The following is a 144,179-nucleotide window of genomic DNA, read 5'->3' as shown; positions in this document are numbered from 1 at the left end:
TGTCCCGCCTTTATCTCCTCCCTTCCCATCCCCCCTAATAATCAGTTCTTTTATCCCGACCAACAAACACACCATAGGAGCTTTGTGGATTCAAAGGATTTGCTTTCGCTTCTGAAAGAGCCGCTATTCTTTGATGATTGGGTAGCGGCAAACTTCAAAGCCATAAATCTTCCCTCTGACTGGCTGGCGGCCCAGCAAAGTCCTTATCAAATTCTTGGAGGTGATCCTGAAGCGCTCAGACCGCGCGCGGGGCGAGCGAGCGGGGCGCGGCGAGAGGCTCAGGCGGGAGGGCCCCGGAGCACGGAGAGGGCGCCGGGGAGGGACGCTGGGCGGCCGTTCGTCCTCGCCTTCGGGTCTCCATGCCTCGGCAGCGCCCTGCTCCGCAGCCAACGGCCCGAAAGCTGTAGCTATGGCCGCCGTGGCCGTCCTCCGGAACGACTCGCTGCAGGCCTTCCTCCAGGTCAGGTCTGGGCTCGGAGGGAGACAGGGAAAGGTGGGAAGGGTCGCGTCCGGATCGATCGTGGTACTCTGTGCACCCTGAATCTCAAAGGGACCCTGTTCGGTGGATGCAGCTGGAGTCAGACCTAGTGGTGCCCACGTCAACTTCGCACCTAACCTTGGTGTCTAGAGTGTGGCCTTTGGGGGAGGGACGCGCGGATCCGAGGGTTGTTCGGGCTTGCGAGTCTGGCCAAGAACAGAGCCCGAGCTCACCCTGCTGGGGCCCTCCCGCTGAATTTCAGGCTGGGGCGGGCGTAGGAGGAGCTCGAGAGTAGCTTAAAAGGTGGGAGGGAGGGCGGATAGGCCGCTGGTCTGTGGGTGTTTCCACACCCTTTCTGACCGCGGAGGCCTGAGCGGCCCGTCGGATCCTTCTCCCCTCCCACCGTGTGCCTGCTTCCTCTGAGTCTGGATGGCGTCTCTTTGCACCAAGTAGTTTAACAGGAAGCGCTCGAGCGCTCCGCGTTCAGGTAGCGCAGGCTCCAAAAGTTAACGGTACTGGTGGGTGCGTGCGGGGGTGCGGTGGGTGGGGGGAGAGACAGCCGGTACGCGGGAGGGGCGGTGATATAATAGCTGGTGTGGGGGTGGCGGGCCGGCCTGAAGACCGCGCTTGGAGAGCTAACCTTTTGTCTCCTCTCCGCCCTCCCCGCCGCCGCCGCCGCCCATGCAGGACCGCACCCCCAGCGCCTCCCCGGACCTGGGAAAGCACTCGCCCCTGGCGCTGCTAGCCGCCACCTGTAGCCGTATAGGCCAGCCGGGAGCCGCTGCGCCCCCGGACTTCCTGCAGGTGCCCTACGACCCCGCGCTGGGCTCACCCTCCAGGCTCTTTCACCCGTGGACCGCCGACATGCCCGCGCACTCACCGGGCGCGCTGCCGCCCCCGCACCCCAGCCTGGGCCTGACGCCGCAGAAGACGCACCTGCAGCCGTCCTTTGGGGCGGCCCACGAGCTGCCGCTCACACCCCCCGCCGACCCCTCGTACCCCTACGAGTTCTCACCCGTCAAGATGCTGCCCTCGAGCATGGCGGCGCTGCCCGCCAGCTGCGCGCCTGCCTATGTGCCCTACCCTACACAGGCGGCGCTGCCGCCCGGCTACTCCAACCTGCTGCCCCCGCCGCCCCCACCACCGCCACCCACGTGCCGCCAGCTGTCTCCCAACCCAGCCCCCGACGACCTCCCGTGGTGGAGTATCCCGCAGGCGGGCACCGGTCCGGGGACCTCCGGGGTTCCGGGGGGCGGCCTCTCCGGCGCCTGCGCCGGGGGCCCGCACGCACCTCGCTTCCCCGCCTCAGCGGCTGCCGCCGCCGCCGCCGCCGCAGCCGCCGCCCTGCAGCGGGGCCTGGTGTTGGGCCCGTCGGACTTTGCGCAGTACCAGAGCCAGATCGCTGCGCTGCTGCAGACCAAGGCCCCCCTGGCGGCCACGGCCAGGAGGTGCCGCCGCTGCCGCTGCCCCAACTGCCAGGCGGCTGGCGGCGCCCCCGAGGCAGAGCCGGGCAAGAAGAAGCAGCACGTATGCCACGTGCCGGGCTGCGGCAAGGTGTACGGCAAGACGTCGCACCTCAAGGCGCACCTGCGCTGGCACACGGGCGAGCGGCCCTTCGTGTGCAACTGGCTCTTTTGCGGCAAGAGCTTCACGCGCTCGGATGAGCTGCAGCGGCACCTGCGGACTCACACCGGCGAGAAGCGCTTCGCCTGTCCAGAGTGCGGGAAGCGCTTCATGCGCAGCGACCACCTCGCCAAGCACGTCAAGACGCACCAGAATAAGAAGCTCAAAGTTGCTGAGGCCGGGGTCAAGCGGGAAGACCCGCGGGACCTGTGAGCCTACCGCGGGGCGACCCGAGGCCTCTCCCGCCTGGGACTCCCTTCCCAGCCCCTCTTTGGGGAGGTTCTGGAGCTCTGTGGGCAGCTGGCGGAGGGAAGACCCAACAGGCTCTTGCGTCTTCCTTCTGCCCTCCTCCCAAAGCAACGCCGGGCTCCCAGCTTCCCTGGCCCGGCCTTCGGACAGGGACCCTGTGCCCCGGAGGAACAGGGGAAAGTAGGGTGAGGAGCACTGCATCACGCCAGGGCGGTTTCAAGCTCTTAACCATTCCCACCGTCTAGGAGATCTACAGTTTTGGGGGACCACACTGGGCTGACCTTGTATATAGGAAACACTGTTGAGTTAAAGCAGAAGGACCTTGGGAGATTTGAAATTGTGCTTTTTTTTTTTTTTTTCCTAGGACCCGTCCGGGCTTTGTACAGGTTATTTAATAGCTTTGTTAAAGAATAATTATAATAATTATAACGTTAATAAAAATGTTACTTTTGTCCTCAGCTCCATGCAGAGCTACAGCATGAAATGTCTCTGTAAAGCAATCCGCAGTTGCAGCGTGAAAATAAATACGTTAACTCTGGGGTCACCTCGGGACCCGGCTGAGCCAGTCTCATTTGATCTTTTCTTCTTCGGGGAGGCTTTACAAAATGGTCAGATTTCACCGAGAAGACGGTTCCTGTAGACTGCATGTGGGGAGGTTTCTTTGCTTTAGAAGGGTCTGGGAAGGTGTGTTGGGTGCATGGATGGAGGAAGAAGGGCAGGGTCAGTTTTGCGGTAAAGAGGGATAGGGCAAGATTTTCCAGTCACACCTTGAGTTTCTCATACAGCCTTAGGACTTGACCAGAGACTGTCGGGCTTCTCTTAAAAGTTTGATACCTGCTGTACATACAATGGACCTTATGTTATCTGGCGAATTCGTGGCTTTCCATTTGGTGGTACTCTAGGGACAGAGGTCACACGGAGCTGTGCTCCCTCCTGGCAGTGGGTTATGCAGGTGTTTGGAGAGATGCTGGAGACTCAAGGATTTGTTCACAGATGAGATTCCGGAGAGTTACAGAGAAACTGGGGGCCCTTCTTCAGGTTGTTCTTTCTCCCAGGAAAGAAGCTGTCACCTCAATCCTCTTGTTTTGCTTCTTTTCTTCTTCAGTGTGCTGTGAAAATCTGAAGAGTCTTGTTTCACAATAGACACTTAGAGATCTTCTGGCTGGGCCTGGAAGTTTTTACTTCCACTTTGTATCTTGGGATTTTGGTTTTTTTTATTCATTGAAGTTGACCAGGATTTGCTCAGGGAGGAACCAGGAATACTCGTAGGTAGGTTTCTCGCCTGTCTCTAAAAAAGTTTACAAGTGTTTTTTCAAGTGTCTTGACTCAGCTGACTCCTGGATGTTTGCGTGTATTTGAGTTTTTAAACCTGAAACTGACATCTTAATCTTAATAATTATCTTAATAATAAGATAATCTGATTTAGAATTATCAAAGAACAGAAAATGTTCTAAATTTTGTTAATATGTTAAGCTGGCCTCATTAATGCCAGATTTCAGTGGAACTGAATAGTCTTCATGGTAGCAGAAGTGTGTATAAATTGATAGGGTTTCACAGTTTACAAACTTCTATTTGAAGTCAAACTGAAGGGTAAATTCTTAAAAGCTAGGAAGGTTGTGCTTGAGACTTACAGTATAAAGTAAAACAGACATCAACATAATAGAGATGAAATTACTTTCATATTCCTAAGAAATGACATTTTACTCTAATTTGAGACAAGGTAGTAAAAGAATATTCAAATCATCGTGGAGATAGGCCTTAGAACCAGTTGTTCTCATTAGAGATTTTGAAACTGTTTGATGATAGATTGGAACGGGAGTCTTCAGGCTTCTCTACCTGGGAAGGATAGTTTGCTTAGCTAAATTTTCAAGACTGACAGGTTTGCTAGCAATAGTAATAAGAAAGTTGCTAGGCAGTTACAGTAATACACATCTAAGTGTGTGGTCTTAATCTAAACCCAGATTCTTGAGAATCATTTCTATGAAGAGTTACAGAAACTCACATCAGAGCCAGAAAAGATTTTTTTTTGCAGATAGTAGGGAAAGAGAAATCCTGGTAGAGTGGAAAGACCAAGGGCTTTGGACTCAAAAGTTAAAGTGATTCGCTCATTCAAAAGAGAATGCCCTTGGTGAAAAAAGAAAAATGGCAAGTTTGAAATGAGCCTGCTGGCTATTACTGACGGCTATGATCCTTTAGTATCTAAACAGATGCAGTGTTGAAGGTAAAGTTTCCTTCTAAGTTTAACTTTATGATTGCCAAGAGAACTAGATAAAACATACGGAACGTATCTAAAAATACGATATATAAAAAATTTAAAAGCAGAGCAGTCATTTGATGACAAAATAACCTTCTTATGTTTTCACTTAGTTAAACCTACAAGCTTAAAAAGTATGGTAAAAGTACAGTTTTTAGGCTAACTTGGTACCACGGAAAGACCGTTCTTTATCCTACCACTGAACATTTGTGTTCCAGTTACTTTAGAACAAAATGCTCATGCCATTGTCCAAGTGGAAGCAAGGAAGCCACAATGATGTGATGTTATTGTCCGAGTGTAGGAAACCGTTTCATGTCTATACTGAAAAATAAGCTAATAAATCAGAAATATAAGTTTGACTGCAAAAATGTATTCGATTGTATAAACTGTTAAAATGTGAACTGCTAATGCATGGTCTGTTTCATAAAACTGCAACCAGTACCACTTAGGACTTTAAAGACTATTTTAAAATAAATCAATATGCAGAAAGAATACGCATAAGTATGTACAATTAAGCAGTTTGCAGAAAATTTAATAAAATTTAAAGTAAGAGAAGTTCAGTGCTCGCTTGGGCAGCACAGAAACAAATTACCATTAAACGTAAACTAAAAGTTATTTTTTATTTAGAGTTTTGCTAACATCAAAAAGGAAAGTTTAATCTACCAACCAAATTCAAGGCTTTATTAAAGACCCTAGGGCCCAATTCAATTAAGTTTTAAAAATTAATTGAAGAGAATATGTTAATGATGGTCTCATATACATTTTTGAAGCAATGGTTTTAGTAGCATGCAAACAACAGTATCATTTTAGAAAATTCTAAAATTAATGTGATATGATTATTTTGAATCTGACAATTGATGAATGAACCGCTTTGATCAAGAACTTAGAAACATGGAGAAATTGACTTATCAGTTATTTACGTAGCTCTGAAATGTGTGTTTCTAAACTTGTTAACAATCCTCCACAGTTTTCTCAAGGGAAAATTGTGTAAATTTTACCTTCAGCTGACCGCTAATTTGTAATGAATGGAAGTAAATTATGTTAAAGAAAATACAACTGTATTATTTACTGTGTTAGTCTAGTTTCAGATAGAATTTAAATCTTAAAACCATGTTATGAATATTGTTTTAAATTATTTTGCTGTAAGTCAACCAAAAAAGACATAGCCATTTAAAAACTAATCTTGATGAGCATGCTTCTTGCAGAAACCTACTTGAAACAATGACATTTGTAGAAAAGGCAGTTTTTCACCCTACTTTGTACTCTGTTCTAATACTATAGGTTTTTCAGTAATCCGTTTAAAGCTGAACCTTTAGTGTTTCCCATTTATTTTGGTTTTGCTGTGAGAGTGTCACAGAATGTTACTATAGTGGTAGCTATGACTTCATATTCATGTAAACACCTAGTAAGCTGTTTAGGGCTCTAAAATTGCAAGCCACCCTTTACTTGCCTTAGCTCTTCACGGTAAATATTGACAAGTTGAGATACATTGATATCACACTGGGAAATGAACTGTGTTGCATAATGAGATTCAACCTTCAAGTTTTGTTTTTCTAGTAAGTGGGATTATGGTTTGCTAATATCCCAAATTGAGAGCTACTCAAAATAGGTAATATGAATGTTCTATCAGATATCACTACCTACCTCTGGTCTGCATGATAGAGAGGGACTTTAAAACAGTATGAAACCCAGGGCAGCTTTGAAATAAGGATATGTGCCAGCATAGTTTGATGCAACAGGAAAAAGTAAGGAAAAAAATCTAGACAGAAAGATGTATTTTGGCAATGAAATCTTTACTTAGATTAATACAACAAAAGGACACGTTTCATCATTGGGCCACCATAATGGTAACCTGATCAATGTGGTATCCAATATACATAAACAGTACATCTTTCTCTGGTGACGTTCAGACTCAGCACATTTTTGCATAAAGATATTTGTGTCAATCGCTCCTCCCCCACTTGTTTTTAAAGAATCTGCAATGTTTCAAATTAGTTTATGGACATTGTAAAACAACTTACATAGTGTTACTATAACGAATAAGTCATACTGTACAACAAAGATGTAATCAGTTTATGGGCCATCACAACTTTTTTTGATAGTTTCAGTTTTACTATTTCAACTTGTTACCAGTTAGAGATTTGCATGTGATGATTGATATAGTATATACATTTTCATGCTGACATTTTGATGACTTCCCTTTTTAGACTTTATATACTTTTCCTTCCATGTCGTTAGTGATTATGCTGAAGCAGAATCCCCAATGGGGTATGTGACACTTAATTCATAATTTAGTCCATGCACGTGAACTGCAGTTTCTACCCAGCACATAATAAACTAGATTAACTAATATATTTTGGTTGCCTACCTAATACCAAAATCCAATTCATGGGAAATAAATCAAGTTCCTAGTTTGATATATGGAAAATCCGCAGCTTTCACTTTTCAAAAGTTGTTTCAACCTTATGAAGATTCAGGCCACCTATTATGAGGTGGTTGGGTTTTTTAACTCAAAACTATTCATCTAACTTTTTTCATTACTTGTCAAAATTCTAACATCAAAAATATACTAAAATCCTCCGAAGTCTAAGGCAGGAAGGAGATGTTACCTGGCTTTTTAATAAAAAACTCTTCAGTCATACGGGTGCTCTCTAATGATTTTGTGTTTAGCATAATCTAAAACACAGATGGAAAACATCTGGCCCTCAGCTCAATTTCATCCAATTCACAAGGCAAATATCAAAGCTGAATCCCCATTTATACTTACGGTGGGGAAAATGTGTCCTAATTTGAAAAGTATTTGGTGGCAATTTCCTAAAGTCTGCATAAGGTACCAGGAAAGCTTATTTCTCTTATTTCTGTCTTTGCGAGTTTTATTCTTAAATTCTGTATTCTGTTTTCTTTTTCCATTCTGTATGCCTCTTGACTTGTGGATGTCACGTGTCTTCTATGTATCCATGGTCATCTCTAGCATGGAAACTCTTTCAGTGTCACATGTCTCTCTTCCTTTGCTCAAAGTATTTATGCCCATTATTTGATTTTGCTCCCTAGAATGCAGAACTTGACAGGGTTCTAAACCATAGCTCTTTTAAATCTGTTGTAATTTTAATAGACATTTACGTTTCTTGGTCTAAAGTTTATATGTGAATGAATTAAATTTATAGCTCTATTTGTAGGTTCATGTTTTATTTATGTAGTACATGGCTGTTGTTTACTGTGGCTTTGTGAGCATCAGTGGGAAAACATATTTTCATCACAGTTGAAAGTAAAATTGTAAAGTATGATAGAGGATTATGGTTTGAAGCAGTCCCAGGTTGGATAGATTTTAATTAGTAAAAAGCATACAAGAGAAATAGATTACCTAAATCTGTAAACATAGCCCTTTATTTACTTGCGCTAAAGTTTTAATGAAGGGAGGTGTGAACTATGACCTGTAAGCATTTAGCTATTTATATTCCTTACTGAGGTTATTATATTTGATGGAGACTTCTTTTTCTCTCAAAGGCTTTATTCTTTCTTGCTCCTTGATGAAGTCCATATCATTTCTTGCTAGTATCACAATAACTGCCAAGGAAGTCATTGTGGTAACAGATTTTGTGCTGAGCCTGGGTTTGGAGGAGAAAGCTGCTAAGTTGTTTGCTTCATCAGTCATGATTCAGGCATGTCGATGGCAAGTCTGTGTGCCCTGAGCAGCTAGTAGCTGGAAGTTGTGGGCTGTAGCTGCCCCTTAGCTTCTTCTGTAGCAGGGAGAGTTAGAAATAGGGAAAAGGGAAACAGCCATGGGAAATAACATGACCATGGGGGAATAACAGACATTTGGAATACCCTGTTTAGACAGGCTTTATTTCTACAGGGGTTGAATAGGATTGCATAGAAGCTGAAGGTTGCTTTTTTTTTTTTTTTTTTTTTTAAACCAAAGGTGAGTGTGAGTAGACTGTAAGGAAGATGTGAGCCTTGACTGAGGACGTGTACACTTGGATGATCTTTATGGTCTCTTCCAAAGCTGAAGATCTAAAATCTGTAAGTCAAAAAATTCAAATATATTTGATTATGGCTACTAAAAATGCAACAATCGTATGAATATTTCTAGCAATGTGGCATCTGATTCGAGAAATCCAGTTCTTGGAGACATAGTTTATTCTTAAGTAGTTGAAGGTATTAAAGGGAAGCAAAGGTGACTGAGGGTAAATCAACCTCTATTTGAGTAATATCAGAAGTTAGTCCCATGACCTTGACATTGACTTTTAAAGATAACAGTTCTGGGCCGGTCGGTCTTTGTAAGTGCTGTATTAATATGCACGTTCCCAGGTCCTGTTTCTATGTACAGAAATCTCACAGTAAAATGACAGGATTCAAAAATATAGGTAACTTATCAATGATTAAGTAGATGTAATTATTTAGATTTATATTAAGCTGAAAGAAACTGTTATTTCCCCAAACCGTCAAAGTCAGTTAAAATAATATGTACAGTTAAGAATATGCGAGCTGCATACTTAATTCAGTATTTATTATTTATGGATATTAGATGTAGAAAACTAGGTATGAAACAAATTCAAAACATGTATACATAACTAAATTCAATTCACCAAAGAATTATTTGATGTCTACAAGATATAAGGTACGATGAGGCTTCAAAGATGAACACAATCTTTCAAAGAGCTCAGAGTAGTAAAACAGATAAGACTTCTACACAAATGAGTGTAATACAAGGCCTATCTCATGCTAAAAGCTGCCAAGGTACGAAATTTCTAGTAAAACACAAAGGAAAAAGAAATTGCTTCAGGCAAAACAGTGATAAAATATTTGCTGCCATAAATGAGTATTATACTTTCAAAAAAAATGCCCAAGTTGCCTCTGGAGCATTCAGAATCCAATTCGGTTTTTGCATGGGAGCTGAGAGTTCAAGACAGCGTGGTACCCAGACTGGCAGCATTAGCATCACTTGGGAACTTGTTCGAAATGCAAATCCTTGTGTCCAATTCCAAGTTACTAGATCAGAAACTCTGGGAATGCGGCCCAGCAATCTGCGTTTACTCCAGGTGATTCTGCTCCACACTAAAGTTTGAGAACCACTGGCTTAGGAAACTGCATATTTAATCATAAGATTAACCTATAGAAAGTAAACAAAGTCTAGCTGAAAACATGTCTCACAAGCTACTCTGAAAAAGGGGAGAATGGAAAAACCACTTGGCTGAAACCTCTCACCCAAGTGAGAAACTCAGCTGAGAATCTTCTAGCTCCATGAAAATACAGCAGTGGGTCTTAAAGAGTGATTCTTACATGCAAGTTAAATAATTATGTTGACAATTTCCTTTTATGGTATTTAATACAAATAGACTTACTTTTTTAAATAAATGGTATATTTTATATGTTAGTGGGATTTTTCTCAGAAAGTAGAACAGTGACTTTTAGCAACATCTGTTGTCTTAAAAAGGAATACTCAGCTACCTGAGCCGTTTGGGTTTTTAGTGTCATCAGATGACTCATAACTAATTATACCAGGGAACATATAAACTTCACCACTGCAACCAAAAAATACATATACACCCTATGCTGCAGAAATACAGTGATGACATTTCCAAAACACAAGCCCAGTTTGCTTTGAACTTCTCTTTTGTTAAAATCGCTTTTTAGAACTACCAATAGGGAATTGCAGAACCCTGGGGCTTCTCTGTGGAGCGCAAACTTAGGAGGTTATAGATATTTATCTAAACCTAGAGTCTTCACTTCCCCTGGTTATCACTGCAGTCCTCATTAGCCCACCCCTCTTTCTCCGTGAAGTCTTTCTTGCTCAAGGTACTTCTCAAGGCTATAACTCAAACCAGAATATTATTTTGTAAAATCTCTTTGAAAAACAGTTCATTTCTAACGTTCAAAATGTTAGAAAGCTGGGAATTGTCAGTACCAGGGAAGGTTGTAACATAAGTGAGAATATTCCATAATTGTTCCCAGTGAATGGGTGTCTCTCTGTGCCTAAGTCTAAGCGATGCAAGCATCGCTGATCTGAGATACTTTAGGAAGACCCTAGTGATGACAATAAGAAGCTAGCGTCATGCTGATTCTGACATATTCCCAAGGAGTTCTCCAGAACCCTGAATGGTCAAGGGAGCTGTCTATGACCAGGTATATCTACCCAGCCAGAATTTATAGAAATGGAATTGAACATGTTGAGTTGGAAGAGACTTTTAAAATCATCCAATCTGATCTTCTGATTTAACAGGAGAAAACTAAGGGTGTCCTTGATCAACAAAACAGTCATTATCCATGACATTAAATATTAAGAACACGCAATAAAGATACAGCAGCTTAGAAAAAGCAAGGGACAGCTGAGGATCACAAAGAGTGGAAGAAGACTCAGGGAGGTAGCATCAAGAGAACCTTTGGCCCCAAGCAGGCAAAAGACTGGTTCTTAACTTTTTGTGTGCATGAAAATTACCTGGGATGCCGTAATTAAAAGCAAACTCCCAGGGCTACATTTCTAGACCTTCTGATTCATTAGGTCTAGGGGTGAGGCCCCGGAAGCTTCATATAACCATCACCCCAGGGACTCTAAGATAGGTGGTTAGAAGGCCACCATTAAAGAAGTACTTCCTGACCCAAAAAAAACCTCTAATGGGTGGGGAGAGTTCTGAGCATTTTGACAATGGCAAGCGATCAGGTAATAAATCCATACCTAATCTTACTTTTTAAAAAAGTCAATAGCTCATGTGCTTGGTCCTGAGACACATTTCAGAATCTTGAAGAGTGGAGGTGGCTTACAAGTTTTACCTTATTTACCCAGGTCTTTGCCAAAGGCTGTGGGAGTCAGGATCCTTTCCCTGTCATTAAATAAACAAATAATAAATAAATAAATAAATAAATAAATAAATAAATAAATGTAAACTCTACCCACAGTGTTGGGTTCAAACTCACAACCCTGAGATCAACAGTCACATGCTGTACTGACTGAGCCAGCCAGGTGCTCCTTTCCTTGTCACCAAATTGTCACATGGAGACACTAAATTGTCACATGGGTTTGCTAAATTCTCAGCTAACGTTAGTTTGATTCTGAACTGAAGTCAGGAAAATTGAAGTAAACAGGTATGTTCTAAATCTCTCATTCTGGGCTCATACATTTTGGTGAAAATTCAGAATCAATGAGTTACTGAGTTTTATAATTGAAATGATTTCAAGAGTTCACCAACTAAAAGCTTATCATTGTACAGATGAGGCAACAAGGCTATCAAAGGAAGAGAAATGTCCCTAGACATAGAGCCCACAGCTCAGAGCTCCCTGACATGCCTCATGTCTATATTCTCATTGGTCTCATGGCCTATAATGATTTACAACTAGGTTGTCTTGTATATAAGGTTAGAGAATTTTTCTACTACAATGTCTATAGACTAACCTCAGTTTCTTGGTACATGGGTCTTTACAACATGTCCACTTACTTCATCAAAACATGTAACTGAGAAGGCAGTAGAGTTGCCAGCAAGATGAAAGTACATCTTTTATAATTTACTCATGGAAGTGACAGCCTGTCAACATTCTATTCACTTGAAGAATGTCACTCAAGAGTAGGGGGTTAAACAAAGCTTTAAATACCAGGAGGCATGAATGGCAGGGGGTGGGGGGACATTTTAGAGAATGTCTGTCATGACCTATGACAAAGCTTAACAAAAAGAATAATAATAATGAAGTCACATATATAGACATAAAGACTTGGACAAATTATTTCATCAGCATTTCCTTTCTTCCTTTTAGTAACAGTAATCCCCAAGTTGTTTCTGTTTTTGTTTTAAAGATTTATTCTCTTTTCAGTGTAGGTGCAGTGGGGTGGTACAGAGTACAGAGATTTTGGAGTGAGGCTTTGTGATTTTGTTTTAAGTAAGCTCTACTCCCTACATGGGGCTCAAACTCACAACCCCAAGATCAAGAGTCACATGTTCTACCAACTGAGCTAGCCAGGTGCCCCAGCAATCCCCAAGTTTTAAAGGAGGCATATGGCTGTCCACGTAGAGACTACATTTCCTAGCCACCTTTGTAGTCAGGTATGGCCATTTGACTAAGTTCCCATCAATAGGATGTGAGCCTAAGTGATGTATGCCACTCCTGGGTAACATCCTTAAAGTTGCATGTGCTCCCTTCCACTTTTCCTCCTTTCTGAGACAAGAATTCAGCCATGGTCGTAGACATGCAGTTCAATCATGTGGATGAGGGTAACACCCTGGAAGATGGCAAAAGAGAAAGAAAGAAAGAAAGAAAGAAAGAAAGAAAGAAAGAAAGAAAGAAAGAAAGAAAGAAAGAAAAGGAGAGAAAGAAAAGAAAGAAAGAAAGAAAGAAAGAAAGAAAAGGAAGGGAAGGAAAGGAGAAAGAGAAAGAAAGAAAGAAAGAAAGAAAGAAAGAAAGAAAGAAAGAAAGAAGAGAAGAAGAAAGAAAGAAAAAGAAAGAAAGAAAGAAAAGGAAGGGAAGAAGAAAGAAAGAAAGAAAGAAAGAAAGAAAGAAAGAAAGAAAAGAAAGAAAGGAAAGGGAAAAAGAAAGAAAGAAAGAAAAGAGAGAAAGGGAAGGGAAGAAGAGGAAGAAAGAAAGAAAGAAAGAAAGAAAGAAAGAAAGAAAGAAAGAAAAGAAAGAAAGGAAAGGGAAAAAGAAAGAAAGAAAGAAAAGAGAGAAAGGGAAGGGAAGAAGAAAAAGGAAGAAAGAAAGAAAGAAAGAAAGAAAGAAAGAAAGAAAGAAAGAAAGAAAAGGAAGGGAAGAAGAAAGAAAGAAAGAAAGAAAGAAAGAAAGAAAGAAAGAAAGAAAGAAAGAAAGAAAGAAAGAAAGAAAGAAAAGGAAGGGAAGAAGAAAGAAAGAAAGAAAGAAAGAAAGAAAGAAAGAAAGAAAGAAAAGGAAGGGAAGAAGAAAGAAAGAAAGAAAGAAAGAAAGAAAGAAAGAAAGAAAGAAAGAAAGAAAGAAAGAAAGGAAGAAAGAAAGAGAAAGGCAGAGGAACCAGCGTCTCAGGACCATCACTTGAAACAGAGCAGCTCAACTTTCCTGGGCTGCCTGCCAGCTGGACTTTTATAGAAGAGGAAAGTAACTCATCTTGTTTAAGGCATTGTTATTTGGTGTCTGTTACAGTAACTAAACCATTATCCTAACTGGTAGATCGCAAAATGCTTCTAGAGGCAGTTTTTCGCCGTGTTCTTGCTGAGTCTTCCTGTGGCAGCTGTGAATTACATCCCTTTAAGAGATGTCACATGGTGTCACCTTTCCAGCTCCTCCTAGTCTGTATCTGTTGGAGTCCTTAAAATGAGTTCTCAACCCAGAAAGCATACCCTCTTAGGATGCTGCTATGGAAAACTCCATCACTGCTTTCAGCTTTGCCCATGCTCAGGGATCTAGGGGACTTCATTCATTCAGTTATTCCTTTATTTCACTGTACTATTTATATGAAACTATTCTTTGGTCTACTTCTTGAATCCTGTAAGTAACGTTCATTTTCCATTTCAAAACAGAAGATGAAGTTCATCTTTTTTATTTATTTTTTTAATGTTTATTTCTGAGACAGAGGAGACAGAGCATGAGTGGGGGAGGGGCAGAGAGAGAGGGAGACACAGAATCAGAAGCAGGCTCCAGGCTCTGAGCTGTCAGCACAGAGCCCGATGCGGGGCTTGAACCCACAAACTGTGAGATCATGACCTGAGCCGAAGTAGGTCACTCAACTGACTGAGCCACCCAGGCTCCCCAAGTTCATCTTTTTAACTGCTTAATGGTATTCTGTTGTCCATATTTATACTAATCTATTTGGTTGAGAGATTGATGGACATGGGGCCCAGGAATGGGCATTTTTTTTTCATTTTTTAAGTAAGTTTTTACTTTTAATTTCAGTATAGTTAACATACAGTGTTATGTTAGTTTCAGGTGTACCATACCGTGATTCAACAATTCTATACATTAAGAACCCATGTTGGAGCGTTTCAAGGTGAAGTTTTATGATGTCTGCAACTTAATTTCAAATGTTTCTGCAAAAAAAAAAAAAAAAAAAAACATCTAGGCTATATCTACACCTTATCTATCAAAAGAGAAAATAAAGCAAATGTAGCACAAAGTGAAGAAGCATTGAATCTAGGTAAAATGTATACATGTGTTCGTTGTTATAATCTTCTAATTTTTCTTCTTTTTCATCATAAGTGTACTTCTTAATCCATAATATTCCATTGGATATAATATATCACATCTTCTTTATTCATTCACTATCAACGGACACTTGGACTGCCTCCATAATATGGCTGTTGTAAATAGTGCTGCAGCAAACCTAGGGGTGCATGTATCCCTTTGAATTAGTGTTTTTGTGTTTTTGGGGTAAATACCCAGTGGTGAGATTGCTGGATCACAGGATAGTTCTATTTTTAACGTTTAAAAAAATTATTTAAGGTTTCTTATTTATTTGTCTTGAGAGAGAGAGAGCACGCATGCAGGGGAGGGGCAGAGGGAGAAAGGGAAAGAGAGAATCCCAAGCAGGCTCCACGCTGTTGGCACACAGCCCAATGCAGGGCTCAGTCTCACGACTCTGAGATCATGACCTGAGCTAAAATCAAGAATCAGTGGCTTAACCTACTGAGCCACCCAGATGAGCCTATTTTTAACTTTTTGAGGAACCTCCATACTGTTTTCCACAGTGGCTGCACCAGTTTTCATTCCCACCAACAGTGCAGGAAGATTCCTTTTTCTCTACATCCTTGCCAACACTTATTGTTCCTTGTGTTTTTTATTTTAGCCATTCTGACAGGTGTGAAGTGATATTCCATTATAGTTTTAATTTGTATTGCCCTGATGATGAGTGACATTGAACATCTTCTCATGTGTCTGTTGGCCATCTGGATGTCTTCTTTGGAGAAATGTCTGTTCATGTCTTCTGACCATTTTTAATTGCATTATTTGGAGGGGTTTGGGGTGTTCAGCTATACAAGTTCTTCATATATTTTGGATATCAACCCTTTATTGGATATATCATTTGCAAATACTTTTCCCATTCCATAGGCTGTCTTTTAGTTTTGTTGGTTGCTTCCTTTGCTGTGCAGAGGAAAATATGTGTACACATTTTTATGTAGTCCCAATAGTCTATTTTTGCTTTTGTTTCCCTTGCTTGAGGAGATGTATCTAGAAAAATGTGGCTACAGCTTATGTTAGAGAAATTACTGCCTGTGTTCTCTTCTAGGATTTTTACAGTTTCAGGTCTCACATATAGGTCCTTAACCCATTTTGACTTTGTTTTTGTGTGTGGTGTAAGAAAGTGGTCCAGTTTCATTCTTTTGCATGTAGCTGTCCAGTTTTCCTAACACCGTTTGTGAAGAGACTTTCCCATTGCATGTTCTTGCCTCATGAATGGGAATTTTATGAAAATGTATTAATGTACTTATTTTTCCGGAGAGTGGATCCAAAATTTAGTTAAATTCTGAACAGATTCATAATCCAAAAGCAGGTCTGTGACTTAAATGGACCAATCCTTGACTTAATCATGTGATTTCACCTTTTTTTGTGCTCCAGGTGCTCTGTCTATGCATTCAACTAAATCACTCCACCCTCTTTCCTAGAAATGTGAAAGCTGTCTAGAAAAAACACAGACAAAAACAGAAACATAGAACCAAAATGAACAGTATTACTAGGTTTAAATTTGATGGTTCCATTTTACCTCCAGCTCTTCAGTGGAGAGGACTAATTCTCAGTGTCTACATTTGAGTTTAGTTAAACAATCCCCAAATACCTTCCCATCGGGCTTTCAAAACCTGAGTTTGTGTACTATACCTTCATAAGGTCTATTTCTTTTCCTCTGTAGAATGTGTCCTTATTATATTTTCTTCCCTTTGCATCTATTCTAAAGCACCAGTTTTGAGAAGATACATAGGCTCCATTAAACACTTGAAGAACACCCTATAAGTTTGCTTTCATCCCTACAATTTAATGCCATGAACTAGATAGTCTAGAATTGTGATTCGAGGGATGCCTGACTGGCTCAGTTGGAGGAGCATGTGAGCTTGATCTCAGGGTTGTGGGTTTGAGCCCCCCCCCCAAAAAAAAGCTTAAAAAGTATATAATAAAATTGTCATTCAAAGCATGTTCTTTGAATACCAGTGATTTTAATATTGAACTACCATGGTAAGAACTTTAAGGGGAAAAATACAACTGCCTATTTTGATTTTGACGGATTTCAGTTCTGAGATACACACAGAAGTGCAAAGACCATAGATGATTATAGGCAAATTACTTTTAGACTATGAAACAGAAATGGAATACCTTATCTACAAGGAGAATCCTGACTCCCATCAGTCACCAGGGATTCTCAGGAATTACATTTGGAATTCCCTAATTCCTGAGAGCCCCTGGTGACTGATGGGAGGCAGGATTCTCCTTGTAGATAGGGTATTCCATTTCTGTTTCATATCCTGAGCTCTTTTGATAACCATCAGCCAACTGAATGATCCTTTCTGTTTCTGTTATGAGTCTGTATCCCATGAACTACAAGCATAATCTATGCTTCTCAGAGCCATTGGTTGATACACAAGGTTTTGTTCATACATGGTGTTGATAAAAGAAAATTAGAAGACAATAGTGGAGTGGAAGAAGCCATAGGAAGGAGAGAGAGACCAAGGAAGACTGAGAAAGGAAGAAACAAGTTGGCCGGTCTAGTAACATGATCCACACTTACTCTTTAGATACACCCCATGAGGAGCTTAGAGGCTTACCCAAAGTCAGGGCTGTATCCCTCAAGAGAGCTAGAACTTTGGTGAAGACTCTATCTCTGGCAGAATAGCTGGTACTGTTCCAGTTCACAGAAAACTACACTGTGCGGTGGACACATCTGTACTGTAGTGGAAGAGGAGTTCAGGCTTTTGGTCTGCTATTAACTAATGGGATGACCTTAGGCAAGCCATGTAGTTCTAGGAGAGTCAGGTTTTTTTTTTTTTATCTGAAAACTGAGGCGGTAGGACTCGGTGACTCTCTTAAGGTCCTTTCCTGCTTGAAAATGGCACGATTCTTAGGATCACTTGTATGTATAGCCAGGTATTCAGGTTTGTCTATTGCGAAATGGAACCACCCAACACTTAATTGCCATAAAGTAGCAAGCGTTGTATTATGCTCACACGTTCCGTGGGACAGGACAGTGGGGATGGCTTGTGCCCCACAGTGTCTGGAGTCTCAATTGGGAATGACTTAGTTAAGGGTGACTCAAAGGCACTGGAATCATCTGGAGGCTGTCCCACTGACACATCTGATGCCTGAGCTAGAATGACGAAGTCTGAGCTCAGTAGAGTCTGACAAGCAGAGTGCCTATTTGTGGCCTCCCCACATGACTTGGGCTTCACAAAACATGGCAAATGGGTTCCCAGAGGGAGCGTCTTGAGACTGAGCATCCCGACAGTGAGCACTGCAAAACAGGCAGAAGCTACATGGTCTTTTCAGACCTAGCCATAGCAGTCACTAACACTTCTACTATATATATATGTGTGTGTGTATGTATATATATATATATATATATACACACACACACACACACTGTATACTATATACTATGGTATACTATATACTATATATAGTAATATAATATATTACTGTGTTAATATATATATAAATATATAATATATATAATTATATATATAATAAACAAATCAGTAAGGCTAGCCTGGATTCAAGGAAAGGGGAAGGAGACTGCAGATCTTTTTGCAGGGTTAGCAAGTTCATACTGTGAAAGGGCTGTCATTGCTACCATCTTTGGAAAGACAAGTGGTGTCTTACAATCCTTAAAAGGCCAATTATCTGTCTGGAATAGTTCATAGGCACCATCTTAAATCTTTCTGAGATCTTAAGAAGGTATTTAAAGTCACATCATTGGTCTCGTTTTTACTCTGGGACTGTGTCTTCCTGATAGCACCCTGGATTTGACCTTTGCACTGAGGACCTTTCTTACTTTGAGAATGCTTTATGCCCTGGAAGACTGGTTTGAGCCCTCTAATACTTCCTCTAAATTTTGTTGGAAAATTGAACAGATTCTTTCTCTTCAATCATATTTTATCATCAGTGACTAAAAGAAACCAGTGGGCACTTTCAGCTTCCCGCCAGGAAATCTCCTTAGCCAGATCCACCAGTTCATTCAGTATCTTTCTATTTTTCATGTTACTGCAGGTGACGGTGTTGCTAAACCTTTCATGACCACGTACCAAGGTCACCTTTTTCCACCTTCCAACTATAATTTCCTCCTTGTCCCTCTAGCCTTCACTGACAGCCTACTCAAGGTCCATCCACATTTCACTAACAAACTTCCTAAGGCCATTTGACCTTGAGAGATTAAACACATAGTTAATGGCCAGATAGTATATAGATACGGAACTCTGACTCACCATCTTCTTATGGCTAAGAAACCAAGCCATAATCTATAGTAAACAGCCCAGGAAGCCAGCCTACGATAAATCAGACTTGCAGGAAGTCAGAATGCTGATCACTAGCAAAATTCCAGGAACGCAGACAACAACCCCTATAACAATCGGCCTAAAGTGACCAGGACTTGATTAGTAACTGACGGCTCCCTTAATTTTTGTCACTGTTTCCAACGTAAGACCAACCAGAAGAAGCTGGATGTGTACCCTAACCGATCACCCAGGTCGATGCCCTGCTTCTAGTTAGCCCACCTACAGCACCCCACGCCACCAGTCTCTAATCAGAACAACGTCCTCCCTTTCTTCAACTGAAAGTATCCCACACCTCTGCCTGCCTTTGACTTTCTGCCAAAATGCAAGTGATGGTGAAGTTCTAAGTAAGAGCTTTTGCCTCTTCTCATCTAGTTGGTCTTACTTTATTTCCACGAGCTTCCTCCTACTGCTCAGTAAAAAGCCAATGGCTTATGCTTTTGTTTTGTTTTGTTTTGTTGTTGTTGTTGTTGTTGTTGTTATGAAAGATTCTCTCTTCCAGGTACCAAATTCTGTTCTGTTTATCTATTACTGCATAAAACCACCCCAAAACTTAGTGGCATAAAATAACCACCCCAAAACTTAGTAGAATGAAACAAGTCACTTAGGCTCACAGAGCCTGTGGGTCAGGAACTCATCCAGGACAAATAAGAATGGCTTATCTATGCTCCACAATGTCTGGGCCCTCATGTGGGAAAACTTGCATGGCTGGAGGCAGGAATGATCTGGAGGCTGACTCATTCACCTGTTCAACATCTGGGCTGAGGCAACTAGAAGCCCAGGCTCCACTGGGGCTGGTGACCACTGGCTTTAGCTCTTGCCAGCATGGGAGCTGGGCTCTGTGATGGAGTGTCCTAAGAGATACAACCAGACATCTCTTAGGAGAGAGAAAGGCAGAAGCTTCACAGCCTTTCCTGACATAGCCTTGGAAGTCACCTTTGTTGGTTTAGTGAAGCAAATCACCAAAGCTAACCTCGATTCAAAGGGAGGGAATTAGATTCACCTCTTATTATTATTATATTATTATTGAGTTTATATATTTATTTTGAGAGAGAGAGAGAGAGAGAGAGAGAGAGAGTGAGTGTGGGAGGGGCAGAGAGAGAGAGAGAAAGAGAATCTCAAGCAGGCTCCGTGCTGTAAGCGCAGAGGCTGACGTGGGACACAAACTCATCATCTGCGAGATCAAGACCTGAGTCGAAACCAAGAATTGGACGCTTAACCGACTGAGACACCCAGGCGCCTCTAGACTCACCTCTTAATGGGAGAGTGACAAAGTCCCTCTGCACAATTACACGCGGGGTGGGAGATGCTGTTGCAGCCGTTTTTGGTAACTATGATTTGCCACTACAGATCGCCCTCTTCCTGACATCTGTCTACTCATTCATTCCTACTACTTATTTTTACCCTACTTCCTCTCAAAAAGAATTTGAGACACCCAGCCATATTTAGAAGATAGACTGGTGGGTGTGGAAACAGAACAAATGAAGTTGGTTGAGCTCAGGTGATAATCTCATACAGGTATTCATTTATTCATTCCATAAGTATTTTTTAAGCATTAACAGTGGCTTGCGCACTGTGATCACCTCAGAAGATGTGAGGTGAGCAAAATTAACACAGGCCTTGTTCTCATGAAGCCTAAGCCCCGCTGGAGAGGCGGACATTTAAAAATAACCCCACATGTGCTCGCTTCGGCAGCACATATACTAAAAATAATCCCACAAATACGTAACTACAGGTGCTATAATCTTATGAGTGTTACACAGCAACGGTCCCAGAGCTAACTAACGAGTGTGCAACAGAGAAGTCTGGTTTAGTCCAAGGCATCAGAGATTTCCCTGAAAAAGCTGACAGGCTAATAACTCAAAGATGACCAAAAAGGCAGGTAACTAAACCAGGAGGTTGCCAGATATGTTACATGAGCCACTGGTAGCACAGAGATGTATTCTTATTGTCATTATTATGCATTTATTTCACAGTTTTGTGCAATTTGTGACAAGTGATATTGCGACAAACCAATATGATATTGGTTTTCCATATTTGTTAGCACATAAGGTTTTCTTGTAAAAATAAATAGTTTTAAGTTTAACAAAGTTGTCAGTTTAAAGAACAATGGTAAGTTAAATAATAGGGTAGGCGTTATACAAGAAAGATAAATATCATGTAGGTGATGTGTGGATACCTGAAGCTTAGAATGCACTAGACTTGCTATGTTGGGGGATCAGGTAGGGAGGGGAGTCATGGGCAGTAAAGGGAGCATCCTGGTACCAAAACCCTGAGGTGGAAAGGGTGGGGGTGGGGGCCCAAGAAACAGAAAAGTAGCCAACACAACTTGAGCAGAAAGCAAGAGGGAATAGTTTGTAGTGAGCTAAGGGAAGCCAGCAGGGCCCTGGTGTTCAGGGACTTCAGTTCAGAACTGAAATCACCAAAAATAAAAATGAGCAATTGTACTTTTTTCCCTTAAATATTGTACCTGCAGCAGGTGAATACAAAATCAGTGGTATTTGAGTAGTATCCTTATAACAGAACAAATTTATACTATCTAGATAGCAACGATATTGACTTACAGAGTCTGAGAGCTAATATTCCAGTTGGGACTGGTGTTGTTTCACATGTTTTAATTATCCTAATAGCAGTGGGACATCACTGAAGAATTTGCGAAAGGAGAACGATAAAATCTAGTTTTCAAGGTCTTAAAAAAGGGAATTTTTATCAATATAATTCATGCATTTGCAAAAATTGTACAGAAGAGCTAATAGTAATAATAAACAATATTTTTGCTCTCCAACCTCTTTCCCACCCCCAGAAACAACCACTTTAACTCTCTTCTGTTGTTATTCTTCTGACAGTTTTCTTATCTTTATATATGAATATATGCTTATATCTCTATTTCTTGATTTATTGAGTTGGGGCAGCATACTCAACAATCACATGTGCTTGCTTAGATTTCTTGGGCTCACCTTTCTCCCAGGCTCACAGCTTGTCCTGCCCAGGCCATCCCAGCAGTGACAACTAAGTCTGAGCTTCCGGTTCTACCACAGGAGGTCTTCAGGCCACATGCCCGGATCTGGCTTCCCCAGTGAGACCAAGGAGGTTCAGTGACACAACCTGCATGGGGATGAGGGTAGTTAACTCTCCAGGCAGCACATTATGACCAATGGAAGACAGAAAACAAAGGCAGATTGCAGATATATTTTCTCTTCTTTTCTCCCTCTGATGGATTGTTCCAGGCAAAATATTTCCACACATTCTGTCCAAAGAGGCCCTTTGTGACTGAGTGGTCACCTGCTGAGGAACCAGCTATGTTTATTCGTGGTACTTCATGAAGCAATAGCCAGTGCAGTAAAGCAATGTCTCTTATCTGCTGCCAGTCCTTTCCTGCTTCTTCTTCCATTTCCCTAAGTCTTGCGGAGCTGGGATGACACATCCTAATAAAGCATTAGCCTTTAAGCTTTGCCTCAGGCTGTTTTCTAGGAAAATTAGGCTAAGACAGATATTGCCAATCTTATCTATTGATTTACAGCTATGACTTAACACCATCACTCACATCTTTCTCCCGTGTTCCTATAGTTAACTCATTCTTAGTTGTATTAGCTATGCTTGTAACTTTCAGCTTTGTGCTTATAACTTTACTTCTTTTTGCAACCACCTGAGATAGGACCTCTCGTCTCTGGCATTTTGCAGGATGAAGACACTGGTATCCCTTTCCTTCTTTTACTTCTCTCCCTTTCACTCCAAACCTCTGCATCATACTTTCACATGCTTAAGGTTGACAGCATTTGCATCCTCTTCTCTAATCACGATTGTCCTGTTATTTCCCTAAGTGCTGATTCTAAATTTGAAGTGCAATATACAGTGCCTATGCTATGATGGCTGTCTGTTGAACAACAAATGTTTGCTGAGAGTTTGCTGTGCTTCAGGCACTGTTCTGTGGGCTCTAGGGATGAAACCATGAACAAAACAGACAAATCCTTGCCCTTGCAGAGCTCAAATTTCAGTGCAGAGACAAAGAATAAGATAAATATGTAAAATATATTGTTGGTGGCTAAGTACTAGGAAGAAAATAAAGCAAGGAAGAATAGGAAGAGTCAGGCTAAGTGGCTGAAATTTTAGGTAGGCTGGGCAGGGAAGGCTGCACTCAGAAAGTAACCTTATGGAAGTGAGGGAGAAAGATAAATGGCCATCTTGGCAAAGGGAACAGCATTTGAAGCAAAAGGAATAGCAAGTACAAGAGCCCTAAGGCAAGAGTGTGCTTATCTTGCAGGAATGACAGCAAAGAAGCTCATGTGGCTGGATTGATCAAGGGGGAAATGTACAGGGGACTAAGGAAAGAGAAGAAATAGGGAGCAGATTGTGTAGGGCCATGTAAGTCCTAGTGAGGATGCTGGCTTTTGTTGTAGGAGAGATGGGACACCTTGAGAGGGTTTTGGGCAGCGGAGTGACAGGATCACTCTTGATATTGTGTTGAGAAGAGACTGATTGGGGGCAAGGGATGAAGCAAGAAATCTAGCTAGGAGAAGATTGAAATAATCTACGAAAGTGATGATGGTGGCTAGAAGTAGAGTGTGGTAGCAGTGAAAAGGATGAGAAGTGGTCAGAATCTGGATATATGTTGAAGGTAGAATCAACGTAATTGGTGAATGGTTGGATATGGGAGAAAAAAAAAATGGAGTGAAGAATGACCATATGGTTTTTGACCTGAGCAACCACAAGAGTGGTGTTGTCCCCTCACGAGATGAGGAAGACAATGAGAAGAGCAGGCTTTGAGGGAAAAGACCAGGGACCCAACCTTAGCTGGGTTGGGTTGCTGTTTTAGTTGTCTATTACTGCATAGCAAATCACCGCAAAACTGCCATGGCTTATGGCTTCTGTGGGTCAAGATTCAGAGAGAGCTCAGCAGGTTTCTCATCGAAACTATCCTGGTTTTATCACTGAAAGTCCTAAAACCCACTGGTTCCTGGGGCACCCCTCCCAAATTGTGAGCTCCGGTGATGGGTGCAGGCTTTGCAGCCAAAGAAATTGGAACTGAAGGCAGCACTGTTTTTAGTGCCAAATGAACATGGCATAAACTATCTGCCTGTAGCAGTTGCTATCACTGATTTTTCTCTTGACCACTAATGCTGGCAACTGTGATTTTTAGTTCACGATAGTGGATCGCCTGTTGTTATGTCCTTTCGAGTGGTACAAGTGTACAACTCAAGTGCTTTGTGATCATGGTATTAACAGTCCATGTTTGACTTGGCCTGTGGATTAACTGTTGCGCTTTGTATTAAGATTATTTTGGCCACCTTGGATAATCAGGATAGATCCCCACCCAAAATTTGGTTTAAATGTTGAGATTGATGCACACACCAAGAGGCTATGGAAAAGTTAATTTATTTATATCATTGAAGCATCTGGGAAGAGCAGGGCGGACATCTCCAGCCAGCCCTGGTGCTTTGAGAGAGCAAGGAAAGGAGACAGATGGGCTTGGAGTTTCTATTGTGCTGAGGGAGTGTGGGTGGGATGAGGGTTCCCAGTGTGGGTACAGGTTGTGTGGTTTGAACCTCCCAGTAGCACCAAAAGAGAGAACAGGTTTCGTGGCAGCTGGCCCAGATGTAGGGCAGGGTGGGGATACAGAAGGGATAAGGCTACAAAAATGGAGTCAGCCTCCTACTACAGAGATAGCGCTAGGTTAATTTTTAAAACTGTGAATAGTGTGACAGTGTTTTCTAAAAGTTCAGATCATGAAAACGGGAACACCTGAAATATCACAAGCATGGTCGAGATATCACTGAAAGGGAGGTTAACTGTGTGATTTTACGACGGAAGGAAAGACACACACAACTGGACTAGGGCAGTAAATAGCCTGAACACAGCATGCTGTACAATATGCAGAAAATAATCTTAGGTTGGGCGAGACTGAGGAGGAGACTGTGAAAACACATGCGGGGACTGAATCTCACAAGTCTGGTATTAGACAAGGAAACACTGAATTAATCAAATGTTTGTCCCCCAAAGGTACCAATGTTCAGCTGAAAACAGTGACCACAGAATTAGTTTGGGCATACCACATGAATGAACACACATTATTTGATCATCCCCTTTCTGGCTCTGTGGACCTGAGTAAAGTTATATTTACTGATTCATGGGCTGGAACTAAAATGTCCTGTGGGGCAATCTGAGAACAGATCTGTTGGCCTCTGTATTGGGTTGCCAGGGCTAAACAGTACCACAAATCAGGTGGCATAAAACAACAAACAAATTGTAGCCCCTCACGGTTCTGGGGACTAGATGTCTGAAATGAAGGTGTCAGCAGGGCCAGGCTCCCTCTGAGCTTCTAAGAGGAATCTGTTTGGTGCCTGTCTCCCAGTTTCTGGTGGCTCTGCCAATCCTTGGCATTCCTTGGCTTGTAGCTCCATTGTTCCAGTTTCTGCCTTCATCTTCCCATGGCCATTCCCCTCCCCCCGCCCACCTACCACACCCCCCTACCATGTCCAAATTTCCCTCTTCTTAAAGGACAGGGGCCCATGCTAATCCAATATGACCTCATCCTGACTTGATTACATCTGCAAAGACCCTATTCTCAAATAAGGTCACATTCACAGGTTTCAGATGGACTTGAGTTTTGCGGGGGACACTATTCAACCCAGAATGACCCCTTACACTGTAGAGCTCATTCTGTCAGATCTTACCCATGAATATACTTTCCTTAATATGTTAAGTAATGCATTGAATTACAGCAACAACAAAAAAAAATGTTTACCCCCTCTTAGGTATTGTACTTATTTTATTTTATTTATTTGAATGTTTATTTAATTTTGAAAGAGAGAGAGAGCTCTTGCACAAGTGGGGGAGGGGCAGAGAGAGGGGGACAGAGGATCCAAAGCAGCTCTCTGCACCCACTGGGCCACCCAGGCTCCCCCACCACCGTCTTAGGTATTTTAATGTGAAAAATGGAGTCTCAAAGCATTTTCTTGGTTTCTATGAAGATTTTAAGAAAAGTGTAGAAAACAGAAAACAAAAGATTGTTGATACCTTGTTCAAATAAAAACTAGACCTTGCTCGTCTATCTGCATATTCAGCAGAGTGCAAATGTAAATCCTGGCAAATTCTATTCAGTCTATACACTTCTCTAATGTAGATTTAATAATGGCAGAGCTGCAAGTCAATGTGAATTTACATTTGACTGTATTCAGTTTTACACTACATAAAAGAACCTCCCCCCGCCCCCCATGTCTTAAAGGCTGCAGGCAGTTCAGAGAAATGTTATTGGCAAAGGAAACAAAGACTTAAAACAACATACTTATGGGACACCTGGGTGGCTCAGTCAGTTAAGTTTCTGACTTCCACTTAGGTCATGATCTCATGGTTTGTGGGTTCGAGCCCTGCTTTGGGGCTCCAGGCTAACAGCTCAGAGCCTGGAGCTGGCTTCAGATTCTGTGTCTCCCTCTCTGTCTCTGCTCCTCTCCTGATTGCTCTCTGTCTCTCTCTCTTGCTCAAAAATAAACATTAAAAAAAATAAAAATAAAATAAAATAACCTACTTATATCAGAAGACAGAAAAAAATCATTGTTATTTTTTATTAAATATAAGTAACATTTGTTTCATGCTACTGTATTTATGTTATCTTTTAAAACCACCTTAAGAATACATAGTAAAATAGCCTATAAAATTTAAATATCCAATATAAAGTTTAAAAAGAGATCAAATAAATCGCTATATCTAGGACAAGAAGTAAACTATTAAAATGTTATGTTTTTCTCACACATATTATTTAATTAGTCATACTATTAATTACTTCTAAATGCCATTGTTAACTAGTCCTATTATTATTTATTTATGTATTTATTGTAGTATTTATGTTTATGAGCATATATTGATCTCTAGCATTCTGCTTTTGAGAGTCGTTTGATAAAGATTTCAAATAAAAATTAGAAAGAACTTCATTAGCTTCTTTAGACCTCATAATCACATTTTCTGTTTATTTAATGAAATTGAAATCTGTAGCCTGCTGAAAACAAAACGAATCTGAAGCTAGTAACCATTATTTTAAATAGGTGGTAGACAATATTTAACATTTTATAAGATGAGGATTAATTGTAACTGAAATAAATATTTCATCATATGATTTAATAAAGTGGGTACTAACTACGTTATTTAATAATGTACACCCTAATCTGAAAGAAATCACATGAAAGCTTTATCTGTAGCTTTTATCTAATGTGTCTTTTAAAACTCAGGAGTCCCAGAAATCCTGCCAGTCACACCGAAAAGAATCTATGCGATTAATTTACAGTGATCTGCTGTTCAAAATCCTTTCTAGCTAATGATGTGGCCTTAAGGATGAATATTAGGAATAGCTAAAAAGATTTGCCAGTGTTTAAATATATTTAAAAAGCCACTTTTAGTGTTTATTGTTTTTCACCGATCTTTGCTCCCGTGGACTCTCCCCACAAGAATGCTCTGTGTTCCTGACAGCCTGGGAATGGAGGAATCCAGGCCTTTCCACAAAGACTGTCTCCATCGTTCTCACAACCCTACTCTACAATGTCTCACAACTGAAAACATTTCAACATTTCAAGATACGCTATTTCCGACGCTGCTCCGCTTTAACTGAAATACACATAGAACAAAGATGGGAAATCTAAACTGTTGATGTTGTCTGGATCCATCACGAAAATGAATCGCCCTTTGGCTTAACCCCTGAGTATTTACACCACAGGGCCACCTCTGAGCTTTGAGGTGGGTGAGAGGTATGCCTTTCTTTTGTAAAGTGAGAGGAAAAGCAGAAACAGGAAAGAGTCCATGCAGATGTTGAGGATCCTGTAGCTGATTTCCTTAAACTATTTTCTTCTTGGAAAGCAACTGCAGTTTGAAGACCACTGGTGTAGGAGAGGGAGAGCAGATGGACTAAGGACATGTGGCAGGATGGTAGGGCAGCACTGAGGACCCCCTGGAGGTTAACCGTAATGAATTTAAAATGAAATTAGTCATGTGTTTTCCATTAGCTGCAGTCTGTTGGACTGATACAGGCATGAAGCAGGCAGAGAACTGGATTTAACTGGGGTTGTAGATTTAACCAAGCAAGTAGTCTTGAGAATCTAAAGATGTGATACAGTGACCAACAGGAAAAAAAAAAAAAAAAAAAAAAACCAGGAGGAAAGAAAGAAAGAAAGAGAAGAGTAATCATAGTGCACTACTAGATTCTGCAATAATACATTTTTATATAGACTTTAGCTCCTGACACATCATACTCTCTAAGACCAACCAGTCTATATGATGTCACCTCTCCACCCCCATCCTCTTTGCTGTGGATTTAGACCTTTTTTATTCTTATTTTATCTTAGTAAGGGTACTGAGGGAAAGAGGTAGGTGATACACATATGATGTGCACAGTTTGTCATTTTGAAAAAAAAGTTCTCAAATTACATTTTAATTTTTTTTTTTTAAATTTTTTTTTCAACGTTTTTTATTTATTTTTGGGACAGAGAGAGACAGAGCATGAACGGGGGAGGGGCACAGAGAGAGGGAGACACAGAATCAGAAACAGGCTCCAGGCTCTGAGCCATCAGCCCAGAGCCCGACGCGGGGCTCAAACTCACGGACCGCGAGATCGTGACCTGGCTGAAGTCGGACGCTTAACCGACTGCGCCACCCAGGCGCCCCCATTTTAATTTTTTTAAATTATATTTATTTATTTTTGAGAGAGTGAGACAGAGCATGAGCAGGGGAGGGGCAGAGGGAGAAGGAGACACAGAATCCAAAGCAAGCTCCAGGCTCTGAGCAAGCATTCAGCACAGAGCCCGACATGGGTCTCAAACCCACAAACCGTGAGATCATGACCTGAGCCGAAGTCGGACACTTAACCGACTGAGCCACCCGGGTGCCCCTCAAATTACATTTTAAAAGATCACTCTGGCTCTTAGAGAATGGATTTGGTGGAGACAAGAATGAATGTACTAACCGCAGGGCAATGTTGCAGTAATCCAAGGGTGCTGGTAGCTTGGTCCAAAGTGGTAGATGGTGGAAATGAAAAGAAGGACATGGTGTGGAGAGTTGTTCAGGATGGAAAATTGACATGACTGGGTTATGGAATGGAAATGAGGAATAAAAAAGAGGAATTTGCCCAGGCTTCTTGCTAATGGCTATACTCACTACTAAGATAGGGAACACTGGGAGAGGGCATTTTTGGTAGAAGACTATTTCTGTAGTTTTAAAGCTACTGAGCTTGAAGTATCACTGATATATCCAAATGAAGATGTCAAAGAGGCACATGCTGTATGAGTTTCGAGGTGATGTCTGAGAAGGAGACATATATTAGGGAGTTTGATGGTATATCAAAGAACAAGGTAAATGAATGGATAAAATCTGTTAGGAAGTGAACACAGAATAAGAAGGGACGGGGGTTGTAGGATACTATAAAAAATGGCCATATGCTCCTCTCATCCTGGTTTGCATGATTCATTGCAAAGTGATTTTGTCTCCCATTTACTTTGACCAATAGAATATAGCGAAAACAGTGTGGGAATCTGAGCTGAGATATCAAGAGGCTTGCAGCTTCTGCTCTTGACTTTGAGACTACCGCGTAAGAAGCCCAGACTAGCCTTCTTGAGGATAACGGACAATGAGAGGGAGGTCCAGCCAAAAGCCATCACTAACCACCGTACATGTGAATAAGGTCATTTTGGATTATCCAGTCCCCAGTTTTACCATTAGATGACCATAGCTGCATGAGCAACCACAGGTAAGAGTAGCAGATGGGTTGAAGGTCATGATCACTTAGCCAAGCCAAACCCAACTTGCTGACCCACAGAATCATGAACAAATAAAATATTTGCTATGATTTTGGGGGTTTTTTTGATTTTTAATTTTTTTTAATGTTTATTTATTTTTGAGAGAGAGACACACACACATTGTGAACTGGGGAGGGGCAGAGAAAGAAGGAGACACAGAATTTGAAGCAGGCTCCAGGCTCTGAGCTGTCAGCACACGGGGTTTGAACCCACGAACCACGAGATCATGACCTGAGCTGAAGTTGGATGCGTAACTGACTGAGTCAACCAGTCCCCCCATTTTTTTTTTTTCAACGTTTTTTATTTATTTTTGGGACAGAGAGAGACAGAGCATGAACGGGGGAGGGGCAGAGAGAGAGGGAGACACAGAATCGGAAACAGGGTCCAGGCTCCGAGCCATCAGCCCAGAGCCTGACGCGGGGCTCGAACTCACGGACCGCGAGATCGTGACCTGGCTGAAGTCGGACGCTTAACCGACTGCGCCACCCAGGCGCCCCCCCCCCCCATTTTTTTTGATATTTAAGAAAATAGTTTCTATTTTTAAGCCGCTAAGTTCTCAGATAGTTTGCTGTGCAGCAATTGACCACTGATGCAGGAGCCTAGTGGTGGAGAAATTCCAATATTTAAATATCGGACAAAGAAACAGAAGATGGTTTCCTGACCCCCCAAAAAAGTGAAAGAGAGAAAGGGAGAAAATCAGAAAGGTGTAGTGTCACAGCAACAAGCAATAGACCCACAGAAATCAAGGAGTGTTTCATGAATGAGGGAATGCCAACAGTATCAAATATGGCTGAAAGTTCAAATCAGATGAGATGAAAATGCCTGTTGGATTTAATGACATCAAGGTCGTGAAAACTCAGTGTGACATTTGGGGCAGAGGGAAAATTGGTAAGTTCAGTTTTAGACAGGTAGAGTTTGAGGTGCATAAGGGATGTCTAAGTACGTGGCTGGATGATATGTCCAGCACATAGTTACATGATCTGAGCTTGGAGCTCAGTGGAAGGTTTAGGGCTAGTCAGCATGTAGATGATACAGCTAGAAGCATAAACGACATCCACAGGGAGGCTGTGCAGTATGGCATGGGGAGGGGATCTTGGGGAACACTAAGATTGTAGAGGGTACACACAGGCAGAAACACCACAAAGAGAGGCCCATGAATTAGCAGAACTGGGAAGAAGAGGTATGTGAAAGCTAAAAGAATAGTATTTCAAAAAGGGGTGAGAAGTAACTGTCAGATGCAGCAGAGAGCTCTAGTAAGACCCAGGAAGGCACCCCATTGAACCTGACACCATTTGCCAGAGCATTTTCAGCAGGGTGGTAAGGCCAGCATTTAGAGCAAAGACTGAACAGTAGAATATGGGTATTGATATGTAAAGAGAATCCCAGCAGAGAGAAGGGAGAAAGAGAACACTTTAAATGTCAACTGTTTGGGGTTTTGATTTGGTTTTGTTTTGTTTTAGGCTATTTGACTTGAGCTTGTTTCTTAATCAAGGGGGAAATGTAGTTTAAAAAACAACAACGACAATGGGAGCGTCTAGGTGGTTCTGTCGGTTAAGCGACTGACTTGAGCTCAGGTTATGATCTCTTGGTTCATGAGTTCAAGCCCTGCATTGGACTCTGCACTGACAGAGTCAGTGGAATTCTCTTTTGGAGAATTCTCGTTTGGAATTCTCTTTTCCTCCCTCTCTCCCTGCCTCTCCCCCACTCACACACTCTCTCTCAGAATAAACTTTAAAAAAGAATAAAAACAACAATGAAAGGTTATACTCTAAAGGGATTTTTCCCCAACATTTGCTTTTCTAGCTTTCATGAAAAATCCTATATGTATTTAGTTTTTACAATACCGCCCTTCATTTTAATATATAGTTGGTTAAAATTCCCACATTTGTTTGTTTTTTCCATTACAGTTTTTATATTAGCTGATTCCGGATTAAATCGCAGAGAGATAAGGGGCTCCTGGCTGATTTAGATGGTGGAGCATACAACTCTTGACCTCAGGGCTGTGAGTTCAAGCTCCACATTTGGCATGGATCCTATTTAAAAAAAAAAAAAAAAAGTTGAGGTGGGGCAGGCGATTTTTCTCACTTGGAGTTATTTTCAAATCACAGAGGAAGTATCTAGTGATCCAAGAGTTCCCAAATGGCGCTAAGAAAAGAAGTGAAATTCCCTTGTCAAATACTTTGAGAAAAGCTGTACATTTAAAATCTCCCTCTGAGAGACTGACAAAACACATTAGCATATTAAAGCCCCAAGGTGTCCTACATTAAGCAAAACAAACAAACAAGCAAGCAAACAAACAAACAAAAAACCTATCTAACAGTTTAACAAATTAATTTCCCCCAAGGAAATTCTTTTTATTCTGTATGTTATTAACATGGCAGAAGAATTTCTTCTTAGCACCTCTCCCCTTAGAACACCTTGCCAGAGCAAACTGATTCTATGTTCTGTGTATTTCTGTTAGATTTTACAATAGAGAAGTTCTTCTCCATCTTATCTCTATATTTAAGGAGTCATGTTACCTTAGGGACTTGGAAGAGTCCCTAGACTACCTACAGTGAAGAATAGTGGTGACACCACCAACTACCTTGGGGACCCCTTTATAACACCATGGGGGAGAGAATTAACAAAAGATAGGACAGAGGATAAAGATGGTTGAGGATAGGTCAGCAAGAGACAATGCCTTTAATTAACATTAACAAAATGTCCTGCTTTGTAAAAGGACTGGTAATTTATTAGAAATCTTTCTAGGGGCGCCTGGGTGGCTCAGTCGGTTAAGCGGCCGACTTCGGCTCAGGTCATGATCTCGCGCTCCGTGAGTTCGAGCCCCGCATCGGGCTCTGTGCTGACAGCTCAGAGCCTGGAGCCTGTTTCAGATTCTGTGTCTCCCTCTCTCTGATCCTCCCCCATTCATGCTCTGTCTTTCTCTGTCTCAAAAATAAATAAACGTTTAAAAAAAATAAAAAAAAAAAAAGAAATCTTTCTAGAAGGATATGATTGAGGACAGGATCAAAGTGCCTTTTTACATGTCTGGAGGAAGCAATCAACTAAACTACAATCATTTTAAATTAAGACATACAGTTGGAGATGGTAACATATTTTCAGGTTCTGATGAAATAATCATGACATAATCCTCACAGACATGGGTGATCTAATCATGGATTGAAAGGGAAAAATTGTGGAGAACAGATATGTCAGGGTGGCAGTGTGCAAGCTCCAGCATCACTCAGAGCAGAGCAGAAAGCAATGGGATTCCAGTGTGAACCCTGATGAGGTCTAGCCTGACCGGCAACCAACCTTCCCCTGCCCATCTTTTAAAGTGGTTATTGGGGCACCTGGGTGGCTCAGTCAGTTAAGTGTCCAACTCTTGGTTTCTGCTCATGTCATGAGTTCGAGCTCTTTGCAGAGCCCGCTTGGGACTCCCTATCTTTCCTTCTCTCTCTGCCCCTCCTGCTCTCTTTCTCAAAATAAACTTTAAAAAAAGTGATTAAGTACAACCAACTTTTTTTTAAATTGCTCTTTCATGTATATACATACTAGTATTTAAATTCATCCACACATCAAGAATCGGAAGACAATCATCATTTACATGAGGCCTAAAATAATGTTTTGGCTCCAGGCTCCCTCTGCTGTCTCTGCAATAACAGACAAACATTTTATGGCACTCTCCTGACTAGATTCCAGTATTTATAAAAGTCAAATAAACACAATTCTTGTGCAATAATAAAGGATATCCTCAGTATGATAACCAGGAAGTTCAATATTTGGAGAAAGCTGAACAAATTATAAACTAGTTAATGAAATATTACATAGATGGAACCAATGGCCATATGAAGGTCATTATTTGATCGTTTTTAATCCACAAATTGTCATTTCATGTGGTTCAACCTTATATATGAACATTTAATTGTCAGAGAACAGTAAGGGATGTGTATGTGTGTGTTTATGTGTGTGTGTATGTGTATGTGTGTTGGAGAGTAGTTATTGCTTTTAATCCGTATTATGAAAGGCCCTAAATACACTGGTTAATTTACGTGATGCTTCTTGACCAAAATTAACTACGGGATGTGTTGGGTCTAGTGTCTTATATACAATATAGTACATTCTATAACTTGGGTTTAGAAGAAAGAAATCTGCCTTCAGGTTAAAAAGCGTGAAGATACAAAATGTTTCACACAGGAAAGTAAATGAAAGAAATGTAGAAAAGCCTTATGTTTACAAGAGGAAAGCTGGAAATAAAATAGTTAACAGGTTAACTGTGAAGGGAGGAAGTAGGGCAATTTGCATATACTTCAAACAATCTCACCCTATTGTGAAAACCTGCAAATCCTGGAAAGAATTAGAGGTAAAAGCCAAAGTCAATACACTTCAAATACCCTTGATGTTTCACACTCACTAAGGAGAAAGCATCTCCTGGGTAAGTTCACACTTTGCACAAAATAAATATTAATTCTGTTGTTGGTAATTTTCCAAAAAGTTAATATTTTACAGTTCAGAATTTTATTTCTTAAGTCTGCCTTTGAAGCTGGGAAAATGCTTTTTGAAGTTCTGTTTTCATCGTCCTAGGAATTTAGTCTAAGAATGAAAGATGCTATCAAAGATTTACTTACAAAGATGTTCATCAAAACCTTATTTTCATAATTACTGCCCACTACTTTAGTTTTACGGTTGGATAGGCCTAATATACAGTAAGCACTCAATAAATGTTCTTGAAAGAAAGAATTACAGGAGAAAAGTTGGACATTTCCATATTGGAGACTGATTGACTAAATTATGAATAAATTGTGGTTTATACATATTATATAACATTATATGGCCATTAACATTGTTTTGAAGACTTTTTAAAGACATTGGGGAAGTGTTAAGACATTGGAGAGAATGTTAGGCAAAAAGAGATGCTAACCATGTATACAACATTTAATACAAACTTTATAAATATATGCACATGAAAAGACTAGAAGGAAAAAAGAAGTTACTGACTGAAATGGTTTTTATTTTTTCTTTGTGTTTCTCTGTATGTTGCAAATTTTCTATCATGAACACATATTACTTTTTCGTAATCAAAAAAACACCAAATGTTAAACATTTTTATGATGTTCTGCTAGCATTCAGATCTGTATTAAAAATTTATCCATTAAAAACCATGGAGTTTAATAAGAGATAGTTGTTGTGGGGTAATTCAGTATCTGTATGAGTACTTGGCTTTGCCCCTTCACTTTGTTAGAACAAATCCTCACTACATAGATACTTTGGGTAATTTATTCAGTGACCTAAATTCAGGAGCCAGAACTAAATTGTGCTCTACTTTTGAGTATTACACCAATAATAACTTTTGCACAAAGGTTATAAAGGGAGGTGAATTACTTCTAAAGTTACTCAAAGATGAAATGTGATATTTTTTTCATCAGAGAGAAATAAGATAACTATCATTGGTTCAAACAGGCACTTTACCTAAATGATCTTTAATCATTTCACAGCTATCCTGGAAATAGGTACTTTTATTCATATATATAATATTATAGTAGAAGTAATAATAGCTAAGAGTTATTGATCAATGGTCATGTGCTAGACTGTATCAGGGACTTTTCTCTCATTTCATATTCTGAGCTACCAGGGCAAGTAGTGTTATTATCCCCATTTTGCACTTGAAGACCTTCAGGCCGAAGGTGGAAGCCAGAGCTGTCTAACCACTCCCCCACGTGGAGAAAATTTAACGACCAAGGTCATTAAACCATTTTTGCCCCTTCTTTCGGGAAGAATACATATTGAAAACACTGCATTCTACAAATGGACTTGAGCTCTTCTGTTGAGGGAAAGAGGGGTAGGAAGAGGAAGTTTAGTTAAATTTGAGGTTTCCTTACATTTCTTTGGAGTGGGATAATGGAAATAGCCAATCAGATGTTACTTTTTTATCAATACTAAACAAATTCATCAAAACTAATGTTTCAAAGGCATTGAACAATAAAATGAATTTCCCTTTGTCTTGATTGAATGAAAAGTCTTCAAATTTAAGACATCAGCTATGTAACGGTGTTCCTATAATAGTGGAGATAGTGGTTTTCTATGTCCGGATCAAACTGGGTATGCATTTGTCTGGGACTCATTGAGTTTTTTATTAAAAAAAACAAAAACAAAAAAACCCACAACTTACATTCTGACTTTTTTCCTTTGCCTCCTCCCCTCCATCTAGGAATCCAAGGATATTGAATGTGGACAGACGATTAGGATAACTTAAAGATAACCAAATCTCTATATATTCTTGGTTCCTGAAATGGTCCATTCGACTGGTTCTATTATGATATTGATGATAAAATTTACCGCTTTTAAACCATCTTCTACATGTCAGAGTAGTATATACTTTGTTATCTGAAGCACAGTATCATCTACCAAAGTACACATTCCCAAGAAGGCACCTAACCCCAGAAGTTAAATAGGGATTATACTCCATATATTGTGGCTACTTAGTGAAATTCGAATCCAGATTTGATTCCAAAAAAACGGTCATCCTTCAAAACCTGTCGCATAGCAACAAATCGATCCTAGAGACTTCCCGATCCCAAATGGAGAAAAGCAACCAATTCCTTCCTGGAAGCCAAGCTTGAGGCACAATTAGAATTTTCTAATAGAAATGCTCCCCCACCCCCTTTTGTGACCAAAGCAGTTATTTAAGCCGTAAAACCTCCCATTGGCCAAGCTCAATTTCACATCCCAGGACGTGGCCTCCGATGCTGTGAGAAGAGGGTCTCTGTTCTAATCACTCGAATCTGATTTCTGGGGAATCAAGACCCCCAGGAAACTCATTTTCTTGGGCGACCTCAGGTTGGAGACCAAATCCTGCAGGCGACATTTGTTCATCCACATCTGGAGATAACCCTTTCTCCCAACTCAAGACTTCTTTCATCCCCACCCCCACTTTTCCCTCTCTCCGCCAAGAATAGGTTCAGTTATGGACAACGACATTCCAATCTCGCTCCTTTCTTCACTTCTCAAAGTAACGAGTGCACGTCCGGACGTGTGTTCGAGATTGCATGCATCCTATTCGCAGCGCGACGCAACCGCTGGGCTCTCGATAACCCGGGTTTCTCGCCCCGCCTCCTTTGTGATTCCCAGAGCCTGCTCCGCCCACGTCCCGCCCCCGCCCTGCCCCTCAGCCCCGCCCTATGTTCGCTCTGCCCCTCTACCCGGTCCTGGACTGGCTCAGCTTCCTCAGCCTGGCCTCGCAGGCCTCGCGGGGTCCCGTCCTGTCCCACCTTCCCCTGCCCGCTCCCTCCACAGCTCCCCCGGTGCGGCCCGCCTCCTTCCTGGCCCTCAGTGTCTCCCCCAGCTCGTCCCGCCCTCGCCCCTCTCCTTCCGCTTCCCTGAGCCGCAACCAGGGCTCCGGCAGCGCGCGGTCTCGTCTCCATGGCGACGCCGTGTGTACAGCTACCAGCTCAGAACACCGCGCGAACCCCGAGCTGGGCTGGCCTTCGGTATCCGCCCTGAGGAAGGGCGGTGTGAAAGAACCACGGGCAGGTAAGAGGCACCACGAGTGCCCTCTTCCCACCCTCGCGTGCAGCTCGACCCAGCCCTGGCCTCCCGCTCCCCCAGGCGCCGCGCCTGAACACGTCAACTTCTCTGCCCCCTCCAGGTTCGGGCTCTGGGGCTCCACGGCTGCCGAGGCGGCGCTCGAAAAGGTAGGATCCGCGGGGCTGGTGGGGCACCTCGCACTTGGCTTCCTCCTTTGTCTGTAGTCCGGCACTCAGGAAGAGATATAGTATTTGTGTCTACTTGGGTGTGAATGATAACTGGGCAGTTCTAACAGGCGGTCTACACCACCATTCTCTGACCTGCCCATTCGCGTGCACCAACTGCTCCCCTCCCCTCCAAAAAAACCATGCAAATGGCCTTGTTGCATCGCAGAACTTCCAGCTACTCCATTTGATCCTCGCGCCTCTCACCCCCTTTAAAAACAAAACAAAACAAAAAACACCTTTTTTTCTTTTACTTGTTTTTTTCTTTTTACTTGTTATTTGGGAAACCGATTAATGGTCAGTAGGAGCCAGCATTCACTGACTGTACTTAAGAGTCATTACTAGACACAACTTGCCCGGCCATAAAAAATTCTTCTGGAATTTGGACAAATTGTTGAACCTCCCTAGACCTTGTTTTCATCTTATGTAAAATGAGGGGCTTGGACAGTGAATCACTTCTAAGGTCCAGTCTTCAGCCTTCTATGAGGTAATGAAATGGACTTGAGATTTCCAAAATCAAGATGCATGGCCTTTGATTATGAAAACTACTCTGCACTGTGCCCCAGTGACACTTAAATTAGCACGTGGAATAATTATAAATTTGTTGTTTGACTTCCCAGAGGGCATAGGTGAATTGCACCAATTTGTTCTTATCCCCAAGAGACTCCTGGAAGTTGTTTTTTTTTTTTTTTAACGTTTATTTTTGAGACAGAGAGAGACACAGCATGAACGGGGGAGGGGCAGAGAGAGAGGGAGACACAGAATCGGAAGCAAGCTCCAGGCTCTGAGCCATCAGCCCAGAGTCCGACGCGGGGCTCGAACTCTCGGACCGCGAGATCGTGACCTGAGCTGAAGTCGGAAGCTTAACCGACTGAGCCACCCAGGCGACCCTTTTTTTTTTTTTTTTTTTTAAATAAATCTGAAAAAGACACTGGAAGTGTCTTTTGTTGCATTCTCTTAAAACCAAATCCAGTGATCCCCAAATCCACCTTAATTTTTTTTTTTACTCTCAAGAAAACAAAGATTTTTACAGAGGCGAATTCCAACACCTTTGTAGGGATTCCACTGCACTACAGAATTCCAGAGCTTCCTACCCCCTCCCCTCACCACCACCATTTGAGCTAAATGTTCAATGTTTTCTCCTTCTTTGCTCAATCCAGTCTCAAATTGAAAGCGCTTAGAACTGGCTTTCTTCGAATTTACCTTCAGCATTGTCCTTGCTAGGTGGTAGGTAGTAATAATGGTAATAGGAGGAGGAAGAGTTGTAGTAGTTATAATTACAGTAGGAGATAGGTGCTATTATTTATTATAAGCTATTTATATTAATCCTCATATAACTCTATGAGACAGGTAGTATTTAGTCCTCATTTTACAGTTGAGGGAAGTGAATCCTAGAGAGGTTAAGGAACTGGCTCAGGTTCACACAATTTGCTGAGATTTGAGCATAAACAATCTGACTCCAGAGTCTGGGCTCCGAGCTCTACATTATGCTGTAAAGGAAAGATGTAAAATATGTACGTAGTCACTTTTAAATATGAATGTAAATGATAGATGATCATTAAAACCATTTTTATATACATTTGAAGCTGTGCAATGAAGATTGTCCTTGAATCCCATTGTGTCCGTACTAGTCTCCTCTAGGATAGAGGATGGTGCTTAATCAGCTGTCGCCATCACAGTAGCAGGGCCTGAGCATGTGGCTATTTCTTAATTTATCCTTTGCATATTAGAATTCTAGGTGGCATATAAAAACAAATAGCCCAAAAGGAAAAGATAATTGCGCAAATGGAATGGAGGAAAGTGTGTGTGTGTGTGTGTGTGTGTGTGTGTGTGTGTGTGTGTGTCTTCCAGTATTACAAGAGAAACCTAAAATGAGAATTTTGTGAAATGTGAATTTTGAATGCTGGTAACTCATTTTATAAAAGGTTTTTTGAAACCTACAGAATCCAAAGAAAACCTTTTTGGCCCACCCTATTGGCTGCTGGTTAGTGAACATTTACCTGGAGGAGTAAGGGAATGAGATGTTTTAAGTTTTTTTTTTTTCTTAGCACTAAGTCTATAACCTGGTGTACATATCTTAAATTGAACCAATCACATTTCAGGTGTTCAACAGCCACATATGTCTAGTGGCTACCATATTGGATCGCAAAGCTCTAGTTTAATACTTTCTTTTCTTTTGCTTTGTTCCTTCCTATTCAACAAATATTCTTTGGGCACCAGTTTATGAGGTGCTTGAGTTTTTCAGTTCCATTTCAGCTAGTCCAAAAAACTAGCTGAACCAACTGAGCCTTTGACTGGAGTTTTTATTGAGAGAGTCCGTTTTTCCATAAATGCTACAATCATATCATATAAAACTCGTGTGTTGTACCATGTGTAGAAAATCTGTATTCATGAGAGACAGGGAGCTCACCTGCAGGGAGAAGCTGAAATGAACAAGGGCAAACCCCCATGCCCCTCCTTGAACATAGCTGTATCCACAATTCCTACTTCCACACAGCTTGGATATTTAACTCAACTCTTGGATTCTATGAGCCAACACTTTTCTTCTTTTGCCTAAGCTAACTTGAACATGGTTTCTGTAACTTGCAACCAAGAGTCCAGACCAATACAGCTAAAAAGCCAAGAACTAAGCCCTTTCTTTTAGAAATGAGCCCATGATGTCCCCCACCCTGACCCGTAAAGTACATTTTCATTTACAAAATAAATAGTTTTGAACATACCTAATCACATAATTATGTCTTTATAAATCACTTTGTCATGTACATTTTATATATTTACTTAACTGGGTACATTTATCTTTTGATTAGCCATCTTTTGACTACCCATCTTTCTATATTAGTCATTCAGTATTTTTTCTTTCTTTTTTTAAAAAATTTTTAATTTTTTTTTTTTTTTTGAGAGAGAGAGAGAGTGTGTGAGTGGGGGAGAGGCGGAGAGAGAGGGAGATACAGAATCCAAAGTAGGCTCCAGGCTCTGAGCTGTCAGCACAGAACCCTCTGCGGGGCATGAACTCACAAACAGTGAGATCATGATCTGAGCTGAAGTTAGACACTTAACTGACTGAGCCACCCAGGCACCCCCCACCTGCCTCTTAAATGTTGGTATTTCCCAGGATTCTATTCTTGGCCTAGTCTTATTCTACATGGGCCAGGCCATCCATTCCCACTTTTTCACAGCTATCCCATATATCATCTTTTCTCTTAAGTTCTAACTCTCTTTAACAGAATGGAATGCCACTTGATTTTAGATGACCTACAGACATCTCCAACTCAGAATTTTCCCCAAATAAACTCATTATCCCCCCTCCCCCTCCCCAGAACGTTTCTCCTCTGGTACCCACATCTTAGTTATCCATACTAGAATCATCAACTTCTTTTCTTCTCCCTCACTTCTATGCCTAGTGACCCTCAGTTTTACCTCTCTTTTGTTCCCAAGTGGCTTTGTACATCCTCTTTTTTTCCTCTGAACTAGGATTTGGCAAATTTCTTCTGTAAAGGGCCAGATAATATGCATTGTAGGCTTTGTGGGCCATACAGTCTTTGTTGAAACCATTCAGCTTTGCCATTGTATCCTGAAAGCTGCCATTGACATTGTACAAACAAGCATGTCTGTTCCAATAAAATTTCATTTATAAAAGTAGGCAATGAGTCATATTTGGCCCAAAGGCTGTAGTTTGCCAGCCCCTCTCTAAATGATTTCAGTAGCCTTTTAAATGGTTTCCCCCACCTCCTTCTCTCTCAAGTTTACCCTCCACAGGGGGGTAAGATAGTTCTTGTCATATGATGATGCTTCAACGCTTTTGTTTGCTTTCCATTGCCTACTGATTAAAACCCAAAATCCTTAGCACATGGTAATTAATGACTTTTAAAGTTTGTTCCCACATATATATCCAACTTCATCTGTTTCCATTTTCTAAGACACTGCTTAACTATTCTTCCCATTCTGTTTACTGCCTACTTGACTAATGAAATGTCACATTCATTGTGAAGCCTGACTCTTGCTTCCCATAGCAGGTAGTACAATACCATATTCTAGGGATGCTGGTAGAAATCATGATACCTGGGGGAATATAGCAAACCTGGAGGACATTCCTCAGAACTGGATTCTGGAACTGGAAAGTTGTTCGGGTACAGTTCTGTTGACTAGACTCTCTCTTCCTTTGTCTTTCCAATTATGTCTCCATTGCCTGCTGACTCTCCTTGGGTAACTTCCCATCTGTGAGCTCAAAAGAAGGGATTTGATTGATCCTGTTTGGGCAATATGGAAAATTACCTTAGCGGGAAGCATTTAATTCAGTACTTTGAATCTTGGTCTGTCCTATATATAGAAAACTTAGTACTTGTTTCCCCTATAAAATTCTGAGCTTCTCTTAGCTTCTCTTGTATTCCCAGAGCTTATCACAGACATGTTTGTGCTAAGACACATAGTAGGTATTCAGCAAATATTTATTATAAATAGACATTGAATATTGGGACATGAAATAGACATGGAAATTGGGAACTGTCATAACTGTGTTGTTCTCTTTACCACTGGGACTATTGAAAGACATCAGAAGAGTCTGCCCATGTTCCAAAAGCCAGAGGGTATACTTGGTAAAGACTCAAAGGCTAATTAACTGAATGTTGTGATGTTAACATTAACCATATACAATAGAAATTAATATATAAAGTATGCATGTATATACCATTCTTTCTGGATATTATGACCTCAATTTGACTAGGGGCCACTGGGTGGAGAAGAGAATTGAAGTGGCACAAGGCCGACATACAGCTTACATGCCTGTAAGAGGTGGATAAACAGAGGTAAAAATGGTGTTGTAAATTTTTTGAATTGCTTTTTAAAAAAGATATACATTTATTTTGTTCAAAGTTCAAGAGATACAAATGGGCATAAAATAAAAATCTCCCTCCCACCCCAGTCCTGCAACCATCTCTTTTTCCTCCTCAGAGTCAGCCATTATTGTGTTTCTTTTCTGAAAGCATTTCCTTTCAGAGATACCTTTTGCATACCAATTATTATTTGAAAAATACATATTATTTCTACAATGGCTGGACCTCTTTCAGCTTAGTTTAAGCCACTGCTTTAACTCTACCTGTGTTCTCAATGACTCTTTTTCCCTGGAGTCAGTGATCTTTCTAGGCAAGTATCATTACTTTGAGGCTTTGGTGATTTTTTTAAAATTAATTAATTAAAAGTCCTCAGAGCTAGTCTGCTTGTCTCAATCACAGTAAAACCTTCTCTTTGTTTCCCTAAGCAATCTTAACCAGCCCCATAGGACATCTTTGCAGTTTTTCCTTTAGATAAAACATCAAGTTGTTTGTACAGCATCCCTCCTATGTGCCAGGTGCTATGCTAAACACTTTACCAAATAATCCTATTAAATCTATACAATGGTCCAATGAAATTGGCACCACTGTGATTCCTGTTTTACACATGGAGGAACCAAGGCCTAAAGAAATTAAGTAACCTACTGAAAGCTTACATGAGAAGTGGTAGAACTGGGCTGTGAATCCAGTCTCTTTCACTAAAGAACCCCAACTCTCAACTATTACTCTGTACTGCCCTCCACCCCATAGAGTTCAATTTTATGAAAGGAAATTAAATGGACATTTCCTAGATAATGATAAATCCAGACCTAGCAGAGCCTGGGTTTCCATCAAGGGCTGGGATCTGCGCATCCTAAATTTTTCTTTTACCAGGTGAAAAGGGGAGAATTGTATGCACTGATGTTTCATTCAGGTAAAGAGTAGAATGTAGCAATCTGAAGAGAAAGGCTGTAAATGTAAAGAAGATGTCTATCCAGATATATGGGTTTCCACAGGATTGTGGAAATCAATAGAAAGTACTTCTCTGGACAGAACATCTTGGATTTCTTTTGCGAAGGCCTTACTTGGTTCCTTATCGCATTGTTTCAGCTTTTGAACTCTATTGCCCTAGAGAAGTAGGGCATTTATGCTAGAGTTTGGTCTTCTACAACTCTTTGTCCCAAAAAGATGCCTTGCTTTTCTGATAGACTTTAGCTGTCTTTAAGTTTCTCAGAGGGATAATCAGGTGGATAATATATATACAATGTGTGACTTGATCAGAATTCCCCAGAAAACAAAGCCTGAGGCAGAAGTTTATGTACTAATGCTTTATTCCAGAATGCAGATCAGCACAGAGTGAAAATCATTTTGAGGCGGACAGATTTATAAAGAGAAAAACTCAATATAAAATAGCAGTTCTCTTTTGTTGTCCACAGTTTTGGCCCTGAATTTTGTATTCCAGAAATCCTTAGTGGATACCACTACTACCAATTTTTTCAAGTCTTGCTTGGGATGTAGGGACAACAAGTGTTGGGGAAGGAGGGCAAGTGAATTGTTATTTATGAAAAATTTAAGTGTGCCCTCTCTCATACTTAAAGCAAAAGCAAAAACACTTAAAAGTTGGTTTTTCTCTTTACAGTCAAAATTAAATTTATCCAAATATGTAAAAGGCTAAGTTATAGGAAAATTTATTTAGGGTAACCTAAGAAAGCTAAACATTAACAGAGAAAACCTAAGTACTAATAAGTACATAGGGGAACTTAAAAGGTAAGAATTGTATTTTAAAATGTATCTTTTTGGATAAAATCAAAGGTTAATTTCTAAATGTATTTGTTGAAATAATATTTTATTTAAAATACTCTTATCTTCAAATACCATGGAAAAATTTCTTATTCTGGCTTAAATACACTCTATGGAGGCGTTTTTCATAACACAGATGAATTGGATGTGGCAGATAGTTTGGTTTATATATTGTTTTATTTTGTTAAAGTAGGGGAGAAAAGTGGTGTTGTAAACATGAGCCAAGCTGAATTTATGATTTCTAGGGTCAGCTCAGTAGGAAAAGGGAGTCCTTAACCTGCTGTTGATTGTATTTGGATCTGGATCCAGAGTCCAAGTTATGTAAAACCAAAACAGTAACAGAATTAGAGGCTTATTTAATACATCAGTTTTCTAACGTGCAATATTATTCCTATAGCTCTTTTTTTTTTTTTTTAACGTTTATTTATTTTTTGAGACAGGGAGAGACAGCATGAACGGGGGAGGGTCAGAGAGAGACAGGGAGAGACAGCATGAACGGGGGAGGGTCAGAGAGAGAGGGAGACACAGAATCAGAAACAGGCTCCAGGCTCTGAGCTGTCAGCACAGAGCCTGATGCGGGGCTCGAACTCACAGACCACGAGATCATGACCTGAGCCGAAGTCGGATGCTTAACCGACTGAGCCACCCAGGCGCCCCTCCTATAGCTCTTTTTACATAAACTCCAAGATGAAATGTGGAGAAGGGGAAGCGTTAATTTCTCTAGACTTTTTTTTAACCCAATTTCATAATCCAAAAGAAAGAGGTTTTTCAGTTAGGATGGAAGTAACACTGCTAAATAAATTCACACACACACACACACACACACACACACACACACACTATTTAATACCCTTCTGACAGAATTCTGCATTGTTTTATTTATATTCTAAATTTGTATAGTGTTTAAAGACTTAGGAAGTTTTAATATTTTGGGTTTTTTTGCAGGAATTATCAAGACAGATGCTGTAAAGATAAGACCATATATAAACTATTTTTTAGGATACTTTAGATCTCTTTTACCATCAGTTTATATAGTTTTTGAATAATTCAGTGTAAAATTACATTTTAGCATAGATAATAGAAATGTTTAAAGTCTACATAAATTATTTCAAATACCTCAAACGAAAATAATAATGATAATGCTAGTTTTAATTTCTGCTTCTATTTTAGGTACCAAAATATAGACAGAATGGCAGAGTGCTAGTGTTTGATCCAAAGGGTAAATGATTTATTACTTTAAAAAAAAAAAAATGTGGGGCGCCTGGGTGGCGCAGTCGGTTAAGCGTCCGACTTCAGCCAGGTCACGATCTCGCGGTCCGTGAGTTCGAGCCCCGCGTCAGGCTCTGGGCTGATGGCTCGGAGCCTGGAGCCTGTTTCCGATTCTGTGTCTCCCTCTCTCTCTGCCCCTCCCCCGTTCATGCTCTGTCTCTCTCTGTCCCAAAATAAATTAAAAACGTTGAAAAAAATAAAATAAAATAAAAATTAAAAAAAAAATGTTTCATCACCATTTTGTCCTAAATATTAAGAAGATAGTCTACTGGAGTGATTGAATGTGATTGAAGTCTTAGCAATTAAATCCTTTAGTATATTGCCTGTCATTCAAAAACTGCTTAAGTATATTTACCAATCAGGAATTCCTGTTAGGAACATTACTACAGATAAAATACTGAGTTGTGTTTTTCTTTTCTTCTCTTTCAGCAAAAGTGATGCTTGAACCAAATGAAGCAATGTCAGAGTAAGATGTCTCTGGTTGTGCAGCTGATCTATCACATGCCTTTTAAGCAATTAGAACTAGATAATGCAATCATTTGTCACCCAATTAAATTTGAAAGGCCAGAAATGCATGGATTAGCACTTTAATTTTTGCTTCAGTCAAAGCAGTTGTTACTTTAGATAAAAGGACATTTAAAATGAAAAATGATTTTTGATAAAAGTCTAGAGGTATAAATAATATTCACTTCCACTTTTTAAATGCCTAAATACCAAGTAATCAGTATTTTACTTATACAACTTTCATTGCTCATTCCTATTTCTTCTTGGTACTTGCTTATTTCTTTCAGAATATCCCTTTAAATTAATATTTACTTTAAAGATTATTTACTATGAGATGCATCATTACTACTAAATAAGGGAAACTAATCGCCCTAATTAGTTGAAGGGACTGGTGTTAAAAAGAATCATGGTTCAATTTCAGTATAGTAGCTAAATATTCAGTACTTGCTTTGTTCAAGGCACTGATTCTGATAATTCTTCAAAGCCCTTCCTATTATGATCATCTCCTACCTCCTGAAAAAAAATCCTATTTTTTATTCCATGAAAAATGACACTTTGAATGTTGATCGTAAAACACATTCATAGATATCAATTATTAACAGATTGGTAGAGTGGTGCCAAACTGATATTATTTGGTTTATTTTGAGTATAATTGGCTGGAAAATTGTTTACCTTATGAAATATATATTTTAATTTTTATATTGTCAAAGCTAAAAATGAAAATTACAGTTCACCTTGGCTTTTGTTGCAAATTATATATTAAATACATGTGTTTATCTTAAAAAGAAAGAATGAGGGTACCTGGGTGGCTCATTCAGTTAAGTGTCTGACTCTTGATTTTGGCTCAGGTCATGATCTCATGGTTTGTGAGTTCAAGTCCACGTCAGTAGCCTGCTATCAGCGCAGAGATTTTCTTTCTCCCCGTCTCTCACTGACCCTCTCCCACTCTCTCTCACTCTCTGAAAATAAACAATAAAAAATAATTTTTAAGAGAAAGAATTTATAACACATAAAAGACAGAGAATCTATGTTTATTTCAGATTAAGTGTTATAGACAACCAGAAAAAATAAATGTCCCATTACATATATCAGTCTGCATGTAAATGTATTAATCTACATGTAAATATCTATATTTAGTATCTACATGTAAGTATCTATATCCTGTTACATGGTTGAAGCATATTTAAATTTTAAAATGTAAGAAAATTTTAAGTCTTTGAGGGAAATATGATATAACTTCAATAATAATAGTAGGTCATTAATGAAAATAAAATTACTATTGTATCTGTGAATACTGATGTTCATAGACTGTGATAAGTCAGCAGCATTGGAACTGGAGCAAGGGGCAATTCACATCCTGAGTTAAACCCCAGGGATAAATCAAATGCGGCCTGGGCCAAAAATAGAAAAGCAGAGTGATTACTTGTTCTCTTGATCTCATGAATAATTGTATCTGCGTGTCAAACTAATTTTTGCAAGGACAAAATGATCCCTTTTTCACGTGCAGAGAAGAGTTTAGGTTTGGTTTGATTGTTGTTTGGAGTGAGGGAGGAGGAGGAAAATGGTTAGTGTAGCCAGTGAGATTCACAGGTGTGTGGCTTTGTTACCTATGTACCTTACCCAGAGTTTAAGGTAGACAGGGCCACCAGTCCTGGAAAAATATGATCAAGTAGGAAAAAGGAAAATCATAGTGGACCTCTGCTTGAGGAACAGTGTACCTGCAAAGTTGATGAATTTTCTCCATATAGATGTCTTTCCAGGAGTTTCAAACTTCTCTGCATGCAAAGCCCATATTTATTATTTCCTCTTTTCCCCATGGATCCCATGTGTGAAAGATTTTGTCTACTCAACAAATTGAACTTAATTAGCCATTTTCAGCAATAAAAATAAAATATATCTTTAATGCCAGATGAAATTTTATAGATCTTGAACCTTTGATCTGTTGGGCTTTGAGTCAAGATTAAAGATGTGGGGGAGGGGTGGCACCTGGGTGGCTCAATCAGTTGAGCATCTAACTCTTGATTTCTGTTCAGGCCATGATCCCAGGGTGGTAGGATTGAGCCCCATGTCAGGCTCCATGCTGAGTGTAGAGCCTGCTTAAAATTCTCTCTCCCTCTTTCTCTGCCCCTCCTCTGCTCTCTCTCTCTCTCTCTCAAAAAAAAAAAAAAAAAAAAAAAAAAGATGTGAGGGGAAATGGCTGAAGTAAATCCATAGCATAGCATTCAATTCTCTGAGGTTAAAAAATTGTGTCTATAGGTTTTCCATAATCGCATGTTTTATCCTTCCTAAAATGAATGACAAGTTATTTTCTTATTTCTATTTTTATACTTTAAGTAAATGCCTCTTTGGACGCAGACCAAGATTGGCAAGCAAACTTTGTACCTCGCCAACACAAGTCTCTCTAAATGTAGCTAGGACGATCTCAGAAAAGTAAGTTTTAATCAATTATGGTTTTAGGCCCATGTTTGACAACTATAAATAATTTTAAAACAAAGTTTAAAACCTAAAATTACTGAAAAAATTATTCCAATAGAAATTTGGGACCATTTCATAAATATGCCCCAAACTCTTAAGATACTAAAATTTAGGTTATCTACCTTCCAGCACAAATATTTCAGTGTCGTACTTGACTGACTCTCTAACCTAAGTAGAAACTAAATTAAATACCTTCCATTTCCAAAGGATATTACATAAAGTAAAAATTTGAATTTTTCTTCAACTGTAACTGTATTTGAATTAAAGAAAACAAATCTTTTAGAGTATACTAGTTATCTATTTTTCTTAAGTGGTTAGAGGCATTATTACCAATAATGTCACTTTCTCAAATGGAAATCAAAAGATTAAGTTGAAAAAGGCATTGGACTTTGGGCCTTTGATTCTTTGAAACTACATATGAGAAAGACTACAGAAGGTGAGCAGAAAGGGAATTCATATTTTACTGTTAAAATGATTTTTGTCAATTCTCATGTGTATTTTTATGGCATGTTCACTGCTTCCAAATAGTAATATCCCATTTAATATCAGGCCATTGAGTATGTTGGCTTCCTCCATGTTGTGTCACTAAGGTTATTAGAGGTATTTCCAATTACTTAAATGCCCAGAACTATACCAGATAAATTCCCTTCCTTAGGGATATAACTTAGTGAATATGCAAGTAACATGTTTCATAGACTCTAAAGCATACATATTTTCTTCACATTTTAACATCTCTTAAAATTGATTACATCTTACACTTAAACTTGGCAGTGCTTTTTCTTTTTAAATAACAGTATGTCTTCTAATAAATACATGGTATCTTAGATTCAATGAAACACTAATTCGTGGAGAGCGGGGAGGCAGTAAAGCTCTTTTATTTAGGTTAGATATTAGAGCATATAAATTCTAGTAATCACTTGTAGCAACCTTTGGCATAATGGGAATCTCACCAGGCTAGAAATTAAATACTTAACTGATTTCTCAAATTTTTATATGTAGAGTTTCTTCTTGGATGCTTTCTTTCACAATTAGAAAATCAAGGAAGGCAGAGGCAGACCAAATGTAAATTAACTTTGCATTTTTCATTACCAGACAGGGGTTTTGCTTTAGAAGCATATACTGAGGAAGCCAAGATTCTATTCCCTCTCGGTGTTAAGAATATCAGGAATTAATATCAGGAATTATCAAGCTGTCCAGCCTGTTTGCTAAATCACTGTACAAGATCACTGACTTAACTGTACTCACGTTCTGGATTCACATGTCAATAACTTTGGGGGGAAAATACTTTACATCTTTTTATATCTTGACATGCAAAACAGAAGTTGAATTTTCTTTTCACTTGGTAAAGGAGACATATTAAAAAGAATCTTAAGACCTCAGAAAACAGACTTGGGATTCCTTTTCCACCAGCATGAGTACCTATCTTTGTAAACAGAGTGCACCACTGTCTTAATGCATTATTCTTGACATGAAGTTTCAGGCTGAAAGGCTGAACGGGAAAATTAACCCACTTTTATTTCAGCTACTTAATGGAAAGGCAGGCTACTTTATGTTATGACCAAGGGTTGATCTTAGTGTTGGACTCTGTCTCTGAGTGTAGCATTTAGCAATGGTAAGAATTGATTGGTAACCTAGAAAAAACTCAAGGCTAGTGTTCCTAGTTTTATTCCAATGTGTTGCAGTGATGTGCCAAAGACATTCATATAATTGAGTGCTTGTATGCTCTACGTTAAAGAATTCTGAAAAGATTTTAAGAATCATTACACAATGACAGATGCCAGATAGAAATAAAATTATAATTATCAGTAAAAATTATTTTTAATGCTTTTCCACAAAGAAGATATTACATTTTAGCTATTTAGTTTATTATTGATATATTGTGTTTGTATTGTGTGTGTGTGTGTGTGTGTGTGTGTGTGTAAGCACGTGCGTGCATATGGATATGAACCCATACGAGGCTTTAAACAAAACCGTGACCTAGGAAAGTATTTTTTCACTATTTATTTTAACATTTAGGAAGGAAGTCTCTTCAAAAAATATTGAAAATACAGCCTCTTTAAGGAATACTGAAAATAGAGCATCTTCAAAGAATATTGAAAATAAAGATACAGAAACAAATCTACAGTCTAAGCTATGGTCATCTTCCTTCTTAAAAGAAAGCATAGGTAATAATCTTTTATGTGAGTAAATGTAGCTTCTCTTTGAGCCCTCTTCCATGACCTTTGGTATGCTGACAACTCTGTAGGTCTGGAGCAAATCAAAGGAACCTGTGCTATAATTTTTGAAATTCATGTTTCAGATGATTCTGATATGCAAGTATGGCATCCATGCTATACATTATATAAAATGGTAATGATGAGGCATTTTAGAATGGATTAAAATACCAATGAAAGCATTAACTTCCATTCATTCAACAATGGTTTATTGAGTACCATGACTGTTTTAGAAGCTGTGGATACAATAGTTGGCAAATAGGCAACATCCTTGCCTTTATGGAGTCCACATTCTAGTGGGAGATACTCAACTATTAAATATAAATAATAAACAGAAAAATAAGACAATGACAGGTTGTGGTAGGTGCTATAATGCAAATAAATGGCTCAGTGTTAGTAAATTGAATGAGACGGTTCCTGTGACATCCCATGAAGTCTTTAATTCCCTATTATGACCTTACCCTGATGACATCAGCGTGATGAGTCTTGAACAGACCGGGTACCCACTGGAAGATCAGGGTGGCTGTGAGCTGATGGAGACTATTAATGAAACAGAAGCAGGTAGATGGCCTGAAGAGCCCAGCCATCCTACTCTTGGAAGGACTGGTACCTGTTTTCAGGGTAGCATTTTTTGGTTTAGGCAGGTGTTTGCTGTGGAGTCTGGAGTTTTATCAGCTTTTTGATTTTTTGGCCTGCGTTTTCCTAACATTGTTGTCTCTTGAGATCTCCTCCATTTCTTCATTTTATTTCCGACACAAGTGTTTCTACATGATTTGGAGTAGCTAATGGCCAAACTCCCGTCCAAGAAGGCATCTCACAAGACTTCCAGACACTCAAAATCTTACAAGAAGGCAAGGTTTCACACAAGTTCAGGTTGAAACTGTGAAAGACCTTGGTAGAGCCAGAGCAGTTGACAAGCTCACTCAGTAGTATTTCCCAAAGAGATAATTTTAGGAAACACATAGTAACTTTTTAAAAAAATTAGTTTAATGATAATATATTTCAGTGTATGTTAGAAAAAGGTAAGACATGGTCATGAATATGGATTCTGGAGCCAAACTGACTCCCAGATCCACCACTTAATTAGTGGCATGAAGTTGGGTGGGTTATTTAACCTCTCGGTCTCTCTGTTTCATCTAAGAACAGAGTGAAAATAGTACACACCTCATTGAGATGTTGAGAGGATTAAATGAGTTAATATATCTAATGTTCAAAAGAGTAATGACTTATAATGTTTGTTGGGATTATTATATGTTATTTTTATTCGTATATCCATCAGCTTCATGGATGGTAATATTTGTGATCTGATAAAACTTATATGTTAAAAAAGTAGATTCAAAGAAAAATACTGAATAATTAGTATAGGTGATACTCATATGGCAAAAATAGATGCAGATAATATAAGAATTGAACTGTTGGAAAATGTTCCAGTAGATTGTGTCATAGAGACTTTACTTCTTAAATATTTCTCTAATCTACTTCCCCCCTCTCCATCCCTATTTTACCAGTTCATATTAGTCATATTTCTCACCTAGACTTTTAAAAGAGACCTCTAACCTCTCTCCTTGCTCTTTTTATTTTTTGGTCTCCCCTCAAATGTACTTTCCACCGTCCTGACCAAGTGTTCCTCCAGAAATGCAGATTTGACCATACTTGTTTTCATACTTAAAATCCATCATTAGTAGGGTTTACTTTTAGGGTATAGTCCTAATTCCAAGGCTCCTGGCCCATAAGATTCCATTATCTACCTACCCCTCCAGCCATATCTGTCACCATTTTAGTCTCAACCTTGACTCCTAAGAAGTGTCAAAGCGCTTTGAGGCACGTTCTTGTTTCTGTGTTGGTTCATGCTGTTTCCTCTCCTTAGAAAAACTGATCCACTCAGACTGGGCAACTCCTGACCACTTTCCAGGTTGGCATGGGGCCTTCCTTTGTTCTTTTGTTTATTCCACACGTTTTTATCACCGTACTTTCATACTGTTTTATCACTATCCATTATGTTTCTGACTCCCCAATGAGAGTGTGAATGAGTACCCTGAAGTCAAGAACTGTCATTTTTGTGTTCCTGGGACTCTACATAGTGCTGGGCACTGAATGGGTAGTTATTAGTGCTTATTTTTATTTTTCAGTCATCTGCATTTCACCATAACTATTGTGTTTTGACATTAGAAAAATCATTACTAATGTTATGTAACTTCTGGTTATAGCTAGAATACTTCACATGTCTCTTTTCTTTTTAAAAAAAATTTTTTTTTAACGTTTATTTATTTTTGAGACAGAGAGAGATAGAGCATGAACAGGGGAGGGGCAGAGAGAGAGGGAGACACAGAATCGGAAACGGGCTCCAGGCTCTGAGCCGTCAGCACAGAGCCCGACATGGGGCTCGAACTCACGGACCGTGAGATCATGACCTGAGCTGAAGTCGGCTGCTTAACCGACTGAGCCACCCAGGCGCCCCCACATGTCTCTTTTCTAATTTGTGTGTGTGTGTGTTGAGAGATAAAGAACTTTATTCTCAAGTATCCAAGCAGTGACATGACCTGCCTGAGAAGAACTATTTTCTTTTCAGCCTCTCCAGTCTTACTTTTACTCTCCAGGCTCTTTATTTCATATTTACCTTCCTATAAGAACAATTTAAGAAATGTATTTCTGGAGATAGAATAGTATTCATTTCTTTTTTTTCTTGAAATCATATTTTATATAAACAAAACTGTTTTCCATTTACTATTAAAATTTTAAGAGCCAAACAACACTAAGATTAGTTCAATGTTTTGGGTTTGTTTTTTTCCCTCTTGGTAGTTGTATTACTTTTTTTTTTTTTTTTTTTTTTTTTTTTTTTTTGGAAGTCAGGTAAGTTCATTGCAGTGCTGTTTAGTCATGAAAAAAATAAACCCAGAACAGGGAGCCATATAGTATATATACATTTTAATTTAGGAGTAACCATTTTTAATTTTTGAACTTTTCAGTATTGATTAAATTATGTATATTCTGGGGTACCTGGGTAGAGTGTCTGACTCTTGATTTTGGCTCGGGTCATGATCCCAGGGTCACGGGATCTAGACCTGTAGTGGACTCTGTGCTGAGCATGGAGCCTGCTTAAGATTCTCTCTTTGTCTCTCTCTCTCTGTCTCTCTCTGTCTCTGTCTCTCTCTCTCCCTTTCTCTCCCTTTGCCCCTCTCCCTGGCTTGCATGTTCTCTCTCTCTGTCTCTCTCTCTAAAATAAAAATTTAAATTTAAATTAAAAAAATATGCATATTCTATTTTAGGTCAAGTGGGCAAAGATGCAGTCCTTCAAGAGCAGGAGAAAAATAATAAACGTTGCCTTCAGGATATTGATGATAAGTTATCTGAATCGACAGATGATGATGGTGAAGATGATACCAGTGATGATGATAATGATGAAGACAGTCACCCTAATAAGGATACTCATGCTCCATTAGAGTTAATGGCAGAAGTAAGTTTAACTTGTGCATTATAATGTAAGAAAGTTAAAAATATTAAAATAAGTAGTGTATAGTCTTGAAGATTGAAAAAATAGTAAAAATATCCTTGCCCATGTACAGATGCTTACCTAGCTACTCATCTCTCTTACTACCTTCACGAAGTGAGAGGTGAGAGAAGATTCTGGAAGTGACTTATTCTGCCCAAGGCAGAAACAGGAATAAAAGTTTGGGGACAAAACTCTGCAAGGACTGCTTTAAGGGATGCTTTCTACACAACTGGGCACCATGCTAGTTATTGGGGATATTTAGAGATAGGTAAGAAAGATAAGTCTTTACCCTTGATAACTAACAGGTATATATTATGTGTATAGTACAATTTATAATAAAATGAAATCTGTGCTAGTAGAAGTATTTATGAAGTTCTCAGGGAATAGGGAGGATTAAGTGACTGAGAGTAGAAGTAGGAGAAATGGGATAAAGGAAAGATTTTTAGAAGAATAGTCATTGGAGTTTTAGAAACTTGAAGGAAAAGGGAAGCTCAGGAATTCATCAAGTAAACAAGTAGAGATGGCATTTTTGGCATAGGAAGCATGTGCAAAGGCACTGAAGCCTGAAACATCACATGCAAAAGTTGTACATAAACGTTTACTGATAATTCTATGTAGAAAAAAGCAATTTTGGGGCGCCTGGGTGGCTCAGTCGGTTAAGCGTCCGACTTTGGCTCAGGTCACGATCTCACAGTTCGTGAGTTCGAGCCCCGCGTCGGGCTCTGTGCTGACAGCTCAGAGCCTGGAGCCTGTTTCAGATTCTGTGTCTCCCTCTCTCTGACCCTCCCCTGTTCATGCTCTGTCTCTCTCTGTCTCAAAAATAAATAAACGTTAAAAAAAAAATTTAAAAAAAAGAAAAAGAAAAAAAAAGAAAAAAGCAATTTTACCCCAGTTGTGGTATCACAGTCTACCTTTAGTTAATATTATACGTCTTCATGTATATTGTAAGAACTTTATAACAATATATTTTAATTTCCCCCTTCTTATTGTCATGCATTTTACTTCCATGTATATTATAAGCCCTGTAATACATTGTTACTATCTTTATTTTAAATGGTCAGTCCTCTTTAAAAACATTTTTTTAATTGGAAAATATCTTTTTTGGAACACATTTCTGGTGTTCTTCATAGCTTTGTGTAGAACCCAATTTCCACCTGATACTATTTTCCTTTTACCTGAAAAACTTCTTATGGTTTCTTTTGTATAATGTAGTTCTGTGAGCAGTGAATACTCTCAGCTTCTATCTGAAAAAGTCTTAATATCTTAATTAAAAAAAACTTTTTTAATGTTTAATTTTGAGAGAGAGAGAGAGAGACAGAACATGAGAGGGGGTGGGGCAGAGACAGAGGGAGACACAGAATCTGAAGCAGGCTCCAGGCTCTGAGCTGTCAGCGCAGAGCCCAAGGTGGGGCTTGAACTCACAAACCATGAGATCATGACCTGAGCTGGTTGGAGGCTCAACCGACTGAGCCACCGGGGCACCCCATCTTCATTTTTAAAGAATGTATGAGCTAGAAATTTGTAGGTTGCGAGGTGTTTTTGGTGCAGACAGTCCCTGACTTTTAATGGTTCAGCATACAATTTTTCGACTGTATAATTGTGTGAAAATGATATGCATTCAGTAGAAACCATACTTTGAATTTTGAATTTTGATTTCTTCCTTACCTATTGACATGTTGTATGATTACTCTCTCATGTTGCTGGGTAGTTGCAGCATTCTGCAATTCCCAGCCAGCCACGCAATTATGAGAGTAAACAACCAATACACTTACAACCATTACATTTTTCACTTCCACTATAGTATTCAATAAATTACATGAATTATTCAATACTTCATTATAAAATACATTTTGTGTTAGATGATTTTGCCCTACTATAGGTTAATGTAAGTGGTCTGAGCATGTTTAAGGTAGGCTAGGCTAAGCTATGATGTTTGGTAAGTTAGGTGTATTAAATGCATTTCCAATTTATTTCAACTTATGATGGGTTTATTCCCATCATAAGTTGAGGAAGATTTGTACTTTGAAAGCTGTTCCATTGTCCAATACTTTGCATAGTTTCAGACAAGATGTCTGCTGTTATTTTTGTCCATCTGTATATGTTTTTTTCTCATTATTTAATTTTTTTTCTTTCGTATTATTATTTTTGGCAATTTGATTACAATATGACTTGATGTGGTTTTCTTCACATTGCTTCTGCTCATTGAGATTCTTGGGTCTATGAGTTTATAGTTTAAACCAGATTTGAAAATGTTATTAAGTCTTCAAATAATTGTTTTTTTAACCTCTTCTCTCCCTCTCTTCTGGGCTCCAAGTTACATGTATGTTAGACGACCCAATGTTGTCCCAAAGGTCATTGATGTTCCTTTTTTGTTTATTTTCTGTATATATTACATTTTAGAAATTTCTATTGGTCTCTCTTCAAGTTCATGATCTTTTCTTATAGTTATACTCTACTGTTAATCCCATCCTTCCTCCCTCCCTCTCTCCCTCTTTCTCCATATATGTGTGTGTATAAAATTTCAGATATTTTATCATCTCTAGAAGTTTTAAATATTTTATATCAGTTATTTCTCTCATCTATTCATATATTACTTTTAAGCATATGACATATTTATAATAGCTATTTTAACGTGCTTGTCTGCTATGCTATCGTTTTTGTCAATTCTAGGTCAGTTTCTGTTGCCTAAGTTTTCTCCATTATATGGGTCATATTTTTCTGCATCTTTGCATGGCTAGTAATTTTTTTTTACTAAATCATAGACATTAAAAATTTTATATTCTTTGGTACAAACTTTTGTAGTTTTCCTTTAAATATTTTTGGGCTTTGATCTGGGACATAGTTGGGTTTCTTGGAAGCAGGTTTCTCTTTTTGAGTCTTATCTTTCAAGCTTTGTTGGGAGGGTCCAGGGTAGCCTTTATATTGTAGGGACAGCACTAAGGCAATGCCCTTATGAGGACTCTTCCCAATGCCCTGTGTATTAAGAGGAACTTCTACTCTGGCTGGAGAAAACATGAGCTCTGTTCAGCCCTGTGTGCGATTCAGTAATTGTTCTACCTGCTCATTCCAGCAATTCTTTCTCTAGCCTCAAATAGTTTCTTCATACTCATATGCAGATGAATTCCAGCCAAAGACTCAAAGAGACACCTCTGCAGATTGCTGGAGCTCTCTTGAAAATATAACATTGGCCTCTCTGAACTCCAAACTGTCTTTTTTCCACTCCAGTCACTGGTATCTGGTTCCTTCCTGCCTGTGCTGGTACCTGGAAATAGCCCACACCTGTAAACTGAGGTAGTAATAGGACCCATCTTGTTTCTCTTCTCCAGATCACTATCCCGTAATACCTATTGTCAAATTACTGAAAACTCTTGTTTCATACATTTTGTACAGTTTTATGGTTGTTTAGGAGGGAGAAAAATCTGATCTCTGTTAGCTCCATCATGGCTAGAAGCCTCAATTAGAGTTTTAGCATAAAATGCTAAAGTGCTTGCCTTTTAATATAATTTAACCGAAATGCTAAGCCATGGAATCATATAAAGAAATCAGACACATTTGCCGTATTTTCCTCTTAGAATAAAGCATATGTAGAGAGTTTTGAAACTTCCTTAATATTATAAGGTGTTTTAGCAAGGGAGAAAAAAATTGATGCTAAGCATTGGGAAGATTTTACTTAACCTCATCCTTTGACTGAACATCTATATCATTCGTGAATTATAAAGCATTCAAAGACCCTATTTGCCATAACCAAACTATTTGTAGTTGCTCATTTTATTGCTTTTTTTTTTTTAATTTTTAATTTTTTTTTTTTTTTGAAGGAGAGAAAGAGCATGAGCAGGTGAGGAGCAGAGAGAAAGGGAGATACAGAATCTGAAGCAGGCTCCAGGCTCTGAGCTGTCAGCACAGAGCCTGATGTGGGGCTCAAACTCACAAGCAGTGAGATAATTACCTGAGCCAAAGTCAGACACTTAACCAACTGAGCCACCCAAGTGCCCTGTCACTATTTCTTTTGTTTTTTATTTTTTTTAATTTTTTAAATGTTTTTATTTATTTTTGAGGCAGAGAGAGAGGGAGACACAGAATCCAAAGCAGGCTCTAGGCTCTGAGCTGTCAGCACAGAGCCCAATGCAGCGCTCGAACTCACAGACTGTGAGATCATGACCTGAGCTGAAGTTGGACTGAGCCACCCAGGCACCCCTTATTTCTTTTCTATTTTTTTTGACATTAAATTATAAAAGTAATCCATGACTTCATTTTCAGATAAATATTCAAACAATATGAGATTGCTTATTTTCATATGTTATGCTGTATCTGTGCATAAGATCTTTTGTTTTCAGAATGCATCTCTTTTTAAATTCTCAACTTTTATTTTCAAAATTTTCAAACCTACAGAAAAATTGAAAGATTAGAGACAAACCAAGAAACAGACCCATAACTATAGAGAATAAACTTATGGTTACCAGAGGGGAGATGAGTGAAGGGATGGGTGAAAGAGGTGATGGAGATTATGGAGTGCACTTGTGATGAACACTGGGTGATATATGGAATTGAATCACTATATTATCTACCTGAAACTAATATAACACTGTATGTTAACTGTATTGGAATTTAAAAAAAACAAAAACAAAACATAGTTAACAACTAAAATCACAACATGAATTTTGATGGAATCCTGCCTAGAAAAAAATCTTAAAGACAATTAAAAAAATTTTAAAGACAAATTGGGAAGTCTCAATTTGAATGTAATATTTTATTACAGAATTACTGTTAATTTTCTTAGATGTGATAAGGGTATAATGTTACACTGAAGCATGAATTTATTCTTAGGAGACCCATGCTTGAATATTTCAGGGTGAAATTTTACAATGTCTGCAACTTTCAAATGTTTCTGTGAAAAATATCTAGACTATCTACACCTTACCTATCAAAAGAGAGAGATAAAGCAAATGTAGCACAATGTTAAGAAGTGTTGAATCTAGGTAAAATGTATACGTGTGTTCATAGTTCTAATCTTTCAATTTTTCTTTTCTTTGTTTTCATCATACGTGTACCCTTTGATCTGTAATATTCCATTGTATATAATATACCACATCTTCTTTATCTGTTTATCTATCAGTGAACACTTGGGCTGCATCCATAATTTGGCTATTGTAAATAATGCTGCTATAAACATAGGGGTTCATGTATTGCTTTGAATTAGTGTTTTTGTATTTTTTGGACAAATACCCAGTAATGCAATTACTGGATCATAGTTTAGTTCTATTTTTAACTTTTTGAGGAACCTCCATACTGTTTTCCACAGTGGCTGCACCAGTTTGCATTCCCACGGACAGTACAAGAGGGTTTCTTTTTCTCCACATCCTCTCCAACACTTGCTGTTTCTTATGTTTTTGATTTTATCATTCTGACAGATATGAGGTGATACCTCATTTCAGTTTCAGTTTGCAATTCCCTGATGATAAGTGATGTTGAGCATCTTTTCCTGTGTCTGTTGGCCATCTGAATGTCATCTTTGGAGAGATATCTGTTCATGTCCTGCCCATTTTTAACTCGATTGTTTGTTTTTTGGGTGTTCAGTTGTATAAGTTCTTTATATATTTTGTATACTAACCCTTTATCAGATATGTCATTTACAAATATCTTGTGTTCAGTAGATTATCTTTTAGTTTTGTTAATTGCTTCCCTTTCTTTGCAGAAGTTTTTTTTATTTTGATGTAGTCCCAATAGTTTATTTCCCTTGCCTTAGGAAACATATCTAGAAAAATGTTGCTATGGCCAATGTCAGAGACATTACTGCCTGTGCTCTCTTTCAGGATTTTTATGGTTTCAGGTCTCATATTTAGGTCTTTTTTTTTAACCTTACAATTTTATTTAATATTATCAATGTAATATAGGTAGTCATAGTTTTAAAAAGTGTCATTATTCTCTCTTTCTTGAAAACTACTCTGGTTTTTTTATTTTTTGCACGTACCTTTTCATTTTTTAAAAATGTTTCTCCATCCCCCCACTTTCAATCTGCAAGTGTCTTTAGGTCTGAAATGAGTCTCTTGTAGGCAGCATGTAGATGGGTTTGGTTTTTTTTATCCACTCTGTCACCCTATGTCTTTATTGGAGTGTTCATTCACGCTCAATGTAATTATTGATAGATTTGTATATATTGCCATTTTGCTACTTGTTTTATGGGTTTTTTTTTGTAGTTTTTCTCTAATCCTTCTCTTGCTCTCTCTAATGATTTGTTGGCTTTCTTTAGTGATATACCTAGGTTCCTTTTTCTTTATTCTTTGTGTATCTATTAGTGGTTTTTGATTTGTGGTTACCATTAGGTTTGTATATAACATCATCTGCATATAGCAGTCTATATTAAGTTGATGGTCACTTAAAGTTGAACCCATTCTTTATTCCTCTCCTCACCGTGTTTTAGGTATATGGTGTCATATATTACAACCTTTTATTTTGTGAATCCTTTGACTGATTTAAAAAAAATTTTTTTTTTTAACATTTATTTATTTTTGAGACAGAGAGAGACAGAGCATGAACAGGGGAGGGGCACAAAGAGAGGGAGACACAGAATCCAAAGCAGGCTTCAGGCTCTGAGCTGTCAGCACAGAGCCCGACGCGGGGCTCGAACTCACGGACCGCGAGATCGTGACCTGAGCCGACGTCGGCCGCCCAACCGACTGAGCCACCCAGGCGCCCCCTTTGATTGATTTTTTACAGAAATATTTAGTCCTACTACTTTTATGTTTCCTACTTTTCATACTCTCACGTATGTTCTTTCTTTTCCACTCAAAAAGTCCCCTTTAATATTTCTTGTAGGGCTAGTTTTGTGGTCATGAACTCCTTTAGTTTTTGTTTGTCTGAGAAGCTCTTCATCTCATTCTATTCTGAATGATAGCCTTACTGGATAGTGTTCTTGGCTACACGTTTTCCCCATTCAGCACTTTGAATATATTCAATATATTCCACTTCCTTCTGGTCTATCCACTGAAAGCCTTATGAGATTTCCCTTATAGGTAACTATCTTCTTTTCTTTTACTGCTTAATTTTTTTTTTCTTTATTACTACTTTTTGCCATTTTGATTACTATGGTGTGGACCTCCTTTGGTTGATTTTGTTAGGATCTCTGTGCCTCCTGGATCTCTGGGTTTCTGTTTCCTTCCCCAGATTAGGGAAGTTTCCAACTATTATTCCTTCAAATAAATTTTCTGCCCCCAATTCTCTCTCTTCTTCTTCTGGGATCCCTATAATGTGAAAGTTATTATGCTTGATGGAGTCACTGACTTCCCTAAGACCATTCTTGTTTTATGTAACTCTTTTTTCTCTCATTTGTTCAGCTTGATTACTTTCCATTACTCTATCTTCTGGATCATTCATTTGTTCCTCTGCTTCTTCCAGCCTGCCATTTATTCCATCAAATGTATTTTGATTTCATTTATTATGTTCTTTCTCTCTTATTGGTTCTTTTTTTTATCTCTGTGTTGAGGGTCCCACTGATGTCCTCCACCTTTTTCTCAAGTCCAGTGAGTATCTTTATGGTCATTACTTTAAATTCTCTATCAGGCATATTACTTATACCCAGTTCGCTTAGGTCTCTTGCTGTGATTTTGTCCAGTTCTTTCATTTGTGACATATTCCTCTGTCTCTTCATTTTACCTAACTCTCTGTGTCTGTTTCTGTGTGTTAGGGAAGTCTCTTGCTCTTGTAAGTAGTGGGAAGGACATGCACTGTTAACTAGGTAGCACTGGTCCTCTTCCACAGGGGACACGCAGCTACCACAGAGACAGAGCTGGGCACTCCACAAAGGATGAGCAGTCAGGGGATGCAGTTTTAACAAGGTGCACACGTCCTCCGTGAGAGGTCAGGAGAGGCACTGCTGGCAAGGTTTGCAGGGGTCTTCTGGGGGAGAGGATCTGCAACACAAGGACTGAGGCAGGCCTGACTGGAGGGGGCGGGGTGTGGTGTAAGCGAGGTAGGTAGTGAATGCCAGTGTTGTGCTGGTTCCCACAGGTAGTTGTATGTTTATGATGAGGGGCAGGGGAGGGAAATGGAGCCTGCCAGCTCCTTTGTTCCTGGAGAAGTTCCTCCCCAAACTCCTGAGTTGGTAACCAACTCTCCCTCCCATAAGCTCCAGGTGACTTTCAAACTGTTTACAAGCTGTATCTCTGAAGGATGTTTGCTGTGCTATCTCTTTAAGGGTAAGGGCTCAGCTTCCTATCACCCTCTGAGCTCTCCCAGAGCCAAGGCTGCCGAGTTTTAAAGTTTCTGGCTTTAAGTCCCTCTAGTTGTAAGCACTCAGGAAATTTAGACCCTCTGGTTTTCAAAGGCAAATGCTGTGGGTATTCCTCTTCCCCCTGCAGGCTCCCCCTGTGTGATAGTCTGTTTCTCACCCCTCTCTGGGTCTGTGGCTCCCTTCTTCCAGTGGTCAGATCTATGGGGTTTAGGTTCCCACTGAATCCTCACCCTTCTGACCCTCTTTGACGTGGCCTCTTTTCTATATTCAGTTGCAGAATTTGTTTGGCCAGTCTTTGGGTCATTATCTGGGTTGTTTGCAGTGATGCAAGTGTTACCTAGTTGTATTTGAGGGACAAGGTGAGTTTAGGGTCCGGCTACTCTGCCATCTTCCCTGGAAGTCCCACCTCTTTATTTTGAATGTCACAAATAATTTAATGTAAAACCACTTTTTTTAAACCTGTCTTCTTAATTTAGCTTGACTTTGAAGTTTTAAGCAATTCTCATGAAAGTCTTTAGCCAAATACCCATTGCATGAATTTCTTAATTTCACTGCATTTTGAACTGTTAAAAGGAAATATATACATACACATTTTTTTGTTAACAGCAACAACAAATAGGTCAGTGCTAAGTACATTTTTAAATTGATTCCATGCTCCTTTTCATTTTCTGAGGCTAGTATTATTAACATAATGCTTCATGAAATAGACTAGATATTAATTGATATTGAGAAATTCTTGTTAATTTTGTTAGGTGTAATAGCCATAGTGTCATTGGGTTTTTAATTTAAAGTGAAATGAGATGATATCTGTAAAAAATCTTAAAACAGTCTAGGCAGACTGGGGAAAAGAATGTATAGTAATATTGATACAATCAGATTGACAAAATATTAATTTTTGAAGATGAGAATTGGAGACGTGTACTTCTTTTACTATTTTTTCTACTTCTGTGTTTATTTAAATTTTCCATAAAGATTTTAAAAATATAAATAATAGCTATATATGATACTGGTCACATTCTCTGTTATGAATTAAACTAGGCATTGAAAATAAAAATAACTACAATAACAAAACTACTTTAAACTAAAAGGTATTCTTCTGGATGACACTTGAATTACAAATCAAAATCAAAACTAAACTTACAAACTACTTAGAAAATAGTGATAACCACAACACTAAATATTAAAGCTTTCAAAAAGAGCTTAAGGTTTTGAATACTTAAGTGATGACAATGTTGATTCAAAGGGGAATGACAACAAATGAACTAAATAGTAATTCCTAGAAAAAGAACAAAATAAATATAAGGAAAATAAGAAAAGGAATTAAATAAACAAAATTCAAAGTAAATACCAAATTACTATATCCATTTAAGAACAGGATATTTGAAAAAAGAATGACCTAGATAAACCACAACATACCATAATTAAAATGGAAGGAAACCACAAATAGGAATGAAAATAAATAGGTCTTAATAGACAAAAATAGATTTTAAAAATGTAACGGGTGCCTGGGTGGCTCAGTCAGTTAAGCCTCCGACTTTGGCTCAGGTCATGATCTCACGGTTTGTGGGTTCGAGCCCCATGTTGGGCTCTGTGATGACAGCTCAGAGCCTGGAGCCTGCTTCGGATTCTGTGTCTCCCTCTGTCTCTCTTCCTCTGCCCTCCCCTGCTTGCGCTGTCTCTCACTCTTTCTCAAAAATAAGTAAATATTTAAAAAATCTAAAAAAAAACCCAAAAACAATTCTGTTTAATGAGTTTACCATAGCATTTATTAATATGTGAAAAAGTGGGGATTGTGGTAAAGGTAATGGTTTATAGAAAAATCTGCAGAAGTGTTCTATTTCCATTAGAGAAATGTAAATAATCATACCTGTGGAAGAAACTGAAAAAACTGGTAGAGAACTTCTTAAAATGGTGCCTGGGTATATATCAAATGTCTAGAAACATGGGGAAGTGTCTCTTCTAATACTCCATGCCCTTGTCTCTTGCACAAGAAGCCTAGTATACCTGCCTATGTTCAGAATATAGTACACACAATCAAGAACAATCATCTAAGTTTAGGGTTATTTTTTAATGGAAGCAGTCTAAGTAAGTTTTAGAATAGGACATTAGTTTTATTAACCTGTAGCCTAAGTAAAAAATATATAAGAATATTTAATTTTATGGGGAGAAAATTATCATGATATGTGGCTTATTTTTAATAAGTTACTGAGGGGCACCTGGGTGGCTCAGTTGGTTAACCAACTGACCTTGGCTCAGGTCATGATCTCATGGTTTGTGGAATCAAGCCCCACATCAGGCTCTGCACTGACCGTGTGGAGCCTGCTTGGGATTCTCTCCCTGCCCCCTCTCTCTGTCTCTCTCTGACTTGTACTTTCTCTCTCAAAATAAACTTAAAACAAAATTTTTTTTAATAAAAAAAAAAAATTACTGAATAGGGGCACCTGCGTGGCTCAGTTGGTTGAGCATCTGACTCATGATTTCAGCTCAGGTCATTTTCCCAGGGTCATGGATCCAGCCTTGTATGGGGCTCTGCGCTGAGTATGGAGTCTGCTTAAGATTCTCTCTCTCTCTCACTCTTTTGCTCTCCCCCCCCCACCCCTCTCTCCTACTCACATACATGCTCTCTCTCTCTCTAAAATAAGCAAAAAAGGTTACTGAATAATCCTAGTTTTTGTGAATATGTGTTTAACTTATGGAAAAATACTAAAATGATATGATGAAGATGCTAAAAATAAATATCTCTGGATGGCAGAAATATAAATGCTTTTTAGTTGGGGACAGAATGTGTTTATTTAGCTTTAAAATTCCCGACATACAAAAATATGTACTACTTTGTAACAATAAAAATATAATAAAAGTGAAACAAGGGACGCCTGGATGACTCAGTCGTTTAAGCATCCTACTTCAGCTCAGGCCATGATCTCATAGTTCGTGAATTCGAGCCCCACGTCGGGCTCTGTACTGACAGCTTGGAGTCTGGAACCTGCTTCAGATTCTGTGTCTCCTTCTCTCTCTGCCCTTCCCCTGCTCATGCTTGGTTTTTCTGTCTCTCAAAAATGAATAAACATTAAAAAAAATTTTTTTAAATAGTAAAATGAAATGAATTACAATCTTAGTCATGTAATTATGGACTAAGTTTACAAAAAAAAAAAAAAGCTGTATGTGAACCAAAGGGATATTAAAGTGATGAATGTCTTTACTATCTCTGCCGGTTGAACCAACCTATGTATTCTGAAATTGTTAAGTAATATACATATAGTATGGCTGCAGTAACATAGAGGTATCATACTTGTTCTCTGTTGCCTTGCCATGGGAAGTCCTTAAATATTCTTCATTAATTGATTACAGACTTACTCCTGCAAAAATGTAGAAATATTAAAAGAAAAATATTTAATAAATGTAATATTTTTAGGGGGTTTATTATTGACATTTAAATTCTCTCTGAAAGTACTTATCTGAAGAGTTTCTTAATGTTTTCCAGTTCCTGAGAGCAGAAATGGGCCAAGACTACCATTTGGCAAAAAAATTATGTCAGATGAGTAAGTACAAAATACTTTTATGTTTTCTTTTTTTTTCCAAAATACTTTTCTGTTTTCTAATCTTTTATTTGTTTCTAAATGCATTTCATAATTTGTAAGATGGTCTGATTATTATAGCCTAGTAAACTCCCTAATAGTATCTCAGTGATTCCTTAATAGTAAGTTAAGTTGATTGGTGTAAGGACTAATTTAGACATCTAGAATAACTTTGGGATAAACTAAAAAAGACTAATCAGGGGTGCCTGGGTGGCTCAGTCTGTTAAGCGTCCGACTTCAGCTCAGATCATGATCTCACAGTCCTCGGGTTTGAGCCCTACATCGGGCTCTGTGCTGACAGTTCAGAGCCTGGAGCCTGCTTTGGATTCTGTGTCTCCCTTTCTGTCTGCCCCTCTCCTGCTCATGCTCTGTCTCTCTGTCTCAAAAATAAATTTTAAAAAACATTAAAAAAAACATTAAAAAAATTTTTGTAAAAAGACTAATCATCACTGGAAAATAAATAAAAATCTTGACCTTCATGATAATGAGTTAGTTAACTTTATGCCTTTAGTTTCAAAGACATGTCAGGTAGTATAGCAAACCTTACTTAATATGCATTTATTCCACAAATATTTGAGTGCCTCCATGTGCCAGGCACTGTTTTAGACACTGGAAGTATAGCAGTCAATAAGACAGATAACAATCCTACATTTATATCTAGTATCAAACAGATAACAAATTCATATATAACTAGTGTGTCATAAATGATAGGTGCTATGAAGAAAAATTAAGTAGGGAAGAAGGAATAGAAAGTACTAGAAAGATACAAAGCAGTTTTGAATAAGGTGGTCTAGGAAGGCAGGACTCATAGCAAATGTACTGAGATGCAAACATGCCTGATGAGGAACAGCAAGGAGGCCAGTGTAATCAGGGCAGAATACCTAAGGGGAAGTGTGACAGGAGATGAGGTCAGAGAGGTTATGGTTTGGGGATTATGTAGATTGCATAGCACCCTTTCATAATTTAAGGACTTTGGCTCTTTCTCTGAGCAAAGTGGGAAACCATTGGGCACTTTTGAGTAGAGGAATAATAACGATCTACCTTATTTTTCTTTCTTCCTTTGGTTTTTAGTAGTTTGGCTGATGTATCTTACTCTCAGGCTGTTGTTTCTTTTTCTTTTTTTTTTTTTTTCGTTTCTTTTTATTTCTATGCTTTGTTTTAGAATTGTTCTACTAACCTACCTGTTTTTGAGTTAACCTGTCCTATTTTCTGCTGTGTTCAATCTGCTGTTAAAACTATCCAGTGAGTTCCTGGGGCTCCTGGGTGTCTCAATCGGTTAAGCGACCGACTCCCGCTCAGGTCATGATCTCGCGGTTTGTGAGTTCAAACCTCGCATTGGGCTCTGTGCTGACAGCTCAGAGCCTAGAGCCTGCTTTGAATTCTGTGTCTCCCCCTCTCTCTGCCCCTCCCCTGCTCATGCTCTGTGTTTGTCTCTCAATAATAGATAAACGTTAAAAAAGTTTTTTTTAAATATAATGTACGAATTGTGAGGATCTACTTTCACTTGCCTCACATAGACTCCCCGCTATGGGTACAGTACTTCTTACATCATTGGCTAAATTTTTTTAAGATTTTATTTTTAAGTAATCTCTACACCTAACGTGGGGCTCAAACTCACAACCCCAAGATCAAGAATCATGCGCTCTTCCAACTGAGCCAGCCAGGCACCCCTCATTGGCTAATTTTTAAAATGGGTTTCTTGAATGCTTTTCACACTACTTATTTTATATCCAAAATAATTTGCCTTGTCTAATCCTTTTAAGCACTTTTGACCTTTAGAGCCATTGAATAAAATATTTTGATTAAAAGTATTTTTGGGTGGTGCACAAACAGAATTTCTGATAAGAAGGACTCCTTCAAGAAAATCGTGTCCATTCCCATTGTTACAAATAACAAAGCAGAAGCAGAGAGAAGCTAAGCAGCTTGGTCAGCACCATTCAGGGAGCTAGTGGCATGGCCAAACTGGAGCCCAAGCTGCCGCCTCCCACAGCACCCCTCTTCTGTTGGGGGCTGGGGTACAGGTGAGTGAGTCTGTAGTTCTCAGTCCCAGCTCCCAGAGTTTCTTGTGCAGCCTAATAGTGGGAAAATTCATGTATTATATTTCCGTATCCATCAGTCATTTTAGAAAGCCTCTGGCTGAAGCTGATAAAATATATGCACTGATATCACCACATCTGTTAGTCACTTTTGATTGTTAGGCCTGTAGTATGTCGCATAAACAGCAGGTGCTCAATAAAATGCTTATTAACCTGAGTCAAACCAGTAAACGTCCATTAAATACCATCATTGAGAATGAAAAAGTTCAAACTGGTCTATCCTAATTGGGTTATGTCCCTGTAAAATTTCTCTCCCTCCCTCCCTTGTATCAAGCACATACTTGTACCAGACATTGTGCTGGGAGCTGGAGAGAAAGCAGGTATCACAGCACACATGCTCTAAACCTTTTTGGAGTTGACATTAACCATGGTTTGGTTTGGTTTGTTACTCCACTGGCTCAGCCAGTAATACTGTTCACTTTTTTCTGTCAGTGTCAAATAGCCTCAGACTAGGATTAGAAGACAGGAAAAGGAGCTGTGGAGGGCCCTAAAACCGGCACCATGCCAGGTGGGAAAGAACACTACTCCCAAAAGAGGAGGATGACTGGAAACGGGGCAGAAAGGTGCAGAGATGGGAGGGGGGGGGCTGGCTGCAGGTGCATGCAAAATAGGATTGGCTACCCCTGAAGGAGATTCCAGCCATTGATGTGAAATTAGGGAGGCCCAGGATTAGCAATGCTAAGCAAGTTCAGGAAAGAACAGAGAGTTGGAGACACTGTCCTGGGGGGGGGGGGGGGGGGAGAAAGTACTAGTTTGATGCTAATAGGAAACACTTGGCTGAGGACTGACCAAAGTTCCTCTCTATATTCAGAACAACAGACAAAATGAAATTTTTTCATCTAGGATGGCGTCAGGTTATTTTATATGTGAATGCTTATAGTATATTGTCCTTTTTTCTTTCTTTTTCATTTTTTTAAATGTTTATTCAGTTTTTGAGAAAGCATGAGCAGGGAAGGGCAGAGAGAGAGGGGGATACAGAATCACAAGGAGGTTCCAGGCTCTGAGCTGTTAGTACACAGCCCAATGCGGGCTTGAACCCACAAACCATAAGATCATGACCTGAACCGAAGTTGGATGTTTAACCAACTAAGCCACCCAGGTGCCCCAGTTTGTCTTTTTTTCCCTATCTTCTACCTCTGCTATAGAACACTCCTTTCTCTCTCTCTCTCTCTCTCTCTCTCTCTCTCTCTGTGTGTGTGTGTTTATGTGTATATATATATATATATATATATATATATATATATATTTGTTTTTATATATATCTCTCTGTATATATCTCTATATGTATTTATATATATTTATGTATCTCTATATATATTTTTATATATATTTATGTATGTAAACATAGATTATTTACATATTTATGTATTTATGTGTCTGTATTGAGCACCTACTAATAATGAGAACATTCTTGAATACCTTGTTTAATTCTTAAAACAATTCTATGGGGCAGATATTATGAACCCCATTTGACAGTTGAGGAAACTGAGTCTTAGCAAGGAAAACTAATTCACCTAGGATTAGATGCTAGGTCTGGCTTGAAAGCTTCTGATATCCTACTATATTTCCATTTCCTCATTTGATTCGTAAACATATATCTGGTCAAGGAGGCAGAGACTTGGAAAAGAGGTACTTTTGTGGGTCAATCAGGCTTGAAATAGCTCCTATGGTCAACTAATATATTTATTTTCTTTGTATCTGAGGCAGTTAATTTACATAAAGTAATGCATCTTTGTCCCTTCTGAAATGTTTTAAAAATTCATTTTCTGAATAAAGCCACTGGTTGCCTGTATGTTTCCTTGCTGTCCAATCACAGTGTAATCATTTATATCTCTGTTTGGCTTCAGGGCTTCCCACCTGGCATCCATTGGTTTCTTTTCTCTTCATCCTGCCTTTAAAAAAAGAAATCGTATTGGGTTCCCCCAAGAAATTTTATTTGTTGGTAAAGGCTTGAATTTTATCTATCTTTCACACACAGTTTTTATATGTGCCTAATATTTCCTCAGCCATTTTCCTGCTATGTCATGCAGAAGTGATATATTGGCTGTATGCCATTTCCTGCCAGGCATTGGAAGCATCCTGGGAAAGTGGTTTTTAAATGGGACTGAAGGTCAAGAGTCCCAAGTACTTTTTTTAGTTCATCTCATGATTGACTGTGAGATGTTGTGCCAGTCAATCTTTCTATTTACTGGTCTCTTCACCTGTAAGAAGGGAATGTGCAGCTCACTTTTCTCAGGGCACAACAGTGCTCCTCACAGCAGCCCAAGATTTTACACACAAAAAACATTTAGGCCTGGAAGACCTACTCATCAATTATAATAATTCTAAGTGTTTAACAATAATGGCCTGAGAAACAAAATGGTTCTCATCATTTTGGTCTAACACAATTACAGATGTATCTTCAGAAAAGATAGTTACTCTGCAGTTTTCTTTTCCTTCCTTTTTCTTTTTGAGTAAAATAAATCACTCTTTCCTTTTTAACCTAGAGTATAATTTAAAAAAAAAACATTTTTTTTAACGTTCATTTACTATTGAGAGACAGAGAGAGACAGTGCTAGAGCATGGGAGGGGCAGAGAGAAGGGGAGACACAGAATCCGAAGCAGGCTCCAGGCTCTGAGCTGTCATCACAGAGCCCAGTGTGGTGCTCGAACCCACGAAAAGATCATGACCTGAGCCGAAGTCAGATTCTTAGCCGACTGAGCCACCCAGACGCCCCTAACCTAGAGTATAATTTTATCTAGGCATCAAAGGACTGCTTCCTACTATTCATTTATTCCATTTTTTAATGTTTTGAGGGCTCCGGCTCTGTGTCAGTCTCCTAGGGATGCTACAGTGAACAAGACCAATGTCTTATCTACCTTAGAATAGCCTCCAGTCTGGGGGACTTAGAGCCCAATGCACAACAGAATCCCCCAGCTCCCTGCCCCAGCTCTTTAGCCGGAAGGAGACATCCACTGAACATTTAGGAAGGAGCCAAGCCTTTCTCTAGGTCCAAAACCATTCCAGGAAAATGAATGATAATCAGCAGTTACTTGGTTCTTAGTGCACTAAGGACTGGACTGAGTGTTTTATCTGCATTATCTCACTGATCCATCAAAATGGCCTAATGTGGCCAATAGTATTATTACAGATAATAGAACTGAAGTACAGAGATAGTAAATATTTCCCCCATGGAGACCCAACTAGACAGTGGCGGAACCAGGATTCACATCTGACAGTCTTTCTTCAGGGCCCATATTGGAATCTGTTTATGGACTCAGGTTGGGAACAACTCCCAAGACACTAACTGAATGTGCTAGAGGCTTTTCTTACCTTTTTACCAACTCTACTAGCCTGTCAAAGACTTTCTGATTCATCATCTAGAATGCATATTTGTGGGCTAAGTTTTAAAGCAGATACCTTTCCCTCACTCTGAAAATTGACAATTGTAGAAGTCAACAGTTTTTTTTAAACCATGAGAGTAGCTGATCTCATACTCCAATCCCATGAAATGATCCTAATTCCAATATGAAATTTTCTAAACTGTATTCAAGATTTCTTAATAAGTGTTCAACCAAAAAGGATTCCATGGGAATAGTAAGTTGGGGAAACCACATTCTCATAATGGTCTGAGCATATTAATGGTTCTGTAAAATCCTGCAATTTCTTCTACTGTAAATTTTACCTGATTAACCTCATTTGACCTAGTTTCCAAAATATGTATTAATATCTTAAGAAACTAGCTAGTATCCCAAGGGGCAAATTGGAGAAACTCTGCTCTTGAAAAGGCTCAGAGAATATTTAGACTGCTAATGATAAGTATATTTTAGTCCAATTTAAAATGAATCAAGATACTTTTATTAGAAATCTTAAAAGGTGTCTAAATACCTTTAGGATCCTTAAAAGCAGGCACACAGTCATGCTAACCCAGACTGATGGTAAATTATATTGGTAGATTAGGAAATAGAGACACTGGTTTGGTGTGTCAGGATGAAAGCCATATGGGATGAGGTCCCCTGAGCACTGGGGCGTAGTTGAACCAGCCACAATTATTTGTCTTACTCTAAGCCAGAAGAATAGCACACTTGATGTTTTAGCGCCCCCTGGGGGCCATCAAGATAGTGCACAGGAGTCACAACATTAAATGGCTAATGCAGAATTATGAATGCCCCTCAAGGCAGGTAGGAAGAAGGTAGAGAGAGATCTGGGGTTAAAAAATAGCCTAAAGAACTCCGAAACAAAAGTTGAAAATGTTTCTAACCTCTAAAACATTGATAACATAACACCAAGCCCCCCAAAATCTACTGATATGGTCCAAAGATGACACATGCTGTTAAGTAGGCAATGACTAGGGTGTAAACCAGGGTAAAAGTTTTCAGGATGAAGAGAAAAAAGAAACATAAGTTTTCCCTCTTTGAAAGATGAGTTTCTCAAAATGGCATCTCTACCATGGAAGAGCTTGCATTAAAAAAAAATCATAATAAAATTCTGTTCTGTGTTCAGATAAGGTCTCTAAGAAAGGCTGTCTTGTAGACATTGACTGGGAGAGATGAAAAGCAGGATTAACAGACCTCCAGGCACAGTCTTCTCATTAGCAAAGCCTCCACATTTTGCAGGATATGTACCTTGTTTGTGGGATGATTATATTCAAGAAACACTCTGGCTACAAGGCCTATGAGGAAAGCCTCATAGTGGTGGAGATTGCATTTTTTAGACAGGAGGTAGAAAATATATTGAGCATTATTTCTCTTACAATGCACCTATGATAAGTAGAACATTTTCTCTATTTACACTTTGGTATTCCTATGGTATAATTGGTATTTATTGCTTTGTGCATTTTTACTTACTCTGATTGACAGTTCCAATCTCATTCTGAGGAGTGCTTGCTGAAACACTTTGAAGATTAATAACACACATTCTGTTGTCCATTTTCAGTTCTAATCTATGAACCAGAAAATCCTGAGGCCAAGGAGTTTTTCTCACTTATTGAAGAAATGTTGCTGATGGGTAAATTTAAAAATTGAAATTCCTTCTTTCTCATAGAACTATGAGCAGTCACTATTTAAAAACCTATTATCCCAGGAGATTAGTGAAGTACACCCTCAGAAAGTGGTTAAGAAAAGGCTAACTGGTTGTCTTGAATGGTTTAATGAAACCAACTTGTCCTTTGTAGATGGTCAGGGTGACTCCCTTTTCTCTGTGGGGTAGAACTGCCCAAGTAAATCAGGCTCCCTGGGTACCAGGCATCAGGGACTGACACAGTCTTCACAAGGAACAGAACATGCTAATTGCCACACATGTTAAAAGAGCTATCCCACAATTCCAAGGAAAACTAGTACCCTCTAAATTATCCTACATCTCACTTACTCTTATTATATTTAATTAAGAATTACATTGACAATAGTAAAAAAAAAAAAAAACTTTATAGACCTATGTTTTAAATTTACTCTAAATCCATAAACATCTTTATACCAGTAAGAATATAGTCTTTGTACTACTATTTTGATCCTACATACAGTTAACAAAGTTCAGCTCAGTCTTCATGTTCCAAAGATAGGTATTTCTTAGTGGAGGGAGAAGCAAGAAGAATTATGATTTTTCAAAGAGTAGAAATATCAAGAACATTTTAAGCAATTTTCTTCCTTTCTATGGCAGAGAAATCTCAAAATCTTGAGGAAGATGATGAAGATAGTGAAGAAGACAGTAGCAGTGAGAGTGAAGGAGAGAGCAGTGAGGAGCTAAGTGAAGAAAGCTCTGATGAATGCGAAGACGGGTGATGAAGGTTGCTGCTATGGTTTAATCTTCATGTATTTTCATTACTGTATACATGGAAATATAAAGGAGAAAGCTGCATTTTAGTCTTGTTCTTTATTTGGCACAGAGTTCTTTTATCTGTATCGGTTTGAGCTCCTTCTTGATATTTAGTTCTTACCTCTATGTGAGTTACTCAGAGAGGAAATTAGTAATTGAAAATATTTACATAGCTGTAATTGTGTACCAGGTGCTGTTGTGCACACATTAGTTCATTTAATCCAACAAACCCATGAGGCTTGGGTCAAAACAACACAAATTTATCATCTTACGGTTCTGGAGGTCAGAAATCCAAAATGAGTCTCACTCAGTCAAAATCAGGATGTCAGCAAGGCTGCACTCTTTCTGGAAGCTCTAGGAGAAAATCTCATTCCTTTCTTTTGCCAGCTTCTAGAGCCTCCACACATTCCTTGGCTCCTGGCCTCTTCCTGCGTCTTCAAAACGAGCAACACCTGGCTGAGATCTTCTCACATTGTCATCTCTCTAATTCTCTCTCCCCTCTGTTGTGATTTTTGTTAAAGTAACATTTGTTAAGTAGAGCCCTGGTGTGTCAGATGGTTCGTGATGCTTTCACAAAGACCACAAGGGAAAGTAAAATGAGAAGTTTATTATTCACAGGTCCTGGAGGAGGTACATGGCATGCATCAGAGGGGCCACATAAGGAGGTCAAGGTGCAGACAGAGTGGACAGCAGGACCAGGGGCATGCCTTTATTAGGGCCATGAGTGGAGTGCTTTGGGGGTTCTCAGGCTAAGGCTGGATTTGCCAATTCAAACCAAAAAGATCAGGTTTTAGTAAGTTCCGTGGGGGTCTTATCTAAGGGATGCACAGGGGAAAGAGTTGGGAGGCAGGAGAGACTGTTTATCACCAGGGGCACTGGGGAAGTTGTATCAGGAACATACACTTACTTGTGATTCTACAGGCTCTTATCTAGTACATGGGCTGTTATCTAGGGCACGTACTTGAGGGAGAGGCTAGTGTGCTCAGCCACACAAAATGGATGCCAAGGCAGCAATGATATGGAATAGTTGAGCCAAACTCTCAATACCTTGCCTCTTCCTTCCACTTTTAATGACACTTATAATTACATTGGACCCATCTGGGTGATCCAGGATAATCTATAATCTTCCCTATTTTAGAGTCAGTTGATAATTTTAATACAATCTATAACCTTAATTGCCCTTTGCCATGTAAACTCATATGGGTTCTGGGGATTGGAACCTAGACATCTTTTAGGGTGGGGGACATTATTCTGCCTACCACAGAAAGTGTTGTGTAAATATTCATTTTTTTGGAATTCATGGTATGGAGCTTGGAAGAAACAGGTTGGAAACAGACCAAACAGACCAAACAGACACTTTGGTTCGACTCCATTAGATAACACCTAACAGAGGTATCTCTTTAATTAGAGACAGTAGTTAGTCAAAGGTAAGGAAGTGGTGGCTCACAGGGAAAGTGTAGTCTGAATAGAAGAGGACTGAAAATAAAATGGTCTTAAATGAGGGGGTGCCTGGGTGGCTCAGTCGGTTGAGCATCTGACTTCAGCTCAGGTCACGATCTCACAGCTCGTGAGTTCGAGCCCCGCATCGGGCTCTGTGCTGACAGCTCGGAGCCTGGAGCCTGCTTCAGATTCTGTGCCTCCCTCTCTCTCTGCCCCAACCCACTCGCATTCTGTGTCTTTCTCAAAAATAAACATTAAAAAATGGTCTTAAGTGATAACACCTAAGAGGTAGTCCAAGAAAGAGAAGTGCACAAAGGAGACAAGAACAGCCAGGAGGAAAATCGGGAAAATGAATATAGTGGATACCATTGGTTGCCCACTCAGCAGCTATCCCTCTACATCTTTGCTAAGAGAGCCCTGCTTCTGTCGGATATTCACTCCCCACACACATAGCCATGGGGCTCAGGAAAGACACCCTCAGCCAACAGTACATGGCATTTCTCTGGTGACCGTTACTGTTCCAAACTCTTCCAAAGGGGTACATGTGACCCACATTGGCCCAAGATCAAGGACTTTATTTCATGATTGGGAGGAGAGATGTCTCCATTCCTCTGGTTAAGAACCGGGAAGCACGCTGCCCTACTTTCTGCTGGCAGCCACTTTATGATGAGAGGGCCAAATCTTAGGATGAAGCTGATGCTGTGGATGCTACAGCAAAAAGCACCTAGATTTCTGGTGATGTTCAGCCACAGTATCGACTGCTCTGGAAGCCAGCCCTCAGTTTGCATTTTCTGTTAAGTGAGACGGCTTTCTTATCATTTCAACTGGTTTGGATTGAGGTTTCTTGAATCTGCTGCCAAAGGCATCCTAAGTGATGATGAGAACTACCACAGAAACCCAGGAGGGCTACAAGGGCTGGAAAGGTCTGCTTGGCTAAAAGTTATAAAGAAGACAAGTAAGATGAGAACTGAAAAGGGTGTTGGATAGCAACAAAGAGGGGGTTGATGACATTAGGGAGAGCACTGTCCGTTGAGTGGGGTGGGGAGAGACCTATTTCAGTGAGCTTGAGTGCACTGGAGATGAGGAAAAGGAAACCAAGGACTTTGATTATGAAGGAAGATAAAGTATTGTTGGAAGACATAAGGGAAAAGGAATACAATTTTTTAAATGTTTAAGATGAGCATGTTTAGTAGAAAGGATGATAATTACATGTACTGATAGCCTATTATGCATTAGGTACTGTACTAAGCATTCCATATGTTCATGTTTTCAGTCTTCATAGCACCTGCGTGGGATGGATATTAGTATCCCCATTTACATATAAAGTAACTGAGGTCTAGAGAAATTGAGAGTAACTGTCTAAAGAGCACATACCTGGGAATTAGCAGAGGCAAATCTAGGTCTTTTTGGTGTGTGTTGTGGTTTCATAACTATTTGACCATCTGGTCCGCTCTTATCCACACTGACTAGGTTTTTGAAAGTGGCGATAGGTGCGTAAGTATCTAATGTATATAGACCTAACTTGGTAAATCTTCATCCTCATTACATTTTCTGGACAACTGCACACACATATAGTATACTCCTTTCTGGGACATTTGCTGTTGCTTTGGCCCAGACCTCTTTGTTGAGCCTGGTGTCAACGAGCGTATCCGGAGTCACCATCTCCCTCATGGCAAATTTCCAGATCTCTGTGAGTGCCTGAGGAGCACACCTCTTGAAGCCTGTTCCATGGATGATGCACTTGTGAATGTTGATGGTGTATTCTCTGGTCACTCACTCACTGCTGGCAGAATGGCCCTTCTCACTTGCCCTTCTTTGTGAGAGAGCCACAAAGAGGGAGAAGAGGGCAAGGTATTCCAATTCAGGTTCAGTCTAATGCTGCCCTACCCTTCACCCCTGTGCTGTCCTCCCTAAGAGGTCGGGAGAGAGAAACAGATTGCAGAAGGGGAGATAGTTTGTGAAGTGAAGCCTAATACTCAGAAAATGCATGTAACATAACCTTAGTTTGTGGTAGTTGGCTCTGTTTGGACTGCTCAGAGTTGCCTCTTAGAGTTGCCTCTCCTTTGTTCTCCAGTATTTGTCTTTATAAAGCCTTCAGTTATCCTACAGTTCTTTATATATGAAGCGGGGTGATAACCTGCATTCCCTTTCATTGAAGTGCGGGTTTTTTTCCTTTAATTTTATCCTGGTTGACATGTAAAATACATATAATTTTGGTATTTGCCTAAAATACTGATGTTTGACAAGGGTGAACCCTTGAACATAACTCCTAGTGCCAGATGTGAAGGAAAGCCTAGATCTATTGGAAATGTTTTTGGGTTCTGGGCAAGTGTCTTCTATCATGAGGTACTGAGAGTTCACAGGAGGGAGGGAGGGAGGGAGGATGAGGCTGCCAAGGCCGGACTAAGGAGGGCAAAGATCTCTCTGGTTGGCTTTCCTAATAAACTGCCCAGCTGCCATGGGATATGAGTTATAATGGGACATGGAGAGTATGCAGAACTTGGAGGGACTTGTGAAGTGAAGCACTGGGAGATGAGATTGGCTTGCATGGTCTTGTTCAAAATGTACCCTTTGAACCAGGAGATAGCCTGTAGCAGACATTGTGGCTGGTTTCTCCTACGTCCATTCCAACCTAGATGATACGTCTAAGCTAATCATGGTACTCCCATCCTCCTTGCTATTAGGTTTTTTAGTATTTTTGTTTTATTTCAGAGAGAGTGTGAGTGAGCAAGCAGGGAAGAAGGACAGAGAGAGAGAATACCAAGCAGGCGCCACACTCAGCACAGAGCCCAACACAGGGCTCAATCCCATGACCCTGGGATCATGACCTGAGCTGAATTTAAGAGTCGGGTGCTTAACCAACTGAGCCACCCAGGCACCCTGCTATTAGGTTTTTTAAAACAGCTTTTATGAGACATCACTAACATATAAAAATTATATATATATATTTTTAAGGTATACAGCCTGATGATTTTACATATATTGTGAAATTATCACCACAATCAGGCTTGTTAACATATCCATCACCTCTACATAGTTACCAATGTGTGTGTGTTGAGAAGATTTATAATCTATCATCATAGCAAATTTCAAGTATACAGTAAGTATTGTTAACTATTATCACTGTGCTGTGCATTAGATCTCCAGAGTTTATTCATCTTGCATAATTGAAACTCTGTACCCTTTGACCAGCATCCCTTTGCTACTAGTTATTACTAGACATGCACAGAATTCTACCAGTCTCAGCTAATAAAACAAGAGCAGGACTTAGAAATGGACAAGAAAGTGTGTAGCCTCATGGCTACTGGCAGCCATCTTGGTGCTATGAGGAGTTTTTATACTAAACACAGTGGAGCAGAGAGAAAAAAGATCCTAGTCCTCGATGGCATTTTAACTGACTCAGTTGACCAACGCTGGTTTAATACCTGCCCTATCTCTAGATATCCTACGTAAGACAATATATTTTCTTACCATTTAAGCCTATTTGTTTCAGATTTCCTACAACTGGCAGCTGAGCGAGTCCTACCCAATGTACCTGCCACAGGATAGCAAGCATGATGACTGACAACGTCCTCTAAGACTGTAAGCCAAACTGGACTCTTTAGGTTACCCTCAGGATGGCCACTCAAAGCCAAGGAAGGGGAATTGGTGGGTTTTTGTGCCAGTTAACAGTATGTGTAAAATAGAAATACACGCATACCTCATTTTATTGTGCTTTGCTTTATTGCACTTTGCAGATACTGCATGTTTTACAAATTATAGTTTTGTGGCAACCCTGCACTGAACAAGTGTATTGGTGCCATTTTGGTAATTCTCACAATATTTAAAACTATTTCGTTATTATTATATTTGTTACAGTGACCTGTGGTCAGTGATGCTTGGTATCACTATTGTAATTATTTTGCGGTGCCATGAATTGTGCCCATATAAGACAGAGAACTTAACTGATAAATGTGCTCTACCAACCCACCCTGCTATCTCTCTCCCTGTCCTCAGGACTCCCTATTTTCTGAGATACAATAATGTTGAAACTAAACCAATTAATATCCCGACATTGGCCTCTAAATGTTCAAGTGAAAAGAAGAGTCACATGTCTTTCACTTAAAATCGAAAGCTAGAAATGACTAAGCTTAGTAAGGAAGGCACGTTGAAAGCAAAGACAGGCTGGAAGCTAAGCCTCTTGCAAGTTAGCCAAGTTGGGAACGCAAAGGAAAAGTTCTTAAATGAAATTGAAAGTGCTACTTCAGTGAACATACAAATGATAAGAAAGGCAACAGCCTTGTTGATACGGGGAAAGTTTTAGTGGTCCGGATAGATCAAACCAGCCACAACATTCCCTTAAGTCAAAGCCTAATTCAGAGCAAAGCCTTAACACTCTTCAATTCTATGAAGGCTGAGAGAGGTGCGGAAGCTGCAGGAAAAAAGTTGGAAGCTAGCAGAGTCGGTTCACGAAGTTTAAGGAAAGGAGTAGCATAAAAGGAGCATATATCTCCACAGCATAAAAGTGTAAGGTGAGGCAGCAAGTACTGATGTAGAAGCTGCAGCAAGTTATCCAGAAGATCTGGCTAAGACATGAATGAAGATGGCTACACTAAGCAGATTTTCAACATAAACAAAACAACCTTCTATTGGAAGAAGATGCCACCTAGGACTTTCATAGCTAGAGAGAACGCAATGCCTGGCGTCAAAGCTTCAAAGGACAGGCTGATCTCTTAATACAGGGTAATGAAGCTAATGACTTAAATTTGAAGCCAATGCTCATGCACCATTCTGAAAATCTAAGGGCGCTTACTTGGCAAGGATGCAGAGAAAGGGGAACTCCCTTACACTGTTGGTGGGAATGCAAACTGGTGCAGCCACTGTGGAAAACCATATGGAGTTTCCTCAAAAAGTTAAAAATAGAACTAGCCAATGACCCAGCAATTGCACTACTAGGTATTTATCCAAAGGATACAAAAATATAGGTTTGAATACATGTACCCTAATGTTTATAGCAGCATTATCAACAATAGCCAAATTGTGGAAAGAGTCCCAATGACCATCAACTGATGAATGGATAAAGAAGATGTGGTATTAGCCATCAAAAAGAATGAAATCTTGTCATTTGCAATGATGTGGATGGAGCTAGAGGGTATTATGCTAAGCAAAATAAGTCAGAGAAAGACAAATACCATATGATTTCACTCATATGTGGAATTTAAGAAACAAAACGAACATAGGAGGAAATAAAAGAGGAAAACCAAAAAACAGACTCTTATCTATAGAGAACAAACTGATGGTTACCAGAGAGGAGGTAGGTGGGAGAATGGGTTAAATAGGTGATGGGATAGGAGGGCACGTGTTGTGATGAGCACTGGGTGTTGTATGTAAGTGTTGAATCACTAAAATATACACCTGAAACTAATGTTACACTGCATGTTAAATAATTGGAATTTGAATTAAAACTTGAAAAAAATAAAGGCCTTTTAAGAATTGTACTAAATCTACTCTGCCTATGCTCTATAAATGGAACAATAAAGCCTGAATGACAGCACATCTGTTTACAATATGGCTTGCTGAATATTTTAAGCCTACTATTGAAACCTACTGCTTAGGGAAAAAAAAAATCCCTTCAAAATATTGCTCATTGACAATGCGCTGGGTTACCCAAGAGCTCTGATGGAGATGTATAATGAGATTAATGTTGTTTTCATGCCTGCTAACATATCCTTTCTGCAGCCCAAGGATCAAAGAGGAATTTTAAATTTCAAGTCTTATCATATAAGAAATACATTTTTATAAGACTATAGTTGCCATAGATAGTGATTCCTCTCTGATGGATCTGGGCAAAGTAAACTGAAAACCTTCTGGAAAGGATTCAGCATTCTAGATGTCATTAAGAACATGTGTGATTCATGAGAAGAGGTAAAAACATCAATATTGACAGGAGTTAGAAGTTGATTCCAACCCACATCCAGGCAGGAACCTCCACCAGCCAAAAATTTTTTGAATGACTTTGAGGGGTTCAAGACTCAGTAGAGGCAGTAATTGCCGATGTGGTGGAAATAGCAAGAGGACTAGAACTAGAAGTGAAGCCTGAAGATGTGACTGCATTGCCACAATCTCATGATAAAACTTGGACACATGAGGAGTTGCTTCTTATGGATGAGCAAAGAAAGTGATATCTTGAGATAGAATCTACTCCTGGTGAAGATGCTGTGAAGACTATTGAAATGATAACCAAGGATTTAGAGTATTACATAAACTTAGTTGACAAAGCAGTGGCAGGGCTTGAGAAGATTGACTTCAGTTTTGAAAGAAGTTCTGCTTTGGGTAAAATGCTATTGAACAGCATTGCATGCTATGGAGAAGTCGTCCATGAAAGGAAGAGTCAACTGATGCAGCAAATTTCATTGTTGTTTTATTTTAAGAAACTGGCACAGCCACCCCAACCTTCACCAACACAACCCTCATTAGTTAGCAGCCACCAACATCCAGGCAGGAACCTCCACCAGCCAAAAGATTATGATTCACTGAAAGTTCAGATGATGGTTAGCATTTTTTTGACAAGATGTTTTTAAATTAAGGTATGTACTTTAGATTTTTTTAGACATAATGGTCACAAACACTCAATAGACTACAGTATCATGTAAACATAACTTTTTTTTTAACATTTATTTATTTTTGAGACAGAGAGAGAAGAGCATGAACGGGGGAGGGGCAGAGAGAGAGGGAGACACAGAATCGGAAACAGGCTCCAGGCTCTGAGCCATCAGCCCAGAGCCTGACACGGGGCTCGAACTCACGGACCGCGAGATCGTGACCTGAGCTGAAGTCGGACGCTCAACCGACTGAGCCACCCAGGCGCCCCTAAACATAACTTTTATATGCACCGGAAAGCCAAAAAATTCATTTCACTTGCTTTATTATGAAATTTGCTTTATTGCAGTGGTCTGGAACTGAGCCCTCAATTTCTCCAAGGTATGTCTAAATGAAACTGGTTTGAATGGTTAATTTCTGTATTGTGCAGCTGAGGAGGGGAGGTAGGTAAGACGAGTTTATTTTTCAATTTACATTTTTTATTTATCCTCTTTTTTTTTTCATGGGCATGCATCACTTTTTTATTGTGGTAAAATATTCATAACATACAATTTACCATTTTAACCATTTTAAAGTTTATTTATTTATTTTGAGAGAGAGACAGCACAAGCAGGGGAGGGACAGAGAGAGAGAAAAAGAGAGAGAGAGAGAGAGAGAGAGAGAGAGCGAATCCCAAGCAGGCTCCACACCGTCAGCACAGAGCCCAACCAAGGGCTCAAACTCATGAACTGTGAGACCATGATCTGAGCCAAAACCAAAAGTCGGATGCTTAACTGACAGAGCCACCCAGGCACCCCTACCATTTTAACCATTTTTAAGTGTATAGTTCAGTAGCATTTAGTAATTTCATATTGTTGTGATATCATCACCACCATCCATCTCAAGAACTATTTCATTTTCTCAGACTGAAACCCTATACCCATTAAACAATAACTTCTATTCCCCTTCCCTCCAGCCCCTGGCAACTTTCTATCACTTTGTTCTACTTTCTATCACTATGAATTTGACTATTCTAGGTAACACATGTAAGTGGAATTTTACAATATTTGTCCTTTTTGTGACTTATTTCACTTAGCATAATGTCTTCAAGTTCACTGGTATCATAGTACTTATCAATGCTTTGTTCCTTGTTATGGCTAAGTAATATTCCATTGTGTGCATATATCACATTTTGTTTATCCATTCATCCATTAATAGACACTTGGGTTGGGTCCACCTTTTGGCTATTGTGAATAATGTTGCTATGAACATTGATGTACAATATCTGTCCAATACTAAAAACTTTTTATTTAAGCCTATACATGAAGTGGGGAGAAAATCTGGGAAAAAATTAATAAAAAAGCTAAAAAGATGGTTGTGTTTGAGTGATGAGGTTATTTCACTTTTTTTCATTATAAAGTCATATACTTTCTCTAACAATCACATATTATCTTAAAGAAAAAAAATGCGTTTTTTTTTTAAAGAAAGAAACTTTTATAAAGAGTTAAGGTAAAACTCACCTGAGGTACAGAAAAGTTAACGCAAGGAAAAAACAAAACAAATCAGTATTTGTGGAGTGTCTATTGTATCGGAGCCATTTTAACACATCTTAGTATCCTTTTTGGTATGCTAGAAGCTTCTAATGAGGATAAATACTAATAAGTAAATAAATAGGTAATTATGTTCAAAAAATAATATCATCTGATACAGAAACTTACTGATCTTCATAGAACAGTTATATTCACAAACTTGCTTACGCTTATGCTTAATTGTATACTTTAAATAGGGATAATTGCAATCCATCACCAATACTCCCTCCCAACCCCCAGTCCCTGTTTGCTTAGAATTGATTATGTAGCTCTCCTATTGCTGAATAACTGTACAAATACACTTTTAACTGTAGGGGCAGAGGGCAGGCCAACCCAAGATGGGCCACTTTGGCATAACAATTCTTTTGAGTTAAAAAGCAATTAAAAAAAAAAAAAAACAGCAGATTCCAGAAAAGCTCTTAACCTCCTCATCAACTGCCTAAAAAGAATTTAAATAGAGAACTTGACGTAGGAAGAAAGCAATCACCACACATAACTACAGTATAATATGAACTAGATGTGGTAGACAGGGAGGAATCTAACAAAGCCTATTTGATCAAATCCCATTGTTCCTGAGCAGCCTAGCAGACATTTATTGGTAAACACTGTTCACTCTTTTTCATTTTCCTGTGAATTGCATTCCTTCCCTTTGAAGTCCCAGATCCCTAATCTCTTCTCCTTAGTTCAGGATGACATTATTCTTCTTTTTGCCTGCCTGTCTTTGGAATTTCCTATCTGTGTGGATTTCCTACATGTACAAAATGAAATTTAATTTTCTCCTGTTAATCTGTCTCATGTCAACTTGATTTTTAGTCCAGCTAGAAGGACCTTGAAGAGCAGAGAAAATTATTCCTTTCCAACAAATAGTTGGTTAACTTTCATAAGCTTCTTTCCTTCTTTTTTTAATACTTTAAGTTGCATCCTCTTCTACTCTGAAACAAAGCTCTCTGTGTTTCATGCTCTCAGGTCCCTAAGTGTATCTTCATCTCTAATAAAAATTATTTTAAATATCTTTCCATAAAAAAGATAACTTGAAAATGATTACTCTGTAAAGATGATAAATTTCACAGTTCCCTGTCTACTACTGAGCAGTGTGTTAGGAGAAAAATCTCTTCCTCATCATAACAGGCATCAAATTCAGTTTCTTCCTACTGGCATCAGAAGAACTCAACCAAAGGTGAGGCAGAATCACAAATCAGCAGACATCATCATTCTAAAGCTGCCTTCTCTTAACTTGCAACCCACCAATGAAAAACAGTAAGAAAAAAAATGTTAAAAATCATGTACTACACAGAATTAAAAGAATACTTTCAGAAAGTTGTCTCAAAGTAAAACTTGTTAAATTGAGATATTTTACAACCTGTTAAACCAATGGTTTAAATACTAATAAAACTGGCTGATCCTTCATAGGCTAGTTGAGGTCTTGTAGAGGGCTCTGACTTTTTAAGACTTATTTCTTCCTTCTCTACATTTTCTTTTCAACTCCTCTGAATCCTGATATAACAAAAAAAAATCGATGCAAAACAAGTCCCCACACTCACTCCACAGTTGCTAGGTGCCTTCCAGATGGCTGCCTGAAGATTTTAGGGATATATTGTCTATTCAGCTGTTCCAGTGGTTGCCTGTGGCTTGTCCCTGGCTTTGAAGTTGAGATACTGTGCCTGTAGCCTCAGTGAGAAGATATTGACCCATTTAATCCACATATTTAGGGATTGCTTGAGATTTCAGGCTGTGCAGATCTAAAGGGCCCCTGATTTAGCCAAAGGCAAAGAAAACAGGACCTCAGCCTTGTAACTGAGAGTAAGATAGAAAGAATGAGCTCCAGGTGACTAACTGCTTTGGGGAAACCCATGGTACTGATTTGCAGATGTTATAGGTGAGAATCTTGGCTGTGAATACATTCCAGTGAGCTCTTACATGTAAGTTTCTTACATAAAGTTTCTTGACATAAAGGGAACTGAGCTACAGCAGCTCACATGAATCCCTCCCATTAACTTTCCAGTTTTTCTCCCCCGTGTACCTGGCCAGGCTTAGGGAAGAAACCCAATCTGAAACAGAAGTTTAAATGATCAGATTCTCCATTACTGCATCAGAACCTTCCAGAACCTTCTCATAAACAACAGTCCCAGGCACATACATCTAAAAAAAATAAAGGCTAATACCTGTTATTTTAAATAGTTAAGGGCTTTTACACTGAAATAGATAAAATATTACTGTACCCACTCTACCATTCCATATTGTTTCGCCAAAGCATCTCATTTGGAAAGTCAACTTTCTTCCGTCCCACTCCTTTGGGAAAGGACTGATTTGTCCTAGTTTTTGTTGAGAGAAGAGCAGAAAACGTGAATACATCTTAAGAGCTCTCCATCAGAATTGCAATCCAGATCTGTTATTTCCCTTGTCTCCACTTTTGCAGTGAAATACCTTGCCTAATATCAAAGAGTTCCTTTCCTCAGGCTACCTTTGGGGTGAAGCTCCATGGGAAAGAAATGGATATTCACATCTCCTTCTCTTTCACCAAAGGGATAGAGATCCTAGGTGTTTCGGGCCACTTCTGGCAGCATCTCTCAGCCTTTTAAACAGCTCTGCTTTGTGAAATATGGCAGGGTATGAGTGGGAAGTGGGAAGGGCCTGCAGTTTTCCTTGAAGAGCTGCTTTCTTGTGGAGCCGTTGTTTTCTCTCAGAAATTGTAATCTATCGCCACCTGCTGGTCCTTCTGTCTACGTGTTTGGAATAGCAGGAATTGAGTTTAAGATTTACACACGATTTGCCCAAATACAAATCACTCTGTCCTCCTTGATTAATTTCTTTAACATTAGAATATTTCATCTTTTGAATACCAAGGAGGAAGGGACCATTTGACGATTATCTGAGGAACTCAGCGCTCTCCGATAGGAGAAAAGACTGTAATTTCCGGAGTCCTTTCCAGCGTTGTGGCTGAAATTCTGCCTTCCTCACCACCCTTTTAACCCTTTCCTGCCTCCCAGGAGTGAGTATGGCGTGGGTTTTTGTGTTTTTTTTTTTTGTTTTGTTTTGTTTTTGAGGTGGGGGTGTCTATTTAGCTATGGTTCCCAAAGAAAGTACAGAATGATTTGGGAACTATCTTTAAAGTACACAAATACACCGAATAGACTTTTAGCTTCGACTTAAGAAAAGCCGAGTGTAAGGTTAGCAACGCTTTTCACAGCCCTGGTCTCGGGAGACAGACGTTTAAACGGTGAGCACTGCCATTTTTTTCCCCTCTTTTTTGGTCATAAATTAGATACTTAAAATAGACCTAAAGAGCCAGCTGAAATGAACCAACACCGTGACTCTAAATTACCTTTCCTGGAGGCTAAGAATGCTAAATGCGTCAAAAAAAAAAAATTGACGTTTCTTATTTACTCACCTTGACGTGGACCATATTTTACGCATAAAAATCTCACCCGCAGCCTGTTTAGGCGCCCCTTCCACGCCTTACTCTCCTCCCACCCTTCCCTTTTTTCTTTTGCTGAAAGGCTCTGCTCCAAATCCAACAGGAATATCTTTAAACATCCCTGGGAAAGGGCATTGTGGGCGGAGGGTCGTGTTCCCAAGTTCCAGCCATCGCTGACTTAAAGGAAGGTTGTCCTGAGTGGACAGGATCAAGTAGCCGAGGCTGCAGGCTCGGAAACCCCTAACACCCCGGAGAGAAAGGAGGACTCGCACTCGCCCACTCCGTCTGCCTCTGGGCGCCGTGTTCCCCTTTCTTCAAAGCTCTAAACCTTACATCAAATGCAAACGAAACAGCTGGGCGGACACCACTCCCTTCCGGACCACCTCTCACCACCGGTTCGAGTCCCTGTAGAGAATATCTATTTTCCACCCTCATTGTCCAAAGCATCTCCCCACCACCCATACCGGGAGTAATAAAAGATAAAAAGAATAGCGAAAAACAAACAAAAATACGGATTCCAAATGTTCTAAAGAGCCAAAAGACAACCACAACCACCCTCACTACAAATTCTTACCGAGAAGGAGAGGGCGAAATACACTATTCTCCCACCCCCCACTCCAAGAAGGGAAAAACACAGCAGTTAACAGCAGGGAGGGAGACGGGCAGGGTGAGTGGGGCGGGTTGGCCAAGGGTTGGTGACTGAAGCCGACCAAAGGAAGGCCTAAGGGACCGAGCTGCGTGCGCTGTCCTTGGTTCTGAAAGAGCCGTGCCCTGCCTCCCAACTTCGTGTGCTGGAACTGGCTGTAATTTCAGGCCCTTAGTTCCTTAACATCCTCGCAGAGCCCAAGAGTCTGGATTGGAATGGGGAATAATCGGCAACTAACCCAAACCATGAAGCCCCCAACTTGGTGTGGGGGAGGGGGGCGGGGGGGAAGGGCTTCTGTTACTCTCCCTGCCTACCTGGAATGTCAACTCCATGAGTACAGAGATGGGACAGTGTAAAACTCCCTGAGAATAGTGCCTCTCACGAGGCAAATGATTAATAAATATTCGTTTAATGACTAATTACTAATATTTAGTTAGACATTTTTAAATTTTATTTTTGTTTATTTTGATAGCAATACAGAGAGCAAGTGGGGGAGGGGCAGAGCGAGAGGGAGAGAAAGGATCCCAAGCAGGCTCTGTCAGCACAGACCCCCCATGCGGGGGTCGAACTCAGGAACTGTGAGATCATGACCTGAGTTGAAATCAAGAGTCAGATGCTTAACCCAATGAGCCACCCAGGTGACCCTAGTTAAACATTTTTAAGTTAAGGAGAAGACTTCATTCCCTCCCCCTCCATAAAGGAGTGAGAGGGATGTCCTCGCAATTGCGCGGACTCTAATTTGTGATACCTGCTCTTATAGATTTCTTTTTCCAACGAGATAATTTCCTTAGCTAAAACGTTAGGGGTGAACGTTTTGGACAATGGGGTCAGAAGAAGGAGTGGTTGGAAATTTCTGAGTCTCAAGCCACAGGTGAAAGTAAACGAATCTTCCTTTCCGGAGAATCTCCGGTCTTAGGAGAAGGTTGAGGAGACAGGGAGAGCCGGCATCTTTCTGAGACAGCGGACCCCGAAGGGTATCGGGATTTGTTGCCTCCTCCCGACAGTCGGCTTGCTCCGGGCGTCCTCAGTGATTTAGCACCGGCACTGGGCTCTCTGATTGGCGCAACATCTCCTTTAGGGAGGCTCTGGGAGGGGACGTGGGTGGAACTCCCAGCCTCATTTCGGAGTAAACCGCACTTTTCGTGTGTTGCGGTGCCGGGTTTTGAAGGGATGTTTCCTGCTTTGATTGGGCACGCCCACCTTGCCCAGCCTGGAGCTCTGGCGCTCAGAGCTGAGGTTACTGCCCTACCCCGCCCCCCCCCCACCCCCGTTCAGGATGCTTTTGTGTCCTTAAAAAGTGCCCGAGCTTTTATTGCAAGGTGGAGAGAGGACGACAGTATTTTCTTTAGTATCAAGGGCAACGCGGTGATTTCAAACCTCAGAGCGCGAACCCTCTTACTGATGGGACTATATCTTCTCAGGGCAGAATCTTCGATCTCTATTATGGAATTTTCGGTGATTAGTAAGATTTTCTGCATCCCCACAGTGTCGTGGTAAAAGGAGACAAGACTATTCAGAGAGAAGGTGTGGGCTTCGGTTGGACCAGCAAGGCCGCAGACTTGTCCATAAATAACCCCTGCCTGCTGCACCGCCAACAGGAGGCGAAAAATCACTGTGAAACGAATAAAGGAATGACTGGTTACATGATATAATCCAGATACACACAAAGATCAACTTTTTTTTTTTTTTTTTTTTTTGCCCCAAAGAAAAAGAAATTGAGGAATTGGAAAGAGGAGAACATACATTAGCGACGAAGATGGCTGAGGGATGGCTTGACCAGGCAGGAGAAGAACAGAGCCCAGACAGCCCTTCCAGGTGTTAGCTCCCGCCGGGAGGAAAGACCCCGCTAACACAGGGCCTCGCGGTCTCTGAGCGCCTGGCGCCCCCTGGTGGAAATTTTTCCGTGAGCACCTTTTTATTATGAGGGGCTTCTCCCAACGCGGCAATTCATTAAATATGTTTAAATATTGCAAAGGGAAAATCCTTTAAAAGCGCAAAATCGAAAGAGGAGTGAGGAGAGTGGGCAGGGCAGGGAGTGACTGTCTGCTCCCCACCCCCACCCCGCCCCCTGGGGCTCGGGTTTCCCGTTTGTCTCAGAGCAGTGCTCGTGCGTGTTATTAACCTTCAGATGTGATCAATCAGGAGGACTTCTTTCCCCATTACCAAGGGGACCAAAGCAAGCAGGGAGTGCACAGTGGATGGGAAACGGGACCTTTGCTCTGCGGATGGCAGTGGGTAGCGGTACTCAGTTGAGGTACTTTGGGGAGGCTCTGAGCTGGATGAGGAAACTGAAGGGAAAGGAGTGGGGGTCTCTCCGGGGGTCTGAGTGTTCCCCCCTCATCTCTGCCTCCTTTGCTTTTACGACAATCCTGGTTCAATAGAAAGCCAGTGAGGACGCAACCCCAGAGCTCCCTTTTACTCAAGAAAGAGTCATCGGGTCGTAGATCCGGGAGGACAGCGAGGAAAGAAAGCCACTGCTCTAGTCTTCTCAAAAGTATGGGAGGGGAAGGGAAAGGGAGAGAGGGATGAAGAAGAAGCACTCAACAAGGCAGAACTCTTCATAGAAATTATCTTTTCCATCGTCTTACCCGACACTCTGTTTCAAAAAATAGAGCACGTTGAGTACAGCCTGGATTACTCATAGGGCCTTTTTTTTTTCCCGGGCCCCAAACCGTGATCTGGATTTATAATCGCCCTTTAAAGCTCCAGAGGCGATCAGGCACCTGCAAAGGAGCCCCACCGCTCTGCCGACGAGCTGCCCCCGCAAGCAGCGGCCTCGTGATTCCCCCGCCGAGCCGGTCCCCGCCTCCCCACTCCGCCCCCGCCTCCCCCAAAGCCTAGCAGCTGCCTCTCCCGACTGCTCTCTTCTCCTCCTGGCGCTCGCGTGCGGGACGGTGCTGGAGGGAGCGAGCAGGCAGCTGGAGGTGACGCCGGGAAGATCACGCCTGTGGCAGGACCGGAGCCGAACGGTTCGCTGCGCGCTGCGCAGAAGAGCGGCGGGAGCGCCCGGCTTACTGTCGCCTAGCCCAGGTGGGTAAGCGCGCGGCCGCCTGGACTTCCCAGTGCCCAGCTTCAGCTCTTCAGCTGGGTGCTCTTCACCCACGGTTTCTTGGCCATCCCCCACTCCCGGCGACCGCCATCTACCCTCCCGAGCAGAACGCGTCCCGCCCGCCACACTCCTGGCTCTCCCTTGGTGCGCGGCGCAGTGACCCCCGCCCTCACACTCATCCAATCCCGCACCAGCGAAATTCACGCCTAGGGATGTCCAGAAGCTGAGACCTGCGCTGAAGTGGAGAGAGAACGATTTTCCCCAACGCTTCCTGGCTGTGAGCGCGGATCTCACCGAAGGGCTCGTGGGCAGCGGCAGCCAAAAGGCGCGACTCGGAGCGGTAACCTGTTACTTCCCCAGAAGCGGCGGTCTACCGGCTGTCTGCGTTGCTGTATTGAGTGCGCGCGCAGGGCTAGGTGTGGGGTCCCAGGGTGCTTGTGAAGGCTGTGGCCGGCGGCTGCTACTCTGCAGAGTCTTAGATCTACCCAGATTGGCCCGCACTCTCTGTCCCGGGGCCTTCGGTAGCCATCGCGCCAGCGCCGAGCGCAGTACAGGGGCGTCGCGCACCGATCCTAGTCTGCCGCCTTCAGCGCGCAGAGGGCAAGTTCGTTTCTCCGGTAATGTCCTTTCTTGTCCCCCTCAATCTCCGGCTTTGTACAGCGACAAATCCCGGGACCTCAGAGAGTTAGGTGGAGAGGGAACAGAGAAACCCGGACGGAGCCTCATCCTAGGCTTCCAGATGGCTCAAAGCGGGGTGGGACAAGGTTTCCGACCCGCTGCTTTCTTGCTGTCTGGAGTGCAAGGTGATTGTAGTTCTTCCCCGATCAAGTCAGAGAGAGAATGTAAAAATATGACTCTTTTTTCCCCTCACCTTGTCTCACCAAAGTCCCCGGTCCCCGGAGCAGTTACCCTCCTTCTTTCCAGGGAATTAGCCAGACACAACAACGGGAACCAGACACCGAACCAGACGTGCCCGCCCCGTGCGCGCTCCCCCCGCCTGCCCGCCCTCAGGCTGCTGAGAGCCCAATGGGGCTGGTCGTGGCTCGGCTGGAAAATCGCACATTGAGCCTCCCGTGCCCTCCTACCCCTATCCCCCGCACCTCCGCGTTTTGCACTGGCCTTGGGCTCCCCTAGTCTCTGCGCTGCACTCCAGGTCACCCCGCTCCGCCGCCTGACTGGAGAGCAGCCCTGGGCTACGTTGCCCTCGCCAGAGTCCCGGAGATCGCGCGCACGTCTCCTCCTCCCCTCGGCGCACCCCGGCCCAGCGGGTTAGGTGCCCTTCCTCCTGCCTCTCTGTCCCGAGCCCAGACTTCTGGGGGAGCGTCCGCGCCCCCAGCTGCTCAGTCGCCTCCCGCGCCGGACCCCGGAAGCCCTCCCCGCACTGCTCTCGCTTCTCTTTGCAGCCTGTTCCTGCGAGCGACCGGCCGAGGACCCCGGACAGCAGAGGCCCCAGGACGACCGAGCTGATGGCGTCTTCGACCCCTTCTTCGTCCGCAACCTCCTCGAATGCGGGAGCGGACCCCAATACTACCAACCTGCGCCCCACAAGTAGGTTCTGTCCCAGTTTCCTATCAAATAGACTGCGGGGAAGATGGGGGCGCTGGGACGTGAGGAGGCTGCGCTGACGGAAAGGGAAGGGGTAACGCAGAGATGATGGAGGCTGGAAAGAGATGGGGCCCTGACCTGGGTCCTGGCCAGAGGTCGTTTGACTGCCAGGGATGCCAGGAGATTCTGGGGCGCTGGAGAGTAGGAACCACACAAGGTTCGAGCAGCGGCGATCGTTGGGGGCTTCGCTTCGGGGGAGGGACGGACAGAGAGAGTATTGTTTTTGTTGTGTGTGGTTTCTTCGCTTGGTGGGACGACTGGGGTCAGGGCAGAGGGCGGTGTGAGGAGACTGTAGCCTCGGCGGGAATAGAGTTTTCTGTCTCCAGCTCTCGTTGAGCGGAGATCCGGCCCCCCTCCTCCCTTCCCCCCGCGCTGTGCTCGAAGTCTATAATCAGCGGAAATTTCGACGTTAATTGCAGCTTTTAGAAAACTCGGGGTCCCTAATTGCTGGAAATTTGCGTCGAGCTATTGACGAGTGAGGGAGAAGCCAGGAGTGAGAAAGGTGCATAAAACGGTTTGAGATCGAGCCTCGACATTTCAGGCAATTAATTACATCTCAGACCAAAAAAAGAAAAAAGAAAAAGAGAAAAGAAAAGAGAAAGCAAGGATCGGGCAGCAACCTGAATGGAGAGAGGTGGGGAACTAGGAAGGGGCAAGCAGCTTTGCTAGGGCGGGAGGAGAGGGCACCCATCCTTTCTCCGGGGCAGGAGATCTGTTAGCAATTGACAGATTTGGAAGAGAGAAAAAAGGGGGAACCAGATACAAGGCGGGGGGGGGGGGGGAGGGCTTTATGCTTCCCCACCTCTAGCTCAGTGTGCTCCTTAGCCCATTTCCAGAATCTGTCTTTAATTTAGATGTATTTCCTACCTTTCTGTAGAAGTGTGGCGATGAGGGAATTGTTTTTCTTTTTTCCCATTTTGGATTGGTATGCGCCCCCCCCCCACCAATCTATCAGCTCCAGTAGTAACAGCCCCAGAATTTCTATGTAAGAGGGGCTTAGGAGTGGCAGTGTGGTTAGAAGAGCTTATTGCTACGCTTTTATGGCACTTTCTATAAGCTTGAGAAAATGTCAATTGTTCCCATAAACGAAGGTGGGGGATTGTTATCCGGCAAGCCCCCTCTCCAATTCTTTGGCGCAGCTACTGGCTCCTGGCCCCGGAGACCGGGGTTTAAGTCCTGAGGTTGCGTTTCAGTTCCCTTTGCAGCTCCCTCTCCCCGCCTCCCAGGCGAGCTACAATTACCCACACAACAAAGAGGGGCTCGGGAGAGCCGCCAGCCCTGGTGGCACGTGAGCCGGGCACTGGCGGCCTAGCTGGCCGGAACAGGCCGGGAGGAACGCGAGGCCTGCCCGCCTTTGTCTGTTGCTCTGGCCTTGATGGATTTCTTTTCCAGACCTCTCCACATTTCCCGCCCCTTTTTTGTTGCCTGAATAGGGCTGCGCGATCGCTGTGTTCACCCACCTCAGAGTCCTGCCCGCATCCCACCCCACCCCCGTTAACCTTACCCCCGGCGGTAGCCCACGGTCTAACGCACACGCCCAACCTCGGGTGCGAGAACCAGTGGAGGCGCTGACCTGAGTCCGCACCTGGCCTGGCGCACCCGGAAGCCACCGAGGCAGAAGGAAGGTAGTCGAGGACCCTGCCTGGGAAGAGCGTGCAGCACCTGTCCTGAGAACGCCGTCAGTCGCCCCCCAGCAGCCCAGCTGCGGAGCCGGCATCCTAAGCTGCAAGCGCTTGCCCGGCTCTCTACCGGCTCTCACCCTCCCTTGCAGACACACCGTCTATCCGCCTGCTGGCTCCGTTTCTCTCTCCCTCCAAGCTCTCCTGGGAGGTGGCCTTGCTTGATCCGCACAACCTTACTCGGCCTCCTGCTCCAGCGACCCCTTCTCCCAGCTCTCCGCCACTCGGGCTTCTGGACCTTCTTTGAGCCAAAGGGGATCACTCACTTCCTTTCCCCATCTTTCTGTCCCTTTATTTCACTATAACCCCCCCAACTCTGAAAGGCAGTGCAGTGGGTCTGAACGCCAATGTTCCAGCTGAGTAACCTTGGAAAATTCGCTCAACCTCTCTGAACCTCAATGTTTTTATTTGTAAAATGAGTATTAAGATTAACACTCTTCTTGTTTCACAGGGTTGTTCTGAGTATTAGTGGAGATGCTGTTTAAAGCAAAAGCACTTTATTGAGTGGAAATAGCTCTTTACCCGCCAGGTATTATTATAAGGGTTTTGCTTTCGCACCGATTTGCTGTCTGAGGCAGGAACTCCATCTGTGACCTGCTGTCTCACTGACGTCGGTCTATTTCTTCTCCCCGCTGGGGCTCTGTTGTGCCTCGGGTTTAATGGATGTCACTCTCCTTATCGCCACCAACATTCGCGCGGGGCTGAAAGGCTGGGCCAGGGTGGGGTGGGGGATGGGAATGATTGGAGGCGCCTTGCTTAGAGAGATACGAAGGGTATTTCACGCTGGGCCCACCACACCAGTTAGAGTGCGGGCGCCACAGGCACCCCCGTGCACCTTCCTGGAAGCCGAACCTCGAGGGCAGCATAGACCCTGAGGAGTTTGAGCCTGGTAATGAAGGAAAACACAGCAGCAGAAATGGTCTGCCATTCGGACCCGGAGGAAAGGCGCCCGATTCCCTTTGCGTTCTCCAGCTCCACACCCGAGACGTCCGAGGGAAGGGTTAATGAGGGGCAGGTTGGGAAGAAGGGATCGGAGATGAGGACCGGAGGCGCACTATTGTTTCTCGATTCTGGGTCCGACTGAAGAGCAGCCATGCGAGCCCGATCATCTAGTCAAATACTATTTTTCACCCAATTAATTCCTGAACTCTTCCGCGACCCCATTTCATGCCAGTTTATTTTAAGCTGCCACTCGGCTGGAGACCCGCCAAGAAATTATGAGACGTTTTGGTCCCAGATGCCTCTGTGTTCCCTTTCCGGGCTGCTGTGGTCGCCCTTCGAGTCCGCAAGGCGGAGGCCAAGGGACAGGGCCTGGAGGGTGGGTCCTGGGTAAGGAGCGGCCTGGCCCCGTCTTTTGCACGTGGGTTCGGCCCTGTCCCACTCCGATCCTGCCTCCCCAGCTCCCCTGCCAGTGTCGCTTGGAGAGACGGGCGGGTCCCATGGGTTCTCGGCCTTCCAGAAACCCCGTTCTATAACTGAAAGTGGGAACAGGAAGGGAGTGTGATGGGCCCTCGAAGGGCACGAGTCTGCCCGTCTGCCCACGGATCTGGCTTCTTGCTCCTTTCACGAAGGAGTTTTTATTGAGGAGCACTGTTGAAAGACCTGCCTCCTCCTCCCCACAACACATTTGCCCTCGACCCGGTCCCCCACGTTCCTAATCTCACTGATCGCACCTCTTTTGCTTTTTAGCATATGACACCTGGTGCGGCGTGGCCCATGGATGCACCAGAAAATTGGGGCTCAAGATCTGCGGTGAGTGAAAGGGCCTGCTGGGGCCCGGCGGGCCGGCGCAGCTCGCGGGTTTTGAGGGTTTGGGAGAGTGGGGTGCACGCAGGAGATCCAATCTCTTGGGTATGGCTTTCTAAAGCCCCGACGCCTAGCGAGACGCTCCTCTACCTGTCTTAACCCTCCTCCGCCTTTGCTTGACCCGGCCTGGAGGGACCATTTTTGCTGGAGTCCGGGACTAACCAAGACCCAGAGGGACTTCCCCGGTCTAAGGCGCAAAAGCGCGAGCACAGCGCCCCCGCGCGGCAGCCGGGCTCTTGCCCGGCGTCCGGGTCGTTCCTACGCGTGCGCTCAACCTGCGGCCAGAGGGTCTGGTAGAAAAGGTCAACTAGTCCGGTTTTCTTAGAGAGCAGGCTTAAGGCACGGTTTCCGCCTGAGGCGGAGGCTGGCAGGTCGTGCCCCCTACCCCCGCCAAACGTACGTTGAAAGTGGCCTCCCCAGTTTGAGAATTTGCTCCGATATGTCATAACGGATTCAGATTTCGTTCTTTCATTCTTTGCCTGCAGCCCCCCCGGTGGCCTGCCTGGGGGAGGTGTGGGCGGGCGCAGTCCAGAGGGTTTGCGGAGCCTGCCCTTGAAGGAGAGGAGGGTAGGAAAACGGGGCAGGCGGGGGCGTGGGGCCGCAAGAGGAGAAAGGGGGTGTCGGGCACGATTTGCCAAAGAGGAAGAAAAATAGATCTGGGAGCTGGAAAGGAGAAAGAACCTTTCTCCGGAGACGTGATGGTCTGAAATGAAAACGCCCAAGGGCTGTAATTTTTTTTTTTTTTTTTTTTTTTTTTTTTTTTTTGGTAAGGGAAAAAGGAGATTTGTTCGAAGGGACACAGCTGAGTGGCTCCGGCTGAACAATGAGGACTTGCTTTCCTTGCTACATTTCACCGTCTAAAATCTCTAACCTTATCGGGCCAGAAAATACGGACGGGCAGGGGGCGGAGGGGCGGGGGAAGATTAACGAGGGGCTTATTAAAGAGCCATCAGTCAGCGGCTGCGCGCGGGAGATAGCGGCGGAACGAGTACGGGGCACGCCCGCCCCAGCCGCGAGCGCGGGCCGGCCACGGCGTGTCCCCGGGCCTGCTCTTCCAGCTTCTCTGCGTCCGGGGACCCGAGGAAGGCGGCAGCTGGGGCCGGAGCAGACCGGGGGCATTTAACGGCTTCTGGGAATTACCCTGCCTCCCCCGCTTTGCCGCGCGGCGCCCTCCCTGCGTTTCCGGGGCTCTGTCCCTTTGATCCAACAAGCAGCATTCTCGGTGAGCAAGCGTTGCTCGACTAGACCCAGCCATCTTCCAGGGAAAGCCCAGCCCTGCCGCGCGGGGCGGCCCCGGGTTTGACCCTCTCCCCAGCACGCGAGGCCCGCGGGGCTAGGCCGGGGCCGCGACCGCGCGCGGGGGCAGCTGGCCGCAGCAGAGCTTTGTTCTATAAATAGCCCCCTCCCCCCACTGCCATTCCCGGCTTAATGGCCCGTTTCGCGCCGGGTCCCTTCGGCGGCCCCGGCGCTCAGCTTCTGCAGCCGTCATTGTCATGCAGCCGGGCAAGCAGAACTGAACGAGCCCTGGGCGCCCGCCGCGGTCGCGGGGAGGGCGGGGGAGACTTGGGATGAGCGCGGCCTTCCCCGCGGTCCTGCGCCTGCCTGGCGGGCAGCCTTCGTCCACCCGCATTCCCTGCGTCCGTCCTCGCGCCCCAGGCCTTGCCCTCTACGCCCCCCTCTCCGAGTCGGGGGAAGAAAAGGTCTAACTGCCCCCTTCGGGAGACACACCTGAAACGTCTCTAAAGGGTAACTGGGCAAGAAAGAGTTGAGCTTCCTTGGGTCTGAAAATAGGAGTCCCCGAGTTTGCATCAGTTTCGCCTGAGGAAGGACTCTGGAACATTTGGAGGTGACCATCCCCAGAGAGTTTCTTCTTTGTTTCTAAACACACATGTACCCCGACACTAATTTCAGAGAAGTCGCAACCTGTTTGACAGGAGAGGCCTGGTAGTCTGTTGAGGGGAAATTGCCTTCTGCTAATACGAAAGCTTTGGGGGCCATGCGAGAGGAGGCTTCACGTTAGGTTTGATTCTGAGAGGAAACAAAACCCCAGGCAGATTTAGTTTCCATACTTTGGGCCAACTCTGGCTGTCCAAAGTGAAATCTTCGGTGTTGACCTAAATCTACAGCCTTCCCACCTCGCCCACACACAGACACCCCAGCTCCCTTCCCCCCAGACATTCACCAGCCTGGATGCCGCCTTCTTGGCACTACCCAGGTTGGTTTGACCTTTCACATTAGGACGGGGTAAGAATTAATGGTCCTCTTCCAACCTCCAAATCCCCATTGCCCTGGGTGACGCCCCTAAACATCTTCAGTGCCTTGCCAAGATTCAACTCCCACCCCCTCGCCAACCTCCCTTCCTTGGAAGCCAGGGACTAAAGCTGCAAGGAAGGCCCTGGGTCTCCCCGGTGATGCCAGAATCCTCTGGGAAAATAATCAGGTAGAGAAAACCCAGGGTCTGCCAAGATGTAGAGTGGGGTAGCTACAGGCATGGTGGTATGACTTAAATAGAACGCAATGCAGGAAGCCCAAAGTTTGGGCTCTGGGTTCTGCTAACTTCTCACTGTGTCCTTGGCCCTCCATCACTTATGTACGCAGAGTTCTAAAACTGGCTACCAGTTATAGCCTCCGAGCTGGTTTACTTAGCCACATTTGGAAACAACTGGCTCAAGTCAAGTGCTTTCTGGCTCCCTACACTCTTTCCCCACTCAGTGGGCCCCCAGGCCTTTGAGTTTAGGGGTAGGGGTAAGGAATCAGCCTCAGGATCTCCTCACTGCCCAGAGGAGGAGTCATGACAGGGTTCCCCTCCTGCTCCTGATCTCCCCTTAAAACTAGCTAGAGTGCTACAAGCTTGCCTCTGGTTTTCTCTTTGCCTCTCAGGAATGTTGAGCTGGATTACCAGTCACTCACAGGCTTGAACTAGGTTCTCACGGGTGGTATGCAGAGCAAGAGAGAATACAGTCTGCTTCAGTGTCAGGGACCCCTGCTTCCAGGACCCCTTGCTAGCCGGGGAAGTTGCCAAAGCACTGACTTCAATGTCACCCTCCACCTGGTCATCCTTGGAGAAGCATACATTTCTTTCCAGAGCCTCTCAGAGCCATGAGAGGTCTGGATCATTTACCTTTTGTGAGGCTCCCAATGTCTTAGAAAACAAATACCTGCCAAGACATTGTTATTCTGATAGCAATATGCAGTAAGAATTTATATAGCAAATTAATGGCTTTAAACACAATTTATAATGCAATGTAAGTGTGCTATTCATAAGTACAGGATTGATAGGAAACATTGATTCCTAGTGCACTCCAGGAAGTGTGGCCCAAGGATGAGATGCAGATTTAAAGTTGTGTCATAATTGTCATCTCTCAATACTATCAGGACACGTCTGGGAATGCCTGTGTCAGCACCTCCTTTGGAGATAACATCCCAAGACTACATCAAGGTCATAGGTCCTGCAGCTGCCCAGAGGAAAGGCGTTTCTAAGGGGTTTCAAGGTAGAGACTTATGGCTTTCCCAAAGAGTGAGTCAGAGCCAACCAGAGGTCAGAGACCTAAAGAGTAAGAGTTCACCCAGTAGGACCTCATTTCCACTATGCCACATGGTTGGTCTTTTTAGCCTGGCAAATTCCATAGCTCGCTGTTCCAGGAGCAGGTGAGCAGCCTTGGAATTCACGGGCCAAGTGCTCCTGCATCCCTGTGGCAAATGAGTGCTGGCTCCAGGTTTTGAACTCTGGGGGTTGTAGGGGAAATTCAGAAAGTAGGGGAAGAGGAGAGGGAAAGGATACAACCCCCATCTTTATATCCAACTGTGGAGCTTTATTATAGTGTCCTACCCCTCTCCTGATGTCTTTTGGGGCTCTAGCAATAAGTTTACAAGGTGAGTGCTGGGAAGAATGAACGGCCTGCTGCCTATTCTTCCCTCCAAAAATAGCCCCCCCGCTCCTGTGTGTGGGAGGATTCCAACCACTGCAGCCTTCCCCCTGCATCCCTCCTTATTCCACCCCTCGCCACTGAATTGCAGTCCTGGGGAAGTAAAGCCGCATTCCCCAGATTAACTTGTCTCTCCTTGAACCTCCTGGGACTTTCCACGAGCCTGCCTTGTGATGTGCATGACTCCCCAAGGATCTTGGTACCTACAAAGACAGCTTTGGGGTCACCAAGAAGCTTAGAACGTTCTTCTTCTTTTCTGTGTGTTGCATTTGGGGCTAAGATTGAGGCAAGGTTGGAGGAGATGCTGAGGGAAGGAGTGGGTCTGCAGGTCCCCAGCCCCAGAAGGAATGGGTGTAGATACTGAGGGAAAGAGGGTGCTCCTCCTTGGCAGAGTATCCAGCTCTTTTGCCTCAACCTGCTTCTCTGTTGGCCACTGGTGCTTGTGCTGCTCACCTCAGATGGGAGAGATTTCTCCTCCTTCTGAGGAGCAGAGGTGAGGTGCTCTGAGTCCCACCCTGGGCTCGGAATTCAGTCTGTTTAGTTCTAGGATGGCTTTCTAGCTTTACTCCAATGTTGGTCACCATCTGCCAAACTGTAAGTTTGTGGAGGGTGGGAGATCTGTCTCATTTATCTCTATCTATCCCCTATCTTAGATGCTTAGCAAAGTGCTTTTCCACAATAGATGCTCAGTAAGGGGGGCGCCTGGGTGGCTCAGTTGGTTAAGTGTCTGACTGCAGCTCAGGCATGATCTCGCACTTTCTGAGTTTGAGCCCTGTGTGTTGGGCTCTGTGCTGACAGCTCAGAGCCTGGAGCCTGCTTCGGATTCTGTGTGTCCCTCTCTTTCTGCCCCTCTCCTGCTCACACTCTGTCTCTCTCAAAAATAAACATTAAGAAAAGATAGGTGCTCAGTAAGTATTTATAGAATTAAATGTCAGCACACATAAGGTCTTAGGCTTCCTTGTCTCTTTCCCCAGTACCTTTATTCAAGGAGAGGCGGTGGGGTGGAGACAGCTGCATGTCATGTTTGGGTCAGAAAAATTATACTTACATTCAACCCTGTGAGCATTACCTGGTGCCTGAGGAAAGCATGTTCCCTAACCCCTAGTGCTGGTCCTCCCTGACTCCTCCCTCTGCTGGTCCTCACCTCCTCCTTCCTCTGGTTGCACCTCCCATAAACCCAGTGCCGGCAGCATCCTCTCCAATTGTGTCCTTCCCCTTAAAACCCCATCCCGGGGCTAGTTACTGGAGTGGAAGCTGTCCAATCGACTTAATTCTGAGTTCAGTGTCATGTTCAGAGAGGAGGATGGGCTTTGCTTACTGTTTTCCTCTCTTGCATGACTGGGTCTGTGCCACTGATGACACTTGGCATTGCCCCTTCCCCGCCTGGAGGCCAGCAGTGCCAAAGCCCTTATATATAAAATGCAGATACTCTGCTTCTTCTCACGAGAAGCAAGAACCCTGCTTGGAGAGCAGATCTGGCCTGGCAGCTGACCCTCCAAGGCTGGGAATTTAGTGCATTCCCTCTGACCCAGCATCTTGTGCTACAGGCTTCCTGCAAAGGACCAACAGCCTGGAAGAGAAGAGCCGGCTTGTGAGCGCCTTCAAGGAGAGGCAGTCCTCCAAAAACCTGCTTTCCTGTGAAAACAGCGACAGGGATGGACGCTTCCGGCGCACAGAGACGGACTTCTCCAACCTGTTTGCTAGAGGTAGTCCCCACCCTCCTACCCTGTCCATGCCCCCCAACCCTCACCAGTCCTATCCAGTAGGTGCCTTGAGTTTCTTGACTTTTTCCTGTAATTATACTTCTGTTATGAAAAATGTCATTACTTTTTCTGAACTGTCAGGAAACTACTTTTCCAATATTTGAACGAATATACTCCCTCCTTCCCTACTGCCTAGGACTTCTTCGTTGTGGATCCTGGATGAGGGCAGTCAATAAAAACAGTCAACTCTGAAGACACTTGCAGGGGCAAATATGGTTTCATAGAATCTCTGAATGTGAAGAAATCTTACATATAAGAAAATCCAGTGATTCCCATGGTAGCAGTTATCCTTCAGGGTTGGCAACAACAAGAAAATCACTCTGTGGGAAGCTGTGTGGCTGGGCCTAAAGACCAAGTGCTGTTCTGAAACTCCTTTTCCTTTTGGAGATTTTTCACTAATTACTGCTGTCCCCACAACTCTGGTCTCAGGAGGGTTTTCTCAGCCTCTCCTAAAACAGCTTGAAGGTAAACCTGCCCCCTTCCATTAACTCCCCACAGGCCATAGAGGCCAGACCCAAACAGTCAATAGGACTTCACTGAACCTCAGAGATAATCCGGTAAATCGATACAGAGCCTCATGTACAGCCAATCAGCTCTTGCGCTATGGCTGACAACTGCAGCTGGGCCCCCTACAGTTTTCCTCCCTGCTTAACCCAGCCTGACTCTGCCTTCCACAGGCTAGAACCCAAAATCACCCCCAGATATCCCAAAGTCCAAGCTCAAAGGATGAGGTCAAGAGGGAGAGAGATGGGAGTTCCCTCTCCTACTTTTCTGAGCCCATCTTCTAGCTCTAGTTTTCTATCCAAGGACACTACAGCGGACCATTCTGTTCAGGGGAGGACCTCAGCCTCTGCCCACAGAGCCCTCACCCTCTGCCATCAATGATCAAGCATATCATAATGCCCAACCAAAAAGCCAGTGTCTTAAACAGATGTAGAGGGACACGCCTGGTCCCAGGGGAGCAAGACAGAGGCTCCTTCCATCACATACCTGACGGGCACTCAGTCAGCCTGCAAGTGGACCACAGTAGGAGTAGGCTGCTCATGGCTTCTCAAAGCACTCCATTCTACTTATGAGCAGCCTCTCAGACAGTCTGTAAACCTTCAGAAAGTCTATGCACAACTTCTGTATATAGACATATGTGCATTTTTCTGGGGAGACGGCACATCAGATTCTCAATGTGTATACATAACCTGGAATATAGCAGGTCTGTAAAGCGGTCATGGCTGATATTAGGGATGTCTGGACTAAGGCAATTCAGACATGAGCCAGGCGATAACCCCTTGTTGGTTTTCCCCTCAGATCTGCTTCCGGCTAAGAACGGGGAAGAGCAAACTGTGCAGTTCCTACTGGAGGTGGTAGACATACTCCTCAACTATGTCCGCAAGACATTTGATCGCTCCACCAAGGTGCTGGACTTCCATCACCCGCACCAGCTGCTGGAAGGCATGGAGGGCTTCAACTTGGAGCTCTCTGACCACCCTGAATCCCTGGAACAGATCTTGGTTGACTGCAGAGACACCCTGAAGTATGGGGTTCGTACAGGTAAGAGTGAGAGCCAGGCGGACATGCAGCGGGAAATTCGCCCCCCATTGCACCCTTGCCAGTTGAGGACAGCAAACTCATGTTCAAGGTGAAGCACAAACTCTGATGAGGGAAAGCTGCAACATGTTCAGTGACCACAGAACGACCTTGGACAGTGGCAGTGGGTGGAAGGCCTAAATCTGGCAAAAGCTCATCATCATTTTTTGTTGTAAACATAAATTAAGAAATACAAACTCGTGGTGCTATTTCACGTTCTGTAAAAAGAGTTTTCATTCTTGGTTTTAGGCTCTTCCCAACCTAAAAAGAGGAGAATGACCTGTCCCCTGCTTCTTTTCTCTCCTCCATTTCATGCCTATTTCATTCTGATAAATCTTACCCTTGCCTGCCCCTAAATCAGGGGAGAATTGGGCCCATTTCCCTCTAATACAGAAGTATTCGTTTTCTAGGGCTGCCATAGCAAATTACCAGAAACCAGGTGACTCAAAACAAGAGGAATCTATTCTCTCACAGTTCTAGAGGTTTAGAAATTTGAAATTTAGGTGTGCAGGGCTATGCCCTCTTAGAAGATTCTTAGGCTCTGTCCTTACCTCTTCCGGCTTCTGGTGGATGAGGGCATCCTTGGCTTATAGGTGCATCACTCCGGTCCCTGCCTCCACCTTCACATGGCATTCTCCCTGCGAATGTGTCCACAGTTTTCTCTTATTTTTTTAAGTTTACTTATTTATATTTAAAGAGAAAGTGTGAGCTGGAGAGGGACAGAGAGAGAGAGAGAGAGAGAGAGAGAGAGATTGACTCCCAAGCAGGCTTCATGGCGTCAGTGCAGAGCCCGACACAGGGCCTGAACCCACGCCCATGAGATCAGACCTAAGCCAAAACCAAGAGTCAGGTGCTTAACTGACTGAGCCACCCAAGTGTCCCCAAAGTTTTCTCTTCTTATAAGGACACCACTCTTTGGATTAGGCCTACTCCACTCCATTATGGCCTCATCTTAATTTGATTACATCTGCAAAGACCCTCTTTCCAAATAAGGTCGTATTCACAGGAACCAGGGACTAAGACTTGATCATATATTTTTGAGGGACACAGTTCAACCCACAACCCCTTCTGTTGTCTAGGAAAAGATGTTACACACATACACACCATTTGCATCTGACTCTAACCTCTGGAGTTTAGACAATCTGAGTCATTAAATCCTATTTCTAATAGGAGGCCTTTGAGGACGCCCTCTTGCCTCCTTTTCATGTTATAGAAACCCTCTCTAGTCAATGGTCCTGGCCAAAGTGGTTACTTCCCAGGTGCTTCAAGTTGAAGGACTTTTTGGATCTCTGACTGGCTGTTTCTAAGCCTAGGAGTGGAGCAATGGTTTCTCCTTCCTGCTGTTTTTCCCCTACAGCAGCTTGGCTTTCCTGAGCTCTTGGGCAGACAGATCTACAGGAAGTGGCAGTCCATGGCATAGTTGCCACCACAGGGAGCCCCTGGTAGCCCCTTGTTCTTTTTATTCTTTCTCCCTCTCCTCTCCTTTGTTATCCCTCTCACTCCTCCTAGTCACTTGAAAGATTTAAGGCCAAGACTAGGGAGGTTGGGGGTGATAGAGCTGAGTGAGACTATTGCGTGACAAAAACCAAGTGTTGGAATGAATAGGCTGGCCAAAGAAGCATTTTTAAATAAGGAATCCCAAACAGCTTTTGAGGTGTGCCAAGACCACTGAAACGAGTGTGGCTTCCTTGAATAACTGCAGGATGGACAAGACTTAATTATGCTATAAAGTCTTTGTTTGATTTTTAAAAAAAATTTTTTTTAACATTTATTTGTTTTTGAGACAGAGACAGAGCATGAATGGGGGAGGGTCAGAGAGTGGGAGACACAGAATCTGAAACAGGCTCCAGGCTCTGAGCTGTCAGCACAGAGCCCGACACGGGGCTTGAACTCACAGACCGTGAGATCATGACCTGAGCCAAAGTCGGCCGCTTAACCGACTGAGCCACCCAGGCGCCCAGTCGTTGTTTGATTTTTAAAGAAAAGCCTGCTCATCAGTTTAGTTGCGGCTCACCTTGGTCTGATGGCTAACCTATCCCTGATTGAGATCGAGTAGTGTTATGTAGCCAGACAAAAAAGAGTCAGGATTCTCCATGTGTGTTTTAGCTAGACTTGCTTTAGTCCAGTGTTTTTTATTTTGTCAAGTCACTCTCCACACACTTTCTCAGACAGGTGAGACCATGTGCTTTTATCACCAAAGCTCAGAGTAGTGTTGTCCCTCAAAGAAAAATTGATTTGTCATAATCACAGCTCGTATTGCCTCCAAAACTGAAGCATCACATGGTCATAGAAGCATGGACTCTTATTAGACCAGTGTATGACTCTACTTAGATATTTAGCCTGCAGCCCTTCACCCCTGTTCCTCCGAGCAGCTTCTGGGAGCAGATATTTGCGTTTATAGAGTTTGTAATCTCTCAGGCAGTGTGAAACCTGTATCTCAAGGTGTTGACCCTGAGAAAGTATACTATTGCTGCCAGACGAAAATACAGCTCCTGGTGGCTGATCTGTAATTTAGATATAGATCAGAGTGATAGGGTAAACCCCACAGGTAGCTACACACAGTGGAAGGTGTTTTTTTTAAGGATATTAATAGTCAGCCAAAAGAATAACTTGGGTTTTAATAAAGTGAAAACAGACTGATCTGGGTGCAGTTTGTAAAGAGATGATATTGGTATTGGAAATTTCTTTACAAATTAACAATTTCTGGGGGTGCCCAGGTGGCTCAGTCGGTTGAGCGTCCGACTTCAGCTCAGGTCATTATCTCATAGTTCATGGGTTCGAGCCCTGCATTGAGCTCTTTGCTGACAGTTCAGAGCCTGGAGCCTGCTTCGGATTCTGTGTCTCCCTCTCTCTCTGCCCCCCCCCCCACTTTCTCTCTCTCAAGAATAAATAAACACGAAAAATTAAAAACAAACAAACAAAAAACCCCACAAATTAACAATCTCTGAAAAAGGAACTAGTATATATAGATTCTCTGTGACCTGAGACAGAGACTGGTCAGCCCACAGTCATGGTAGATATACCAACTTCCTTGGTTTTTCTTTTTTAACTTTTTATTATGGAAAAGTTTAAACTTTTCCAAAAGTAGAATAGTACAATCAACCTTGTATACCCAACACTTTTATCAACTCCTGACAACTTTGTTTCACCTATTACCCTCCCTTCTCTATTATATAGAAGCAAATCTCAAAGATATTATTTCATCCATAAATATTCTTCATTCTCAAGAACTCTTTAAAAAATAAATAACCACAAGAGGCTCCTGGGTGGCTCAGTAAGTTAAGTATCTGGCTCTTGATTTTGGCTCAGTTCATGATTTCATGGTTCATGGGATCAAACCCTATGTGGGGCTCCGTGCTGACAGCACGGAGCCTGCATGGGATATTCTCTCTCTCTCTCTCTCTCTCTCTCTCTCTCTCTCTCTCTCTCTCCCTCCCTCTCCCTCTCCCTCTCCCTCTCCCCCTGTCTCTCTGCCCCTCCCCAGCTCATGCATTCTCTCTCTCTCTCTCTCTCTCTCTCTCAAATAAATGTTATAAAAAATAACCATAATATCATTGTTAGATAAAAAAAATCCAAAATTTACAGTTCCTTAATATCAAATATTCAGTCAATGTTTAAATTTTCAATGGTCTCATGAATTTTGTAATTCATAAATTATAATTTTATAATTCATCCCCCACATTGCAATTGCTTGATGTGTTTCTTAGTAAATTTCCCCCTCCATTTTTTATTCATTGAAACACTTTGAAAAATAACTTTCTCCCCCTACCTGACTTTAGGCCATGTGCTGCTTAGCACCACATTTATCATCTGTTACTTCACTGAATATGGAGAATTGAAATTGAAGTTGAAAATAGGGCATTTTATTACTTGATAGAAATTTGGAGGCAGAATGCTGTAGTCATAAGATAAAAGTAAGATTTTAGACAATTTTGTTTCCTTCGTATATTCAACGGACAAAGAGATACTGGTTCACTTTTTTTCTATAGAATTTTTTAAATGTTTATTTATTTTTGAGATAGACTGCAAGTGGGGGAGGGGCAGAGAGAGAGGGAGACACAGAATCCAAAGCAGGCTCCTGGTTCTGAGCTGTCAGCACAGAGCCCAACTTGGGGCTTGAACTTGTGAGCTGTGAGATCATGACCTGAGGCGGAGTTAGACACTTAACCAACTGAGCCACCCAGGTGCCCCAATATGGTTTCACTTTTATTTGAGGACATTTGTGTTAGTCCATCTATCATTGTCCATCTTTTGTGTCTGCCATAGAGATGGCTTGTTTTGATACATTATCAAAAAGTACAATTGCATTTATTTATGATAAATTCTATATACATATATATATATATATTCAGTCTTGAAGTGTTTATTGTTGAAAGTTTTCAAATGGATATTGCATGTTTTTTAGTGGATATCAACAAAATTTGTTATGTTGCAGGAGATCTCATAGATTCTGCTGGCACTGAGCAAAGTGGAATCATTTTTTAGAGTTATCTACATAAATATCTGGAATCTGGCCCCATACTTACACTAAGCTTACTGTTTATGCTTCTTTCATTTTTTTCCCCCTGAAGATCAGTATTATTTTTTGAGGACTGTTGAGATTCAGAGATTGGTGTATTCTGATATAAGAAGTCATAGTCTGGATATTCTAAATGAGTCGCCATCACATCTAAGGAAGAATAGACATTTTCAGAGAGGGGTCTCAGACCAGGAACATTCAAACACCAGCTCTCTGACAGTTATTTCAGAGGCAAAAGCAATTTCTACTGGAAGCACAGCAGTCAGCATCTCTCTCTAATACCAGTTCTCTGTCACACACCCCTAGATAATCTATTGCATTGACACCTTCGTGACAGCCTAGCCAAGCCTGCTGATGTGGGATTGAGTTTTCCTGTGAATGCCAAGTTGGCCAAAACTTGGCAACAATCCTGAATTTGCTGAGAACAAAGCCTGTTAAAGCATAATTCATGTTATAACCGGTTTTAAGGTTATATAGTAATAATAATTATTTTACCAACAACTTGATGAGTGAATGAAGCTATATTTGCCTCTGTTTCACAGAGGAGATGCCAGGTTATCTCAGCAATAAGTTTGGTCAGGTGACCATGTATGGACAAAAACACACTAATGCTTGACATCATATTTGAGTGACATAGAGACCCAGAGACATCGGGGCCAGAGCTCGCACCGTCCCCGGGCTTGGTTTGGGCCACAGAGTCACAAATCCTCTCTGAGTCCTGAAGGCTCTCCTCCATCAGTAAATGTTGATTTGGGGTTAAATCCTTGGGATGTTCAATTAAAAGTTGAAACATTTATGGATAAAATCAGGACCACTCTATCCAGATTTGTAATTAAAAAAATCATTATGACAGAAAAGTTCATCTGAAAATCAATAAATTAGATACTGGAAAGCTTATTAGTTTCATGACATAGGATTTTTTTTTTTTTTAACTTCAAAAGCATTCTGCTTCAGGGGCATCTGGGTGGCTCAGTTGGTTAAGCATCTGACTTCAGCTCCGTTCATGATTTCACGGTTTGTGGGTTTGAGTCGTGTCAGGCTCCATGTTGACAGCTCAAAGCCTGGAGACTCCTTCGGGTTCTACGTCTGCCTCTCTCTCTCTCTCTCTCTCAAATAAATTGACATTAAAATTTTTTTTAAGGATTCAGCTTCATAAACATAAGTTTTGGGAACATCACTGATGCTAAAGGTTGGAATAGGGTAGGTCAATCTGCCCTCCCTTCCCCCATATCCTTGGGAAGTCCTGTTAGACTCTTGGGATAAAGAGCCCATCAGTGTGGACAGCCTTTGCTTGGTAGATAGCTTGAAAAATCTATGTTTGCCTTGATGCTTGCCTGTTACTCATTTCTCCAGGTCACCCTCGATTTTTCAACCAGCTCTCCACTGGACTGGATATCATTGGTTTAGCTGGCGAATGGCTGACATCAACTGCCAATACCAATATGTAAGTTCCGCATATTATTTTCATGTAAGCAACCAAGATGTGTGATTATGGCTTGTTGCTTTAAAAGCCCACTTCCAATGGTTCTATAACAATGTTATTACAGTTACCTTAGTCATCTTTTCTCTTAAAACCTTTTAAGTTTATATTAGACTAAGAGAATCCATGTTTCTTAAAGATGCATCTAAAGAGGTCACATTTTGGAGTATGATCTTGGTCTATTTTCCCACCTAAGTACATTGGTCCTCATCACTTAGGGCATATTTCCTTCACAGTTAAAGCTGCCAGAAAGCCACAAACTAGTTTGACCCACCTATTGCTTACCTAAAAGTTCTAGAACAAAATTCAGCTGGTAGTGATATATATTCCTTTCAAAATAACTCATTGTTTTTCTGAATTTGACATTTTTTTCTGTACTTGAGTTGGCAAAACCTTCATTTGTTTCCAGTTTCCTATAAATTTATATGAAACTGACTCTAAGGCCCTGGAGGTGCAAGGATTTCCTGGGTAGTCTTCTTGCAATCACCCCCACAGACTCCTTTATATATATACTCTCTCTTTGGAGACAAGGACAGGTTACTAATTGATGGAGGGTCGTTATAGCCTACTGAGTGCTGTCTTTTCTCTGAGTACTATGATCATGTTTTACCACTATCTATACACCCAGCCCATGGCACCACATTCTATTAAAATATCCAGAGGAAAATAATAAAACAAGTTTCTAACAATAATTTTTAAAATAACCATAGAAGGATTACATTAGTCACCATGGAAATATTTAGAAAATAACCACCCACTTTCTAAGTTCATGGTGAAGTAGATTTGAAAAATGAATGTAAGTGAAAGGGTGGTATTGTTTAAGATGAGAAATTCCATTTGACATCAAGATAGAATGTAAGTTACTAAAGTTCAAGATATTCTATTTTTCTTCAACAAATTCCTACTGGCCACAAAACCTGAGAAGTCACTTTAAAATTATCTGTTGATACATGTGTGTTCCAAAGCTATTTAATGCTGTGACTCAAAATATTTAGCTACATTCAGAAAGGTTTTTATTAAGGATTCCTGCGTTGTTTGCTAATTCAAAACAGCAGTGACCGATTTTTAAAAGCAAACGTGACAAGTGAGGTTTTTAGTGCTAAACGGCACAGGAGATTAAACTGATTGAAAACAAAAATGATTTTCATGCTCCCTGTTTGCAAGTCATGGTCAACGTCACAGAGTGTGTATGTTGGAGCACCGAGGCTATGAAGAGACAAGAGGAATTGGGATCAAAGATACAATTGCTTGTTTGGTCTCCTCTAACAAAAAAAAAAAACTCGCCTTTGCAGCCTTTACTGTGGTATGATTTGTGAGATACAAATATATCAGCAAGCCCAGACATCATGATGTACTAATTATAACTTGAAAAAAGACACTAATGCTTAATTGGAACATCTCATACTAAGGAACAATTTTAAATTAGGAAGTATAACTTAAAAAAAAAACTTAACTATTTGGAAAATAAATGAGAAAAATAGAATAGGTAGAAAGGTATATATCCTTTAAGGCCCAAGTACTCATATTAACACAGGCACTGAATTCACCCAGCATCTTTAAGTGTGTATCCTGTAGGCTTCTCAGCTGCAATTTCCTAACATACATGGCCCATCTCAAGGTAAATTAAAGGAACTCGCTCTTTTGTGAGTTCATGACCAGATAGTCTCCTAAAAGGCTTTTCTTCAACCAAAGAGATCTCACAAATTCTCCTTTTTGTGTGTCCATAAAATCAAGTCTCTTACTCTTTCCTTACCTCAGCTCAGCCATGAAACACTAAAATATGTCCCAGCCATCTGAGGTCAAGGCCAGTCCAACTAAATGGCACATAGTAATTGCAGCTGTACTGAACACAATGGATATTTATAAAATATGATCCGATTCCAACAGATCGATAGAGAAGGTTATTTAACATAGTGAAATAGTTTCTGTCAGTTCTAGAGACAAGGCATTGTCTGAAGAAGTAATAACTATTATCTAGAAATTGTTCTAAGTCAGTTCCCCTGGAAGATCATGAAATGTGGTAGCAGTGTCAGGAGCTTATGCAGAAATTTGCTCCCTTGAGACAGTTCCTTCTCCAGCTGGGGACAGTGTTCAAAATAACCTGGGAAAGAATGGCAAAAGGATTTTTCTTTGGCAGAGTAGGCAAAATTAGTGACATACTCATTTTGTTGGCCTGCTCTATCATTGCGTTTGGGTGGCACTGGTAATAGAAAGTAATGACTATATTCCTCAATATAGTCTTTCAGAAAGAACTATGTGGTCTCCTAATTTGAGTGGCAAAGCGTAAGGTATCTGACTGTTCACAGAAAATAGAACATTTACGTTCATGCGTTTACACCTGCCTGTGCATGTAGCTTTGAGATCTGTTCTCCGAGCAAGGACCCAATGAAGATCCAAAGAAAACTTTACAAATGTGTAGTTGTCCATGGCACGTCCAGCTCTTTTCTTCCAAAACAGGAAGCCACCGAGCACAACTCTGCAGGCTGAACAGTGCCCAAGTGCAAACAGCAGCCTTCCCTCATGCACCTGACGACAATCCGTAATCTTAATGGCAAGATCTATCACAGCCCCTTGTTACGAGGTTATGGTTTCAAGTATCTAGTGCTTTATTTTCATAGAAATTACGCAGGAGAAATTTTCTGTGGCAGTTATCAGTCATTTTATGCTGCTAGGCAAGTTGTTAGAGAGGAATCTGCAGTAAGCAGTTCTCATTCATCATAGAGAAGCAGCTGGGAGGTAAAAGACGAATTCTGACTCAGAAATATACTGAGATCTTAAAGCAAATCACTGAATTTCTCTGAGACTCAGTTCCTTCTTCAGAAAATGGGAGATAATAATATCCATCCTACAGAGTGGTTCTGAAGACTGGAAAGGCACCAGTCTTAAGTGCCTGTTGTATGCAAGGTGCAGTGAACACGCCTAGGAGAGGCAGCCACTACACAGGCCACCGTTGCCACTTGAGATGCCTCCCAGCTCTTTTGTTTCTGTCTCTCATCATCTCTGGACACCAGAGGGGCTCTCTAAGCTTCCTCTCAGATGTGTTATCTTTTAAGGTGAAGATGGGCCAGCTGCCACATCTGTAAGGAGGAGAAATCTAAGAGGAGTGGAAAGTTAGAGAGTCTACATAGAAAATTATTTCTCTCGTTAAAGAAGTTCCCAGTTTGACAGTCACCAGAGCTCCAGGTTCCTTGTGCTTTTCTAATCCATATTGTAGCACATGGCTTTCATACTGAGAGTCACCTCATGGTGCAGGCTGGCTGCTGGAGCTCTAGCTATCACTTATGTGTCCCAGAATTAGGAATGAGGGAGGAAGAAAGGAAGGATGAAAGGGAGGGAGAGAGGGAGGGAAGAAGGAAGGGAGGGAGGGAGGAAGATGGAGGAAAGAAAGGAGGGGAGGAGGGGCGTGGTCAAAAGGGGAACACACTCTTTCTTTCTAAGCAACCTTTCCAGAAGCTCCACACAACAGTTCCCATAGCATCTCTTCAGCCAGAACTTAGTCCCATGGCCACACCTAGGGAGGCTAGGAAATGTAGTCTTTGATCTAGGTGAATTACAACCCTGAATAAAACTGAATGAAGCAAAGGAAAATTGATACTGGTTAGCAACCAACAGACTCTGCCACAAGAGAAATAGAAGCCTTAATCAATTTGCCTTAGTTTGGAATGAATCCCACTAGGAAGTTGAATTGAACCACTAAAAAAGGGCCGACTCACCACCCTACTCTGAACATAGAAAGACTCCGAACTCTCCTTTAATGTCACTCATGAATGTCACCATCCTGTTTTGGTCCCTAATTTCCAGTCCCGTGTTCTTACTTCACCCCAGAGCTTTTTGAAGGTTTAGTTCCTTGTTCTCTGATTCTGAAATGTCATCTTATATGCTGACTTTAGCATCTAACCAGCTTCTTTTGAATCCATATTTGACCTTGGCTCTCTGGGCTTTATTCACTTTCGTCTGTCATTTAGAGAAGGGGTACCTAACTTGGAGTCCAGGTTGCAAGAGGAGAATCTCCTATAATTGCATACAAAAATGATGTGCATATCCTCATTTTCTTCCTGGAGAGAGGGACCATAGCTTTCCATAGGATTCCCAAAGGCGTCCATGACACCAGCTAAGTTAAGAGCCACTGCTCTAGGGTGAATTTCTTTTTTTTTTTTTTTTTTTTTTTTTTTTTTTTTTTTAAATTTTTTTTTTTTTAATGTTTTTTTTTTATTTATTTTTGGGACAGAGAGAGACAGAGCATGAACGGGGGAGGGGCAGAGAGAGAGGGAGACACAGAATCGGAAACAGGCTCCAGGCTCCGAGCCATCAGCCCAGAGCCCGACGCGGGGCTCGAACTCACGGACCGCGAGATCGTGACCTGGCTGAAGTCGGACGCTTAACCGACTGCGCCACCCAGGCGCCCCTCTAGGGTGAATTTCAAGGCCTTCTATAAGGTTTTGGGCACAGGCAGACTCCCAGTTGTAAACACGGTTCAGGATGGGAAGGTAGGATCAGAGAAGTATCAGAAGTAGGGAACATCCTGGTAGCCCATCTGTCAGGCTTAGCTGAGGATCAACAGCCATGGACCAATCTGTCAGCTTCCAAGAGAGGATGTCAGGACTAAAGCCATGAATCAGGATAAGCTTGGTGTTAGCTGTGGGATAACTGGTCCTTTAGACCTAGACAGGGACTATCAAACAGGATGCAACAAGACCAAGAAACAAATGTTGGATTCATCCTTGTAAGCTTCCTCACCAAAGTTGGAAATGGTATCTAACATCTTTGTTTCCTCAGTATATAAGATGCTACCTGGCAGAGAATAGTCACTCGATAAGTATTTATTGAACAAAACTGAAAGAAAATTTTAGCAACTAGGAACCTGGTATAGATAAGGAGACTGAAATAGATGAGATCAAATAGTCTCATGATCAAACTCTCTAGACTCTTCCTCCTAATCCTGAGCGTAATGGCCTATTCCTGGTCCTTGGGTAGAATCACTAATTCATGCAAACCTGGGACCTAAATTGATTTAAATCATGAAGCGGACCAACCCCCTGGCCTTCAGTGCCATCCATCCTCCCTTCCCCCATGCGGTTCCTGCCCGGCCATCTAACACTGACTTGACTCCAACTCAGCTTTCATCTAATCCTCGATAAGGTTCTGATATTGTGGTGTATGATTCCATTTGTTCCTTGCCTTTTCCCAGAGAGCCTTCTCACTCGGTATTGTGAGAGTCCAGCACGCACACTGACACCAGTACCTCTCCACCACACACACATTTTTGCCATTCCAACATTTGCAAAACTCAGTGGCACTATCGATACCACATTTGTTCAAGAATGGTTAGAAGCACATCATGAGTTTGCCTCTTGGTACACTCAGCAGCACAGGCTAAACCAGGAATCCTTCTCTTCTTCTTCCTTTATCAGGCCATCAGACATGAGGGAGTGTTGGTTGCTACGGTGATGGGGCTCAGAGCAGAACCAAAGCATGATTGTGACCTCCAGAGGTGATGGTAACTGAACACGATTTCCAAGGGTCCTCCTCCTAAATTTCAAGGGTCCTCCCAAGGAAAATGGACATTTTCTTTTTGGAAACAGAATTCTTCTACCAACAGATATATCCTGAGGGTCCTCCAGGATCTCTTTGTTGTCTTTTACCCTTTGTCCTCTTTTACCACCAAGTGATTGATTTGATTGCTTCCCCCCCCCCCACAATGATCAAAACTTAGTAGCTTCACCTGTGTCTTATTATACAATTGTTATTTCATCCTTGCAAACAGCTTTTCTAAATCATTAAGCCAACAAGAATTCCCATTAGTCCTCGGTATTGGCATTCAGCCCAAACACCCTAATCAATGATAAAGTCTCCCCATATCACTTGGCTGAGTCAATCTAGGAATCTCTCTTGAGCAAGCATGGTCTGAGCTGAGCCCACAATAGGCTCTAATGCTTAAGAATACCAAGCAAAAAGAAGAAAGACAAAGAGCCTCAGAGTCAGTAAATATCTTTTTGTTTTCTGGCTTAATTTGCAGTGGATGGACCTTCTCTGATTTCTCTTAAGCCCTATCCTTGGCACCACAATCTTGTTTCAGTGACTGGTCTACTTGACTGTGCTTCTGTTCTCAGTTGCTTCGAGAAGAGTGTGGCTTGCTACTTCTAAGTCAGTTTGTTAGAAGACAAAGCTAGCCTGCTCAGGTATCCGGTACCCACAGTCAGCTGTGTATGCCAGTTGACTATTCTTATTATTTATAATTGGTAATTAGAAAATCATCACTTGTAATTATTCTTGACAGATATTGACTTAAGAGAATTATAGAAACATAGCTGTCCTTGGGGATTATTAGTAGAAAAACCATGTAGATAATTATATTGAGATCTTTAAAACCTGGGTCAATATTTCCAATTAGATTCACAGTTAGGTTTCAGATGTTTACATTGTTTTTAAAAGATAGATTTTGGCTCTGAGTTTTATAGATTCTACAAGTATGAAACTGGCAGTCGGTTTCGGTCAGTTGCAAGCCAATTTTATGTAGAATTTAGAATACATTTTTTCAATTAACATTTGCATCGTCTTACATCTTAAAGGTGAAGGAGATCCAAGAAAGTCATTTTCCTTCCTTCTATTTCTCTGGGTGGACCACATCTAAGACATTCCATTCAGATACAATCTATTTTGTTGGTGAAAAGTATTTCACAGGGCAGGTATTTCCACCACCTCTCTAGGTAACCCAGGCTGGTTTCTATTTTATGATTGGTGACTTAATACATTTCCAGGAAATAAATTGCTTTAGTGGTTTTGAGTACCTGTTTTTAGATCCCAAGTACAAATACTAAACCAATTATCTGTGTTCCCCAAATAAGTGGTTTGACTTCTTTATGATCATTTTTTCCCTCACCGCCTTTTCAGGTTTACATATGAAATTGCACCAGTATTTGTCCTCATGGAGCAAATAACACTTAAGAAGATGAGGGAGATAGTTGGATGGTCAAGTAAAGACGGTGATGGGATATTTTCTCCTGGTATGTTTCTCTTCTCTTTTCCTGACTCTCCTTGAGATTTGTAGCATGGATCCTTGGGATCCCTGAGAACCCTAAACCCAAAATGAGCTTGTGGAAGAATCATGACCTTAAAAAGAATTTTTTTTTACAATACTCCTACCCTATCTTCGTCAGAGTGAAGGCTAGCAAGAATGCTGCATTATATACATACTATCTAACAGAGCCTATGCCTCACCTATACAAACTGACCAAGGTTGTGTTCAAATCATGCCACACCACACCAGTCTGTCAACAACAATTTGATTGGTCTGAGGATCAGTGAATCAAGATTATCAATTGACTAATCGATTGCAGCCAAAATAGTGTGTCTACTTTGAATCTCTAGGTTGATGTAGATACAGTAAGAATCTTTAAAACAAGGGCAGATATTCTTTGAGGTAAGTAGGACTGTGGAATGGTATCAGAGGTGGCATGATTGTTGTGTACAAGGGGAGGAGAAGAAATAAGAATTACAATTGTCCAGGCTATTCAAGTCAACCATGAATTTGCCTGTTTAATTGTCAAGTAATTGATGCAAAAGTGATTAGTTTGTGTTAGCCAGCCATACCTAGATAGTTACCTCAGTTCTCCTTATGTCTTTATTTAAGTAAACACGAGTTTGGTTTTAATAAACTTAGAGTTCTCCTAAATGACTCAGTAACTCAGTTGAGCTGTTCTTTGAGAAGACTATCCAGGCAATGTCACTGTTTCCTTCTGTAGGCTTCATTAGTCTCTCTTTCTCTGTCTTTCTCGTTCAGAGAATAGATTCATCTTTGTTCAGTAAATAGACGGAGCAGAAAGTGAAAGCAGGAAGGTTGTAACTCACCTGTCTCTTTGCAGCCACTGCCTTTGCCACCTCTTGTATTTCTGTTTGGGTTTCAGGTGGAACAGGCATTGGAGTACATGAATCACCTCCAGCCAAATTGCCTAGATGGCTTTGGTAATGAGTGTGACTACTTGTATTCCCACGGCAAAGGGGTCAGAGGGAAGCCCTGGCAATAGGGAAGCAAAAGCTATCCGGATATTGTCCCTCCCCTTTCTGACCTCCTCCCTTGTCTCTTAAGACACCAGCTCAACCTTAATTATTAGAAACAATAATGATGGAGCTCCACACCTCCCCGTGTATCCTCTTGCTCTTAGGGGGAGCCATCTCCAACATGTACAGCATCATGGCCGCTCGCTACAAGTTCTTCCCGGAAGTTAAGACAAAGGGCATGGCAGCTGTTCCCAAACTGGTCCTCTTCACCTCAGAACATGTGAGTTGGGTGCTCTTCTCATGGTTTATGGTGTCTTACAAGGAACTGTCTAACTTCTGACCTCAAACCTCTGTTTGTTGCAGAGTCACTATTCCATAAAGAAGGCTGGAGCTGCACTTGGCTTTGGAACCGACAATGTGATTTTGATAAAGTGCAATGAAAGGTAGGCAGGGGAGAGTGAACATTAGGTTCTTGATGTATTAAATGTGTTCATCTGTTAAATTTGTTTTATTGTGCTTAAGCACTGACTCAGTACAGTGTGCCAAGCTGCTAATGGCCTGTTGAAAATATCCGATTAAATTACTTTTTGCTGCTGCTGCAGTTTTTCTCATGTGCAATCTCATTGATTCTTCATTTTAATTTCTCTCCCTTTCTAATAATTACAGGGGGAAGATAATTCCAGCTGATTTAGAGGCAAAAATTCTTGAAGCCAAGCAAAAGGTATGTACCCTGTGGCGCACCTGAACTCTAGCAAACACAAAATTTTAAAAATACTTTCTTTCTGCCCTAGACAATAAAGGTCTTTGATAATATAAGAGATAACTTTGTTGTTTTTCTAAAATTATATTCTCAGGTATTTGCTTATTTCCAACTTATGAAATGATTTCACTTTAAAGCTGTGTCTATACAATGTCATTTTTTTTTTTAAATGAGAAATTCAGTCACTAAGCCACTTGTCCTACCTTTATTATGCCAAGTGATTGGTTTGATGTACTTCAATAAATCCACTACCCAAGCATCGTGAAGATACAGCCTAATTGAGCCTTTTACTTGCTACTTGTTAGCTATAATCTCAATTTAACAAATACAAATACCATTTTAGCTTTAGGCTTCTGTTTAGCAAAGTGCTTCCATGCCCTGGAAGATGGTTCACGGTACTTGGTGAATCAGCCTTAATAAATTCTATCAAACAAACAAACAAAAAGTCGCAGAGAACAGAGGTACTCCCAAGGGACTGCCAGGTAGCTGTCAGGCATTTACCAACTCGTTGTTTTGGTTACATCCTTGTACCGCGTTCTCCAGCTATAGCTGTTTGCTGGTCAGTAGAGGAGATGGATAGAAATGTCACTCAGACTGAGCAAGGGTCATAGGTGGAGCTGGACTTGAAAAAGACGTAGGATTCCCAGAGTGCCCCAAGTCTGTCTTAGCTCTGTTACTCTCCTTACTCGTTTATTTCTTGTTCACATCAAAATTTTACTGTGCCCACTATTCATGAATATTTCAGCTTCCGCCGTGTTTTAAATAAACAAACGATGCCTCAGGATAATGATTACATCAATGCACTTAGAACAACATAGCTTCGGGGCGCCTGGGTGGCTCAGTCGGTTAAAGTCTGACTTTGGCTCAGGTCATGACCCCGCAGTTTGTGGGTTCGAGCCACATGTTGGGCTCTGTGCTGACAGCTCAGAGCCTGGAGCCTGCTTCAGATTCTGTGTCTCCCTCTCTCTCTACCCCTCCCCCACTCATGCTCTGTCTCTCTCAAAAATAATCGTTAAAAAAAAAAAGAACATCATCGCTTCTAAAATATACAATACCCAGATGATGTTCGGAGCTACATGCCCATCACTCTAAACACTTATTATTACTCTTTCCTGCTTTACTATTTGCCATAGAACTTACCACTATCAAACATACTGTATATTTTGCCCGTTTAATTTTGTCTGCTATCACTCCCCACTAGAATGTTAACCCATGAAGACAGAAATCTCCATCTGTTGCGTTCACTGCTGTATTCCCCTACAGCTCTGCAGCAGGCCTGGCACGTAAATGTCACACCAAAACTATTTGTTGAATGAATGAGTAAATGGGCCAACGAAGAATTCTCCCAGACACAGGATCTGACACCACATACGCTTGGCTGATCTCTGCTGGAAGGAAATGCTACTGCAGTTCCACTTCGTGTGGAAAGGAGAAGGTTGAAAAGACTAATCAGCCTGTCTCTCTTCCTTTCTAGGGATACATTCCCCTTTATGTCAATGCAACTGCTGGTACAACTGTTTATGGAGCTTTCGATCCGATACAGGAGATTGCAGATATATGTGAGAAATACAACCTGTGGCTACATGTCGACGTAAGTGCCATAACTCACAGAGCGGCCACTCCGTCTGGGGGTGGAAACAGCTCCACTTTATGATTTGCCAGAAGTGGCTCCCAATGCTCCAGCCAGCCCTCTCTCCGCATCACGTTGGTTCAGCCCTTCTGCAGCGCCGCCCCCCCCCCCCCCCCCCCGTCGGCCGTTCACGCCAGGTTTGCACTGTACAGCTGTGCATCCCCTGGGACTCATCCAGCTCCTCCCCGGCCCACTGCTGTCTTCTGTGGTTCTTGTGAGGGTACAGCCCTCACCACCTTTCCAGCAAACTTTTGTCTAGACAAATGGCTACCGAGTGGAAGATAGCCGGTTTCAGAGGGAAAAACGTACAAGATATGGTATATAGAAAGTAGCCATGAAGCTGGACTCTCCGCCCTCTGCTTCCAGTCCAGCCATTTATGACCCTTTTCTAAAAACAAACATGTATCTGCTACATGTAGGAAAAATAAGGCAGTGTAAGGACGATTTTCTCAAGTAAGAGATTCGGTCCCCAATTTTGCCAGAAACACACACATTTTCCACATGTGTGACTGGGTGTATTTTTTCCCTTCTTGTCTCTCCATTCTCTTATGGAGATAACTTCTCACAACTGGACAATTGGGTAATCTGCCCAGTTCTTTGAGCATATAACTAACAAAGGCTGTGCTCACACCCCATGGTGTCCCTGGATGCTCAGTAAACCTGCATTGGGGCGCCTGCAGAAATGTCTCGCTGTTGTGGGACCTCCAAGCCTGGCAGAGCTGCCACTTCCTGAATTTTTTCAGGAGCCCTTAGAATTCTACCCCAGGGAGAATTGGATGGCAGCCTCCCGTCCTTCGGGTCACACCCGGAGCCGTGCTGGGGCTCACGGAGTGCCCCTGGCTTTCCACAGCACTTTGGGCCTTTGGGTCTTGGCACCATTGGCTCAGACCCGACTTACCTGTGTCAGTCACACAGCCGCTCTGAGGTTAACCTGAAGGAGCTTTTGAAGAAGTGACGAATGATAAATAATTGCAACTGCCACTGGTTGAACAGTCAGTGTGGGTTCCTTTTGTCAAACAGACTTTTCGTTTTTCACCATTTACATTCTGTCTCATATTTTACTAGAAGTGTGGAGTGATTGCTTTTGGATTCTTAAATGTCTCTGCTCCCCTTCCCTCTTCTGTCTCTGTCCTCACAGGCTGCCTGGGGCGGTGGGCTGCTTATGTCCAGGAAGCACCGCCACAAACTCAGTGGCATAGAAAGGTAAGGGCCTGAGCTCGGGCCACCTTTCATTCAGGCCATCAAGCATGCTGTGCTGCCTGGTCCACTGATGTTCCCTACCCCGATTCCCAATGTCTTATTTCAGTCTGACTAAGCCCACATCGGGTCAGTAGGCATTCATTTGAGCAATTATCGTATGCTAGGCACTGAAAAAAAAATTAAAAAAAAGATTCCCAGTCAAATGAGTCCTCCTGAGTTCACAAATGAGAGAGAGAAAGACATCTACACACTGATACACAATGTGATAAGCACTACAATGGATGCGATTTCTGGGTGCCCATGTGGCAGAGAAGAGAAACAAAGCAGTGCAGGGATCTTGAGGCCAAATGAGAGGCTGCCAAGGGCACAGAAAGGGGCACTGATTCATTTCATTCTTTTGTCTCATTAAATTCACTTCTGGGAAAGGGGTAAGACACTTAGTGGATCTAACGAATTTACTTTCTTGTTCACCGTTTAAGTTCAGTGGGTGGTCCTAAGCCAAATCCGATTTTCTTTTTCTTTTTTTTTTTAAACGTTTATTTATTTTTGAGACAGAGAGAGACAGAGCATGAATGGGGGAGGGTCAGAGAGAGGGAGACACAGAATCCGAAACAGGCTCCAGGCTCCGAGCGGTCAGCACAGAGCCCGACGCGGGGCTCGAGCTCACGGACCGCAAGATCATGACCTGAGCCGAAGTTGGCTGCTCAACAGACTGAGCCGCCCAGGCGCCCCACGATTTTCTTTTTCTAACTGGTTCTACTTTTTATTTTTCCTGGCCCAGTAATCTGAGCCATTTCTATAGAAGCTCCCAAACTGAAGCGCCCCCCACCCCCCACCCCCACCACTTTGTTCCCCGTTCTCCTCAATTTACTGATTTCACTTGGTGGTCAAAGCCTTTGGCATGTTTGGATCTTGCATCCATTGGAAATGGCAGTCCCCTCTACTGTCACCTACAGTGGCTGAAGAGGCAAAGAAGATTTCCCAGAGGAGGAGGGAGGCAGCAAGACCCATCTGGGCTTTTCCCCAAATACTCATTGCTGCCAGGACACCTCCACCTGGACTTTGGGGAACCAGGACTCTGCCCCGCCAGCTATAATTAAGGCTGCTTCTTGTGCTCACATGCTATAGCTAACCTGGCACATTTTGTGTCAAGAACAGAAGCTTCTGATCAGAGAGAATGCAGTCATAAGCCAGATATGATTTTAACCTGACTCCAATGTATTGATCCAAAATGAACTCACCTTGATTCATTTATTCATTCAGCAAATATTTGCTGAGCACCTGTCAGGAGCCAGGCAGGTATGGATGTGAACACTCAGTTCCCTGCCTCAGTCCAGCCGTCTATGGCACTTTTCTAAAAAATGTGTAGCTGGTACACATAAGAAAAATAAGGCAGGGTCTAGAAGGCATTACCAACTAAGAGATTTAAAATCTTCCTGAAGCTTACTGTCCAGTAAGGTAGATGTTCATAAATGAAGACATGTTTAGTCTGTCTCATAGGAAAGAAAAATCAAGTGGGGTTAGATAACAGTGAGGACAGGGTATGCAATTTGAGACAGGGTAGTCAGAGAACCTTCCTGAGGACATGATATTTCAGCGGATACCAGGATAAAGGGAGACAGGAAGCAAGGATACATAAAAGAGTATTCCAGGTGGCGGAAGGGCAAGTGCAGAGTCCGTGAAGTCCGACTGTTCTTGGCAAGTTGGAGGACCATCCAAAAAGGCCAGTGTGGCTGGAGCAAAGTGGGAGAGGTGAGAGCAGACCAAGGTGGAGAGGTAGACAGGCAGTAGGGAAAGCATGCCAGCAGCTTCTCCCACAGTAAGGACTCTGGCTTGAGTTTTAGCTATCTCTACTGTGCCTCTTCCCTTCTGATTCAGTTTTGAAAGGCCAGTGTCAAGGTGAGTGGGACTGGCTCTCTGAAGCATAACTATATGACACTGTGACCTGGAGGATGATATATTAAATGTAGATGAACGAGTCCAACTGTGCCTTAGATTTCTCAGCCAATCTCCATTTTCCACCTTTGAGTCAAGGAAAACCTAAACATTTTGCACAGACTTTTCTAACATTTTATTTTATTTATTTACTTATTCTTAGTTTATTTATTTATTTTGAGAGAGCGCGTGCACCCGACCTGGGGAGGAAGAAGAGAGAATCCCAGTCTCCACACTCGGTGCAGACCCGTCTTGGGGGCTTGGTCTCATGGCTGCGAGATCATGACCTGAGCCAAAATCAAGAGTTGGATGCTCAGCCAACTGAGCCGCCTGGGCACCCCCTAACATTTTAAAGCGCATGTGTCTTCTAAAAGAAATTGAAACCATATCATATCTTATTACTTCACATTTGTAACAGCAAAGAATCATTTACTTCAGACCTCTAAGACATTCAAAAAACCATTTAAGACATTTTATGAGCTCTAAATAGAGTTTTTTAATGAATCAGTGAATGATAGCTATGAAAAAAATCCATTAGGAGTGCCTGGGTGGCTCAGTTGGTTAAGTGTCTGACTTCGGCTCCAGTCATGATCTCACAGTTTGTGAGTTTGAGCCCCGCGTCAGGCTCTGTGCTAACAGCTCAGAGCCTGAAGCCTGCTTCGGATTCTGTGTCTCCCTCTCTCTCTGCTCTTCCCCAGCTCATGCTCTGTCTCTCTCTCTCCTTCAAAAATAAATAAACATTAAAAGAAATTTTTTTAATTGATTAAATCCACTCTTTTAAATATGGATTGACACTGATGATTTTTACTGAAATAAACATTTAGTAACCTTTTCTTACAATTCTTCACATGTCTCTTTCACAAAGGTTAACTTATTATGCACAAAGGGGAAAAGTACTTCAGGCCTAACTTCTTCTTGAAACACCCAATAGTCACATATACACTAAATTATTTTCCGTCTAAAGGACCTTAGCAAGATGAGGAGGTTAAAAATTCACAGCAAGGATTTAGCTCTAGGGGAAACAGAGGCAGTAGAATTCAGAGTCAGTTGCTATGTCTGGGGAAAGCATCCTTCACAGATACTAAAGTGCAGAGCCCAGCTGTGGGCCGGGCCATTGGGAAGGAGTCCGTAAACCACTGAAGCAAGGTAGCCAAGTTTCAATCATCATACACTACACTTAGTTGTCTCTGTAATGTCCTAGCTAGTGTGCCCCTTAACCATTTTACTGTGTCTGAATGACTGATGTGGTTGCTAGGAGACTGTGCTTGGTGAGCTGTCATTGCAGCCTAAACTGGCAATATCATCCTCATTTGGCATTTCAACAATGCTGCTAAGTAGTCAAAGTCTAGAATTATCCGATCGTTCCTTGCTTCATAGTACCTCATAAGTAGTGTCGGTCTTCGTAGTACCTCATAAGTAGTTGGTTAGGTCAGCATCACCAGCCCATTTTGTAAATAAGAAGGGGAAGGCAGAAAGAAGCCAGTCTGTTGCCCAGAGGGAGGCAGGCTAGCGGAAGAGTTATGAGTACGGGCTCTGCAGTCCGTCTCCCCGGGCTTGACTCTCAGCCCCAGCACTTCCCAGCTATTCGGCTTTGGGTGATGTATTTCACCTTTTCATTGCCCGGTTTCTCCATGTAAAATGGAGGCGATAATAGTCACTGCATCACAGGGTTGGTGTGAGAAGTAGATATTTCAGGAATGGTTCTTAGAATTTTGTATTTATTCGCTCGTTTATCCTTTGTTAAGGATAACTTCTTATTTTACAGATAAGAAAACTGAGGCACAGAGGAGTTATGTTACTTGCCCAAACTAGCAAATGTCAGAGCCGGGATTCAGACTCGGGCAGTCTGGCTCCAAAGCCTGACTCCTTAACCATGATACCATAGTGATAGAATGCCTGTAAAGCTCTCGGGACAATAGGACACATAACAAACGTTCTTCATAAATGTTAGTTATTGTTAACAGCAGTGATTTAGAAGAGGCAGTCTTCAACTTAGGCCCCTAAGACTGCCTGCAAAATATTTGTTTACTTCTTGATTAGTCAGTTTGGGGGACTAGGCATCTAAAACATATACCGATTCTGGTTGCGGTGGATGGTGTTTTCCTCAAGAGGATGGTTGCCTCTTGCTGACTCCTGCACCTTCTTCTCAAAGTATCATGTGCTTCTTGCAGGGCCAACTCAGTCACCTGGAACCCTCACAAGATGATGGGCGTGCTGTTGCAGTGCTCGGCCATCCTCGTCAAGGAAAAGGTCTGTACTCCCTCCAAAGATGAGCTGGCAGCCCGAATGTCCTTTACGAGGCACAAGAAAAGCATGGACTGTTGTTTTATTTTTATTTGTTGGGGAGTACTTGACGAACACACAAGACTGGCAGCACCATTGAGACAACCATTGCTGTTCTTTCCTGCCCTTGTCTCTCAGCCTTCAGCCAACTAGTGCCTCCCGTTGGCTCCTGCCCTTCCTGCCCTTCAGTACTCAGGGCCCTGTCAGTGACGGAAACTATTAGGGCACTTTTTCATTGCGTGTTCCTTCACGTTTGTATAAACAAAAGTGAGAGCTCAAAAGTGAGCTGCAAACTCTCACCTCAGTGAATACAAAAAGGGCTCACTGGAACCTACTGCAGGTTCTTAGCGTGAATTTGTGTTCCCAAGAGCTGAAGTAAATTAGGCGGAACAACAGCTGCAAATGTCAACTTAGGGCAACTAGGAACGTTGGCTAAAAAGCTTCTGTTAAATGAGTTAGTTCTTTAAGCATCTAATAATAAGACCCTGCTCTCAAAGCACTGTTGCTCCAGTAAAATGTTTGCACACGAGGCATTCCAAAAATCTGTCTCCAGTTTGTAGGAGCCAGAACCTGCCCAGGCTCTTACTCCTTTCCTAATAGAGTATCTGGTAACATCACAGGAGATCCTGGAAAAGACTAGAAGACTTTTGGGGTGGGAGGGGCACTTTTGGGGAGGAAAATTCTTCATAGCCTGATACTGTCCCACTCCCTGCAGGAAGTTTATATCCCCAACCTTTACCCACTGAACACCATAGCACTTCCCAGTCTTGGAAACAACCCCACACACCCCCCCCACACACGTTTCTAAATGCCTCTTAGAGGCCCAGTGGGTCCCTTGTGGTAAGCATCTGAGACAAAAAAAAAAAAGAATCATTTTCTAATCAGAGTGACAGAGAGAGAGGGGCAAAGGTTTTTCCAAGGGTGGTTTTCAAGAAAGACATCAGAACAAATGCAAGGCCTCATAAAGACTTTAAAAGAAAGTTGCATGTGATCCCAAGTCCCTCCTTCCTACCTACCAGCCCTGTTCCAAAGCCACCCACGTCTCTGACCTATGAATACAAACTTGTCCTATGTCTTGACCTATGATGCAAATTTGTCTTGATTTGCACGATAGGGTATACTCCAAGGATGCAACCAGATGTGTGCAGGATACCTTTTCCAGCCAGACAAACAGTATGATGTCTCCTATGACACTGGGGACAAGGCAATCCAGTGTGGCCGCCACGTGGACATTTTCAAGTTCTGGCTGATGTGGAAAGCAAAGGTACGAAGGGGTGAATTCAGGAAAGAGAGCAGAAATGCAATTTGCACAGGCTGGCTGGCAAAAGAGAGGCAAAGGTGTATCACAGATAATTTAACATGTGTGTAATCGATATCTAGATAATTGAGTTAACCATATTTTCTTTGTTTGCGAATGAGATCACTTTATCCCTTATGTCAAACTCTCCCTCCTTCCATTCTGTGTTCTCAATTTGAATTAACACGAAGTTTTCTTATAACTTCCTCTTATAACAACTAAAAATTATGCCAAAAAAGGACTTCCACTGCAATCCTTAGGGATGCTGAAATTATTTAGTGCAGATGTAGAGAAAGAGATAGAGATAAAATTACTGTGTCATTCTATGCAGAACTCTGAATTTCTTATGAGGACTCGAATCATGGGTTATATGTGACAGTTTTTAGTTCTATTTAAATAATAGCTTTCTCATTATTTGTACTTTTTATGTTCTAGAAAATGCATATTTTATTCTGAGAAATCCTGCTGCTAGGCTAAGGCATGCTGTGTCTGCATTTATTAATTTTTCAAGTTGCATTTCTGTGTCTAGGAATAAAAAGCAAACTATTGGGATTTCCCCCTAAATTTGGGTGAGGGAGATTACCATTTTGACTATTTGTTTCAAAAGTATTTTTATACAATCAAGTAAAGGCAATTTTCATGTCACATCTCTTTATTGCAACCGTTGTTTTTACTTACCTACTGTAAATTAGTTTTAATAATTTCCACACTTGAAATTGTGTCTACTAATACCAAAACAGTGAAGTTTTCCAGCGATACATCTCATCAAATGTTTCTTCTGTAGAAGGATTTAATGGATTATTGGTTTTTTCCCCTCATTAAGTCATTTTGTCTTAATATAGAAATAGTCTGAATATGATTTCTACCACCAAGTAATCATGGGTATTTTAAGCATATAAATAGCCATGCACTGCAAGAAGAGAAGGAGCCCTATCGTTTAGAAATATAATGGCCACGTGGCTTACATCAGTAATTTGTGTCTTCATTTTGCCTGACAATAACCTCTTGAACCGTCTGCCGGGAGTTTGGCTCATAGTGAATCGGTTGCTGAGATGAGACCCTGGTGCAAGCTTCTTTCTCAAGTGGAAAATAGACTGGACAAGGTGTACACTCAACAGTGACTACTTGGGGAGGCTCATGCTTTGCCTGTGTTGGACTCTGCCCAGGCCCATTAGCAATCCACAAGCCAGCCTTGCGCATCTGCTCCCCTTGTTAACACTGACCCACTCAACAACCCCCATGCTGCTGTTATTAATCAGCCGTGCTGGTTTTTGAAACTCATGCTCAACCAGTTTGTCAATAACTGGAGCTGTTGGAATCTCAGGGCCTGTACGGAGACCAATGGCTTCCCCATCTGCTTGCCTGCCTATCACCAAAAAGGGATATAATACTGTTATATGGAAGATAGCCTGCCAGGGAGTTTGGGGACATGCTTGGCTAGGACTTACTGCTGGGAAAGGTGGGTTCTAAAGTAGTATTGCTCAAACTATTTGTGGTGAAGAACCGGTTGTTTGGGTTTTTTAAATCTATCATGGACCAATACAGTAAAGATAAATTACTAGAAAAATGAAAGTAAAAAGTATATAAGCCTTAAACATCAATTTTTAAAACTAGATTCAGTAGACATAAAATTACTCTGTCAAAATTATATTAAGGTTTCTTACTGCTTAATCTCAATTTCTTTTTTTTAAGTTTATTTATTTTGGGGGGGGGAGACTGTGAGTGGGGGAGGGGCAGCGGAGGGGGGGAGAGAGAGAGACTGTGAGTGAAAGGGAGGGAGGGAGGGAGGGAGGGGGAGAGAGAGAGAGATGAATGAATGAATGAATGAATGAATCCCAAGAAGACTCCATGCTGTCAACACAAAACCTGAAGCGGGGCTTGATCTCACAAACCGTGAGATCATGACCTGAACTGAAATCAAGAGTCAGACGCTTAACCAACTGAGCCACCCAGGCGCCCCTCAATTTCCGTTCTTACATTATCTTGCACCAGTTACAGTTTGTGGACTGTCCTCAATCCATAGGCAACAATTTGAGTACCACGATCCCAAAGCAAACTAGCAACAGGCTTCAGATCCAGGCTGTGAGTAACTAGAGGGAAGCTAAAAGCCTTATTGACAATAACTGCCCAGAGACTAGAGTGCCTTCAAAAGAGAATAGACACACTTTATATTATTGGGTGCAGTGCTGTGAAGAAACTGTACTCATTTAATTAAGCAGTTTTTTTTTGTTTTTGTTTTTTTTTAAATTTTTTTTTTTAAACGTTTTTTATTTATTTTTGGGACAGAGAGAGACAGAGCATGAACGGGGGAGGGGCAGAGAGAGAGGGAGACACAGAATCGGAAACAGGCTCCAGGCTCCGAGCCATCAGCCCAGAGCCTGACGCGGGGCTCGAACTCACGGACCGCGAGATCGTGACCTGGCTGAAGTCGGACGCTTAACTGACTGCGCCACCCAGGCGCCCCATAAGCAGTTCTTTTTAACCATCTCCAAGAATACTCTCGTGTATTTCCAATAGATAAGGTCAGGATAGCTTTCTCAAACGCCCGTCACAGGAAAATACAACCCATCACCAACAAACATGACTTTTCTTTTTCTAAACCAGGGCACAGTGGGATTTGAAAATCAGATCAACAAATGCTTGGAGCTGGCTGAATACCTCTATGCCAAGATTAAAAACAGAGAAGAATTTGAGATGGTTTTCGATGGTGAGGTAAGTTGTCATCATGGACTCGATGCACAGCATTTCCAGAAAATCTAATGAGGGATGCTCCTGAAGCCATATTTTCCCACATTGCTGGAGGCTACTTCTGAATTTTTGTCTTTATGTACTTTTCATTTAATTCCCTCTGTGTCTATGAACTTTTCTTTTGATAGCTTTGGAATGACTTTTGCCATTTGCCTTTTCTAAAATTGTCCAGCTCTTGACCAGTCCTTTGCAGACAAGAAGTCTTTCCTTGGCACGTTTGAATCCTTTATCTTTCCTGGGTGTGTATTATCAATCATTGTGTTGAACTTCCGTGATAAGTATTTCTCAGTTCCATGAAGCTTATAAGATGGGTATATCCTTGTCTTCTAAGGCTTGTTCTAAAATGAAGTTCTACTTTACATAGATTCATTATGAGGAGAGCAAGATAAAATTGCTTCTGCTCTGAGTTCATATCCACATTACACATAATAAGATCCTTGTCATACAGGTATTGACTGAATCCTTGCTTTGTGCCAGGCAATATGCCCTGAACTGGGTTATATAGTAGTGACCAAAACAGATATTGTCTCTGCCCTAATGGAGCTCTCAGTTGGATAAAGGAAGTTGGAATAGGAGCCAGTATTTAATAAAAGGAAATCCACTCATAACCCATTATAATATAACACCACCTCCATTCAACTTAGTCTATTTGTCAGGCAGCCTAAGCTATTAGGAACACACTAGAGAGTCACCAGACGAGGACGAAAAAGCCCTGAGCAGTTCAACTTAATGATACAGTTCTCATGCATTTCACCTATGGGACCACACTTGGATCATTTACACTATTTTAAACATTCTACTAGCAGATTAGAGACAAATGTGGTGTCTCAAGCCAGTTAGAGGAAGGCACAGTGATAGCAAATAGCAGCCTAGGAAGGAAATTGAAAAATTATGTCAAGAATACAGAAGAACTCTAAAAGGATAGGAGTTCTTAGAACAGAGACACTAAACAGTTCTAGGCATCTCAGTGAGGTCTGTCTTATGGTTTAGAGCTGGTATTAATATTCATTATGATAATCCTGACTAATCAACGAAAGATTCAGAATTAATATAGTAAAACTCACAAAATATTCACTATCAAAATAAACTGTGTCCAGCATCTTCTATATATGAGGCACTACAAAATGGCAAGATGAATAATACTCTTTAAAAACTACCCAAATGTAATGATTTTTTAACAGTTCAATGTTTAAAAGTGGTAAATATAGTCATCTAGAAAGTTGGTTATGGGAAACCGCTCTCTCGCCAGATATGACTGGACAAACTAGGTATTGTTCTCCCTAGTATAGAAATAACAATGCTTTCAAAATGGACTTGAAGCCTTTTTTTTTTTTTTTTTTGATGTGTGTGGGATTTTTTGTTTTGTTTTGTTTTCTTTTTTGGTCTGAGAACCTTCCACCAAGGGTACATAGGGGTTTGGGAATATCTTTCTTTCAAGTTCTCATAGTTTTCTGTTTTGTTTCTTTGTTTGTGAAAATTTCTGCAGCCTGAGCATACAAATGTCTGTTTCTGGTATATTCCACAAAGCCTCAGGGGCATTCCAGATAGCCCTGAACGACGGGAAAAACTACACAGGGTATGGACTCTTTTCTTGTCTCATCTAACCCTCTGCAATTTCTCTGGCTGGTCAGAACACTTTATGTGTCCTTCTAATGGAAGAGAAATAAAAAATAAAGACTTGGGGTAGTAGGGAGCCATCTTGTTATATTCTTTTTGGCTCTGGATTGTCCCCTTGCTGTGATTCAGATACAGCGGGAACCTCTAAAGGACGCACCCCTGTCTTAGTTTGGTGTTGCGGTATGCAGGGCAATCGAATGATATGCGTATTCCTGGGAACTCCTGTATTAAACTGTGTCTATTAACATATCTTTTAAGTTCAAGTCTACTCTAATATTGCTTCATTCCAGTTGATTTCTATATTGATTTTATTATTTGTAGTTGTTGATATTAATACTTAATTTATATAATATTTTATTCATCTAACAAATATTCATTGAGTATAATCTATGTGCCAGGCAGTATCCTGGGCTCTGGATTATTCAGAAGCCTTAATTTGTGTTGCAGCCCATAAGAGTTTTTTGTTTTGTTTTTTATTTTATCATTGTTCTATGACTGACTTTCAAAATTCAGTCACACAGTAGTTTCTGAGGGAATTTATGATAGGATAGACTTAGTCATTGGGTACTAACTACTGAAGAAACTAGAATATAAAATATTTGCTTTTATACCAGTACAAATGCAAATAGCAAAACGTATATTGCTCTTTTTTTCAACTAGGAAATGGTTTGCATTGTTAAGAGAGTTGTGTTAATATTGGTCTTGAGTTTGGTTTCGTGTTTTCCGTCACAAGGTGGCCCCCAAAATCAAAGCCCTGATGATGGAGTCTGGCACGACCATGGTTGGCTACCAGCCCCAGGGGGACAAGGCCAACTTTTTCCGGATGGTCATCTCGAACCCAGCTGCTACACAGTCTGATATTGACTTCCTCATCGAGGAGATAGAAAGACTGGGCCAGGATCTGTAATTGCCCTCCATAGAACATGAGTTTATGGGAATCCCCTTTCCTTCTGGCATTCTAGAATAACCTCTATAAATTGCCAAAACACATAAGCTATTTCACTGAGGGAAAATATAATATCTTGAAGACTACTGTTTAAACATTACTTAAGCTTGTTCTAGTATGTAGGAAATAATGTTCTTTTTAAAAAGTTGCACATTAGGAACACAGTATATATGTACAGTTATATATACCTCTCTCTGTATATGTATATGTATGTATAGTGAGTGTGGCTTGGTGATAGATCACAGCATGTGTCCCCCTCCAAGAGAATTAACTTTACCTTCAGCAGCTACTGAGGGGCCAAACATGCTGCAAACCTGCTTGCCCAACAACCCCAGGGAAAGATGTTTTTCAACATGTTGTGTCATAGGGACCAAGGGACATACTGTTGGTGAGAGTTGACTTTGTTGTCAGTGTTTCTCCTAACTAAAGTGATGACAGATGAGACAAAGTACCGCTAGATGACAAGAGTCACACCCTCCCCATTAGTATCCTGTGAGGGGAAAATTGTAGCAGAGTCATTGTTACAGGTGTACTGTTGCTGTATTTTTAGAGACTAATTTGTGGAGATTGTGTATATTTCTGTTGTCTGGCCTTTGGGGGGTAGGGGAAGAACACATGTAATGGTTTCAATGACTGTTTAAATTGTAGGTAAATGAAATAATTGCTTATTTCTATTCAAAGATTTACCATGTTAAAGAGGCATCTTGTATTTTCTTCCCATTTGTAATGTATCTTATTTATATATTAATGCAGTAAGTTCAGAAAACTGTTTATGGTATTTTCGTGCATTTGTGAGCCAAAGAAAAAAGATTAAAATTAGTGAGACTTGTATTTATATTAGAGTGCCCTTAAAATAATGATTGAAGCCTAAGTTTACTGTCTGTAAGAGAATTCTGATACTGTACATAGAATCATCTATACGGAAATCCCATTACTTAAATAGCATCTGGTCTTCTATTACTCTCTCTGTCTGGCTGTGTGTCTGGTGTTCTCAACGCTTTTCTAGTAACTGTTGGATTATAACTAGATCTCCTGTAATTTTGTAGTAGTTCATGACCAATCTCTGTGACTCGCTTAGCTCAAACCTAAGGCAACGTTTCCGAAGACCTTCTGAAGAGCTCCGATAAACTGACCAGGCTCACAACTGTTTTTGAGGAAAGGAAATTCACACTGTGCGTTTTAGAGTATGCAAGAAGAATATAAACAAATAAAAATATTCTCCGTGGAGAATTGGAACAAAATTTTCTCCTAGTTCATGTTTGACACACAGAGCTTTCCAGTGATGGTTACGGGTCACCACAGCCCATCCCCTTTCCACCAGCTGACTTTAGGTGACGGTCAGTAACCTTCTTAAGGGTACTGGGACTCAACCCACTGTCATAGGTGCCCGACCCCCTGATCTGTACAATCATTATGACTGTAATTAAATAAAATTTGCAATTCAAGCCTAGAGAAAGAAAAGCCATCCCTGTTTCTCTTTTTCCTATTTGCATCTTGGAGTTCCATTCATGCAGTCATTCGACACATGTTTTCTTCCTCTGTCGCAGCCACGATTCTAGGCACTGGGGTTACAGTAGAGTGCATGGCAGACAAAGTTTCCTTCTAGTAGGGGTCTTAAAGCATTTGGCATCTGTGGTATCTGGATACTTCTAAGATCACAGAATCGTGCCTCACTGCTGCTTATGCTTGAGCAGTGGGCCCAATTCACTTTCTCAGGAAATACGTTTTGGTGCTGGATTATTAGGAAATAGGGCCCATTTTCTACAACATTCTATTTAGCTATAATAATACCATTTCACTCATTTGGAATACAAGGAGTTCTCTATTCAGCACACACAGGGGTTAGAGAAAAGTCCTTTGTAATGAGCATCCTGACTTCACATGTAACTGTTGTAGTAAACAGAGTCCCACGGGGAGATGATCACAGTCACTTTATTGTATCTGCCACTGTTCCTTCAAATCCTCTCTGTGGTATGATTTTTTTCCACGCCCCTGTTTGAATTCAGGTCAATCCTAAAGCTTTGCTGGCCTCTCAGTTATAAGAACAGTTTCATCTTAGCAACCAAATGTCCAGCTCAATGTAGTAAGACTTCACGTTTTTATACAACAGAGACCCTCCCTCGGCCTGACAGTGTTTTAGGCTGCAGTCCTGCAGTGGCATGGGGAGAGGGGCTGGTGTTCAGATAAGGTCAGCTTCTCTTTTTACTCTTTCAGCTCATCTCTGCTCCCTAGCTGCTGCGTTTCCCCTAGAGGCAGAGGGATTAAAGTAACAGAGGCACAATTTTAGGTAGCTGATAAATTCTCATCTAGCATCAGGGCCTCTGGTCCATGAGAGTTTTTTTCTCATGGGACCATGAGGTAGGGAGGGGGTGGAATGGGGATTTTTTTTAATTAAGGTAAAGTCAAAGATACAATTAAATTCGTTCTTTATAGTGTACTGTGTATAGTGTTCTGCGAGTTCTGACAAACCCATTCAGTCAATAACTACCACTACAATAAATTTCCCCACGTCCCTTTGTACGCACCACCTCTCCCAATCCCTAATTCCTGGCAACTTCTGGTTTGTTTTCTGTCCCTAGGGTTTTGCCTTTCCCATCATGTAAATGGAATCATATAATATGTAGCCTTTTGAGTCTGGTTCCTTTCACTTAACACAATGCATTTGAATCCATCCATGTTTTGTCTGTATCAGTTGTTAATTCCTTTTATTCCTGCACAGTGTTCCATTTGTATGGATGTGCCAGTGTGTTTATCCATTTCCTCACAGAGGGAAATTTGGGTTGTTTGCACTTTGCGGCAATTAAAATAAAGTCGCTCTAAATGTTAGTATGCAGACTTGTGTGTGAACATAGGTTTTCGTTTCACTTGGGTAAATGCCTCGATATAGAATTGTTAGATCATATGGTAAGAGTGTGTTTAACTTTACAAGAAACTGCTATACTGTTTTCGAAAGTGGCTGTACTGTTTGGCATTCTCACCAGCAATGTACCAATTTTCCAGTTGCTCTGTATCTTCGCTGACAGTTGTTCTTATAAATTTTGACACATTTTAGTCTTTCTTTTTTTTGGTTATGGTTTTATTGAGATATAATTTACATAACCATATAATTCACCCCTTTAAAGTGATAACTTCCTGGCTTGTAGAATATTCCCAGAGCTCTATATCCATTATCACAATCAATTTTAGAACATTTCTATCATCCCAAAAAGAAGCCTTGTACCCATTAGCAGTCATTCCTCATTCCCATACAAATATTCCCTCTAGCCCCTGGAAACCACTAATCTACTTTCTGTCTACAGATTTGCCTTTTCTAGACACTTCATATAAACGAAATCACACGAAGGTGGTCTTTTGTGTCTGACTTCTTTCACTTAGCATGTTTTCAAGGTTCATCCATGCTGTAGCATTTATCACTACTTCATTCCCTTCATTGCTGAATAATATTCCATGTAGAGATATACTACATGTTTTTTAAGTTTATTTATGTATTTTGAGAGAGAGAGAGCACACGCAAGTAAGGGAGGAGCAGAAAGACAGGGAGTGAGAGAATCCCAAGCAGGCTCTGCAACGTCTTTTCAGAGCCTGGGGCAGGGCTCAAACTCCTAAACCCTTAGATCATGATCTGAGCCCCTGAGCCGAAGTTGGATGCTTAACCGCCTGAGCCACCCAGGTGCCCCTATACTCCATTTTATTTATCTATTCATCAGTTAATGGACATTGGGGTTATTTCCACTTTTTTGGTCATTGTAAATGATACTATTAGGAACATTTGTGTGCAAGTTTTTATATAGACATATGTTTTTGAACTAATAGTGGTATCTTGCTGTGATTTTCATTTGCTTTTTTATGAAACACTTTTGATGAAGTCAAGGTCTTTCCTCCTGAGACCGCTTAGGACTCATGCTCAGCGCTGGCCCCCTTGACAATCTACCCTGTCCAAACCATTTGTTGGGAGCCCTTCTCCTCATGCTGTACTCTTGGGTGGTGTCCCTTTTATTTATAATCAGTATGTGGGGGGCCCCTGCGTGGCTCAGTCTGCTGAGCATTTGACTCTTGATTTTGGCTTAGGTCATGATCTTCTGACTTATGGGGTTGAGCTCCACTTCAGGCTCTGCCCTGAGAATGGAACCTACTTGGGATATTCTCTCTCTCTCTCTCTCTCTCTCTCTCTCGCTCTCTCTCTCTCTCTCTCCCTCCCCCTCCGTCCTGGTCCTGATCCACACATGCATGCACTCTCTCCCTTTCTCTCTCTCTCTCTCAAATAAGCTTAAAAAAATCAGTATGTGGAATATATAAGGAGGGTTTTGGTGTGTTTTTTTGTTTTTACTTTTCTTTTAAACAGGCAAGTAAAGGATAAATAATAACAGAATACTTAAGTACCCACTTCTCAGCCAAAGAAATAAAACATTATCAGTACCTTAGAGCTGTCCAACCTATCATGAACCCTTTTTACCTGGATGTTTCCTCTTTCCCGAGAAATAATTGCTATTCTTTTTTTTTTATGTTTTTTTTTTTTAATTTTATATTTGAGAGAGACAGAGAGACAGAGAGCGAGCAGGGGAGGGGCAGAGAGACAGAGACAGAATCTGAAGCAGGTTCTAGGCTGTGAGCTGCCAGCACAGAGCCAATGTGGGGCTTGAACTCACAAGCAGTGAGATCGTGACCTGAGCCGAAGTTGGATGCTTAACCAACTGAGCCACCCAGGTGCCCCAGAAATAATCACTATTCTGAATTTTATGTTAATCACTCCCTTGTCTTTCTATGTAGTTTTACCACATGTATGAGTCATTATTGTTTAGTTTTACCGGGTTTTGTACTTTATAGAAATAGAGTAATACAGAATATATGTAATTCTATGATTTGTCTTTCTATTCAACATTATGATTTTGTAGGACCAGAGCTAACCTATAGGGGGTCTTTGTACAGTTAAAGAAATTAAAAAGGCACTGCTCCTCCCTTCAGGGACAGGCATCCCTGTGCTAGTGTAGAGCTTGGCCCATAGAGCATGGAATAAATTTCCGTGCCTACTGAACCCATGGCCACAGCTTGCAAACACAGCCTTACATAGTAGCTTCATGTTGTTGAGATTTACCTTTGATGATGGTTCCAGCTGGGATTCATCCACTTTTATGACTATTCTATTGTATGAATATACTGCAGTTCGTTTATCCATTTGATCAGGGGCGGATATATGAATTTTTTTCCAGTTTCCTGCCTTTAGGGCCAATGTTGCTATGAGCATTCTTGTACTTGTTGGCTGGTGCACATGTTAAAAAAAAAAAAAAATTCTAAGGCTTATGCCAAGAAGTGAAATTGCTGGTTCACATTGCTGAACTTTACTGAGTAAAGCAGAGTGGTCATACCAAGTTGTGCATCAACCAGAAGTGCACATTTTCCATAACCTCACCATCATTCGCCTTAATATTTTTGCCAGTCTGGTGAGTATGAAGTAGTATCTCGTGGTATCTGTCTTACCCTGATTAAAAATGAGGCATCTATTCACATTTTTATGAATTATTTGTGTTCTCCCTTCTATGAAATGCCTAAATCATGCCCTTTGTCAATTTTCAATTGAGTTGTTTGTCTTTTTCTTATGATATTTAGAAGTTCTTTATACATTCCAAGTAACTAATTCTTTTTGATTATATGTTTGGCAAATAGCTTCTCCTAATTTGGAGCTTGCCTTTTCATCTGATTAATGGTCTTTTTTGAGATACATAAGTTCTTAAATTTAATGTAGTAGAATTCATCAGTACTTATCTTTACATTTTCTGCATTTTTTGTGTCTTAAGAAATTCTTCCCTAACCTAAAGTCACAAAGATATTTTCATATATTCATTGGCTTCTAAGTATTATCGTTTTATTTCACATTTAAGTCTTTAATTTGTCTTGAACTTATTTATTCATTTTTTTTGTATCTGGTTCTTCTTCAAGAGTGAGAGCTATTATTAGCCCTTTACTCTTTCATATAAATTTCCATATAATTTTAGAATCAATTCATCAAGATGCCCCCCCCAAAAAAAAACCTATTGGAATTTTATGGAATCTGTGGATCAGTTTGAAGAACATCAGCATATTTTCAATATTGAATATAGTAACCATAAGCATAATACATGTCTCCATTTAACTAGGTCATCTTCAGTGTCTTTCAATGAAGTTTTACAATGGACATGCACGATTTTTGATAGATTTATTCCTAGGTGCTTTATAGTGTTGTTATTGTAAATGGCATCTTTTTTTGTTGGAGTATAATTAACATACAGTATTATATTAGTTTCAGGTGTACAATATATGACTCAATGATTTTATGTTACTCAGTGCTCATAATGATAAGTGTATTCTTAATCCCCTGATCTATTTCACCCCAAAATGGCATTTTTTAAAAATTACATTTTCTAACTAATTGTTGCTGATGTATGAAAATGCAATTGTCTTTGGGGTAATGATTTTGTATCCAGAAAGCTTGCTAAAGCTCAAATAACTTTAGTTCTTTAGTGTTTTCCAAATTGAGAAATATACCATCTATGGATAATGACAGCTTTGTTTATTCCTTTCTGATCCTTATACCCCCCCTTCCTTGATATGCTGCACTGGCCAGGATACACAGTACAAAGCAGAAAAGAAGGGTTGGTAATGGGCACCCTTGCCTTAATCCTGATATTAGAGGGAATGCTTTCATTGGTCACCATTCAGTTTTGTTTCCTTTAGGTTTTTTCATAGATGCCCTTTATTGGGTTAAAGACATTTCTTTTCATTCCTAGTTTGCTAAGAGTTTCTGTAACAAATAAATGTTTAATTAATGTGGCATTACTCATAAACAATTTGTTTTCCATGTCTTTTTTTTTTTTTTAACTAAAACAGTTGACAATTTTATTTTCACATTTCACAGCACAAATGAAAATTGTTTTTTGTTTTTTGGGGGTTTTTTTTTGGTCCACTATTCCCCTGCCAAAATCATTCTCTCTTTGATAGGAAGAGGGAAGAAGTCTTCCTTGTCATGTTGTTAGAAAACACCCAGAGGGGTGCCTGCGTGGGTGGCTCAGTCAGTTGGGCCTCAACTCTTGATTTCGGCTCAGGTCATGATCTCACAGTTTGTGGGTTCAAGCCCCATATCAGGCTCCCTGCTGACAACACGGACCCTACTTGGGATTCTCTCTTTCCCTCTCTCTCTGCCCCTCCCCTGCTCATATGTGTGTGCTTGCTCTCTTTCAAAAAGAAAAAAACCAAACATTAAAACAAACACCCAGAGTCACAGCACCATGGTGTCCTGGTGAAGTAGAACAAGTAATATAAAATGGATATAAAGAGGCTCCGGCTTCAGGGGCTTGTGTGGCTCAGTCGATTAAGCCTCCGATTCTTGGTTTTGGTTCAGGTCATGATCTCTGGGTCATGGAATCAAGCCCCGTGTAAGTCTCCACACTCGTGGAGCCTGCTTGGCCTCTCTCCTGCTTTCTCTGCCCCTTCCTCTCTCAGTCTCTAAATAAATGAATAAACATTAAAAAATTTTTAATTAAAAGAGGCTCCTATCTCTCCTTATCTGTCTGGTAGAGTCATTTATTTATGAGAGTAGAACTGCTCATAAGTTACCCAGTTTTTATGGGTTTTTTATTGCTTACCCTGAACATTACCATTTGAAAAGTTACTAATTTTACTCCTCATGAATCATATAAGAGCATTAGAATACTTTTACTCTGATCATCATCCTCCCAATATATATGCCATTGTTAGCTAGTATCTTAGGTCTCTCTTTTTTAACAGTACAGTCTGTATATTATTAATAGTTTTATTTGATAGATTTTTGCTTAGTTATATACACATATTTACCACTCTATTTATGCATGATACCTTCTTCCATCTCAGACCTTCCATTTGGGTAATTTTCTTTTTCCTTGATCTGCATGCATTTGAACTTTTCTTTATTGAAGCCTTTTAATAGCCCCTGTCTGAGAATGGGCTAACTTTACTTCCTGGACATCATTTGTGAGGCTGGCTTAAAAGCACATGATCCAAGTGATTTGCTGCTTGAAGCTGGAAAGGGTAACTATTAGATAAGGCAGACTTTGTTAGACAGGAAATGTTTCAGTCACATCAAGGGGCCCTGCTCCTAGGCATTATGGGGACTCTGTTATCTCTTACAGATACAGGAAGTCAGATACATTCATCAGATTTACCTGCAAGAATCTTAAAATCCTTTAATCTGACCAAATGATGTAAAGCAACTTAACAAAAGGGATCTCACTATATTTTGAGCTGCAGAATACAAGGTTTATAATACAAGATTGCTTTAGTATTCCAATAAAACCACTTTCAAAACGTCTCCTGATTTCCTCAGCCTCCATAATCAACATCTGTGTTTTATGTTTGCCTGGCCTCTATTTTTTTTTTTTCTGATCACATCACTCTAATTTTCCTTTGACAGTGTAATTTGAAGGGATGAGACCATTCCCTGATTCCAGAGATCGCCTGACTCAGATATGGCATATCAAGGCATTCCATCCCCTGGACCATAGGGATGGACACTTGACTCTAGACAGGCTGAGGAGATTCCTGAAGTGACGTCATGAAGCCCCAGACAATAAGGATTCCATGAGTAAAGCAACATGTGAGAAGCCCAAGGAATCTTGGCCTTGACATAACAGATGGAACGGGGGCCCCACTTTGAAAGCCTACCCTATGTTCACCCTAAGATTCTTTACTAAGGCTGAGTTTGTCCAAAGGGCTATATTAGTTTCCTCTTCTTGCTGTAACTACTACAAATGTAGTAACTTAAAACAACATAAATTTACGTTCTTACAATCCTGGAGGTAGAGGTGAATTCCTTCTGGATGCTCTAGGGAAGACTGTTTCCTTGCCTTTTCCAGTTTTTAGAGGCTGTCTGAATTCCTTGGCTCATGGCCCTGCTACACATCTTCATCTTTGACTGTCCTGCCTCCTTCTTTCCATTACAAGAATGCTTGTGATTACATTGGACCCACTTAAATAACCCAGGATAATCTCCTCATCTCAAGCTCCATAATCTAATCGCATCTGCAAACTCCCTTTTACCATGTAAGGTAACATATTCCACAGTTGAGGGATAAGGACACGGACATCTTGGGGACATCCGTCTATGGGTTGGATCCACCATGAGTTAAATGTGGATTAGGGACCAAGGTACCTCCTGACAAAAACTTCATCTGAGGAGAAGAGAGAGTTAATGGTCCAAGAACAATAATTTGGTATGAACGGAATCTCTTAAATTCAACAGAGAAATGTCTTATTAACAGATTAATTTTTGAAGAGGGAGACCTTTGATTATTCCTAAGAACTACTATCAGAAATCTGACGAGGAGGTGCTGAGAAGTTGTTTCACTACATACTGTGAGTCATTTACAACATAAGCTGGCATGACTTTGTAGCCACATAACAGAATGGGATCTGCATGAGGATGTCAGGGAAAAGGCCATGCCTTATGTCTGGATCTCACATAATTGGATTAAGTTTGGCTTCAACAAAGACTCTAATGATGATGCCTTCAAAGTGGTTAACTTTCAAGGGTATTTCTTCCCAGTCATAAATACATTTCAAGACTCAAGGGAAGAGAAAAGGGTGAAAAAGGACAGTGCTATCCGCTGCCAGCACGGCAGGTGCTTCTGCTCCAATGCCAGGACTACTTGGCCATCAGGATGCTCGTTGGGTCACTCCAGCAGGCATGAACGGAGGAACAACAGGCACACCAAATGGCAGGAGGATGTGGCTGGGTGAGTGGTTTCAGACTTTGCCTGTGCTCCTGGTCCTCAAAGCATGTGTGTGTTGAGGGAAAGGAAAGAAGGCATGAGGGATGGTCTTGTACTCTGTAGTAGGCTTCTGAGTGAGGTTTTTCAATTTGTCTCCCAATCCGTGTTTAGATCCAACTACAGAGTCAAGAAGCAGTAAGACCGCATTCTAAAGAGAACTGACCACCATGAAGTCACTCGCCCTGCTCACAGCTTACACAGAGGTGGTAGAAGTGGCCCTTCTAACACTAGCTGTGGCCTCAAACAAGACTTCTGACCCCACCACCTCCCCAGAGAGGACAGAAGGACTTTGTCAGGGCTGTGCTTTGGGGCCCAACACCCCCAGAGAAGATGGAGCCTGGCAGTCGAGGGGGAGGAGGCATCCCAGAGGAGTGACTCGGGTCACGGTCCCGCCCCTGCCACGTCAGGTCCCTCCCCACACAAAGTCTGGTGAGACGGGAAGTGGACTGAAGAGCTGGGCCTGGGCTGCCTGATGAGCCTCTGAAGCCCGGGAGGTGAGGTGAATCGGGGCAAGGGGAGTGTGAGAGGACCAGGCCTGGCCTCGGGGGTGGGTACGCAGAAGGACCCTGTTGTGCTCCCAAGGGATAGCGTTCCCAGCGAGACCGCGTGGAAGGTTCTAGAAATCGCCAGGGAGCATGCGCCAACGGCGCGTAAGGCGGCCACAGCCCGAGTTGGGACATGCACTTCCCCACGGAGTCTCGCTCTTGGCAGCAGCTCTGGATTTGGGTGCGAGTGTATGGTGTGTAGAGAAGCAGGTGGAGGGGTTGCTGAAGTAGTGACGCCTGCTGCGGGTTCATTGTGGGTGTTAAAATTGCCCTGCGTCTCAGTCGTGAACGCTTGTTGAAAATACACGACCGTGTAAAATAAAGTCTCTGGGAGAAAATATGCCAACTTGTAAACAGTGGTTATTTTTAGAAGACAATTAAGAATGACCTTTTTAGTGTTAAAAAAAAAAAAAGCTGGACTGTCATTTACTAATCGAGAGTGATGAGGCAGTTATGGCTTGTAAACTGTCGCTGAAGGGTCCATTGCATAATGAGAAAAAAGAGGTTCAACCATTGGGACCAAAGGGTGAAAGACAAACAGAACAGTTTCACGTTTCACTCCGCTGAATTAGGATTGTTCAAAAATGCTTACAGTGAATTTACAATACTAACAGATTAAGCGCCAAGGACCTTACTTACCCCCTGATAGTAGGCAAGCTACCCTACCCTCTCCTACAAGGGAAAAAAGCCCTGGAGAGAGGACTGTTTCCACAAATGACTTTGGAGAACCAAAACCAAGGAAAGGGCATGAAACTGGCCCAACCATTTTGTGAGCAGATGAAGTCAAAGAACTTCCACTAGATTCTTAAGCACTTACACATTGGAAGGAAGGAGCAAAAGGGGTCCAATCAAGGAAATGGCTCCATGTGCCACGGCGTCAGGGTCCTTTCCCGATTTAGTGGAGTGGCCATGGCCTGCAGATGCAGGAGAGCATATCCCAAGCCAAGGCTGTCTGGGCAAGCACCTCCTTGGGCCTTTGGTGTATCACAGCAAGAGCCACAGAGGGAAGGAGACCTGGAGAGTGCACCCCAGTCTGGCTGGAGGAAATGGTGAGTTCCCCCTGGGACCTGAAGGACAGCACCCCTACGTGCACTCGGGGGAGTGTGGGGGCTTTCAGAACTAGCTAGGAAGAATTTGAGCAGGCCTGGAGTTCCCTCTGATAACAGATAGGGGTAGCCCCAAAGATACTGGGTTTTGCTAGTAATGCTGTGACCCTGTTTTTACACATGTGGCCTGGGAAAACGGGTTACAGAGAATAAGCTGCTATAAAGAACCCAGAGACAAAATTCCAACCAGGAGGGAGCCATGTCCTTTATCTGTGTAGCTTCAGTTTTTACTTTGTGGGAGCAAATTCACAGGCTGAATGGCAGTGTGCTCATTGCCTGCACCAGTACTCAGGCACCCCATAGTCCCTGTAGGTAAGTCCTGCTGAAGGGATAGTAGACATTTTCTTCTGCCACTGCGCTGCCTTCCAAAGTAAATTTAAAATGGAACAAACGTAAAAGAGAAAGGGAGAAAGAAGAAAAAGAAAAGAGAAAAAAACAAACCTTTGGCTAAGCTTAGTTGTGGGCCTTGGAGAAAATCAGCTGAAAGGGAAGGAATGGAATGAGGTGAGGGTTACTGGTGCTCAGCAGGCTCCAATTACAACCCAGTGGCAAATTAAACTAGTTTGGCAATCGTTTGGGACTCAAGATAAAAGAACAGCCTTCTTGCCTTACTCCGGTCAGGGGAGTCTGAGAGAAGCTGGAATCCTCCAGGGAGGAAGAAGTAGAAAGGTGCTTTGTTTGAATGTTAGTTTTAGGATTGGAAGTCGTGGGGGTGGTGATGATGGTGAGTGGAATAAATAGAAAGGAAAAGAGAAAAGCAAAAGAACACTTCCTTTGTGCTTTTTATTTTAACAGGAAAGCTTTCCGTCTTCAGACTCTATAGACGCCACCTAGTGGGCAAACAACTCGTTCACACTCAGCACGCATCTGTGGCCGGCCCAGGTTTGATATTTCATATTTACTTTGCTTCACCTGCCAAATGCAGCGGTGTAAATGGTGTTTTAGTCCCTCAAAGGCTGCCATCCATTGGCGTAGAGGCAGCAGCTGATTTAGGCTAGTGGAAAGTGGCCCAGGAGTGCCAGGGACCCCTGGGAGCTGGGATAGACACAGGGAACTCAGCAGCTGCCAGACTTAAGGCAGGAGTCTGGAACCCAAGAGGCAGAAGACTGTCCAGGGTCTACAGCTGTCGGTGGTTAGCAACAAGCTGAGGGCCTGGAATCTGGGGCATCTGATACGGTAGGTTGGAACTCTTAAGGCAGAAGTCTGACATTTAGAAGGTCATTATTATTTCAAGACAGTGGCACCAGCTGGCAGAAATACAGTGGTGAGATTCATCCTAGGCAGGGACTGTCCGCTGACCATTCTGTATTTTATTTCAATATGGGTGCATTCTGGGGCTAGAAAAGATTTGGGGGGACCACAGGAACCTGGGCATAAGGAATATTTCAATCAGTCTGAATTTTTTTAAGTTGAGGTATAATCAACATACAACATTATATTAGTTTCAGAGGTACTCCGTGATTTGACATTTATATATATTATATATTTGTAACCACCACAGTAAGTCTAGTTAAATA

At 41.7% G+C, this 144,179-nt stretch overlaps 3 protein-coding genes across 10 annotated transcripts in view; all 3 read left to right on the top strand.

Moving 5' to 3' along the window:
* Positions 1–2,911, top strand: part of SP5 (Sp5 transcription factor) — a 3,307-nt gene extending 396 nt beyond the window's left edge. Inside the window, exons 1-2 of one of the 2 annotated variants that reach the window (XM_058714424.1) lie at positions 1–965; positions 1,166–2,911. The exon at positions 1–965 is cut by the window's left edge and continues 396 nt beyond it. In XM_058714424.1, coding sequence (XP_058570407.1) covers positions 1,343–2,314 — 972 coding nt within the window. In that variant the 5' untranslated portion in view covers positions 1–965; positions 1,166–1,342 and the 3' untranslated portion in view covers positions 2,315–2,911. The remainder of the gene's footprint in view (positions 966–1,165) is intronic. The other variant, XM_058714416.1, reaches the window with a different exon arrangement.
* A 33,555-nt stretch (positions 2,912–36,466) lies between these two features.
* Positions 36,467–73,807, top strand: ERICH2 (glutamate rich 2). Of its 4 annotated transcripts, XM_058714380.1 has the most exons (11): positions 36,467–36,609; positions 36,729–37,302; positions 37,418–37,463; positions 45,296–45,344; positions 45,824–45,860; positions 48,233–48,328; positions 50,390–50,538; positions 53,853–54,040; positions 65,785–65,842; positions 72,890–72,961; positions 73,610–73,807. In XM_058714380.1, the coding sequence occupies exons 2-11, from the start codon at positions 36,737–36,739 to the stop codon at positions 73,729–73,731; spliced, it is 1,383 nt and encodes a 460-aa protein (XP_058570363.1). In that variant the 5' UTR covers positions 36,467–36,609; positions 36,729–36,736; the 3' UTR covers positions 73,732–73,807. The 4 variants fall into 4 exon arrangements, with proteins under 4 accessions (XP_058570363.1, XP_058570372.1, XP_058570380.1 ...); XM_058714389.1 differs by lacking the exons at positions 36,467–36,609; positions 45,296–45,344; positions 45,824–45,860 and having other exon boundaries at positions 36,923–37,302; XM_058714397.1 differs by lacking the exons at positions 36,467–36,609; positions 36,729–37,302; positions 45,296–45,344 and having other exon boundaries at positions 37,396–37,463.
* Positions 73,808–90,090: 16,283 nt separating this feature from the next.
* On the top strand, positions 90,091–132,700 carry GAD1 (glutamate decarboxylase 1). Of its 4 annotated transcripts, none has more exons than XM_058714344.1 (17): positions 90,091–90,443; positions 91,866–92,010; positions 95,436–95,498; positions 101,026–101,184; positions 102,544–102,786; positions 108,695–108,785; positions 115,713–115,825; positions 116,984–117,099; positions 117,183–117,262; positions 117,486–117,540; positions 119,054–119,170; positions 120,348–120,412; positions 124,516–124,594; positions 125,742–125,891; positions 128,529–128,636; positions 130,159–130,248; positions 131,023–132,700. In XM_058714344.1, the coding sequence occupies exons 2-17, from the start codon at positions 91,929–91,931 to the stop codon at positions 131,194–131,196; spliced, it is 1,785 nt and encodes a 594-aa protein (XP_058570327.1). In that variant the 5' UTR covers positions 90,091–90,443; positions 91,866–91,928; the 3' UTR covers positions 131,197–132,700. The 4 variants fall into 4 exon arrangements, with proteins under 4 accessions (XP_058570327.1, XP_058570346.1, XP_058570337.1 ...); XM_058714363.1 differs by lacking the exon at positions 90,091–90,443 and adding an exon at positions 90,693–90,802; XM_058714354.1 differs by lacking the exon at positions 90,091–90,443 and adding an exon at positions 91,644–91,730.
* Positions 132,701–144,179: the final 11,479 nt, after the last annotated feature.

Source organism: Neofelis nebulosa, chromosome 2 (assembly GCF_028018385.1).
Source record: "Neofelis nebulosa isolate mNeoNeb1 chromosome 2, mNeoNeb1.pri, whole genome shotgun sequence".
Classification (NCBI taxonomy): Eukaryota; Metazoa; Chordata; class Mammalia; order Carnivora; family Felidae; genus Neofelis; species Neofelis nebulosa.
The sequence above is the reverse complement of the archived record's forward strand: the minus strand, read 5'-3'. Positions and strand labels throughout refer to the sequence as shown.

Bases quoted from the DNA above. Each gene is read 5' to 3' on its own strand.
- ERICH2 (XM_058714380.1), top strand. From the start codon at position 36,737: ATGGACAACGACATTCCAATCTCGCTCCTTTCTTCACTTCTCAAAGTA. The intron at 45,861-48,232 runs GTAAGATGTCTC...TTATACTTTAAG, and splicing joins CCAAATGAAGCAATGTCAGA to TAAATGCCTCTTTGGACGCA. The intron at 54,041-65,784 runs GTAAGTTTAACT...AATGTTTTCCAG, and splicing joins CATTAGAGTTAATGGCAGAA to TTCCTGAGAGCAGAAATGGG.
- GAD1 (XM_058714344.1), top strand. From the start codon at position 91,929: ATGGCGTCTTCGACCCCTTCTTCGTCCGCAACCTCCTCGAATGCGGGA. The intron at 92,011-95,435 runs GTAGGTTCTGTC...TTTGCTTTTTAG, and splicing joins TACCAACCTGCGCCCCACAA to CATATGACACCTGGTGCGGC. The intron at 128,637-130,158 runs GTAAGTTGTCAT...AAATTTCTGCAG, and splicing joins AGATGGTTTTCGATGGTGAG to CCTGAGCATACAAATGTCTG.